We start from the raw sequence: 137,046 nt of genomic DNA on the forward strand, positions 1-137,046 counted from the left end.
TTTGAGAAGAAGCAATAAAACCAGTGACCAAGAGAGAGAATGGAAGGAGATGATGTCACAAAAGCATGACATAGTGAGATCGTGCAGGCAAGGCCTTCTTGTCTCACACTTTTCAAACTTAGTTGTGCATGTAAATCATCTGGAATCTTTTTAAAATGCAGACTCTGATTCAGGAAGTCTGGGCCAGGGCCTGAGATTCTGAATTCCTAACAAGCTTCCAAGGGATGCTAATGCTGTTATTCTGGGGACCACTCTGAAAAGGAAGCTTCTGAGTTATAAAAAGGAGGTTTAGTTTTATTGTAAATATGAATAAAAGCCATGAAAGGGCCTTGGGATGACATAATTGCTTTTCATTTTCAAAGGATCACACCGGTGTGAGGAAAAGCTTGTGGGGGAGAAAGTGTGGAAGCAGGAAGCCGTTAGGAAATTGCTTCCGTGAGGCAACAGAAGAGGGTGGTTCAGAGTAGCCCGGGCAACGAAGGAGCCCAGGACACACGGTCACGTTTGGGACATGTTTTGATTACATAGTCAAAATAATTGATGGACTAGATATCGGATATGAAAGTCAAAGTAATCAAGACTGACTACTCTGTAAATGAACCAGTGAGTGATTTGTGCTTCTTGTTATAAAGATGAGAAAATATGGAAGAGGGACAGCTAGGACAGGATAGAAGTCAAGGGTTTGGTTTCAGATATGCTATTATTGAGAATATCATATTAATGATCAAATAGAAATATTAAGTATAAGTTGTGTATATATGTTAAGAGCTTAGGGAAGAGCATTGAATGTAGATGGAAATTTGGGGGTCATTAGATTTTAAAGTTGTTCAATTAAATGAGCTCATCTAGCAGGGGAGAATTAGAGAAGAGATTTAAGTCTGAGAAGAAGAAGAAAGGTCAGCCAAGGAGACTGAAAAGAAGCTACTTGTGAGGCAGGAAAATAATTCAAGAACATGTGACACTCTAGAATTTAAGTGAAGAAATGCTTCAGCATAGTGGCTAATGGAGATTGGGTAATCAAATAAATACCTGTCAGGGTTCAAATAAAATGAAACTGAGAATTGACCATTGAATGTTGCAAGATGTGGGCATTGTTGCTAACTTGACAAAGGTGGTCTTGGTGAATAGGATGATAAATTATTGCCTGGAATGTAGGAAAGCAAGAATGGGAGATGATAAAGTAGAAGCAGAGACAATAGAAAATTCTTTCAAGAATTTTTGCAATAAAAAGGAGCAGAGAATGAGCCATAATTGGAGAAAGATGTTAAATCAAAGGAGTTTTATTTTAAGGTAAGAGATATTGAAACATGTTCACGTGCTGACATAAATGATAGGTGATGAGAAAATATGGGTTATGCAGGTGGAGGGGCTGGCTGTGGAGAGAAGAGAGAGATGAGAGGAAAAGAAGAGTATATATGGGTCAAGATGCATGTATGTTGAGAGAGAAGAAAGTGAGAAGACAAGCACTTTTCTTCCAGATGTTTCTGTTTTGCAATAAAATAAGAATCAACAAACAGTAGAAAATGAGGAAGGAGTATTGGGGATTTGAGCAGTGAAGAATTGGTGGGATATATTCATCTCAGATAGCACGGAGGCAAATTTAAGAGAATGTAGTGGGATTCAAGGGTAGTACTGAGGAGCCATTTAAGACATGGTAATACAATAAACATGAAGTAAGTGGGATTTCTTCTATTAACATTCACCTACTTAGGGAGAAAATGGCAAGGTTGCTGAGGATACATGCAAGAAAGAAATTATAGTAATGAACCATGGCATCTAAACCAAGTAAGAAGGAAGTGAGGGCTTAAAAAAGTGGTGAGTCAATGCATTATATAAATGAGACTGAAGAATAGTTATTAAAGTAAGTGAATTGAAAGGCAAGAGTTTCTTTGATTCTTTAGGTAAGTAAAACCCTATATAACATACCCCTGAACTCTCCAAAGGTGCAGAACAGTGCAGTTTTTAGCCACAAGCACACAGCTTGAGCTGTCATGAAAGTTTCTCAAAAGGTTTACTAGAGATTTCCTTTTAGTAAACATATGAGTTTATTTACTTACTTTTCTCAGAAATACATCTATTGAGAAAGGCAGGGTCGATCAGTACAGCAACTGTATCCCTTTTGATTTTAAGTATTTTGAAATGTTTTAATGCACCAAACTCAAAAGCAAAACATCATTCAAACCAACAGGCTATTAGAGCACCACCCTTAAGTGCTGCTTTGTCTCTCTGCTTATTACTCTCTCAAAAGCAATAAAACAGAAATCATATCACCAAATTTGAATGTTAATATATTTCCAAAATAATCTGGACAGCAAACAGAGTCTTGAAATGCCATCTCAAACATTCTTTAGAAAATTGTTAGGAGGGCAAAAAGTCCATAAAGTAAGGCACAAGGGTAGGCAACAAGAAGCTGCTGTCCTTCCATGTGCAAGGCTGCAATGAAGATCTTGGAAGCTGAGAGACTACACCAGCCAATGATGACCAGGGATGACATGGTTCCAAAGATGCCCCTGCAGCAAAGACAAAGAAATGATTGCCTGTGCCAGTAGAAAAGAGATCATTGAGTTAAAGTTGCCTCTGAAATATCCTTGGCACAATATTTATAACTACTTTCCCGAGTAGTAAAATGAAAATGATAAAATATATGAACAAAAGCCCTTGGCCAGTTAGGCATTTTTTAGTCAAATTCATTACAGAGGCTAAATATTTTATATTTCTGTTAAACCTGAATTAGAAAAAAACAGTAGAAGTCACCTGCAGTCACTCTGTTCTCATCTGTCAATATTCAAATCTTAACTCTTAAAATTCCCTTAAATACAGCATTGAGAGCCTTCACTTCCTTATAGCTACAGATTTCCTTTTCCCTACTTTCCTCAAAAATTGGCCAACAGCATAGGAGAAAGATAGACAGAGTTACATTCCAGTGGGGTGCCTAGTTCCCACTACTTCCAGATCTACTTCTCAGGTTTTTGTCGGACATCACAAAAAGCCTGACACAGCTCAAGTAAGGAACACATGGGACAGGAAAGCACATATGTGTGTGGCTTCCCACCTCATCCTTGCAGTTCCATTTTGTATATTTTTAGAATGCTGAAATAGATTTGTTCAACTGGTGTCTTCAAAAAGTAACTGCGGAGGCAAGTGAGCAAATAAGATAGTTAAGTCTAGTCACTTGGAGAGTAATAAGGCAGGAAGGGTGGTCGAGAGTGAATTTCCTTTCTTATGTGCTAAATAGAATGCATTATTTAGAAAAATAAGACATAAGAGCTGGGAGAAATCTCAGGAGCTGTCTACTGCCCAGTTTTAAAGCATAAAGTGATGATAAAAATTGCATGGTAAAGTGGACGATAGGTCAAGATCTCTCCTAGCATAGTACTCTTTTCACCACCAAACTAAACTGCCTTACTTGATCTTGGTTTGACACTGAAGTTGGGAATTATGTTTATTATTTGTGAAAATGACAGAAATATCTACTTCTAATAATTGAACCAAAGCAAAACAAGTGAAAAGCTCTACAGTATAGCTTCTAATGCCTCAGACCATTAATAAAACAAACATATTTTTAAAACACCAAATAAGTACTACATTTATTGATTTAAGTAAAACCTATTAGGGATAATTTCTAGAGTTGTTTAATGTACTGTATGCTTAGTAATGGTCTTGAGTTGCACATACTAATTGCCTAAATTAAGGAAGAAAAAAGAAAAAAAACATATTGACTGAGCATGTATGTTATAAAGTTCTCCAACATTAATATCCTCGTCAGGGTTCCTGGGAATTCTACGTGGCAAAGAGCCCAGCTGAGAAAGAATAGTTGTTTTCAGCCCAGAAGGCAGAGTGCCTGAAAGCTGAAGCAATTTATCAGTGTTCACCAGGCACTTACTCTTCCAAAATCAAACAAGTGAAGTTCCTGTAGTTCTTATTTTACACATGACGATAGTTCACATTGAAAAATCTGACAACTTAAAAAGTGCCAGTTTTTCTCTCTCTCACTCTTTTTTTTTTTTTTTTTTTTTTTTTTTTGAGATGGAGTTTCACTCTTGTTGCCCAGGCTGGAGTGCAGTGGTGCGATCTCGGCTCACTGCAACCTCCGCCTCTGGGTTCAAGTGATTCTCCTGCCTCAGCCTCCTGAGTAGATGGGATTACAGGCCTGCGCCACCATGCCTGGCTAATTTTGTATTTTTAGTAGAGATGGGGTTTCTCCATGCTGGTTAGGCTGGTCTCGAACTCCCAACCTCAGGTGATTCGCCCACCTCGGCCTCCCAAAGAGCTGGGATTACAAGCATGAGCCACTGCGCCCAGCCAAAAAGTGCCAGTTTTAAAGATAACTTGGATTAATTTATTTTTTAAGTAATTGAAGTAAGAACAGCACCTGGGCCAAAACTAACCTACTTTTCTGAATCTATGAGTAGCTTTTAATAGCCATGGTTTTCCCAGTTCCACTACCAAAACAATCAGGAAGGGCTCAACTTTTTCATGGCTGTGGCAAACCTTGGCTATGATTGTGCATGTGGGGTCATTGAGAGCACACAGACACTTACTGCAGTGAAAAGAACATGGCGCACCCAGACAGGATGACCATGGGGAGCAGGCAGTAACCCAGCACGCTGGCCACACAGCCATACGACACCCCTGAAGAGCTCATCAGGTTCAGCAAGGCATGAATCACAAGGCAGCCAATGGCACTCATGCCATACACATAACCAAACTGAACTTTTCCTGCCTGAAACGACGTGAAGAAAAAACAGTTTGAACACACAATGGACACCAAGAGGAAATCTGAATATCATGAAGCAGAGAGCATCTTAGAGTCAGTTCAGTGCTGTTCCATGTCTTTGTAGGACTGTCATCAGGAGACTGGAAGTTCTGGGAAAAACATGGCCAATGGTTTGAATTCAGATTCTGAAAACAAACACTTCTGACTAGAGTTAGGATGGGATAAGCGTGCTACAAAAAAGATTGAATATTTCTAGACTTATATTTTTTACTATAAGTTGTCCATTACGAGTACAAGGCATAAGTAAGACTATATTTTGTTCCCATATTTATTAAATAAATAAGTGATTGAACAGAGGAATAAAAAATCCAATTTTAGTCTTGGAGATTTACAAGGCATATTAGTAAAATTAGCAAACACCTACAGGGTTTACCATGTCAGATCCCATTCTAAGTGTGCTACATATATTTATCTAATCCACATAACAACCTTATGAAATCAGTATCATTATTACACCAACTTTACACATGAGGACACTGAGGTGCAGAGAGGATAAGTAACTTGCCCAAGGTAATATAACGCTAAGCAATGGAGGTTGGCTTTTAACCTAGGTATTTCAGCTCTAAAATTTAGGTCCTGAACATCAATGGGAACTCTTACAAGTCCTAAATAAGTCCCAAAATAATGGCACATATTTAACCCTATTTAATTCAGCATTTAGTTGACCACAGAATCCTTTTATGTTTCATGATACCTATTGCCAGGTTGATTAACCACACCTTATGAAAAGGTGATTTATATAAACTAACTGGTAATGAATTATAAAAGGTGTACTGTCAAAGGAGGTTAGTAGTGTTCGGAGTACACCACCAATCTTCTGAGGAAAACTCATAAAAACAGCCATTGCTCATAAAGCTAGTGTTTTGTGAATACAAGCCCCAATAAATTCATTCAGAGAACTATTACTTCAGAAGTAAGTACTATTACTTACAGCTTACTATTACTTCAGAAGAGGATATTTTAATGTTTGCTATCTGAGAATACCAAAGCTACAGTTTAAAAAATTCATTAATTTTTTATGTTTACATTATGCTCATCATAACTTCTAGATAAAAGTTGAATAGGCTGTCTCTGGTTTTCATGGGAATTAGACAAAAACAATGAAGGATCTGATAAATTGATTCAGGAGAGAGGGAGCTTTTTAGCTGCCACTTTTCCTTCTCCATGCTATTATCTATGAAGTATTTTAGAGATATTTATTTTACAATTAATCAGGATAATGGAGAATGTCATAGCTATTTTAATGTTCAAAATTGTTTACCTATTCTGAATTCTTCTTCCTCTGCAATTGGAGAGTTGATCACTACGAAGTCCTTTCATAAATATTCCTGACTTTTGCTGGCAGAATTGTCTCCAGCATTAGCCACTGATAAATTCTTATGATACCTTCTGTATGCTTGTGACTATTTAATGAAATAATGCTAACAGAATGATGGACATGCTAACAGAAACACATCAGCTATCCACTGCTTTATTGGGTGAGTTTGCTCCACTTGCAAAATAGTGACAATTTCACATCATTGTCATGCATTAGAGAAACCATCTACTTAATATTTTACTTGGATGGGATAAATCTGAGGTAGGGCTAGTCCTAATGGTATAGGACAACTCTCTTATGCCCAAAGGACATCTAACTGGACCTTCCTGTCCTGAAAAGGCAGTTCTACAAATGGAGTGGGGCAAATAGGGAGTAGATGAAGCTAATTTGGTAGTAAAGTTGTGTCTTTTCATGGCAGTTATGTGCTTCTCTCATCATGTCTTTCTCTTGTTAGTTTGTCCTGTTTAAGTTGTAATTCCATTTAGCCGAAATCATGGCCATTTTAAAAAAGTGTTTCAAATTCTAACAAGGGCTTATAATTGAAATAGAAAATAAATGTTCTATTTTTTTAACCTCAAAATTTTTAAGGATCCTCCCTATTCCATCCTCATTAGCACATCTTTTTTTTTTTTTTTTTTTTTTTTTTTTTTGTGATGGAGTCTCGCTCTTTCGCCCAGGCCGGAGGGCAGTGGTGCTATCTCGGCTCACTGCAAGCTCCGCCTCCTGGGTTCATTCCATTCTCCTGCTTCAGCCTCCTGAGTAGCTGGGACTACAGGTGCCCCCCACCACACCTGGCTAATTTTCTGTATTTTTTTTTTTTAGTACAGACGGGGTTTCACTGTATTAGCCAGGATGGTCTTGATCTCCTGACCTCGTGATCTGCCCGCCTCGGCCTCCCAAAGTGCTGGGATTACAGGCATGAGCCACCGCACCCAGCCCCACATCTTGATTTAAAATACTTAGTGTTCTTCTGATTGCACTTTTATATTGGCCATGCATATTGCTTTTTCAGACCACACTCTTGGCCCTACCAGAAAAGTTATACGGAGCAAAAGTTTTAAACCATTTGTCTTCTTGGTGTTGGAAATGAAAATAATTTTGGGGAAAAGAATAAGTAAAACTAAATTTGTGCTAAGTGCTTGAAGCTGTTTTCTTTGGTTTGTCTCCTTTCGCCTGAAGAAAGCCTACTGAAAGAATTGTGTCTTATGTCAACATAAATCTTAAAGAAGGAAGAGTATGTGACTATGACTCTTATGCCTCCAGAGATAATAAGCAGATTTGGATATTGATTCTGGATTTAGTTTTGCTTTCTCTAGTAAAATTCCTGTGTCAGCCAGTAAAATCACTCTTACATTTTAATTCTACATATCCAGGAAAGAATTAACCTATAATCAAATGAATTCTGAGTTAAATCATACTTCAAGTAATATTCAATTGGAGTTTTTGGGGAGTCCTTTTTGCTTTATATCAGAATCAATTTGGAAGTTATCACATCTAATGGTAAACTTTCAAGTGATAATGTTTGCATAAAGACATTCAGAAAATACGTATTTTCACATATTCTCCACAATTTTAGAATTAAATAGAACCTGAAGAGCCACTCAAATAAACTTTTGCCTTGAAGAAAATGAAATGAAAGCCTAGAAATATGAAGCCAAGGGTTAAAGATTACAGCAAGTGGCAAAGCTAGGGTAGATCCAATTTTCTCGCTTCCAGTTAAGAATTTTTTTGCCTCTATTGCTTTGTATTTAAAATATAAGAAGGGTTATGTAAATAACTCCAACTAACATTATGCATCCAAGAGAGATCATAATGGAATTGACGCTGTTCTTTAAGGGATGGTAGCAGTAATATTCTGCTACAGAACCAACAGCTGCTTTATTACAAATGACTTGTAAAGAAAGATGAGTTAATATATTAAATTGATTGTTTCTGACTATTTGATTAATTGACATGGCCTTACTTAGCAGTTAATCTAAGATTATCAAATTACTGTGACAAAGACAGAAGAAGGGAGGTTAGAGACTAAATTAAAACTCTAGTTGATATAGTGTTTGATTTACAGAGTATTTGCATTTGCTGTAGTACCAAGAAATAAGATGTTATCGCTAAATACTATTGTATTGGATGAATATGACATTATTGGCCATATTGCCTACAGAAACTAGATTGCTATCAGTATTTTGATTGATTATATACAATAATTGAAAAGCAGAATTTTATTTAGTTGCAAATGCATTTTACAACTACTTTTGAAAACTGTATATCCATTGGAAGAAATTATTATTATGGAACATGAAGAGCAGGAAAATGGGGAAGAGGGCTAAATAGTTATTGTAAGAGCTTTTCCTATAATGTTTAATTTCTCATATTATTTCCTCTGCCTGGTTTATCTCTTTGTGTCTTAATGAAACTATACTTTTCAGACTGGCTTAACCATCTTTATCATTTTCTGTTTTTAATATATTGCCACCTCCTCCTTGGTATAAAGTCAGAGACATTTTCTCATTTTTTTCTTCTGCCTTTTTTTCTTAATGAAACATTTTCCTAAACTATGAGCTAGAATGTCTTTTAAACTTTACTTAGGTGGAAGTACATTTTTCTTTATTTTCGAGTGACCCTTAATATCATTACTTCCAGATATAAAGAATGAAAGCATACATAAGACATATAGTGAAGTCAGGGAACAAATGTCTTCATAAAAGGTGGAAAACTAACATTTTAGAGGAAATATGTAGGTTGAGTAAACAAAACATAGGTTGTCATTGCAAATTAATTTTTATAGTAGCCTAACCCAAAACAAGGAGATCTGTCTCGTACCTCATAAGATGTTAGAAATAGTCTGGAGATATATCACAGCAAAGAAAATGGTAACCAAAGAGAAGTGACTTCTTCAGTGTCACAATAGAACTCTCACAAAATAACAAAAAATAAAATGTAGGCCTTATATCTCCCAAATCTATGTTTTCCTTCCATTATTCCAGATTTACAGGCTTTTCTTAATAACAAAAAAGACATAAGTGATCTCCTGCTTTGATCTGCTTCTTGATTTTTGAAATTCTATTTAAATTTATACTTTTTAGCTGTTGCAATGCATAATGGTAGCATATTTTTGTCACTATGGTTAAATTATTCTCTCTCACTTAAAAAATTCACTATGTAAGGTGACACAGTTTCTCTTATATTTATACAGATTGCTTCAAAGCCAGTACTGGAAAGGACAAGCATTAAAATCTGGTGCTTCCTGTGACACATTACCAGAAGCAAGGTGGCTCCCAGGGCTACGCAAAAAAGAATGGGTCCAGTGAGGTCCGTTTCATTCATAATGCTGCCATCTGCTGGCTTCATTGGGTTTAACACTGTTAAAGTTTTTTGCCATATGTAATCAAAATGGATTCCAAGTTCTGTAAAAAGGAAAAAAGATAGATAATATGATAACATAAATATAGAAAAATAAAAATAAGTTACACTCTTTAAAGGTTAACATATCTGATTAATTTACTTAGCATTTTAATCTGATTGTTCTATCATACCTTCTAAAGTTCTATGTTCTGTATTACACAGAAACTCAAGTTCTATGTAACATATAATAATCTTAAAAAACAAACTAAAAAATAATTTGGTTTCCAAAGAATGACTTAAAATAAATATATTAGAGAAATATTTCCATCAAGGAAAACATTCCCTGATTTATGCAGCAAATACAAACTTTAAATCTAATTGAAAATTGGGAAGTTGGCAATATACAGTAAAAAATAAAATTGTAGCTAACAGATCAAAACTTTCATCCTATTGTCCATCTAGATATTTCCTTTTCCTGCATTTTCTGTTTCTTTTTTATTTCTTTTTCGAGGCAGGGTTTCCCTCTGTCACCCAGGCTGGAGTGCAGTGGCACGATCTCAGCTCCTCCGCCTCCTGGGTTCAAGCAATCCTCCTGGCTCAGCCTCTTGAGTAGCTGAGACTATAGGCATGCACCACCACACCTGGTTAATCTTTTTTCTTCCATAGTGGCGAGGTCTCACTATGTTGCCCAGGCTGGTCTAGAGCTCCTGGGCTCCAGGGACCCTCCTGCCTCAGCCTCCCAAAGTGCTGGGATTACAGACCTTAGCCACCACACCTGGCCCTTTTCCTGTATTTTCAATTGCTGACACTTCTGAAATCCTGTCATATTGGCCATGGCATAATTTTTCAATTAGCAGTGCTATAATGAACTAATGAGACTTAGTCCAAGTCTGGGGTTTTACTTCCACTATGCCTAATGAGAAGAGCAATTTTATGCTAAATGCTTGAAACTACACAGAGGGGAAAAGGGCTCTTTCTGTAAGTAAAAGTGATCATGATGTGCATGCATATTTTTGTAAGGTCAGTGTACTGTGAAGTTGAGTCTATGCATTCAAAGATTAAATTCTTGAGACGAGTTAACCTTTCTCTTTTATACATGGTAGTATTCAAATAAAATATCCAAAATCAATGAGGTTCAGTGTTCATGAGTCCAAATCCATTTAGAAACTTCTGATTTTTTTTCTCCAATTCCCATTTTTAAAATACTTCTGACTGCTGCCTCATAGGTCCTTCTGCTAGAATCTGCTTCTCTTATTACTATAAAGCAAATACTTAGCCATTTGACATCCCCTGAACATAGAAATAAATATCGATACCAGATCAGTTTCTTTTCTCACCGCTTCTGTAGAGATGAACTAAGATGTATCTAGGGTAGAGAAAGCGAATATTCAAAGAGAAGAGTATGACTTGACTATTTAGGGACCAGCAATCAAATTGGTTATCCTCCTTCTATAATTTCAGAATATGAGTAAGGGTGAGGTGGAGGCTAGGAAGAATGAAAGCTAAAATTTACAGGGTGTTTGCTATGGACTCCACAAGATTTACATACATTGGTCTTATAAATACACAATCAATCAGTTACTATTATTTTATCCCTACTTTATGCATCAGATATATAAGGCTTTGACAGATTAATTTGTCTGAAGACACAAAGCAGTAATAGAAAACTTGGGTTTCAATGCTGCACAATCTGACTCAAGAAAGCACATGTTTAACCATAGATTTGTGGTCAGGTCAATGTTCATCTACTCTCATAATGGTTGTATTTTTTTTTTAAATGAGCCCAATTCCTCCATGTGAAGGACTGTCTTCCTAAATGTATTTATATGTGGCACTCAACCACCCTTCCAAGCTTTAGTAACCCTGTTTGGTCAGATACAGGGGTATAGCTCAACTTATTTTACAGAGGCACATATCATCTAAATACCTTGAAAAGTTAACTTTTCTGTACACAGACTACAACATGGACTTCTAATAATCCCTATGACACAGAGGACCCTTATTCTAACAACTCAGAAACTTTCAGAGGGTCAGCTAGACACTGGTCTAAACCAAAAAATAAAGTTTTACTCATTTCATGCCCAGAATGACATCTGTTATTTTAAGCTTGAAAAAAATTGAATGTAAATTAATAGCAAATAATTTACATTTCTGCTTCCTTGTTTCATCCTTTGTTTGCACAGTGCAATTATATATTTATTAATGAACATATGCTTTGAAGAATATGAGCAGTTCACCAAGCTTAAAAGGTTAGAATGTCTAACGTAATTTTTAAAAGAGAAGAAGACTTTAAAAATTGAGACATACTACATATTTTAAATTAATTAATTTTAAATTAATTTCACCAGAAATTTATGTGCTCAAACTTTATTTTTTAATTTTGGCATGTATGCTAAAAATACATTTTCAGTATTTACCACAATAAAGTGGTATTTAATTCCAAATACCTTTTCCTCAGAAAATATAATTATTTTGGAAGAAATTCAGATGAAAATGCTTTACACAACATCATACTGATGTCAACCATTTATTTAATGGCATAACTAACTCCTGCACATATTTTAACATCAAGCCATGAGACAGTAAATGAACATAAGCCCATACAAATATTTTCGTAATAATAAAGATTTTATGTGCTTTCTACTGAAATATATCTCTATAATATTGTGGTTTTTATTTATTATAAGGTATGTGAGTGATTATAACTATTTATTAATTGTAGATACTCTAATATAACATCTTATTGTACAAAATAAAAGAAGATAAAACTGCTGTGAAATTTTAATGCAAAATTTGTTTTGCTGTCATCTAGTGGTAGTAAAGTATATGATACATATGCTATAAAAGTATTAAGATCTCTATTTTCTACGCAAATTGTGGCATTGGCCTTTCATATAGAAGTGTCAAGCTACGCTATAAATACAAAATGCCAAATATCAGTAATTTTTCGTATCTGACAGACTTGAATTTATTATTATTCTTGAAAATGCATTTGTTAACATATTGATTTTACGTTAACAAAGAGCAAAATTTATCATTCTTACATAAAACCAAACAAATATTTTAGACAACAAAATATTTAAGAAATAAAGTAGGACACTTTTGAAACAACATATTTTTGTGCATAGTATTATAGCTTCATAATTTTATAGGCCATTCTGTTGGATTGTCAATAAAAACTAGTAAATGTTATTTAATGCGTTATCCTAGAAATTGTATTTTTTTTATATCTGAAAAAGACATACCCTGGCCTTTTTCATATCTTTAGACAAAAGAGGCTTGAGGCTTTCACAAGTCACTCAGCTTAAAGAACACATTGGATCCAAAATCCAGATATTTCATAGATTCAAAACACAAAATTATATTAGGTACTCTATCTTCTAATACAGGTGTCCCCAATCCCCGGGCCGTGGACCCATATCTACCTGCCTATGGCCTGTTAGGAACCGGGCCGCACAGCAGGAGGTGGAGGTGAGCAGTGGGCAGTGGGCGAACAAGTATTATCACCTTAGCTCCGCCTCCTGCCAGATGAGCTGCATTAGTTTCTCATAGGAGCGTGAACCCTATTATGAACTGTGCATGCAAAGGATCTAGGCTGCACGTTTGTTATGAGAATCTAACTAATGCCTGATGATCTGAAGTGGAAGAGTTTCGTCTCAAAATCATCTCTCCAACCTGGCTGTGGAAAAATTGTCTTCCACAAAACTGTTCCCTGGTGCCAAAAAAGTTGGGGACTGCTGTTCTAATACACTATGTATTTTGAGGAAATTAACTCTGAGCTGTATAAAATGGAAATAAAAATCTATTACATATTTTCTATTCAAATTGGAAGACATGTTAGAGGAGGATGCATAGAAAGTGGTAAATTAATGCAACAATAGAGACATTTCAGATAGTAGAGAAGATTACTTTCAACAAATGCTGCAGGAAAAAAATTAGTTAAGCAGCACAGAAAAAAAAAATAAATCCTTACTTCACATATTAAGCTTAAACAACTATTGAATAAAAAATTTCAATATAAAACAAAAAACATAAAAGGATAATTTTAAAATGTGAGCATCTATAAGGTGATAGAGGCAGTACCTAGAGCTGGAGAAATAGACTCTAAACAAAGAACAATTGGAAAGAAATGTTACTAGGAAAGATATGCTGGGTTTAAAAAATTAATATCACATTTTTAGTATGTCCCAAGACCCATAAACAAATTAGGTGGCAAACACAAGCTAGGAAAAAAAAAGTTTAAAATGCACATTCTAGACAATAATTAATATGGTTACTATATAAAATCCCTAAAAAATAAACGAGGAAAGAAAACTCTTTAGATTCTATAGAAATCTGAACAAAAAAACCCATGAAAAATAAAAAGTCAATACACATATGAGAAATGTCAAAATTTTTTTAGTAACCCAGAGGTACAAAGTATTCCTTTTTCCTTTTTTCCTACAAAATTGACAAAGGCATGTCATATTCTACTCTGGAAGTGGAGTAGAACACCATTTTTGAGATCAGTTGACAGTGTCAGTACCTTTAACCCAGCAATCCCACTGTTATGGGTACATCCTAAGGACAGACTCTATAAAGGTCAAAGATGGTTTCCTATGATGGTCAACAAAGCATTACTTGCTATAAGGAATAACCTTTAAGGTGTGTTTAAATTACGGTTATGTTATGTGATAGAACTCTATGAAACCATTATAAATTGTTTTCAAATAATATTTAATGACTTTAAAGAATGCTTGCATAGAAGTGCTCGTGACAGGCTGGGCACAGTGGCTCATGCCCGTAATCCCAGCATTTTGGGAGACCAAAGCGGGTGGATCACCCAAAGTCAGGAGTTCGAGACTAGCCTTGACAACATGGCAAAGCCCTGTCTCTACTAAAAACACAAAAATTAGCCATGCACGGTGGTGTGCACCTGTAGTCTCAACTACTCAGGAGGCTGAGGGAGGAGGGTCACTTGAACCTGGGAGGCAGAGGTTGCAGAGAGCTGAGATTGGGCCACTGCACTCCAGCCTCAGCAACAGAGTAAGACTCCATCTCAAAAAGAAAAAAAATACTCGTGACATAAAGTAAATAAAAAGAATATAATACTTAAGTACTCAGATGCATATATATTCATTGAAAAAATAGTATTTTACTTTAAAGTATGCATGTATATTCATACATAATACATATACACAGGCATTTATAGGAAAATAGAATAAACGCTAGAAGAAAATACATCAAATTGTTAATGATAGTCATGTCTTTGAGACAAGAATTGAAGTAATTTTTATATTTTTATTCTTATGTTTCTATGTTTTCCAAATTCTGAAGACAATTAGGCAGAGATATTGGCAAAGTCAAGGAAAATGTTTAACAAGAATAACTTGTAACTTCTAGGTGTTTATTACTTGTAGAGGCAAAAATGAATGAACTGGTTAAAGATAACTGATCCAGAAACTTGACTGGCTTCTAAAGAGCCAAAAGATCGATTATATAAATCTCTGTTCTGTTCTGAACAGTTTAAATCTTTCACGTTTTTATATTTTTAAGGAAAAGAAAGAAGAATGTGGCTGGTTGTGTTCATGTGAGGCAAACACCTTTACATCTTGTGATGTAAAATACTAGAAATTTTAATCTATTCCTTTTCACTTGACTACATGCAAAGGACGTGGAGTAGTTAACCAGTGACTGTTTCTGCTTGGTTCTCCAATTTAAATCCACTTGGGTTTTAGCGTCTTAACACCTATGTTTCCAGCATTGTATTAACATTGTTTAAGAGCAAAAACAGCACATACAGACTGGCTACATATGGAAAAAAAAAATCAATGGATGGAACAACTCCAAAATCCCCTAAGTACCTTCAGTTCCAAGAATCTCTGGATTTCCTTCCCACCAGCAGCGTTATTTACTGGATTTATGTTCTTCCTCACCTACCCATGCCAAGCTGATATGAAAGGGCTTGTATGAGTCAGGAAAGAAAAAAAAACTGGCTTGTCTCCATGTCAACAATGACAACAAAAATATTAATTTGAGAAAATATCCACTTTGCTCCCAGGAAAACATAGCAGAAAATAAAATACGCTGTTATGAAGTGCTTCATTAACAGGGTGGGAAGGGTGGTCACTTTGATGTAACTACTCTGCCAAAAGATGTCTTCATTTTTTTCTATTCTTGGCCAAGGAGTTTGAATTTAAGAAACAGTGAAGGAGCATTTAATAAGTGCAGCAATATCACAGAATATCCCATATCTGCACCCAATTTCCCCTATGCAAACATGCGACAAACTTCCAATGGTTTAAGGGTTTTGGTTCAGCAAACTCTTGTTATATGTGAAACAATCAAACATAAGACACTGTACACTGCAGGCTGACAGCACACATTAAGTGCTAATTATTGCTATTATTCTTCTAGCTGTACACACATTAATAACACTTCCTTAACTTATCTTCTAGCAAAGGAGGCTCTTCATCAAAACTGTCAATGTAAGGAGATTGTGAATAGTAATCTGAGTTGGATGCTGGCTGAAAAAATTGTCCTGCGTAACCTGATGACATGAGCATCTCTGATGGAACAAAGGAGGCAGGCTGAGGCTCCTCACCAGCTTGTTGTCTAGAAAAAGAAAAATACAAACATTTATATGTCTAAGAAAAAGGTATCATGACAAAGGAGGAAAATTACAATTTTACTTACATGAATTCATGTAGTTTTTATGAGTATTTACTCATGAAAGAAACAACTTACTTAAAATTTAACTTTAGTCCAAAAATGTAAAATAACTGGTCATCTAAAGCCTTCTAGAAAAATAATCCACACCAATAAACATTCATTGAGCATGGACAACATGCTGAATGCTTCCCCTAATCTTTTCTCAATTAAAACTCTATAAGGTAAAAGCTGTATTTCTAATCCCATTTTACAGAAAAAGACATAGAATTTCACAGAGACTAAACGACTTGTCCAGTAACACAAAATAACATTGCAGGTGCTGGACTCTGGTGTGAAGCTTTCTGAGCAGTGATCTGCTCGCCACACGCTGATGCTTTTTAACTTATCTTCAGGGACAGTCTCCAGCCATGAAGCCCCTCCAAATATGTGGAAGCAGCCAGGAAAAAATATAATTTTAATAGTATAGTCAACTGATAGGAAAAATAAATACATACACTAATTGCTGTGCATAAGGAAATACACTTCAGTTCTAGCCATTCCAAGACAGCCATTGCCAATAGAATTGTCTCTGAGTTCCTAGCTGAATGTATTATCTAGTTGGCTTTAGTGTCTCTTTATTTTATTTGTACAAATTTATGGGGTACATATAAAATTTTGTTACATGCATAGATTGTGTAGTGGTCAAATTAGAGCTTTTAGGGTATCCAAAACCCAAATAACATTCATTATATGCATTAACTAATTTATCATCACTCCTCTCCTACCCCCTCACCCTTCCAAGTATCAATTGCCAATGATTCTACTCTCTACTTCCATGTGTACATATTTTTAGCACGTTTATGAGTAAAAACGTGATATTTGATTTTCTGTGCCTGGTTTGTTTCACTTAAGATAGTGATTTCCATTTCCATCTATATTGTTGTAAATGACATGATTTTATTCTTTTCATGGCTGAATGGTATTTCATTGTATATATACCACATTTTCTTTATTCATTCATCCATTGGTGGATACTAGGTTAATTTCATATCTTTGCTATTGTGAGTAGTGCTTCAGTAAACATATGAGTGCAGGTATCTTTTTGATATATTGACTTCTTTTCCTTTGGATATATACCCAGTAGTGGGATTGCTTGATAAAATAGTCATTCTATTTTTAGTTCTTTGAGAAATCTTCATACTGTTTTCCATAGAGGCTAATAATTTACATTCCCACCAACAGTGTGTAAGAGTTCCCTTTTCTCTACATCCTCATCAACATCTGTTACTTTTTGTCATTTTAATAAGAGCCATTCTGACTGGGGGAAGATGATATCTCACTGTTGTTTTAATTTTCATTTCTCTGATGATTAGTGATTTTGAGCATTGTTTCATATACTTGTTGGCCATTCAAATGTCTTCTTTTGAAAAATGTCTATTCATATTCTTGCCCACTTTTTTCTTTTTAAAAAAATTTTTGTATTTCCATAGGTTTTGGGGGAACAGGTGGTATTTGGTTACATGAGTAAGTTCTTTACTGGTGATTTATGAGATTTTGGTGTACCCATCACCTGAGCAGTATACACTGAACGCAATTTGTAGTCTTCTATTCCTCACGCCCCTCCCACCCTTTCCCTCGAGTCCCCAAAGCCCATTGTATTATTCTTATGCCCTTGCATTCTCATAGCTTAGCTCCTACTTATAAGAGAGAACATACAATGTTTGGTTTTCCATTCTTGAGTTACTTCACTTAGAATAATAGTCTCCAGTTCCATCTAGGTTGCTGCAAATGCCATTATTTCATTCCTTTTTATGGCTGAATAGTATTCTAAAGTGACTAATATCCAGAATCCACAAGGAACTCAAACAAATTATCAAGAAAAAAATTCCCATCAAAAAGTGGGGTAAGGACATAAACAGACAATTCTCAAAAGAAGATATATAAATGGCCAACAAACGTGAAAAAATGCTCAACGTCACCAATAATCAGGGAAATGCAAATCAAAACCATGATGCGATACCACCTTACTCTTTGCCCACTTTTCAATGGGATTGTTTCAGGGTTTTTTGGCTGTTGAGTTTCAGGGTTTTTTTTGTTTTTTTTTTTTTGGCTGTTTGTTGGCTGTTTTCATTGCCGATTCAATCTTGAATCATTATTGGCTGGGGGCCAAAGCCAGATGGAGCTGGACTAGGCAAGCTTGCACTCAGGCCCGCCAGTCATGAGTGCATGTACCAGCCATGACAGGTGAGGGCAAAACAGTCCATCAAAAAGTAGGCTAAGGACATAAACACAATTCTCAAAAGAAGATATACAAATGACCAACAAACATATGAAAAAATGCTCAGCATCACTAATGATCAGGGAAATGCAAATCAAAACCATGATGCAATACCACCTTACTCCTTGTCCACTTTTTAATGGGATTGTTTCAGGGTTTTTGGCTGTTGAATTCAGTTCCTTGTATATCTGGTTTTTAGTCCCCTGTCAAATGAATATTCTCCAAATATTTTCTTCCATTCTACTGGCTGTCTCTTCACTCTGTTGATTATTTCTTTTGCTGTGCAGAAGTTTTTAATTAAATCCCATTTGTCTATTTTTGTTTTTGTTTCCTATGCTTTTGAGGTCTTAGTCATAAATCCTTTGCCTAGATCAGTGTCCAAAAGTTTTCCCTATGTTTTATTCAAGCATTTTTATAGTTTAAGGTTTTATGTTTAAGTCTTTAATCCATCATCTTGAGTTTATTTTTGTATATGGTGGGAGATAGAGGTCCAGTTTAATTCTTCTGCAAATGGCAATCCAATTGTCCCAGCACCATTTATTGAAAAGGGTGTCCTTTTTCCAACTTATGTTGTTGTCAGCTTTGTCAACGACTAGTTAGCTATAAATATGTGACCTTATTTACGTGTTTTCTATTATGTTCCATTGATCTATATGTCTATTTTTATAGCAGTACCATGCTGTTCTGGTTACTATAGCCTTGTAATATAATTTCAGCTCAGGTAATGAGATGCCTCCAGGTTTGTTCATTTTTCTCAGAATTGCTTTGGCTATTCAGGCTTTTTTTCTCCTTCTGTATGAATTTTAGGATAGTTTTTTTCTGATTCTGTTAAAATATGCTGCTGGTATTTTGATAGTGATTGCATTGAATCTATAGATTGCTTTGGGCATTATGGTCATTTAAACAATATTAATTCTTTCAATCCATGAGCATGAGATGTTCTTCCATTTGTTTGTGTCATGCACAATATTTTTTCATCAGTGTTTGTCATTTTCCTTGTAGATATCTTTCACCTCCTTGGCTAATAAATGTATTCCTAAATTTTGCTTGTAATTATTGTAAATGAGATTGCCCTCTTGATTTCTTTCTCAGCTAGACAGTTATTGCTGTATAGAAATGCTACTGATTTTGTATGTTGATTTTATATCCTACAGCTTTACTGAATTCATTTATTAACTCTAAGAGGTTTTGGTGAATTCTTTAGGTGTTTCTAGAAATAAGATCATATCATCCAATTACCAATTTGGATGGCTTTTATTTTTCTCTCTTGCCTGATTTCTCTAGATAGGATTTCCACTACTATGTTGAACAGGAATGGTGAGAGTGAGCATTCTTGTCTTGTTTCATTTTTGCTTAGAAAAAATGCTTTCAACTTTTCACATTCAGCTTGATGTTATCTGTGGATTTGTCCTAAATAGACTTTATTATTTTGAGGTACATTTCTTATATTCCTAGTTTGTTGAGGGTTTTTATTATGAAAGGATGTTGAATTTTATCAAATGCTTTTCTGCATCCATTGAGATAATCATATGTTTTTTGTCCTTGGCTCTGTTTATGTGATTTATCACATTTATTGCTTTACATGTATTAAATCATCCTTTCATCCCTTGTATAAAACCTACTAAATCATGGCATATTATTTTTTGATGTGCTGTTGCATTTGGTTTGCTAGTATTTTGTTGAGGATATTTGCATCTATGTTCATCAGAACTATTGGTCTAGTTTTTGTTGTTGTTGTTGTGTCCTTGTCTGGTTTTGGTATCGGGTGTTACTGGCCTTGTAGAATGACTTAGAGAAAATTCCCTCCATCTGAATTTTTGGGAACAGTTTCAAGAGGATTAGTATTATTTCTTTTTTGTACATTTGGTAGAATTCGACTGTGAATTCATGTGGTCCAGGCCTTTTCTTTGTTGAGAGACTCTTTATTGCTGATTCAATTTTGTCACTTATCATTGGTTGAGGGCCAAAGCCAGATGGAGCTGGACTGGGCAAGCTTACACTCAGGACCCCCAGTCATGAGTGCCTGCACCGGCCATGACAGGTTGGGGAGAAACAGTCCTCAGGCCTCTGGTGGAATTCTTGGGTAAAGTGTAGTCACCACTGCACTGAGGTCCTTCCCCGGGAAGGGTGGGACCAGTCCCAGTGGCCTTAGCCTTGGCCAGTGAGTAAGAGACTTGCTTCCTTCTTACAGCCCCCAGTCCAGACAGGGTTCACTCCCCTGTCTCAGGTGTCATAGCCAACCCAACTGTTGCCCCTCAGTTCATGCTCATGGCCCATAGGAGTCTCTACTTAGCTCAACACTAAGCCTTCATGGCAACTCTCATCCTGCTCAAGTAGGAGGAGCAGTACCTGCTTCCTGCACTGGTGGCTGCAGCCCATGCCACACTAGCTTCTTAGTCTTGGTTGTTAGGGCCAGCCCCTAGTTCACACCCCGGTTCTGCAAACACCAGCCTAAGTTTCCCTAATGCCTAGGACTGGAATTCTCAGGACTTCACACAGTCTGTTAAGGGCTAAGATCTAGAATGGTGTCTTACTTTAGCTGCCTGGGTTTCAGAAAGAGCATGGAACCCAAGGCATGCTCCCTCCCTAAAGCAGTTCCTTCTCACAGTTTCCTGGTTGCTTTCTAAGTTAGACCTAGGGTTTGAGAGAGTCAAGGTGCTCTCCCATAACCTGAATTATGCAATTGCCCAGCAGGAAAGTGGACCACGTATAGACTCTCACTCACCCTCTCCTGTACCGGAGAGTCATTCCTGGTTCTTGGCTGGTCTTGGCCATGTATGCTGCCTATTTTCCTTCCCCTTCCTAGCTTTTGGTGTTTTCTGTCACTTTCCTGTTGAATTCCAATGTTCTGCCTTGGATAATATATTAGAAGTGTGATTGTCTACACACCATTTTGCTTCTTCTAAGTGGATAAAACATGCTTGAAATGCTTCAAGTCAGCCATCTTGAATAAAAAAAAAAAGAGTCCCTTTTTGAAAATGGGCAATTCAATTTTGCCAAGCCATAATACCTCTTTGACATGTTTTTGCTTTTTATTTTTATTCATTTTAAGTTGTTTTTACCTTAAAGAATGGAAAGAAACATACAGCTGCCCAGTAACACGTTTTAAGTTTCTTTCACAAAAGCCCTTGGGGTAAACTGAATGTACAGTCCAAGGTTCTGAACTTGGTAACTCCTTGTGATTTCTTTATGATAAAATATTTACAAAATGGCCTTTAGTACTTTCCTTCAAACGTTAATCTTAGTATGAAATCTAAGAATAACATATTCGATCTCCTTTATGTGAGTAAGCCTGACCAAGAGAATAACTTATTTAGGAAAAGAAAGCCACAGATATAGAGGGGGCAGATATACACTTAATCATTTACTAACTCAAATGTATGCTCATTAAGAGCAAGAGCCTGGTGTAATAATATTTGAACCTGCCAGAATGTATGGTGATTTCCTGCTATTATTGTCCACTTAGCCATATGTAATATTCCTAATCTATTTTCCAGCAAAATAGGCACACCATCAAAAATACTGGTAGAAACAAATTAGAAATAGGAATCCGAATGGCTTTTTTATTGACAAAAATCCCCCAATACCTATTTTTTTAATGTAAGCCTTTCCAGAAAAATGAAAGGGACACACAAAGATGACTAAATGGACCAATGTCTAAGTAAGACTATGTCATTGCCATACTTGTCTGGCCTCACCATAACTCATGTCAGGTGCTACTAATCAGGCTTGAGTAAACATAACCTTCACTGTTATTAGCTGCAAAGCAACCTCTGTGAATGAGTGGACTATTTCAGATAGTAACTTTGACCATCTTCTTCAAAGAGAAACAAAATTTTACAGAAAAAAATTCTCAGGAGCTTGGATTCCATTGTCCTTATTGTAATGGGGTTATAATACTAAAATTCCTCTACCACTTATTTAAGAAAGTAAAATGTTAAAATTTGTCCCATAAAGGAAAACACATAATTATTCATAAAATTACCATGCTCACCTTTGATAACTATCTAAATTTAAATTATAGCTTTCTTTATCTTATATCTTTGTATACCATCACTGTAATATTAAATGTTGCATCTCAATTAAAAAAAGCATAACCAATACCAAAAGAATCACATTATTAGTCCAAAGTATGATCCAAAAAATCTGTAAATGATATAGTTTGGATCTGTGTCCCCACCCAAATCTCATGTTGAAATGTAATCCCCAATGCTGGAGGTGGGGCCCAGTGGGAGGTGATTGAATTATGGGGGCAATTTCTCATGAATGGTTTACCACCATCCCCCTAGGGCTGTTCTCATGATAGAGTTCTCATGAGATCTGATTGTTTAAAAGTGTGTAGCACTTCCCACCTCTCTCTCTTGATCTTGCTCCTGCCATGTGAGATGATGCTCCTGTGCCTTCCACCATGAGTAAAAGCTCCCTGTGACCTCCCCAGGAGCAGCTGTCGCCATGCTTCCTGTTCAGCCTGTGGAACCATGAGTCAATTAAACCTCTTTTCTTTATAAATTATCCAGTCTCAGGTATTCCTTTATAGTAGTGCAAGAATGGCCTAATACAAGAAATTGGTACTGAGGAGTGGGGGCATTGCTATAAAGATACTTGGAAATGTGGAAGTGGCTTTGGAACTGGGTAACAGGTAGATGTCAGAAGAGTGTGGAGGGCTCAGAAGAAGACAGGAAGATAAGGAAAAATTTGGAACTTCCTAAAGACTCATTAAATTATTATGACCAAAATGCTGACAGTGATATGGACAATGAAGTCTAGGCTGAGATCTCAGAGGGAGATGAGAAACTTAGTGGGAACTGGAGTAAAAGTCACTTTTGCTATGCTTTAGCAAAGAGACTGTGTGCCTTGTGCCCCCTTCTCTAGGGATGTGTGAAATTTTAAAAGTGAGAATGATGGTTTAGGGCATCTAGTGGAAGAAATTTCTAAGCAGTAAAGCCTTCAAGGTATGACCTGGCTGCTTCTAACAATCTATGTTTATATGTGTGAGCAAAGAAATGATCTGAAACTTGAAATTATATTTAAAAATGAACCAGAGCATAAAAGTTAGGAAGATTTGCAGAATGGCCAAATGATAGAAAAGAAAAGCCCATTTTCAAGGGAGGAATTCAAGCAGGCTACAAAAAATTGCATAAGTTAAAAAAAAGAGCCATGTGCTATTAGCCAAGAAAACAGGAAAAGGACTCAAAGGCCTTTGTGTCAGTCCTTCCTATCACAGGCTCAGAGGCCTAGGAGGGAAGAATGGTTTCATGGGCCAGGCCCAGGACCCCTCTTCCCTTCATAGCTCAGGACATTGCTCCCTGCATTCTGGCCACTCCAGCTCCAGCCTTGGGGCAAATGAGCCCAGTTACAGCTCACTGCTTCAGAGGATGCAAGCTATAAGTCTTGGTGGCTTCCGCATAGTGTAAAGCCTGCAGGTGCACAGAGTGCAAGAGTTGAGGCTTGGAAGCTCCACCTAGATTCCAGAGGATTTATGGAAAAGCCTGGATGTCCAAGCAGAAGCCTGCTGCAGGGGTGGAGCCCTCATGGAACACCTCTGCTAGGGAAGTGTGGAATGAAAAAGAGGGGTTGAAGCCCCCACACAGAGTCTCCACATAGAGTCCCTCACAGTGCAGCTGTGAGAAGAGGGCCATCATCATCCAGACCCCAGAATGGTAGATCCCCCAGAAACTTGCAACCTGCATCTAGAAAAGCCACAGACATTCATCACCAGAACTTGGTGCGCCCTGCAAAGCCACAGGGTTGATGCTGCCCAAGGCCTTGGGAGCCTACCTCTTGCATCAGTGTGACCTGGATGTAGGACATGAAGTCAAATGAAATTATTTTGAAGCTTTAACACAGGGGTGTCCAATCTTTTGGCTTCCCTGGGCCACACTGGAAATAGAAGAATTGTGTAGGGCCACACATAAAATATACTAACACTAATGATAGCGGATGAGCTAAAAAAATTGCAAAAGTATCTCATAATGTTTTAAGAAAGTTTATGAATTTGTGTTGGGCCACATTAAACCCACCATGGGCTGCACACAGCCTGTGGGCTGTGGGTTGGACAAATTTGCTTTAAGATTTAATGACTGCACTGCTGGGTTTTAAACTTGCATGGGACATTCCCTTTTTTGGCCAATTTATCCCTTTTAGAATGCCTACACCTCTATTGTATCTTGGAAGTTACTAATTTGTTTTTGATTTTACAGGATCATAGGCAGAAGGGACTAGCCTTGTGTCAGGTGAGACTTTGGACTTGGACTTTTGAGTTAATGCTGGAGTGAGTTAAGACTTTGGGGAACTGTTGGGAAGGCTTAATTTGAACTTTGAAATGTGAGGACATGAGATTTGGGAGGGTCCAGGGGTAGAAGGATATGGTCTGGATCTGTGTCCCCACCCAAATCTCACGTTGAAATGAAATCCCCAGCTGGAGGTGGGGCCTAGAGGGAGGTGATTGGATCATGGAGGTGGTTTCTCATAGATGGTTTAGCACCATCCCCCATTTCTGCTCTTTGATAAAGTTATCATGATATCTGGTTGTTTAAAGATGTGCAGAACCTCCCCACTCTCTCTTGGTTCTGCTCCTGCCATCTGAGACTCCTGCTCTTGCTTTGCCTTCTGCCATGAGTAAAAGCTCCCTGAGGCCTCCTCAGAAGCAGCTGCTGCCATGCTTCCTTTACAGCCTGTGGGACTATGAGCCAATTAAACCTCTTTGCTTTATAAATTACCCAGTCTCGAGAATTTCTTCATAGCAGTGTGGGAATGGCCTGATACAGTAAATAACCCAATTCTTATGTTTTAGGGTTTTTTTTCTAAAAATTTATATGAACAACCTTAATTTTAAACACATATTATGAATTTACATTTAGTCCCCTATGTCTTCTGGTATTTTCCTTTTTTTACTAAGTGGCACCAACTCTGAATGGCTATGCCAATGAGTTTTCATATATTCTTAGAGACATCTTTCAAGCCTACAATATCCTTTCATGAAAAAAGTCTCTGAGATAATGGATCTGGACACTTCACTATTTGCTCTATTAAGCCTATAGTCCTTGACGATTAACCTATTAGAGGTAATGTAATAAGTCAGATTAATATGCTCAATATTTAAGATGTTAAAGTTATATATTTGTACCTCACACACAATAAGACTTTTGCAGAATATGCCAAGAAAATGTAACTCTTCTCCTGTATTATGCAATATCTCCATTAGCTCTATTGGAAGATAAATACTGAAATTGTGATAATTTCAAATTCAGCACACTATTACAGATAAAATAAATGTTAACTGAATTAGATCAAAAGAAACATTGAACTCTGACTCGTTGAATTTAAACTTTAGCTTTGTTAGTAAACATCTGCTCTTCCTTTAAAAATCACTTGAAACTACCGAGAAGTGACTGTAGGGCTCCTTTAGAACAATCAGCAAATTTCATTTATAAGTACTCATAAATACATATACATTCATTGAAAAATAGTATTTTATTTTTAAATATATATAATATACACATTCATAGGAAAATAGAATAAAGGCAGCAAGGAGGTACACCAAATTGTTAATAAGTCATGTCTTGGAGATAAGATTTGAAGTGATTTTAATATTTTATTCATATGCTTCTATATTTTCCAAATTCTATACTGGATACAATTGGATATCTTATAGTTTTCTAAAAGCAGAGATGTTGGTGGAGTCAAGGAAAATGTTAAACAAGAACAGCTCAGAACTTTTTGGTGTTTATTAATTCCAGAGGCAACATAGAATTAACTAGTTAAACATAACTGATTCAAAACCATATCTGTGTAACTTATCTATGTAAATTTCCAATTAAGCTTGTAAACTCAGTCAATCTAAGTGCCCTTGGTAAGACCTTATCAAATAGGATGAGTTTGGTGGTAGCATGAGTCAGGGAGTGGTAGCTAGGAGAGTTGGCTTCTGCAACATTCCTATACTCCGGTTGGTATAGCTGGGTACACAGTGATGCCTTAACTGTGTTTGAAATACTAGAAGATCAGGTCTGAGGATTCAGAAAAGATGATGACTCAATATTTATCTGCTAAGGTCCTACCAAACCACTCAAAGGGATTTTTCCAGTTGTTCACACCTTTCTGCAACAGTATCTATTTCTTTTTTCCACATAATATGAATAGATTTCACATTTCAAAAGGTGGAAAAATATAGCCTCAGTAACTACCTATAGATGGTTGGAAATTATCCCTATCTGAATGGCTGAATAATTATGGTTTTAAAAAGATAATGATCCTACTGTTCATTCTAAAATAAGAAAACTTGTTTTTAAATAATATAAATATCTTCACCGTCTTAGTGAGCACAGTCACCCAGCTTTCAGATCAATACACCATTGAGCCAAACAGGCTTTTTAAAATGAGCTCTCATATACTGTGGACAGGCGTGAAGGAAGACAGAGAGTGAGAGAGGCAAAGACAGAGACAGAGAAACAGAAGCTGAATGACTGATTATAACTATTCTCTAGGTTCCCACATCTTTTGCCAGGATGATCATCATCTTGTTCTGATATGGGGTACATTTTAATTGAACTATTCATGGTATGAATAAAAGATCAAATCTCTGGGTTTCCTTTGATGTACATAGTAAATCACTGACCTGACTCCATGTTTTACGTACCTCATAAAACTACCACAGCTACTATGCCCTTTCCTAATTCCTGAGATGCACAGTGTGAATCAGAATTTAAATGTTGCTGCATCCAAATCAGGACTTAGATTTAAATGCTAAGCATCTGAAGCAGGGTAGGCCGTCAACCTGGTACTGTAAAATTATGAGCTTTCCTCATCTGGCTACAGTAATTTCCATCTCTTTGTCATTTTGATTTCTAGGAAATGTTCAGTCAAATGGAAAAAGAAAATTGGAGTGCATGGGGTGGGTGGATAAAGCCGCGGTCCATGAGTCCTTGCTTAGGGAGAAAGTTTTTTCTCTCTTATTGTACATTTTAGTTTAATTTAATCTGAAAATATCAATGCTACCCAAATACCAATCTTATCTGGAAAAGAGGGTTGAGAAAAGAAACAGAAGGTTTAAGGCAACTAGTTCCTTTCTACAAAACAGAACAGAGCTTAAAAATCTTAGTAGTTATCTTTCACTGTGGATTGCAAATTTAGAGTGACCACCTTTGTATGCCTTAGTGCTCAAAATACTCCCTGTGCCTCAAACATTTTCCTGTTTTTTTTCACCTTCCAAAGTGTAAATCATAAAAGGCAGCCTGACTACTGCTAGGCAGGATAGCATAGGAGTGTGAATTAGATACAATTCCAGATATTCAACTTTTCCAGCCTAAAAAAAATTATATCTCAATACCTTTCCCTATCATGAAAGCAGCATCTATTTGCTTACACCTGTAGGAGTGATCAGTCAGTAAAAAGAGAGTCCATTTTTTTCTGGGCAGAGTAGGAACAGAAGACTCCCCACTGCCTGTTATATGTATTCTGTCTTTTCCTCTTTCTATCTGGAGCTTTTAAGGTGTGTGTGTGGATGTGTGTGTGTATAACAAAGCTTCAAAAATTAAAACATTTGAAATATACCACATATCCTAATTTATGGAACAGTTTATTCCTATTATCCCAACATTATTATAATAGCACTAATTTTACACTTAAAAAGTCTTCATTTTATAATAAGTCATATGCTCACACTAGTTATAGCACTAATCAAACAACCTTGAGCTAAAATCCTAACCCCATTTCTTACTAGATGTGTAACCTTGAGAAAATCTCTTAATTTCTCTGTGTGTCTGTCTTCTCATGAAAAATGGGGATGATAGTGCAAGTTGAGTATCCTTTATCTGAAATGTTTGGGACCAAAGTGTTTTAGATTTCAGATTTTTATGGATTTTTGAATATTTACAGAACACATACTGGTTGAGCATCCTTAATCTGAAAACTAGAAATCTGAAATGCTCCACTGAGCATTTCCCTTGAGCACATGTCAGTGTTCAAAAAGTTTTGGATTTGGGGACATTTCAGATTTCTGATTTGGGATTTGGGATGCTCAACCTGTAGTGCCTAATTCATATGGTGCTCCAATGAGTTAATGTATATAATTGAGGATCCAATGAATTAATTTATATAATTTCAGAACAGTTCCTAACATATAATAAAAACTCAATATATTGTACAGTTATTATGAAAGTTGAAGAGTCTGACTCTTCTTGCCCTCTAATCTAGACCCAAGAAAAAAATTCCAAGAAAGCAACTATTTAACAAAATACAGCATACTTCAGTGACTTTAGGTAACAAAGTGTCAATTGCTTTTGTAAGTCACATTTATATGAATAAATACTGTTTATATAGTGGTTTTACTTTAACACACACTTTCCTACATATTATCATAATTTTTTTCATAACAATTCCATTAAGTAGGTATTATTAATATCCTTATTTTCCAGATTAAGACAGTCAGAGAAGTTAAGTCAAACCAACATCACAGACAAAAAATGCCAAAGCCAGAATTTGAACCAAATTCTTCTTACTCTAAATGCTATATTTTGCCGCTATCAAATTCTTAATCATTTTGTTTCATTTTCAACTCAAGTTGAATTTTTACCTCAAATAACTATCATATTTTAACATGTTTACCTTGATTCCATCATGGCATTTTTCATACTTTAAATTGCATATTTAATTGCCCAATTCTTCAACATAAAATTGCATGAGAGAAAAAACTATGAATTTCATCGATATATTTGGATTTGCAGTGCCCTTATTAATTTCTGAAACACAAGCAGAATCTCAATAAATGTTTATTAAATTAAATGAAATCTGGTTCTCAAGAAGTGCCCTGGAAAATATTAGGCAAAAGGAAAATGGTTTCTGTTTGCCCAGTGCCTGTATCCCAGCTCTCTGTTAAGTGATAGTTTGAAAAGAGGAGACAAGCCTTTCACTTGGCTCAGGCTGAGGTGATAAAGGGGATTCATGGAGAACTTGATGAATTTCTCTGCCATTTCCTGACATGTATTCTTGGGCAATTTACTGAGATATGTTGAGGCAAATGTTGGCTTTTCCCAAGGAAACCTCCCTCTCTAGAAATCCCTGCCATAATATTAAGACTTCTTAAAACAAGAACAATACAGCTCAGTGCGGTTGTTAATGCTTATAATCCAAACACTTTGGGAGGCCCAGCGGGGCGGATCACTTGAGCTCATGAGCTCCAGGCCAGTCTGGGCAACATGGCCAAATCTCGTCTCTACTAAACATTAAAAAAAAAAAAAATAGCCAGGCATGGTGGCACACGCCTATAATCCTAGCTACATGCGAGGCTGAGGCACAGAATCGCTTGAACCCAGGAGGCAGAGACAGCAGTGCGCCAAGATTGCACCACTGCACTCCACTGCACTCCAGCCTTACAAAAGCAATTGACACTTTGTTGCCTAAAGTCACTTAAGTATACTGTATTTTGTTAATTAGTTGCTTTCTTGGATTTTTTTTGTGGGTCTAGGTTAGAGGGCAAGAAAGAACAGACCCTTCAACTTTCATAATAACTACAATATATTGAATTTTTACAATATGTGGGTGACAGAGTGAGACTCTGTCAAAAAAAAAAAAGAAAAATATTAAGTACTTACTTTCTAGATCCATAAAGATTTCCATAGGCATTAGAGTCATTACCACTCTGCTCCTGGTTATCAATAGTAAAATTAGATTGGTAAAAATCAGAGTCAAATTGTGCCAAGTTTGACATCCTGAAAAATAAGAGTATGTTTTTAATAAGTTCATGAGTCAATAAAACTTAGTTTGAGATATTTACAAAGATCAAATGACAATGTGATTATGGCTGAATTCCTATCAGAAAAAAAGATGTCCTTTGAATGTGGTCAATAAAGTATTGGGGGAAGGGTATAGAAATATATGCTAGAAAGTTATTTACAGAATGTGTTATCTTCAACTACTTTTTCTGAAGTTTTCGCACCCTGGACTGTGGCTTTTAATAACTTGACTTTAATTCATCTGAAAGAACTAATCTTCTCCAAATATCTTATTCTTAGCAATTTAAGAGAAAAAGCTTAAAACTTAGGACACATCTAGAAGGATTTCCCTAAAACGATGTGTTTTTCATTTTAAGCAGGCGCACACACACTCGTACCAAGGATTATTATCTGCAAATGGCTGATAATAATAATACTCCTTCCCAAAGCAAAACCAAAACCCTACAAACCCATTTCCTTGTTCTACTTGGCAATTCTTAAAAAGTGTTTGGAATATTTTCGTTTTTCTTTTGCTCTGGATACTGCACCTGGGCTTCTGGCTGAGTCAGAGAGAAAAAGACTCAATCCTGCTAAGGGAAGTCTTTGTTCTATACATTCTCTCTATAGTTTCCACTCACTTCTAGGAGTAAAGAGGAACGATTGTTTTTGAATTAGACCTAATGGCCAGGAATACCAGAGGGAAAAATAAAGAACTGAGAGAAGGAAGAGGTATGGGAGAAGAGGACATTAGAGAGGTAATAGTGACTCTTTGGATAAAAAGTAGAGAATAGAGAAGCGACTCTTTTCAACTGGACAAATGTGGTTATTCAACTCAACATTTAATTCTTTATTTTTCTTTGAAAACCTTGTTATTTTAAAAGAGTGGATTTAAAAATCACCAGGAGTAATCCATATGCTTATAATAATCTATGGAATACTACTTATAAAAATATCAAACGAAATTGCATAAACAGCCTCAACTCTAAAGGCATCATTAATCAGAAATATTCAAGTAACAGTTGTCAAATATATCAAATTTGTTCAGTTCAATGAAAACACAAAAAGCTTCTCTAAAATTAGATGCAGCGATTCATACATCTGATGCAATAAATCAAGATTTTTCATTAGTAATGTGTATAAAAGTAGCTATGAATTATGTAAACTGAAATCAGGACTTAGTGATAAATCTTTTAACAATTTATAATTTAAAGAAATTACAATGTAATAGCATAACTTTCTCAACACATGAAAATATGCTATTATAAAGCATAGAGAGTAATTTATTGAGAATACACTAAATTTTCATAACATGCAAAGCTTTATATAACATGACTATTGGTACTACAGTCCTTACATAACCGAGCTTTGTATTTTGTTTAAATGCCAAGTCTTTTAGAAGGATCAGACACATACCTCTGTTTATTTTTTATAGAAAGATCCTCCAGTAAATGTAGCTTTGTGTGAGAAATTTTAAGCAAATCCGTTGGTGAAAAGATGACATGCTGGCTATATATATACCTTTCTAAATTTGTATTCTGACACCCTGAGCAGATGCTACAGTCAAAAATAAAAAAGCCTGCCAAAAGCCAAATACACTATCTTATAACACTTATTATGGTTTACAAACACAGTGAACAGTGTTACAGACTTACAATTTGATAATATGGAAATTGTGGAAAGATAAATACAATTCCCTTTTGTACATATCTATTAAACTCTGAGGTAAGATCATTTATTTGAGGCAAGCAGTTAAAAAGTAAGAGGCCTCAATGTCCCTTCCATTTCATGGATTTCCTAATAATATGCAGTAAAAATCAAAATATGGCACATGATCTTATCTAGAAGATCTCAGCACCAAAATGAAAATGAGTTGTGGTCAATTTTATCTAAATCAGAGCTATTCTATTTATATGGGCAATATTTAAGAAGACTAATTACAGTCTGCCTCTGACTTTTTTCCTGCTTCCTACTTTTCCAGCAGAGGCCAAGATGGATATGCTAATGGGATCTAGTGCTTCTTACCTGATGGACAGGTTCTATACCATTATCGAGCCAATCCTAACCACTGGAAGGTGTTAGGCCCATCCCCACCTCAGGAAGCTCCCTGAATTGGCCCTTCTCTGTATCACTGGGTCACTGCTGGGAGCCTACTTTCTGGTTCTGACCCAGGTAACCTAGCTAATACTATCAATTCTATCTAGATCTGGTGTTCTCATCCCTAATATTAATCTCACAGTTGGAAGTCAAGTCCCCTGTCGTTTGCTTCATGCTGATTCTCTTTTCTAGGACTTAAGACTTCCCATGTATCCAAATCTCAGTAACTGAAATTTTCTGTCCAAAGGCAGATAATTTGGCACTTAAGAATCTTCAACTGGAGCCAACAGCAGAATGCTGGAGTAATTTTTTTCCACATTGTTTAAAAGCATTTGAAATTTGAATGTCTTTAATCACAGCTGCCCTTCTTACATCACTAGTCAGGCAACAATTGGTCACACATTTTATCAAGGACATACTGTTGAGTTCCACACTCTGTTGTACATGCCAGGGTTTCAGAAACAAGCAAACTAAACATTTAAAGAGTTACATCTTAGTACTGATTTTGCTACACCTACAACTAATAATAATGAATAACTGGGCATTGTTCTACAAACTTTAAGTCATTTAATTTTTGTAACAACCTGATGAAGTATTATTATCCCATTTTACCAAAAAATAAATGGAGATTGAATAATTTTCCCAAGGTCATTAGCTAGTAGGTGAAAAAGCCAATGTTTGAAAGCTGACTGAGTTCAGAACTCACATTATCCAAGATAATTTCAGGAATTATACAATAGAATATACTGTTAAGATGGAGAGTGCAAAGGGGAGAGGATTTGAATACTCAGGGAAGGCTTCTTAAGAGGGTCATTTGGATAGAGATCTGAAGGATGATAATGAAGAAGTCGCTTTACAGACTACGTGAAGAACATTTCAAGCAAAGACTTTCAGATGGCAAGGAGTTTTGTGGTTTCTGGTTTAGAAATAAAAAGCCAATGTTGCTAGGGATTTTTGAATTAGAGAAAAGTTGAAGGAGATGAGGTCAGAGGTATGAACAGAGGCTGGATCAAAAAGGGGCCTGTAGGCCGTGGTAAAGAGTCTAAAGGTTACATAATTGAAATGAAATGTCATTCTAGGGTAGTATAAAATGTGATGATTCCGTATTAGTCACAAGTGGAAGAGGGAGACTGGTTAGGAAGAGAATGTTACAATAACACAGGCATGAGATGTGAGTGGCCTGAACTAGGGTAGCAGTGGAAGGAGAACTGGTACAAAAGTCATGGCAACTGAGGAAAAGATGAATTACAGGGGTCAATACTGAAGCAGTAGTATCAGTAAAAAGAAAATTCAGTCCAGGAAAATGATGATGAGTTATATGAACTGAGGAAGGTCCAACCAATAGGTAGAGTACTGAACAAATACAGAAGATATTTGGGAAAGATTTAATAGGATTCAGTTTCTATTGAATAGGAGGAAGAAGGAAAAGGCAATTACTGAGGATGATTTCTAGAATTCTGTCAGTTTTTCCATTCTAGTGCATAATGCCATAGGAAAAGGCCACATTGTTATATAGTGGCCAAATTTTGATTATTACCATCTTTTCTATTCCTTCTTTCAAAGTTCTTTACGTGAGAACATAGGTCCTTTTCTAAAACAGCAGAGATTTATGGTACATTCTTTTTTTTGATGTATAAATTCCACAAAAAGCCTACCAAAGATAATATTTTTTATCTTAGTCCATTTAGATACATTTTAAACTTATTTTGTGATGTTGTACTTTTCAACACAGTTTCCTTCGTAAAAACCTGGCTCCATTAAATGAATTACAGGAATATATGGACTGAAAATGGCATATAAAAAAATTAATCTCAGCCTCAAGTGAATTATAAACCATGAAACATTGAAGACAAAATGACTTCAGCCTCTTTAGAAGTGCATTAATGGACCATTAATGCATATGCAAGAATATTTTAAAGCTATTCTTATGGCTATAACACTGTGTATCTATAAAATATACATTTAAGTGGGTTTTTTCCATTAATGAATTATCTGATTTCTGTAGCACATGTTGAAGAACAGAGTGTAGATTGATATTACATATAGTCACACTGTCATCAATTATTTTAACTCATCTGTTTTAGTAATTGTTTCTGTGTCCTGAATGACCAAAAAGGCTGCATTAGGTGAATAAAGTTTCTCACCTGATGTAAAAAAGCCGTGTGTTCTACTCATAGCCACTTTCTTTTCCTTCCTTCTCATTTTCTTTTCTCTCCCCCCTCTCTCCTTACCTTCATCCTTTCCTTCTCTCCCTCAGTTCTCTCTCTGAACTCTCTCTTAAGTTGATCCTATCTATTCCCATGGCATTATATATCATCTATATATAGACAATTCCCAAAGTTACATATGCATCCTTGACCTTTCTTCTCAGGATCAGACTATTTGATAGACATTTCAAACTTAACATAATCCAAACTGGATTCTTAAAGTCTCTACTCTTCCCAACCCAACACTGCCTTCTCTATTTCAAGAAATGACATCACAAAGCACTCACTCAAATCAGAAATCATCTAATTTTTCAACAAATTCTATCAATTCTGTCTCTTAAATATATCTCTCACTAACCAATTTCCTCCATCTCCACTGCTATCAGCCTGGTTGAAGTCACCATTTTCTCCCACTTATAATTCTCTTTGTAATTATTTTAAAAAGTGAAATATCACTTTTACAGTAGCAGATTGGTAGGAGATAACAAAGCTCACTTAAAAAGACTGTAAAAATACACCTTTAACGACTTGACAAAATCAGGAAAGATTCTTCTGTGGTTGCTAACTGCAATTAGCAGTAGGAATCAATAGGAATTTCCATCCATAGTTTCTTAGCATCTCTCTGGTGATCTGTCACATGTTGTAGAGGCTGTGAGTTGCTCAATAGATATATTGGCAACAATTTGCCATATACCTGACAGTTATGCATACATATTTGTGTTAAGTTAAATAATGAATGGCTTGATGTATGGATGAATCATAACTATTATAAATACTGCATACTCAGAATCCAATATTTTAGTTGACGTCTATTAATCTAAGTATAATGCAAAATTGTGACATTCATCACTGCAGTCCTCTGATATAAAAATGGAGGCTCAGAGAAGCAAATTGATTTGTGCAGTCACACACTTAATATGTGAAAGAACCTAGTCTGAAGCATCAATTCTCTCACTCGCTCAGTTTTCTTTGATTACTCTGTTTCTTCAAAAATATTATGTATGGCTGCCCAGAACTCTGGTGTTATGAATGTACCTATTTAGGAACACTAAATGATGTTTATTTGTATCCCTCTACCCCAAATATTTTCAGCTGAATAGAGCTGCCAATAAACCAAAAGAAAAATATGTCATTATTTTCTACCTCTGCTGACAGAGAAACAGCTTGTTTGTTACCAGTGTTTATCATGTAATTACTTTATTCTGGCAATCTGTATTGCAATTTAATGCACATCTGCATTAATTCAGAGAAGAATAGAACACATTGTTTTCCGTTATTTTTAATGCATTTTTATCAGTATTCTTTAAATGCTCTTTTTGTTAGTACCACATAAGATTTGTTCCTGATCATCTGCCTTTTAAAGACCGTGCTGCTTCTATTTTATAAGCCTGAAACTACAGCCCTGAATATTACAGAGACACATGAAAATGGGCATAAAATTCTGTTGCACTGCATGAATGAATTTTAAAGAGCTCAATATGTTTTATGGCAAGCAAAGAAAAGAAAATTAAAGGATTTTGCTTCATTAATACTATCATAATTATCTTTGACTTTTAATTTGGCTATTTCTTCTGAATTTCCACTTTTTTTTTCCTGCAAAGACTTTATTTGTCTTTACAGAAAACATTGCATTCTAGCAGAGTTATTGCTGAATTCTTATTAAGTTTTTAGTTTGGCAATATGTTTTGTTAGCAAAAATATAATTTACACCTGAGATTATGAAAGTTGATATGAGCAGTAACTGAGTTGTACATTCTTAGTAACCATATTATTATAATAGTCATTTAAATATGTAACAAGAAGTCAAATTTACATCCATTTAGCAAATTGATGTAATTAATTTTCATAGGAAGTCTTTCCCAGGAATTATATACATTCTTCCACAAGTTATCTAATCACATAGATCCTTAGTTCCTTCATCAGTAAAAAGGAATAAAACTTATTCTTACCTCTTAGGTACTGTTTATTTCATCTTTATCTCATCCACTTAATTCTATTTTTCCATGTTTCACAACATATCAAGATTATTAATTAATGAATATATAACTTTTATGTGTGTATATAAACTTCAGTATAAAATATGAGGATTAGATAGAATTTTGCAAAAGGTACAATTGAGTACGGTAGCTGGCAAGTAGTAAATTGTCAATAAATGTGACCTGTTTGATTATGTTTCTAGGTGATGATGAAACTGGATCAACAGCAAGCATCCAAATTTACTCTTGTGTTCATTATTTACAATCATTCAACACATATTTTTTTCTACTTTGATATTACATAAATCTGAATAAAGTTATTTTATCAAAAGAAGATAGGAGGCTGGATATTTACAAATGCTCTCTCGTAGAGAGATTGCAATTAGAGATTCAACGTTTCCTTAGCAGTCATGTCTTATTTTACAATAAAAAAATAAAATTTCTAATAAGAAAAGTAAAAACTGACTTTATTGTCCAAGTATTACTTACTATTTTGACTAAAATCCTTTAGGTACTGCTCAGTAAGGACGTATGTTTATGTTGACCATATTTCCTTTAGCAAAGAAAGGTGAAATTCTTCACAATGTTCTGTCATAGTTATGTTTTTTTATGACAACATTGCTATTTCATGGCCTATGCAATTGCACCATTATTAAGATTTTTGTCAAAGTATTCCAAGTTTATTGTGAAAATTTTATTATGGTCAGCAGGTGAGAGTTGTTAAGATAGTTTGAGAAAAATGACCAGATATAGTATGTTTTTAATGTAATTGTCAATATACAAATTCTATTTCATAAAGAGTATCTCTACCTTCTTTCGACAGTAGAAGCTAATGACTTACAGCTTAGAATTTTAACTTAATTTGAACATTTACTCAAACATCGCGTTTATATGGGGAGCTCTTCAAAGGAAAACTCTCTGCCTTGCAGTATTTATGTTTCATACACAAATCTGAGCTAGGGAAAGTAACGTATAGCATGACAAAATAATGTTTTAAATACAATTGAATCTTCTTTTAAAAAAAATATAGTTGACTGTCTGGTTTAAAGTGTCACTAGGCCAGAAAGTTGTCTCACAATCCCAGCAAAATGACCTATGAAGGTTTATAAAAGGATAAACATGCCACAATGTGAAAAACTAATGCTTGGAGTCAACCTCCTGCCAGAGCCTGGGTAAAATTTCTGTGATAAGGTCGATGAGTATGTAGTGAAAAAAATGATTTTAGACCATCACAGTCTTTCTGTCCTGCACCAGGACAGCTCATTCATATGAAAGGAAGAAGATTCCTGAGACCCTCAGAGATTCAGGCTTTGTAATAAATAGAAACGCAGCCATCCCCCTACTGTAACGAGGCTGCTTTTCTAAGTGCCAGAGAAATAATCCTGCCACCTGGTCTTATGGTCTGATATATATTTGGGGAAAGTCACACCTGGGAGAAGGGAGGACCGCTCTCAGGATATATAGTGAAAGGGAGTTGTGGCTTAGTGGGATTGGGGTGGAAGTTCTCAGTAATTGCTATGGACTGGCAGGGGGTGGTGGCTCATACCTGTAATCCTAGCACTTTGGGAGGCTGAGGTGGGAGGATCACTTGAGCCCAGGAGTTTGAGACTAGCCTGGGCAATATAGTGAGACCCCACCTTTATAAAAAATAAATAAATACAATTTTTAAAAGGTGTTATAGACTGAACGTTTATGCCCTCCCCCTGTCCCCCTACCAAATCCATACATTGAAATCTAACCCAATGTGATGGTATCTGGAGGTGGAGTCTTTGGGAGGTTACTAAGTCATGAGGATGGAGCCCTCATGAATGAGATTAGTAATCTTATAAGAAGAGGCCAGAGAGCTAGCTCTGTTTCCTTCCAATATGTGAGGATACAATAAGAACTCAGCAGTCTGCAACCTGGAAGAGGGCCCGCATCAGAACTCCACTATGCTGGCACGCTGATCTCAGCTTGCAGCCTCCAGAACGAAGAAAAATAAATTTCCACTGTTGACAAGCCACCCTGTCTATGTCACTTTTTTATTGAAGCCTGAATAGACTAAGACACTAATAATGGTTCTATGCATCCTGGGAACTATAGTCTCCCCACTACCCTGTTGTTATAAGATCAGAGAAAAGCATCCAATGACAATATATACTGGGGGAATGAAGCTTTTCATGTATCACACTACTTTCACCCAAAATTCTGATGTGAAACTGCGCAAGACGATCCAATGGAGTAGAGAAAACAACGGTAGACTATTTGTATTAGTAGTTTTCATGCTGCTGATAAAGGCATACCCGAGACTGGGTAATTTACAAAGAAAAATCATGGTGGAAGGTGAGAGGCACATTTTACACAGCAGCAGATAGGAGAATAAGAATCAAACAAAAGGGGAACCCCTTATAAAACCACTGGATCTTTTGAGATTTATTCACTACCATGAGAACAGTGTGGGAGACACTGCCTCCATGATTCGATTATCTTCAATCATCACCCACTGGGTCCCTCCCACAAAATGTGGGAATTATGGGAGCTACAATTCAAGATGAGATTTGGGCGAGGACTCAGCCAAACCATATCACTATTATTTATATTTATTTCTATATAAAAATATGAAATATATTAATCATTACTAGTATTTAGTTTTCACAGTTACTGTACTCTCTCTGTTTGCCTGGGTTTATCTGCAGAGTTGGCTGGATCATGAGGAAGCCTGGGAACCTATCACATGAAGATGTTGAAAGCAACACCCATTTTCATCCCTTCCCTTTTACAGAGCCACAGCGTACTGGGGTTTGCGAGTGTGCATTAAATGTAGTAATAAATTATATTTTTTAACTTAAGCTTGTCCTTACAATATGCACACATGGCTTCAAAGTCAGAGTCAGGGAAAAGATGAAATGCAAAGACAATGTATTCGAACAAAACATAAGAGTAGGAAACAAAGACGTATTAGTTTAGGAAGCACTGTAAAAAATCTAGTAAAATAATGCAAATGATAGAGAGTATAAATGATAGTGCTGACAATTGGATCAGGGATATAGAGACTACACTTAATATATTATCTCCTAATTCAAAATAAAAGGGCAAAGGAATTAAATTGAAAAAGAAAAAGAAGAGCAAAGAAATGACCAATTCATAACAGAAAAATCTGTGGGAAGTATTTAAACTCACTATCAATAATTTTAAACTAAAATAAGACATAATGTTTGACCTATCAAGTTAGCAAAGATAAAATAAAAATATCTAGTTTTAGTAAGGCTGAAGACAACCAAAAATCTCATATAAAGTTTATTTTAGTATATATTGTTTTAAAAAATCTTTAGCTGGTAACTAAGCATTAAAAAGCACTATAAAACGTCTATATTCCCTTGATTTAGCAAATCTAGTTAAAATAATTTATCCTAAAGACTTAATCAGGGAATATACATTAAAACAAAATCTTGGCCAGGCGCAGTGGCTCACGCCTATAATCCCAGCACTTTGGGAGGCCAAGGCAGGCGGATCACAAGGTCAGGAGATCGAGACCGCCCTGGCTAACATGGTGAAACCCCGTCTCTACTAAAAATACAAAAAAATTAGCCAGGAGTGGTGGCGGCTGCCTGTAGTCCCAGCTACTCGGGAGGCTGAGACAGGAGAATGGCGTGAACCCAGGAGGCAGAGCTTGCAGTGAGCGGAGATTGCGCCACTGCACTCCAGCCTGGGTGACAGAGCAAGACTCTGTCTCAAAAAAAAAAAAAAAAAAAAAAAAACGAACCTTACAGTGACCTGCATGTCTAATATTAGAGGACTAGTTAATTAAATCATGATACACCTATGCAATTGAACACTTTGCAATTTGAGCCAGATTAAAGATAGCTACACATTCTTTGATACTCCTTTTTAAGAAGGGATGTAATTTCCTTCACTTTGAATATAGGCTGGCCTTAGTGACTTGCTTGACCAATAAAATGTGGAGGAAGCAACGTTCTCAGACTTTCAAGGTTGGATAAGAAGCTATTTAGCTTTTGCCTGGATCCCTTGGAACACTTGTTCTTTGAGTCCGACTGCCATGTAATAAGTACCTGAGATTGTGATGCTGAAGAGGCTGTATGGGGAGACCACATGGAGAGACTGTGACTACAAGATGAGAGAGAAAGAGATGCCCGATTTTCAAGTCCCCAGCTGGTCGAGTCATCCCAGTTGAGGCCACAGACATCACAGAAACAAGTCATTCCTGCCTGACTTTCCCAAACTGCAGATGAATACACAAAAGGAATGATTGTTGTGAGTCACTAAATTTTGGAGTGGTTTGTGATATAGCAGTAAATAACTAGGACACATTTGGTGAATGGAATTGGTTTTTGAAAATGTTACATTGCATCTGAGACCAAGTAGTAGGAAAAAGATGGAAACACCCCAAGGGGACTATTAGTGGAAGCTCAAAGGGTCCCAGGCTTAGGATTTGAAGGAGAGTGAAAAATATGTTTTTGTAGGATGGAAAAAATTGAGACTTATTTTATGTAGTACCAAAAAGTTTGGCAATACTGGTGCCCAGGTTAATGTGAAAAATAGACAAGGGAACTTTCCAGACAAAATACAGAAAATGCCAACCAGTTTCTTGCAGCAACTTATAAGAACATATAAGGAGACTAAAATACAAAAACTAAAGCAGGAACTGTTAAGATTCTAAGTGGAATTTAGAGGAAATTTAAAAAGGCCAGGACTTGCTTGATTTGAAAACAGAATAGTTTTCCAACCTTAGTCTCTCTTAGCAAAAATTCTCCAAAGTAGAAAATGGCTTCAGCACAAAGATAAAACTTAGGATGCCACCATTAAAGTATGGGCTCAGAGATAAACTGAAGGTTGTGACTATAAACCATTTGTTAAGACTTCAGACAGATGTAAGGGTATACTTAGCAGGGCTTCTAAATATCTCATGGGCACATCTTGTGAACCCTCTCAGTTAAACAACAAGGGTTTTAGAAATATTAACATCCTACAAGAACCACACAGGGGGTCTAACGTAGAAAAGGGCCTGTCTTGGGAAGAAACACTGGTTGTGAAGTGGATTATAAATTGATCCATAAGAAACTCAAATAGGGAGGCAGCGAATTGACTGAGCATCTCTGTTCTTTGGATAGAAGTTGGTAAGATTTGTAAATAGTAAAATTTCTTACACAAAGTTTGCAAGTACTACAGGTTCCATTTGTTGCAATATGCATTTGTCATCCCTTGTAAAGGGTACACATGTCTCTTTATGTCATCTTCTTAACAACAATAAAAAGCAGCATAATTTTTTAATCTTATATATTTCCCACCAGGGAGGAGACAGCATTCATTGGGAGGTGAGAATTATTGGGCTTAAACCTTCAAATTCCTAACATAAAAATGTACATTCAACCAAAAGTGTTGCAGATAAATCCATGTGGAAGAAAAAAGATTAACAGGAATATTACTTAGTGAGGTGGAATCAGAGAATGGGGACTTGGTCTTTAATTACCAAGTTAATTGGTTTTTATCTGTCACCATCTCTAGCCAGCAGATAGAGTTCTTGGTTCAAGGCACTCACAACTTTGAATCCTACAGAGGTACTGTCAGCCTTTTTCTCTTCAATGCTCTTTCTTCCTTGTTTGTTTCTGATTTATCTTCCTTCTGATGAACATGTGCTTTTCTTCAGTTATATTGAAACCATTTGTTACATTATACCAACTGTTGTGCTGTTCTGTACAGCAGTACCCCTCATCCTTATGGGATACATTACAAGACCCCTAGTGGGTGCCTAAGAAACCACAGATAGTATGGAACCCTATATATACTGTTTCTTCCTATACATACATACCTATGATAAAGTTTAACATATAAATTAGGTACAGTAAGAGACTAACAATAATAGAACAATTATAACAATATGCTGTAATAGCAGTTATGTAAATGTGGTCTCTCTCTCTTTCTCTCAAAATATCTTATTGTACTGTACTCACCCTTCTTTTTGTTGATTTGATAACCAAGAAGGCTACTTAAGTGACTAATGGGCAAAGAGCAAACATGGTGTGGATACTTTGGACAAAGGGATGATTCATGTCCTGGGCACAGTGGAGCAGAAGGACAGAGCAGGACAGGGCAAGACTTCATCATGCTACTCAGAATGACACTCAACTTACAACTTATGAATTGTTTATTTCTGGAATTTTCCATTTAATGCTTTTGGCACACCGTTGACCACAGGTAACTGAAACTGTATGCTTGCTATGGTCTGGATATTTGTCCCCTCAAACCTCATTTGAAATGTGATCCCAATGTTGGAGGTGGGGCCTACTGGGAAGTGTTTGGGTCCTGGGGTGGATCTCTCATGAACTGCTTGGTGCTGTCCTTACAGTAATGAGTGAGTTCTTCATCTATTAATTCCTGTGAGAACTGATTGTGAAAAACAGCCTGGCTCCTCCCTCCCCGATCTCTCTTGCTTCCTCTCTCACCATATGATCTGTACACACCAGTTCCCTTTTGCCTTCTGCCATGAACAAAAGCAGCCTGAAGCTCTCATCTGACATACATGCTGGTGCTATGCTACTTGCACAGCATGCAGAATGGTGAGCCAAATAAACCTATTTTCTTTATAAATTACCCAACCTCAGCTATTCCTTCATGGCGACACAAATGAACTATGACACTTGGAAAGAGAAACCACGTGTAAGAGGGAACTACTATATATTATTCTTTCTTCTTTAAGTGGGTTTGGATATTCTTGAACTCATCTCCTATAGATTTTAGGTTTTAAGTGATTAATGCAGTTGCTCTAATTGCCAAAACTCAGATGGTGACTAATAAAGGAAAGACCAGAACCACTATTGTGATCATCAAAGTGAGCACAGAGTTTATTGATTTGCCAGGCAAGAGAACACACACCAGAGAAGAATTGAAGGAGCAGTTTTCTGAGGGAAAAACTTTAGGCAGTATTATGCAATAGGGATGTAGTGAGAGTTTGTGATGGTTATGCTAATGAATACTTGATGTTTGCTTTCTGGATAGGACTACCAGTCCGTAAGTCCGTACAAGGTTAGTTAAAACAAGCCCCACTGTTCACCTGTTAAGAAAGAGTGAAGTTCACACTTCCATTGTAATTTTAGCATGTGAGGTTTTGACCCTTTTTTGTTGTTGTTAGCTGTGTACAGAATGTGTAATCTTTTTTCTTTGTGTGTGTGTGTGTGTGTGTGTGTTGTTTGTGTGTTTTTCTTTTTTCTCCTTGGCTAATTCTTGGCAGGGATCTTTCTGGAGGAAAAGCTGGGGCCAGCCATGGCAGGAGAGGTATGGAATCTGCCACGTGAGGCCTGCTGTTTGCCTGCCAGCCCAACTTCCTGTTGCTTGCCCCTACCCTCTGCGCCTTTGCCTGTCCTCAGGCCGCTGGAACAAAGGAAGGACAGCTCATTCCTCATGGGCGATCACTTCGCACCTAAAGGGTAGAGCCTGGGGGAGCTTGAGGGTGGGCTGGGGGCTCCTTGTCTTGGGTTCACAGCTGTCTCCACGCCCCGTCCCTCAGCACTACTGGTGCCACCTCCCACACTGGGCTGCTGCTTTCTGCGCAGCCACTGCGCCGCCTCCCCCAAATTGTCATGGAAAGAGTGGAGAATGGGGGAGAACCAGGCGTCCTTGGAGGCAGCCCGGGAGGGCGACTGTGTAATGTCACCCACAAGGGAGGCTAGGGCAACGGAGCAGTCCAACAGCAGCAGCAGCTGCTGCGTGAATGTGCAGCATGGAACCCGGGCCAGGCCAGGCTCCGGGGTTGTGGGATCTGCTCGGAGTTTTCTGCCCCACACCCCGAGCTTCTGGCAAGGAGCAAGGCTTGCGAACAAGTCAGAAGGATTTGAACTGAGCAGCCAATCTTTTCAGCGCCCAACCCCCACCCCCCACCCCGCAAGCACTAAACTCTGCCTGGAGATGGAGCGGCCTGTGTCATCCAGGGCCTCTGGTTTGTTGTATTATAGTATATTTCGCTGTGGAAAATATCACGTTTATTCACCTTGCAGCCCACTCACCTGGTCCTGTTGTTTTACCCCATCTCTTCTCCCGCGCGCCCTTTGATTTCTCGTTTCTGAGAAGAGTACACCGTTCACTATTGTAGAGTAATCCCTGTGACTCAGTATTACCATAGTGCGATGTCGTTTTGTGCTATTTTGAACAATTAAAAGACTTTTTGAAATAAAAAAAAGAGAAAGTCTTCAATTGTGTTCAGTAATGGTCCAATATCCTGGAGTCACTCAAAATTCACATTCATTTATCAGCCATAGTTGGTGAATGTTCAATGTTCATGATTGCTTAAAAGCTTCAGCTGGTTAGCACTAGTTAGGGTGAAACACAGCATATCATATAGTCCAATTATATCATAGGCAATCACTGCTTTAAGTTGAAAATCTTTCTTTTAGATATCTCATTGTTGCCATCACTTACCATCTACTATAATTATATAGAAGGCTTATATTCTATTCTGGTGATTCACTTGATAATTTAACTGCATTCTTATATTCTTCATAGCACCTAGCACAGTTCCTGAGATGCAATAAATGTTCAATAAAGGTTTGTTGAATTAATGAATACTCAAACAAGACAACTTTTTTTAACCTCACTTTTTTTACCTTGTCAAAATTAATGTGTATCTATTTAGAATGAAATCTCTGTGTAAGAGGCTTTCTTAATATTTTATCAGCGTAATATACTTGAAAATATCACATAACATAGGAAAACCCCTATCAATAGATTCTCTTTTCATAGTCATTTACTATTAGCATTTTATTAAAAATAAGATATACATATAAATTTATTTCTATTCTGATTAACTAATAAATTGATTAAATGATAAATGAAATATACAGTATTATGTTCACAGCAGACATTCAAAAATGAGACTAATAAGACATATACTCTCAAATTCATGTGGCAGAATTGATTTTCAGGACTATTTTAAATATATTTATCAAATGATGTAAAATGTATCAAATGATGTAATGATCTTTAGGACTTACATGAGCTTGTTTTAATTGTGTGTGTGTATACACACACATACATATACATATTGTGGAACGAAAAACAGTGATAAATCACAGCAATTAACAAAACTGACAAATTAATTGCTTACTATCTATTAAAGACAAATATTTATCTTAAAAAGATGTATTTCAAATTTTATTATTACATATGTTTGATTGTTTTTGACTGGGGAAATAAGAAGTTTTGGGTTATAAATAGTTTCTGGCATTGTTTTATTGCCTAAGTATGTTATGTAGCTTTAAATATAGCAAAACTAGCTTAAAATCTTTTTTTTCTTTCCATTGCATCAGTGTTTCTATATAAAAATCTATGGCTGAGCATGTTTTTAGGCTGTGAATTTTAGGCTGTGGATATCACACTGTGGTTTTCACAGAATAATATTAATAGTTTTACTGACAGTCTTTATTGGAAAGGTTGTTTTCTAACTGTGATAGGCAGGTTCTGATGTGGTCACCAATAATCCCAGCATCCTGGTATTCACGCTCTTGTGTGATCCCCTCCCCTTAAGCATAGTCTTGATTACTTGATTCTAACCAATAAAATATGGAAAAGATAATGGGATGTCATTTCTGTGATTAAGTGAAAAATATTATGACTTCTATATTGTTAGCAGACTCTATTGCCTTTGTGGCTTGCACACTTTGATGAAGCAAGCTAAAATATGGGAGAGACCCAGGTGGCATGGAAATAAGGGAGGCCTCACTTTCTACCCATCCCATTTCTCACGGATGGGTAGAAAATGAGGTCCTCAGTCCATCAGACCACAGGATCTGAATACAGCCCCAAATCACTGAATGAGCATGGAAAAGAATCCTTTCTCAGTTGTGTCTTCAGATGAGACTGTGGATCTTTGTCTGATATCTCAATTTCAGCCTTGTGATAGGTTGTATAGCAGAGAACCCAGTTCAGCCATGCCCAGTTTCCTGACCCAAAGAAACTATAAGATAAAAAATGTGTGCTGTTCTGTACTAGTAGGTAACTAATACAATAACTCGTCAGTAAAACTGACAAACTTAAATATGTCTTGACACCAAAATCTTTTAAAAAACTAATTAAATGTATAAGATCTTATCCTCACATATGTCATGTCAACATGGTGCAATTCTCATTTTCTAAGAAAACCAGATAATTTACCTGACAAGACAAACCTGTAGCCATTCTAATGTCTTCTCTTGATGTATTATGCTCATGCTATTTCTCTCTAAATCATCTATTATGACAAAGAAGGAAAATGGGAGACATTACATCCATATAACAAAACTTAACATGGTACCAGAGGGCCTCCAGCTCATCTTTTTCCAAGGGGAAAACATCATCAAATTTTTCCACTAACAGAGCCATCAAGTATTGTCACAGAGATTTCCCTAATAATAACTTCCTGTAAACTTGTAGGCTAGCATTGTATTTCTGTTATAATGTAAGCTCTCTTATTCCTGCTGTGTGACCTATGGCAATTTACTTAGTTTCTCTGCATGTCAGTTTTCTAAGCAATAAAATTATATTTTTGGATTATATGGTATATAAGGACACCCCCTATACCTACAGAAATATTTCAAGTACTGTAAGCGTACCTAAAAATATTTATATTTTTAACATGGCCATAGCAGAAGCTTCTGATGGGAGACATTATCTGTGTTGCAAAGCTGCTTGGTATACTGCCTAAATGTGCCAAAATTTTCTGCTAAGACATTTTATTGCAAACGCGAATCTACTAGATTCGGCAAGGATTCTTTTGAATAAATCCTTTTAGGCCTTAAAAAGAAAAGTTCTCTTTTTTTTCATGTTCCTAGTGCAACATTAAAAGTGTTTATTTCTCATATTCTTTATTCAACATGTTACAATTCCCTTCCTTGTGAGCATAAATAAATATTAAATTCCACAACTGCCATAGAGAAACAAGCACAAACGGAAATGATGTTTTTCTGATAATTCACTTTCAAATGAATGAATACTACTGTGAGGTGTTTAATAAATCTAAAACTAGTGACAAAAATAGGAGGAATTATTAGAGAAAAAATTGATCAGTACTATGCAAATAATGACTCACATAAGAATACAAAATGTCAGAGAAGCAAAAAATAACACAGGTAAGAAATAGATGCTAAAGTAATTTTTTAAAAATACAAAGTCACAGGAAAATTAATTTCCTTATTTTCCTTGGCATTGTGCACTTAGAAATGTACTCTTCGGGGTTGCTTAAGAATCCTTTAATCCTTGTAATGGACATTTATTGCTACTCAATATCCAATCCACCTTCTCATTTCCTGTCAGCACCCAGTTTTCCTTTTGGGGAACACCCTGCTGACATTGTGTAAGAGCCCCGGGGCTCACATCAGAATTTCTTCCCTAATGCTACTAGTAGATCCAGATCAACACCTCAAAAAAAGATTATTTCACTAATTGTGAAAACTGATGCTCTCTCCCTGTATCTCAATAAGAAAAAACAGTGTTTCAATTGCTTCTGACACGCATTTTTTAAGGATGTAAGACAAAAATAAACCAAATATGGAGGAAGGCAGAACCAATGGACTATCAGAGAAACAGACCTGTGATCCTGATAAATCCAAGGCTTAAGGAGACTTGGCAGTGATATAAGCCAATAGAACTTCTTGTTTAGACCAGGTTAAGCTGTATAATTGTAACTTAAAGTTTATAATACACCTTCCTGTAAAAACATAGCTAACAACCAAAGCATCTCCCCCCACCAAGAGATAGAGTGACTCACTCCATTACCTAGGCTAGAGTGCAGCGACACAATCAGAGCTCACTGAAGCTCTGAACTCCTGGTCTCAAGTGATCCTCTTGCCTCTGCCTTCCAAATCACTGGGATTACAGGCATGAGCCACTGCACCCCACAGCCTCCAAAGTGTCTTTAATTGATGCCTTTTATTTAGCTATTGTTGTATATGTTGGGTCAGGATATTTTTCAATTTAAACACTTCTAATCTTATCCTTCCTAGTATTTTATTGTGATAAAAATCACACATTAATACTATATTTTATTTTTAATAGCGAAATCTATCAAAACTCTTAATGATGTGCTCCTAAACGAAATATCGATGCTCCACGACATAGCTTTCTGAAGAAGACACACCTTTGAAAGATGTATGAGTGAATATGTCTGTTCCCAAATATACGACAGTACAAAGGCCACGGACATTGCCTGGGCATTGCCTTGGGGTTTATGAAAGTTACCTGACGGGTGGAAAAATAGCCAAGTCTTTCCTGTGTGATATACTTTGGTGCATGAGTAGCATATCATTTCTCCAGGTCAAAGACTTTAAGCTAAGGCATCAAACAAGTTTCTGTACATGCCAAAGAGCAAAAGGAAGGACGTCAGAGACAAGCCATTTTCAGTTATGACTAACTTCCTGAATCAGTAAGATTCACTGAAGAATTGGAGAACAATAAACTTTGCTTTGAGATTTTTGTTTTAGAATAATATAACAACAAGCTTAGAAAGTAGTTGAATTGGTCTTCATCTGACAAGAATGACACAAGTCTCCACAGTGCAAAACTAAACAAAATATTCCCTCTCCCCTGCCCTGCTTAATTTTTTTAACCAATAGATGATAATGGAGGCATAATGGAAACTAGGAATCAGCTGATACATTTCAAGTGTGAAATGCAAAAATTTTCTTTACTCTGGGTTTGTAATATGCAATTGCTTTTTTCATATTCTATATTAAGGCAGGATAAATTTACCATCCAGTCAAATTCATTTCTTCTGCAGACACAGTATCACTGTCCCCATGTAGGTTGCCATCATTTATCTCTTGAAACTAATTTATTCCCTGCCTCCAAGCAGCTGTGAAAATGATCTAAATGAGACACAAAATTGCCACGCTACTCCTCTGTGTAAAATCTTTCTAACCTTGCAGTGGCTACAATTACCAGGAACATGAAATCCAAGCTCCTCGTTCCCTGGTCTGGTTCCTAATTTCTTTTTCAACTTCACTTCTTGCCAAACTCTAAATTCCTGCAACCTAAAAGTGCTGGCTGTTTCCTGCATATATCATGTCTCTGCTCAGGTAGGATCTTCCATCTAGAACATCACACCTTACTTTCATCTCAGCCTGGTTGAATCTGACTTATCCTTTGGCCCCCAAGTTAGGGACATAACTCTGTGGTCAAGGGAATAGTTTTCAAATCTGCCAGAGTGGTGTTTAAATGCCCCTTCACTACATACGACCTGCATGAACTCAGTCAAGTTATTCAACCGGCCCAAGCTCAATTGCCCTATCTGTAAAACAGGGGCAATAATACCTATTTATAACGTTGTTTTGAGGATTAATTGAGATATTTACAAAGTGCTTAGAAGAGCACCTGGCACATAGCAAGTTATTAATGTGTATAACTAAGTATTATTGTCACCTGCCATGCAAAGACTTTCCTGATACCACCACTATCTGGCTGTAGAAGAGGCCTCTTCTCTGTTCCTTTATAATACTTTATTGAAAATTCTATCATAAAAATTATAACATTGTAATATGATTATCTTTTATAAAATGGCTTTTTAAATTTATCATAAATTCTCTCAGTACTACAACCATACCTATTTCATTTTTGCATTCCCATGGCTTAATACAGTGTCTGACATGTAGTAAACATCCAGCTAATATTTATTGAATGATTAATAAATGATATTCTGTCCCCAGCCAAATCTTATCTTGAGGTATAATCACCATAATCCCCATCTGTAAAGGGAGAGACCAGGTGGAGGTGATTGAATCATGGAGGCAGTTTCCCCCGTGCCATTCTCTTGAGAGTGAGTGAGTTCTCACGAGATCTTACGGTTTTATAAGGGGCTCTTCCCTTTTCACTCTTTCACTCAGTACTTCTCCTTCTTGACGCCTTGTGAAGAAGGTGCCTTGCTTTCCCTTTGCCTTCTTCCATAACTGTAAGTTGTCTGAGGTCTCCTCAGCCATGCTGAACTGTGAGTCAATTAAATTTCTTTCCTTTATAAATTACCCAATCTCAGCAGTTCTTTATAACAGCATGAAAATGGACTAATACACTAATCAATGAATGCAGATTTCTCAGAATAAAATAAATATATGTACATAAGTTGTTACAGATAGTCATTGCTACACACACACACACAAAAACACATCAAAATTTACTGAATTTAGACATTTATCTTTTTCAGAAATCTGCAATTTGGGCTGTGCTGATGGGGAGAGCTCTTCCCTGCTCTGCTTGGCAAAATCTGTGGTAGCTCAGAAACTAAATGCTGGAATCATATGAAGTCTTGCTGAGTCCATATGTCTGGTGGTTGTTGCTGGGTGTCACCTTAGCAAAAGGCACATAATTAAGACCACTTGTTAGTTGACTTTAAAATAGGGAGATGATCTGAGTGCCTTAATCTAACCACATGAATCTTTTTAAAACAGAAAATTTTCTCTGGCTGGTGGCTGGCGGCAGAAGAAGTGAGATATTTGAAGCTCAGTGGGGATTTGATGTACCATGGCTAGCTTTAAGATGGAGAGGGCCACATGCCAAAGAATGTGAGTAGCGCTAGGAGATGAGAGCTGCCCCCTGATGACAGCCAGCTAGGAAATGTGTATCTCAGTGCTACACGGAATTGAATTCTGCCAGCAGCCTGAATGAACTCAGAAGTAGATACTACCCTAGAGGTTCCACGTAAAAGTCTGGCCTGACTAGATCCCAGATTTCAGCCTTATGAAATAGTAAGCAGAGAATCCAAATGAACCATGGAACCATGCTGTACTTATGCCCTACATAACTGTGAACTAATAAATCTGTATTGTTTGAGGTGCTGCATTTGTGGCAATTAGTTACATAGCAATAGAAAACTAAAACAATGGAGTTTCTGGGGACAGCATTCAGACAAGAAATATTGGTATGACCATTTAAGAACTACCAATAAGTATCTATTCAGAGTATTTGGGTTGGTAATGTTTTTGCTTGAACATAAATAGTTTAAAGGTAATTATCATTAAAAGAGTCTTTGGATTTAAGGCTAATTTTAAGGTAATTTTTACAAATTACCATAAATTATGATACAAAGTCTCAGTCTGATTCATTTTTGAGGCTCTGAAAGAGGAGGTTCGTCCAGATTCTTAACCAGGATCAAGATTTAGACAGAAGGCTACTGACCTTGGGCCTGCCTGGAGGTCAACTCTTAGATGCTGTTGTGGTTAAACTCTGTCCCCACCAGAAAGGTATGTTGAAGTCTTAATGCCCAGTACCTCAGAATGTGACCTTATATGAAAATGGGGTCTTTACAGGGATAACCATGTTAAAATGAGGTCATTAGGTTGGGCCCTAATTTAATATTACTGGTATTTTATAAAAACGGAAATTTTGAACACAGAGACAAGCACAGACAGAAGACTATGTTAAGAGACACAGGGAGAACACCATATGGCAGGGACTGGATTGATGCAGCTACAAGCCAAGAAATGCCATAGACTGCCAGGAAACAAGCAGAAGCTAGTAGGGGGCAATGGAACAGATTCTCTATCCTGGTTCCCAGTAAAAACTAACCTTGCCAATTGAACTTCTAGCCTCCAGAACTATAAAATAATGATTTCCGTTGTTTAAGCCACTCAGTTTGCGGAAGCCCTAGAAAACTAATACAGATGGCAAAAGGAAGTGGGCTGCTTCAGCAAGAAATATCTTAAAAAGTATAAGTTGTTTTGAACTTAAGAAATGTGCAAAGACTGAGTTTTGAGGAAAACGGCAGAAAAAGCCTAAATTGCCTTGAAGAGATTGTTGGTAAAAAATATGGATGTTAAAGAAGAGTCTGTGGAGAGCTCATAAAGAGTAAACCTGGAGAGAAAGCTTCTATCATCTTAGATCATACATCATCATGAACAATGTTGCTAGAAATATAAATGTTAAAGGTGGTGGGGTATCAGACAAAAATGAGGATCTTATTGGAAACTGGAGAATAGGTGATCCATGTTAATGGAAACTGAAGAAAAGGTGACAGAGAATTTGGTTGAATTGTGTTCTATAGAGTGGAAAGAACTTATTCATGATAAACTTGGATATTTAACTGAGGAGAATTTTAAGCAAAGTATTGAAGGTGCAGCCTGGTTTCTCCTTGTTGTTTATAGTAAAACAAGAGAGGTAAAAGATAAACTGAAGAAGGAATCCTGCCTGAGTTTTCCTGTAGATTTTGAATTCCCTGCAGATTTTGGACTCAAGAGTGCAACATCAACACTTATCTGAATTTTTAGGCTGCCATCCTGGTCTACAAATTTCTTGCTTGCTAGCTTCCACAATAGTGTGAGTCAATTATTTAAAATCTCAAATGTGATCTCTTTCTCTCTGTCTCCATATGCATGTACATGCCATGCATGGCTATATATATGTGTGTGTGTGTAAATATTTATATATACACACATTATATATATATATACATTTTGTGTGTGTGTGTGTGTGAATAGCCAGTATATATACCTAGCATGTCAGACAGTGTGTGAAGCACCTTGAATAAGTAATGTGAGAAGCCATTGTAACCAGTATATCTAGCTTAGGTAGACTGGAGAATAACATTGCTGTTAGGATGTTTTTAATATTCAATATCTCATAGGTAGTTATAAATCGAGTTTAGGGAAAATAATTCAGGGCTAGAGTTCTGGAAACCATCTGTAAACAATTTTTTAAAAAACTGTGGTACTAGATAACTTTTTGACATCAGAGGGTAGGAAATAAAGTTGTTGAGAAAAGAAGAGAGAAGAACTCAACACACTTGAGGGTACCCTTTTGTGAAACATGCCTTGAGGAAACAGAATAGCCTATATGGATTTGTACTTACATTTTTCAAAAATTATCTCTAAGCATCTATATTAGTCAATGTTCTCCAGAAAAACAGATGATGACTCCAGCCTCCTTGAGTTTCAGTCTGGGAAAGCTCAAAGCTGCCAAAAGAATCTGTTTGTTCCAGCCAACACCTTATTTTGGTGCTAATATTTTACAATTCTTCTCTAATGCTGACTAATCTCCCTTTTTAATCAAAAGAAATCCAACTCTAAATGAATCACATTTTTTATTCATTATGCTGATACTGTTTTTTTAACAGGTTATTATGTTGTTTCGATTTATATTAATCATATAAAGTTTTCTATTTAAAAATTCATTTACATATAAAAGGTAAGTTAATTTAAAAAATATTAAGTATATAAGAGAAATAGGAAGATTGACAAAATACTTTTCCTGACTAACTATAGCCAGGTTCCTCTGAGCCCATTTACTGGCAAAGTCTCCACCTTGGCCTATAAAAACTTCAGACTCTCAGCACAACTGATTTCATCCACATCCTCCCCCCTCCCACCCATACACACATATCAAAAGACTTGAACAAACACTAATATAGTTTCTAACAGCTCAAGGTTGCATTCTTAAGATGAAATTTGGAGTTATCCTGGACTTCTCTCTCTCTCTACATCAAATTAATTTTGTTAATTTTGTCTCCAAAATGCCACTAATCATCTCTTCATTCTCTGCCACTGATTTACCCAGGACTCTACTGTGTCTTACCTAGATTATTATTATTATTATTACTTTTTGAGACGGAGTCTAGCTGTGTTGCCCAGGCTGGAGTGCAGTGGCGCAATCTCGGCTCACTGCAAGCTCCGCCTCCTGAGTTCACGTCATTCTCCTGCCTCAGCCTCCCGAGTAGCTGGGACTACAGCGCCCGCCACGATGCCTGGCTAATTTTTAGTGTTTCTAGTAGAGAGGAGGTTTAACCGTGTTAGCCACAATGGTCTCGATCTCCTGACCTCGTGATCCACCCGCCTCGGCCTCCCAAAGTGCTGGGATTACAGGCGTGAGCCACCACGCCCGGCCTGTCTTACCTAGATTATTAAAATAAAAAACTCTCTTTTCCTTTTCATTCTCATCACCTCATTTGATTTTTCATTTTACACATAGTTAGAGAAAACCCCCTAGAGCAAAAAATTCTGTTATTTCCTTCCTTACGATGGTTTCTGCATAGATTAATGGTGAAATGCTAACTAGTACGTCCCTGTTCAAAGCCCTTCACAAAGTGATACAAACTCTTCTTTCTATGATTCCTCCTCTACCCCATACACTTTCTATTTTGTGATATGAAAATATTTCTAAAGATCAAATTTTTATGCTCAAAATTTGAAAAAATATAAAAGTCTAAAAAACTTAGAATAATTTAAAAATGGGCCTCAAAAGTGAATTGAAAGATGTATTTTATACTGTAGACACACGGTGGCACCATTTTAGCAGCCAAGCAGCAATACTAGAGAACCTTTGTTAATATTCTGTGATTATGCTCTAAAATTGTGCAAGTGCTTTAAATGGCTTATTAATGGTATTTTTAGTGCTAGAAATGCTCCACAATATCAATAACTTTGAAACAGAATTTAGAGGTGATAGTTATTTATACATTGTTTTTATTACTCTTTTGTGATGGGCTGAATTGTGTCAACACTTCCATGTTTATATGTTGATGTTCAAACCCCCAATATCTCAGAATGTGACTGTATTTAGAGATAGGGTCTTTAATGAAATAATTAATTTAAAATTATTAGGATTGGCCCAAATCAAATATGACTAGAGTCTTGGTAAGAAAATTAGGACACAGACATGTATAGAGAGAAGACCCTGTAAGAACGCAGAAGGTACTGATCTGCAAGCCAAACAGAGAGGTCTCAGAAGAAACCAGCTGTGCTGATACATTGATCTCAAACTCTTAGCCTCCAGAATTGTGAGAAAATAAATATCTATTGTTTAAGCCACCAAGTCAGTCTGTGGTATTTTGTTATGAAAGCCCTAGCAAACTCATATTCCCTTCGGTATATTTACAAATATAGAAACCATACAATAGTTGTGGATTAATGTACTATATGAGTGCAATCTCCATATTATATATTTATTTTTACAGAAAAACTGAGTCTTGATTTATGAGTTTGTAAATTATTTAAGCTCTTCAGAAGTCCTCGCCTCAAATAAAATGCTACTGTCCTGAATGTTGGCCCTGTTCTCTACTGACTATTAACCCAATTTATTGTGTGTTTTTCCGCATTTGTATCCTTGCTCAGCTGAGCCGAGTTTACTGGAGTGGTTAAGGGTGCAGGCTCTACAGCTGGACTGTGTGGACTCACAGCCCTAGTTCATCACTAACTGTGACTCTAGACAGTTATTTAAAAAGCGTTGGCCACATTTTTCTTGGAAATCTATGAAACAGAGATAATAAGAGTGCCAGCAATAGAGGGCTCTGTGAAGATCGAATGAATTGATACAAAGTATGTAGAATAGTACTGGGAACTGAGAAAATGTGTTATGCTGTTGATTATTCCTCTGCTTAAGTTCCATTTATTTCCCTGGATAAAAACAAAAAACTGCCTATCCTTTGAAGCACATGAAAGATACCTCCTCTCTGAAGTTCAGTCACTATACCTCCTGCTTCTTCTCAAGTTGAATAATAAAGAAACTTGTGCAAAGATATTGCAAGAGATGAGCTTTAGTTTCCAAAAATTTGGATTCAAATTTTTTTTTGCATTTATCTATCATGTAATTTATCTATCATGTAATTTAAGACATTTTGCTTAATTTGTTTGAGTTTCCACAGCTAGTTTATAACCTGACACAGTGGAGCTCAGCATTTTTCTAACAAATATGTTTTTCCATTTGTAGGTTGGGAAATATAATGTCAGCCTTATAAGATACTGCAGTTTTCTAAAGTGTGGGACAAATTCCTGTGGAGGCACCAAGATAGATACAGACATGGTATCAAGGATACTGTGTTATTCAGATAAAGTTTTTCTTTCAACCCTATTTAAATGCTTCTTGCTAGGTCAAAGAGAAAAATCTCAGTTTGAGGCTAATGTTTTTAAATTATTTTCTAATATCTGCTAATCTCCCTTTTGTAATCCAGACAGACCAAACCTACAATTGAATCACATTTTTTATTCACTACAGTTATATTTACTGTTACTCTTATGACAGCTCATCATGCTTTCTCCATTAATGGTATCTACGTTTTCTTTTAAAAAGAATTCATTTACATATAAAGGTAAGTTAAAGAAAAATATAAAGTACATAATATCGGTATGAGGATTGACAAAGATTCTTGACCAAACTCTAGCCTGACTCCTCTAAGCCCTCTTATCAGCAAAGCCTCAAACTTGCCTATAAAAACTACAGACCCTCAGCACAAATGATTTCATCCACATCCTTCCCCTACCGGCTTGCCCACACATTAAAAGACTTGAACAAACTCATATAGTTTATAACAGCTCAAGGCTGCATCTCTAAGATGAAGCCCTCTTAAATTTCTGTCTGAGAAAGCTCAAGACTGACAAAATAATTTATTTGTTCCAGCCAACATGTGAAAGTAGCACTCATTTCCTAGTGTCTGCGGGAAGGGTAGGAGCCTTATTTCCATAAGCAACAGTTTACAACCCAGATGGATTTCAAATGGACCATTCTTCCGCCCTTGTTTTTTGTAAATTTCCGTTTCCCTGACTTTGATCAAGCCCAGTTGTTCTCTTTCCCTACTCCCGCATTCTCCTTTTAAAATACAGTCGCCTCTGGACAAATTGTAGTTTAGTTCATTCTGGATCTTACTCCCGATTGCATTAGTATATCACTATAATAAAAATCTGTCTTCACCACTTTAACTGGTGTCTGCCTTTATCTTTGACAGGATATGGTGAAAATTAATGAGGGTAATTGTGCAAATTATGGAAGTCTGGGCAACATTGAATATAAATTATTGTGTTTACTTCAAGATAGTTGTTAAATTCATTCTCTTACAAGTGTGACAGAATTAATCGTCTATCAAGTACTGTTTTAATTCATAAAAGTTCCAAGAAAGGGCCAGCCGCGGTGGCTCACGCCTGTAATCGCAACACTTTGGGAGGCCGAGGTGGGCGGATCACGAGGTCAGGAGTTCGAGATCAGCGTGACCAACATGGTGAAACCCCGTCTCTACTAAAAATACAAAAATTAGCCATGATTGCTGGCGCGCGCCTGTAATCCCAGCTACTCAGGAGACTGAGACAGGAGAATCGCTTGAGCCCAGGAGGCAGAGGTTGCAGTGAGCCGAGATAGCGCTACTGTACTCCAGCCTGGGCGACAAAGCGAGACACCATCTCAGGGGGAAAAAAAAAATCCAAGAAAGAACTGAGTCTGGTACAGAATTCTTGATCCTAAGAAATCCTCCAAATGAAGAAACTTTCAAAGGCTCTGGAAACAATACGAATGATTCTGTCTTCAGTCACAATGATGAACTGAACACAGCTGTCATCTCCCTCCTTCGCACCAAATTCTGGATATTCCAGAAAAGCGCAAGAGAAATAGTGGGAGACAAACACTGGATGCAATCCTCCTATCATCTCTGTTTTATCCCCCATTCTTACTTCGTCAGAGCTCATTCCATGAAGTGGTAACTTGATGACGATGGAAACATTGGGGGTCCAGCATGGAACTTTTTCCCACCTTTACTTCTTGCCAAAACCTTCCTGGATTCAGTATTGCAATCAATGTTATGGCCCGTTTCCTTTCAGATGCACTTCAAGATTAGCTCAGTCACTGACAACATGGGGAATATATTTCGACCTCCAGATTTTAAAAGTGCCATTATTATTTTGCCATTAGGTAGAAGGCTAAGTCTCAACGTTGTGCTAATAATAGCATCTTTAAGTCCCTGGACTAAGACCTCGGCTCCTGGTTCGGGAATCAGACTGCCTGGGCGGCACTCCAGGCTCCACAGCTCCCCACCTGTGAGCTCCTGGGCAAGTCACTCGGTCCGGATTTCCAGAGGTTGTTTGGGGGAACTGACAGTACACACACCACAGGGCAGTGAGAAAGAAAGAGACAATGCAAAGGAATTGGCACAGCACTCAGCAGACAATATAAGCTAATATGTACTCTGTCTACACCCTGCGTTTTAGGGAGTTAATCGAAAGCCTCCACTCACGTGACCACTCCACTACCCGGCGCCAAGACACGCTGATGTCACGACGGCGTGCGGCGCGCAGACGTCGGCAAGCTGCGCCGCGCCTTCGGGTTGCTTCCGGATCTGATACTTGGGCAGAGCTCCCCGGGGTTCATTGTCTTCGCTTCACAGGATCTGTTTTGAGTCCTGTCCACCGGATCCTACGGGGGGTACCTTCGAAAAAAAACGGGCTATGCTGCTGTTGCGTGTGGGTACCCTCTCCTGACGCCTCCGCCGCCCGGGTCATGTGGACCCTCGTGGGTCGGGGCTGGGGGTGCGCACGCGCTCTCGCGCCACGAGCCACTGGGGCCGCGCTTCTGGTGGCCCCGGGGCCCCGGCCCGCGCCGACCCTTGGGGCTGCTCCAGAGTCCTGGGCTACCAACAGGCTCTACAGCTCCGCAGAATTCAAGGTGACTGCCCCCTGGAATCTGATTTAGCCAAGTTTTCAAACGTTGGAGTGCCCCATGCGATCTTGGAAATTGTATAGGGCTTTCTGGGACTAGCTCTGAACCCTGCTTGCGACTTGGTACAGGGAGGCAGAGCAGAGAGTGTGAGCACTGCTTAGGTTCCCGACCCTCCACTCCTCACTAGTGTGACCTTGGGCAAGTCACTAACTTTGTAGGTTTTCTCATTTGCAATGTCAAATGTTGATTTGTTTACGCGAGCCACTGGTCGAAGTGCTTTGCGTTTATTCATCTATTTAATTCTCCTAAAAAGCCTACTAAGCAAGTTGCTAGTAAATATTAATATAACGTCCATTTTCCAGCAAATTAAGTAGCTATGTGGCCTGGGCAAGTTACTACTTTGTCACTCTCCTACTTCATTTGTTGAATGCAGAACTAATCAAACATCCAATGGCTAATTTGTGAGATTTGTGTGATGTGAGAAGTGGACTTTTTTAGACTAATACCTAGAATGCAGGAAGTGCTTGGTGTGTCTTTGTAGTTTTATTTCATTCTACCTCAGCCAGAGCAAACCTGTGTAATTTTGACTCTGGTGGGAGAGGGTGGGAGGTTCAACAACTCTGATAATTGTGAATGGATACAGTTTAGGCAGAAAAGTGAAGTGACTGAAGGCAAGCTATAAGTATGCAGAAAGACAAAACCTTATAATTAATCAACTTTGGCCCTAATATGCCTGTGGTTTTAAAAATGGATTTATATTGCAATTCGAAGTTTAAAGATGGTGTAATTCTCTATACCTTTTGAACTGAAGGGAAAGAAAATCTACAGGGCAAACATCAGAATTAGTTTTTTTTGTTAATTTTTTTTTGGCAGACTTTCAGCTATAATTGTGCTTTTATTATCTGTCTTTATGGGGCTATTAAAAAACATAAAGCTCACGTGAATTTTATATTTCATTGTAATTTCATGATTTTGCTGATTGTGAAATATGCAGTTGATTGGAAAAAAATGTTTAGAGTACAAAAAACTGGTATATTTTGCTTGATAACAATTTCTAGCAATTTGTGATGTGTTTCAGTAAAACGTTAAAGAAGATGTGTACACGAAAAACCAGGAGTTCCATTTTAAAATATTTTTAAGTTTTAAATGATAAGTCTTTTGTTGGATGTCATCTTTTTTTCTTTCTCACCAGAGAAGCTGCAAAGTAGCAAAATTGTATCTAAAATAAAATTTTGAGGCTCAGTTAGAGACACAGATTTTTAAATAAATCTGATTCCTGATTAAATGTGTGATAGGAGCAGAAAATTTATCTTCTTTCAGCTTTTCTGTAGCTCCATTGCCTCAAAAGTTTTACTAGACAAGGTATTCTCAGGCCTTTAGAAGTTCTAGGTGTCTCATGTTCTCCACTCACGATAATAAATTCAGTTCCTGATTGGCCCTAAAAATTGTGTAGAAATGTTAAGGGATTATTATTTAGCTGTATAGTTACCTTTGGCTATTAAACTGATGTTCCTTGTAATATGAACTTAGCCGTACATGTCTTTTTCTTAGAATAATAATATAAACAATATAAATGCTAGAAATGGTATTGTTCAACGATTAAAAGAATATTCTTTGAATTGGTATACTTGTTTGATAGTATGCAAAATTTATACTCCTAAATGTGGTATTTCCCCTTTCTAGGAAAAACTTGACATGTCTAGGTTTCCTGTTGAAAATATTAGAAATTTCAGTATTGTTGCACACGTGGATCATGGCAAAAGTACTTTAGCTGACAGGCTCCTAGAACTTACAGGTATTTCATTTATGTTACATACTTAACTGATGGCTGCGAGTTATTGGGAATTACTTTTACTCTTAAATTTTAATTTTATAAGTAATATTCTCTTTTTTTTTAAAGCCCAGAGAAATATCAGTAAGTGTTTCTGTTTATAGGGACAATTGATAAAACAAAGAATAATAAGCAGGTTCTTGATAAGTTGCAAGTGGAACGAGAAAGAGGAATCACTGTTAAAGCACAGACAGCATCTCTCTTTTACAATTGTGAAGGAAAGCAGTACCTTTTAAATCTCATTGATACACCGGTAAGTTTAATATTAATTTTGCATGTATTGTTAAAGTCAACATTGTGTCAGTAGTGCAAACAGATCCTTGTTTAATTTTTGAACTGAGTATTAAACATCTGCCTTTGCTTTTTGTTTTCTCACTGTTCTTATGTTAGTGTCAGTTGTTTCAAAAGTGCAGGCTACAAAAAAGAAATGAGTATTTAACAACGTTTATCAAGTAAAGTCAATAAATTTGCCATAATGCTCTTTCCTAAAAAATTAACTCACATTTACAGGTATCAATATTTTTGTTTCTCAGGGCCATGTTGATTTTAGTTATGAAGTATCCAGGTCACTTTCTGCTTGCCAGGGTGTTTTACTTGTGGTTGATGCAAATGAGGTAGGTATTTTTCATTTTGTATGATGTGACATGTGATATGACATGACTATTTGGTTGTTTCAAGAGTTTTTCTTTAAAATGTGTTTTGGAAATAGAGTTTTTGTGTTTGAAAAGTAGATTTAATCTGTTACTTACTGAAAATCATATGGTTTCATCCTGTTAATCTGAAATATTATTACAATAAAGCATTCTCTGGAATTGACTAGTTTTTAAATTGGAATTGTTCAAAAGATTGTTGTATTTTTTTGAAGTGTGACATCATATTGTCAATGCATCTTACCAAAAAAACCCCACCAACTTTAGCAGTTCTTAATCTGAGGTTTCTATATCCATTTTTAGCAGATCTTGAGAATAAATCATTAGTTTTCAGATCATTTTAGGTGATTTTAAGGCAATAATTTGGAAGTATTAGGTTTTTAAAAAATCAATAACATTACTAAGCTCTTTTGTTGTGTAAGCCGTAAAGACACTCAGCAGATGACCATATAAGAGCTGTGAATATAAACTTTTGTTACATGTTTCTCACAAACTCTTCATTCAAAACCCAACTTTTTTTTAGTGGTGGTGGTGACAGTGTTGTGTTAAGCCGTTAAGCCTTTCCTGATCCCATCAAGGAAAGTCAATCTCTACCTTATGTAGGCAGTACTGGCCTTTATAAACCACCTTGATGACTGTGTTCTCTAATAAGCTTTGAGGTCCTTGAGAGTCCATGTTACATCTTTTGTTTCTCCAATGCCTGATGTAGTTTCTGGCACAGAAAAGGCCCTCCAATAAATGCTTTCTGAACTGAAAGGAATTATTACAGAGGATGATTCAGATGCATGGAAAAATAGGTATCATAGTTGAGCTGCCGTGTACCTTTCCTTAAAGGCTTCCTATCTCAAGCTTAGTAGACTGTCTGTTGGCTCACTCTACTTAATGTGATTATTGCTTTACCATCAGCGATTTTCATTTTGACCCCAAAGACATAAGTTGGAGAGAAAAGCATGAAGGGTAGCTACATGGCATTTTGTTTAATTTTATTATTAGCATAACGCAAAATCTCTTGATGAAGATGTATGGAATGGTCTTAAATTACAAGTTTTGTGATAGATAATAGAATGGTCATCTCAGTATCTTGTATCTTGATATTTTCAGGGAATTCAAGCCCAAACTGTAGCAAACTTCTTTCTTGCCTTCGAAGCACAGCTATCGGTAATTCCAGTTATAAATAAGGTAATTACAATGAGACAACAGTGTTGTTATTTCACTTTCTAAAAGTACAATTAATGTTTAAATGTCAGTTGTACTATTTATTATATGAGGGATCACCAGCTATTTATTAAATATATTGGTGGGATTTATCTCTTTGAATTGTATATAACAGAAGTGCAACTGAAACTCACCCTTGCACAGAGTTGAGAAGATAGTTCTCCTGAATTATCTTGTGGTAACTGAGGGCCATTTCTGTAGGGAAGGGAAGCAGGGCAGATGAAACATGTTTGTCAGATTAAACCATACATAGGAAAAGAAGAGAAGTTTATAATCTAGGAAGAAACAATACAACACATGAAGCATGACAATTTAGTGCTAAACTGAGCTCTGTCTATAAACTTCCATTTCATATTTTAAAATTAATTTAGAATCTTAATTTTAAAATCTGCATTGCTTTAATTAGATTTCTTGATAATGGAGTTAAGTTTAAAAGAAGGCCATAGGTAAGACAGCTTGTTGTCAGACTTAATGTTGTATTTAACTTAACCTTTAAAATCAGTTCACATGCTGCTTAATTGATAAATTACTACTGATCTCTTCTGCTGCCCTGGGTAGCTAACTGCTTAAGTTTTTTTTGCAAGCTCTGCTACTTAACTTCTCTTTTTCAATCATGGTTATTAAATTATACTGCTAATATATAGATTATTTTACTGCTTTTGAAAAAATATTGTAGAGGGGTCAGTTAGGTTAAAGTGGGTAAGCTTTTAATTACCTCCGAATACTGTTAATACATAATACATCTTATCTTTATTATACTAACACATAATGGATTTTTTTTTTTTAAGATAGATCTGAAGAATGCTGATCCTGAAAGGGTTGAAAACCAAATTGAGAAAGTGTTTGATATTCCAAGTGATGAATGTATTAAGGTAAAATACGTTCCTAAAAAGATTATACTTTGAAAAAAGTCTCAAGTAATTGGGCTAAGTGAAATTTCATGGTATTTGATAACCTGGCATTATATGCTGTTTTTTATAGTTTTACAAACTTCTTTTACTATTATTTCCTTTGATCCTTATCAAAAGCCCTTTTTATATTGTTAGGACATACAGAAATTATTGCGATGCTGTAGTTAAAGGAACTGAGGCTCAAAGGTTTTATCACTTTCCTAAGATCACAGGTTTAGTTAGCCAATGTGCCAGGACTAAAACACAGGCCTTCTGAAACTCCCTGCAGTATTTCTTGTGTGTCATTTTGCCCAGTGGAAATACTGTCTTTGAAGAGCAGGTTCAAACTAATTTCAGGGCTTTTGTATGTATCATTCTTGGAACTGACAAAAACCTGTTTTGTAAAAAGCTAGTTGTAGTGCTAGGAAACAATAGATTTTATTTATATCAAAGTTGCTACCATTTTAAATTTGAATTTTTATTTACCTTTGAAATGATGATCTGCTTGTTAAACAGCCACAGCCAAACTGCTATACTACATGGTAGTGTAAAGTATGTCAGCACAGCAATGTAATGTTTTTCTTTCAAGCTCATTTAATTTTCGAAAGAGCAAGTTATATATGGTTTTATATTTTGGATTATGTTATATTAAAATACAATTAACTATTCTGATTTTAATCTTAATAAAATTCATTCAGATTCTTATTTGGTATATGCCAGCTAAGAGTATGGCAGTGAATAAGACAGACAAGACCCCTTCCTTTCTGCAGACAGTCAATAAATAAGTAAACAAAGAAGTAAGCATAGGAATTATTGACTAGGATAGAGATTGTCAAGGAAATTCATTCGACAAATTGTTATTATTCTAGGTGAAATACCATCATTAACAGTGAAAAGTCTTTTTTCTTAGAGAGACGTTATGACATGGAATAACTTAGCAAAAGCGTCTCTGATAAACTGAAACGTGGAGGAATGAATAATTTTTGGAAAAACATTCCAGGAAGAGAAAAGAGCATGTGTAAAGGACTTAAATTAGGAAAAGATTTGGCATGTTTACTGATCAGAAAGGTTGATTGGATGAGAAGGCTTTGTAGGGGTATGCAGGAATCAAGTCATGCTGGGACTCGTGCTGTGCTGAAGAGCTTGAAAATTATTCTAAGACAATGGAAGGATTTTAAAGCAAGAGAAACAAATTAACCAGTCATTCAGGTAGCCTTACAGAGAATGGATCAAAGAGGTATAAGAAGAGATACAGGGAATCCAGCTATTAATGGTAGCCCAGATGTGAAATTATTATGGCTCAGTATTAACTATCCATATGAAAAGGAGATTATGATCCAGGAGGAAACAATATACATAAAACATAACAGTTCATTGCTAAACTGAGCACTGTCTACAAACCTCCATTTCATACTTTAAAATTAATAAAGAACCTTAATTTTAAAATCTGCATTGCATTAAATGATGTTTCTTGATTTGGAGATAAGTATATAAGAAGCACAGCTGCCCATAGGCAAGATAGCTCGTTGTCAGATACAAGAAACGAACCAGACCATTTATTTGATTTCTTTTTTCCAGTAATGTTAAGCTGCTCTGTATATGGGTATAGAAAAAACACATAATTGGATGCAGTCAAGGTTGAGGTTTTGTCAGCTGCCTCTAATAAGAAGAGAACAGAAAGTGGTTGAACCAGAGTGATTGTAAATGATGGATCTTGGAGTCCCATCTGGGAAAGGATAGAAACAGAGTGGAGGGTGAAGCTGATGGACAGCATCAAGTAGTATATTCAATAGTTACAAGTTAAGGACTATTGTAAAGAAAGTACTACAGTCTAGAGCAGTAGTTGTCAGTGGTGGGTGGTTTTGCCCCTGGGCAAATATTTGGAGATATTTTTGGTTTTCACATCTTGGGAGGGATGCTACCAGCATCTTGTGGGTAAATGAGGTGCCCTGGTTGCTGCTGAACATCCTGTAATGCACAGGACAGCCTCCCAAAACAAAGAATTATCTGGCCCAAAATGTCAGTAGGGCTGAAACTGAGAAATCCTGGTCTAGAGTGAATGTGAAGAGTAAGAAGTTTGAAGTCAGGATTTCAGAGATAGTCCATTTATTACCAGTGATAAAGGTCAGTCATACCATGTGGCTTGAGTGTTGGCTTGCTTTTCTGGTGTGAGAACACTAAAGTAGTAGTAAGATGCCTTATGGTTTTATGCCATCCACATACATTGTTTATCCACACAACAACCTTGAGATTTAGGCAGAATATGAATAATCACTTCATTTTTTAGATGATGAAATTTATGCTCAAAGAGATAGATACTGGTGAAATACATGCATTCAATGCAAAGACATGATTGTTACCCAGATTTCGAACTATTCCTCTTTCAATACCATAATTAGGACTCTCTTATAATTCCATTCTAGAACTGTAGAACTACCTAACTATAATAGAAAAAGAGGTATTTGTCAATATACTGTTTGCTTTGTTCTTTTCCTTTTGGTGTATTTCTCAAATTGATAACTATTGGAATTTTTTTTTCCTTCTGATCATAAGTCACAGGTCATCAAGATAGAAAAGTATAGTCTTAACTTTAAATGCTTATATTTTTCACATGTATCTTTTTAGATTTCTGCTAAACTTGGAACAAATGTTGAGAGTGTTCTTCAGGCAATTATTGAAAGAATCCCCCCGTGAGTATTTGGTGATTTTTGTACTAGTTGTCTCTATTTAATAGTTCAAAAACTGTCCATGTTTAATAGTTCAAAGACTGTCAGCTTGAACTGTTATGTTAGCTTAATGGATGTGGCAAATATTCTTGCAGGCAGCGAGAATAAATTTATTTGCTTTTAGTAATACATAGAAGGCAAGTACAGTAAAGTAAAAGTAAAGATGATTGATAGAGGTCTTTTCATGACAATCATTATAAAATATACCTCAGTACATTGGCAGTTATTTTCCTTTGCTTTAAGCTATACAAATATATTCATAAATAATTTGTTAAAACTAGAGGTTATTAAATCTAATATATTTTATAAAAAGGTCTTTTTATTTAGGCTGTTGTGTATCAAACTTTCTCAAGAACTCAAGTACAATATCTAAGTTGAAAATAGGAATTTTATTAAGATTTTAATTTAGTGTATATATATTTACTTTTTACTTATATTTACTAGTCCTAAAGTGCATCGCAAAAATCCCCTGAGAGCTTTGGTATTTGACTCCACCTTTGACCAGTATAGAGGTGTGATAGCCAATGTAGCATTATTTGACGGAGTGGTTTCCAAAGGAGATAAAATTGTATCTGCACATACTCAAAAGACATATGAAGTTAATGAAGTAGGAGTTTTGAATCCTAATGAGCAGCCAACTCATAAATTGTAAGTAATCTGCATTAGTAAAATTAAAATGCATTTGTATGTGGTTCTATTTCTGCATTTTTCTCAACTTGGTATGCTTAGAATGATCCTCATTTGGTAACTTAAAAAAAACTATTTAATGCAACTATACAGTAAATGCTCTGTCAAGGAATCTCGTGGGAAGGACAATAGAAACGTCAGTTGATACTTTTTTTATTCTAAATGACTAGTTATAACTAGATTTATGATCAAGGGTAGATTGGATCCTATATCGATGTATTTGATGAGACAATGAAAGAGTTAGTTCCCTCCACCCATATCCATATTAGGTATCATTTTTGACATTTCTTCATAACTAGATTTTCCAATGTAAAGGTGGTATAATAGAAACCTTAATAAATCTTTAGTGTGGAATTCATGGTAAAACCTTGATTAAAATTCTTGGGGAGTAGGATTAGCAAGGGTAGTGTGCATTAGAAAAACATCTGAATTGACTTGTAAAAGAACTATTTATTGAGTGCCTACTCCGTATCAGGTACTGATGAGGCATGACCTTGGTACATAATTTGAGCTTTGTAAGGTCCTGTTCCTTGTCTGTAGAAATTATTGAACCAGATGACTGTCAGATCACATTTGAGTGTTTAGTGTTATATGTCTAAAAACAGCACTATATTGAGTCAGAAAGTCTATTTTTATTTTACTGAAATATTTTAACATCTATTTATATTCTGCCATATATACCAAACATCACATCTTCATTTAAGGTTCTTAAAGCTCATTCTAAGTGTAAATCATTTTAGTTTTGTAGGGATTTTTTTTTTTTAACTAAGCTTAAACTGAACTCATAGGATTTGCTCTTTTGCTACAGGAGGAATATCAAGTGTCCAGTTTGTTGAGAGTTCACATTTTTCTTGGATAAAAATTTACCTTTTTTTCCTTTGTTAAAGAACATTTTCAACACAATTCATTAATAAAAGACATCACAAGTGTATGCTTTTGTACTTACTAGTTTCACTGTATTTACATATATTTTAGAAACTGCTGTTTAAATTGCAAAGGTTGGCAGAATCATGAAAAAGGCATTAGGTTTATAAGTAGAGAGGTCTAATGGATTGTAAGACCTGGTGTGTTCATTTGCTGACAAGCTTCAGAGTTTGATAATTGATATGTAGCACTTATTTTCAAAGTGTATGGAAAGTTTGGAAAGTGTATGATAGTTTCCTGGGAAGGTAGAACTAATTGTGAGTTATGTGCTTGAAACATTAAAGCAGTAAATATTTGCATATAATAATTTTATTTAGATATGCAGGACAGGTGGGCTATCTGATTGCTGGGATGAAAGATGTCACTGAAGCGCAAATAGGAGATACATTATGTTTACATAAGCAACCAGTGGAGCCCTTGCCTGGGTTTAAATCAGCGAAACCAATGGTATTTGCAGGTGAGGAGTTCACAAATTCAAAGGTTGAGGGCCATGATATTTTTAAACTAAAAGTCTGTCTCAGTGGTTAAGGAAAAAATACACATTCTGGTTATTTTAAATAACCACTAATTCCAGCATATTGTTTCACTTTGTGCTGTTTATCAGTTTATAATTTCATATGTGTGATGAAATTATATGTGGGAGATCATTTAGGATGTGTTAAGAAATAAGTTCTTAAGGAGGAAGCTGTGATATATAGGATACAGTAATATAAATTTCTTTCTTATTTTTCTAGGGAGTTCATTATTATATTTGAAACATTTTTCTAATTAGGATGTTCTTATTAGTAATTATCAGTAGACACTGACTGAGTGCCTTCATATTCGACAGACTTTCTTTAATATTGTACTGTACTAATGTAGATATGACAGAGAATGGTGTTGCCTCAAGTACGTATAATTTCAGAATCTTTTACTTCATTTACTTTGGAAAAAGGAAGACCTGATTGAAGGTCATCAGGTTACTCTGTGCTGAGTATCTAGCCCTTAATTTTTGCCCTACAGTCTCTCTCACTGGGAATTAGGAACTTTGTTTACCCCTACCTTTAGGCAAAGTCAGTCATGTGGATTTTAGAGGACTTCAGAGGTGTCAGATGAAAGAGAATCAGTAGTGATTCCCATAGTTTTTGTCAGTAAATACCAAAAAGCAAAATTTAACTATGGTTTTAAGTAGATAATCTGCCTTAGAGAATTGAGAGTGCAGTATAGTTTTCATGTCGACTCCTATTTTTATCCAATAATAAAGTTTCATTTGGGTTGTGGAATGTCTTGTGCTTTTGTTTTTGAAATTACACTGTGTTTTCTTAATAGGCCTAATTCCCATGTTTTTTTTTCTTTTCCCTGTATTTTTTCAAAAACATTAAAAACATTATTTGGAGTGCAAATCTAGTTGTATATTCTTTCAGACTAATGACTTGTAAGATACTTTGAAACCAAATAATCATTCATTTTTAGCAAACCAATATTTTGGTCAATAAAATACAAGAAAGTAATTTAAAAGGTAAATGACTAATTTGGAAGTTGGCAGCACTACACATGTGGTTTGATAGGTCTGCAGGCAGCTTATCACGTGATAATTAGAAATCATTGTATCCCCAGGAATGTATCCTCTAGACCAATCTGAATATAACAATCTGAAGAGTGCTATAGAAAAACTGACTTTAAATGATTCCAGTGTGACCGTTCATCGGGATAGTAGCCTTGCTCTGGGTGCTGGCTGGAGGTAAGATTCATTCACATGTGTTTTATAGGAAAGGGAGGTGTAAATGGTGTATTTTTAAAATATTTTTATAGGAAAGGGAGGTTTTTAAAAAATATCTTTATAAGTAAGGGAGGTATAAAATGGTGCATTGTTCTGGAACATTTACTGAAAATAAGTTTATATTAGTGTAAAGTGAACGAAAACAATTTTTATCTGCCTGTTTCACGTTGTGGATTGACATTTTATGGGTAAGTTTTATAGTGATTTAAAATAGATTCCCAATGGAAGATTTTAATCTTATTTAACAAAATTATGCTAGCATTTAATTATATTGTGAATTGTTTGAATGACTTAATTCCATCCCTCCCTTAAAGTAACAATATGTTCATTAAAAAAAAAAAAAAATGAAGCCCATGGGACATAAACATTTTGGAGTTTGTCTTTTCCTCCCCCAGGCTAGGATTTCTTGGACTTTTGCACATGGAAGTTTTCAACCAGCGACTGGAGCAAGAATATAATGCTTCTGTTATTTTAACAACCCCTACTGTTCCATATAAAGCTGTACTGTCATCATCAAAATTGATAAAGGTACTTGGTATTTAGTACTGGTATTTAGTACTGTTTTGCATTAGTCTCTTGGAAAAAATAAATGTGTGTATATACAATGCAGGAGAAGCTTTTTACTATACCAATAGCTGATTAAGTATTAAACAAAATATTTATTGATTAGTAGTAATAAACATTGAATTACCCTATGGCTAATGTTGAAGAACTTTTTTGAAAACTAATTTATGCAATATTTTTCTTAACCTGATATAATCTCCAGATTATCAAAACTAGTCTATTGCTGATCGTAAAAGGTAAAATTAGTAGTGAAAATAATGTTCTGATTCTAGCACAAAGATGAAAAATGTAATTTTGGTCATAAGTAATTTATCCTGTAAAAAGTGAAGCATTCATTCTGGTGACTGGGAAATTTTAAATTTCAAATCAGTGATGAAGACAGTATTGTATTCCACGTAAGTGGCAATCTGTTCATTTTAAACAAATACTAATTTTGGCAATCTAAATATTTTCCAACAAAATTAACTTATTAGACTATAATGTTTTATAAGTGTCAGGTTAAAGTGTATTCTTTTGTCATACTTCTTCTAAATGGTCCATGAAATATGTTTAGTAAATATCAATAATTGGAATATATTGTTTACTAATACTTGTTATTAATATTAAATGATTACAGCTGGAGGGATTTTAAAATATAAGGCAAACAAGAAAAATGATAATCATTATATTAAGATTTTAAGTATTGCTGATTTTTCTAATTTTTAGGAACATAGAGAAAAAGAAATTACAATTATCAATCCTGCACAATTCCCCGATAAATCAAAAGTAACAGAATATTTGGAGCCAGTTGTTTTGGGCACTATTATCACACCAGATGAATACACTGGAAAAATAATGATGCTTTGCGAGGTATAACTATAATACAATTTAATACAAAATTAGGTTTTAGTCCTCTGAAATAGTGATTTCCAACTCAGGTTTTAAAAGATTTCTTTCTGCTGAGCATACTGAATTTAATGAGATTTTCATATATATATCTGTCTATATCTATACACATAGATATGTATACTTTTTAAATTATTTTGATTTTAAATAAAAATATTTCTGATAATTTGTGTAATTTACTGATTTGATATGTTAGCCCAAAGGAAAGAAATTTGATAATTAGCTAAATGTATAATTTCGCCTTTTTGAGTAGTTTGAAAGATAATTATAGTACTTCAGGGACCATAAATTTGAAGGTACTCCCATTTTGCTTTAGTTCTCACCACATTGTAATAAATGATTTAATCCACAAATGGTATGTAATTATATTCCTTAAAAATATCTATGTGAAATACTCTGATACATATTGGAAAGTGTGTCAAATGGTGACTTGAGCTTTGATTAGGTTAAAAACTAGATTGTAATCTTGGTCTTAACTTTTAATTTCTCTGGACCTAATTATTTGTAAAACAAGAAATTAGGACTTTTGACTTTATATGTAGTTACATTTGATTTACTGTTAAATGAAATAGTGTTCATTTTAAAAGATAAAATTGTTAGATAAAGATTAAAAGCTTTGGTAGCAAGCCTAATGCAATTAAAATATAAAATGTTTCTCTCTGGATTATAAATACTGCCTATAAGTTTTTACTAGACCTTTAGAGAAATACATTATTCCTCAGTATTTGAGTAGGTTATCATTAAACCCATTTTCTTCCTTCCCTTTTTAGGCTCGAAGAGCAGTTCAGAAGAATATGATATTTATTGATCAAAATAGAGTTATGCTTAAATATCTCTTTCCTTTGAATGAAATTGTGGTAGATTTTTATGACTCTCTGAAATCCCTATCTTCTGGATACGCTAGGTAAAAAAAAAAATGAGAACCTAAGATGTCTGACCAACTTTTTTGAAATATTGATGAGCAAGGGTATACTAATTCTTCATTTATTTAGTAATTTCAGCTTTCTTGAAGGTAGTTGAGAATCATACTCTAAGGTTAGAATGACCTGGAACAACTTTATAGGTGTTACAGACTACTTGTGATTTGCTTATAGGAGAAAAGTTTCCTTTGATTTATTATCTAACTTTTATTTCTCTTTTAACAAAAAAAGTTAGTCCCCTTTTCATGAAGAGCTGTATTCCTTGTCTGTTAAGAATTAGACCTAATTTCAAAAATTTACCATAACCTCAGTGGCACTTTTAAAATGTATATTTATGTTATGCAATCTCAAGAGCATCTATTTACATTTGAAAAATAAAAGTGCATATTCAGTTTGTAAAAAATGTTAAATGTGCCGCTCCATTAGTGAACACTTTAATAACTTAGTCTTTCGAGGAACAGGTTGTCCTCATCACGAAAACCTTTGTGTATCTCATAGGAGTACATGGAGAAAAGCCAGATAAAAGTGAAAGGAGAGTTACTATTAAATAACAAATAAGAAACTCAGGGCATAGCATTCTGAGAGGCTGTTTGTTGTTGTTGTTGTTGTTGGGGCATATAACTCTAGATACCCTCACTATGCCATAAAATCTTATGTTACAGGATAGTATACATAGAAAACAGATGTGAAACATGGGGAAGCAGAAGGGGAAAAATGAACATTGACATCTATAAAACTCCCACACAGTGCATGAATGTTAATGTTAACATGCAGAGACAAATTCCAGTGTTTAACAAACATGCTACAGTGACTTGGAAGTTTAACTGTATTTAATCATCTTGTCAGTGAAGAGAGTTAGCATATATAATTCTTCTTACCAAGGAATCTTCATGTTCCTTTGTATTGAGAATTTTCTTCTACTTTGTCACCCAGTTTTTTCTTCTTCTATGTCTTCTTTCAGACAAGACCTTGAGCAAGTAAGTGGCAATGGAATTTAAAGTAAAATGAATTGAGGGGCATATTAAAATTACTAGAGTTGAAAGGAAGATTACTAGGTTTAATGTTTATAAATATTTTTAACAGAAGTCTGTCAATTTTAGTTTGCATTTGGGTACTACTTTCTGAATTATAAGTGGTCTTAAAAAGCCTTGTCGTTTGGAAACTTAAATACATTTTGAATTTAATGAGAGAACATGATTTATTTTTGAACTACATAAAAATAAAATATTCCAGCTTCCAGCATTAAGGTAATTATGTTCAAGATGGATGTTTTACATAGGCAGTCAATTCCACACTTAACAGAAAGTCATCATAGGCTATGAATTAAGATCAGGAAAAAATTTATTTCATACCAGGAGGCAAGAATCAACGGCAACTAGTAGCTTTTTGGAATTACAAATGTGTTTCCTGCATTCTAAGGAAACACTAGAATACCTATGTTTTCAATAGAGGTTAGGTATCAATTGGACTGCTTGGAAACAAAAACACAATTTTTATAATGATTTCTTTTGAAAAAATGGGTTAAGAAATTTTTAAGATTTTTAATATTTTGGACCACAACATAGCTGGAGCTGTAACAACTTCAAAGTTAAGGACCATGTCTGTTTTATTCTCTATTTGCTTTGTATTCTGTATGATACTTAACATGGTATCTTTCATACAGTAAATGTATAAGTGATGCTTCGTGAAGAAAGAAAGGATTTTAACAGTACTTCTGAAAATAATCTGTTAATAGAGTGTATTATTGTCACTTTATGACCTTCCTGCTGAAAATCTTTAGAAACCAAACATAATTTTGCAAGTCCAGGCACCAGTTGTTTTAAAATTAAGACAATAGGAGTATACGTATTCTTGTCTGTGATTGGGACAACTTGTAAGCCTAATTGAAATTTTCTTTAGACTTCAGTTTTATAAGTGAAACATTTAAATGTCTGTTTTGACTAACATTGCAAGCTTTGACCACATTGTTAAAAGTAATAGCTGAAACTAAGTGCTTGTGTGTGCTAAGCTAGGCTCTGTTTAAACACTTATTATGTACTAGGCATTGCTCTAATTGGTTTACATGTATTAACTCATTTAATCCTCACAAAAGCCCTGTGAAGGGAGGTGCAAGCTGAAGAGCCAAATAGGAAATTCAAAGGTCTCATTTATTAATGGCATTTTATGAGTGTCATAGCATTTATTTAAACATAGAGTTGTCATTGGTAATAGAAAGTTAAACAGAAACCCAACTCATGAATCTGAAAATGATCCATTAATAATATATAGTATTGTCCGAAGCCTCCCAGCTGCTGGGAACATTGGGAAGGCATGATATTTGTCTTCAATAAACCATTTTCTTTGTCAGGTTCACCAGCTTATTTTCCTTTCCCCTATAAACATATTCCCCTTGCTTTTGCCCTTGATTTAATAAACATAAAAAGATAACATTTAGATCCATTCACAAGAAACTGTATATGTAATATTTTGATGGAAACATATCTCTTTGGGGAGTGTAATGCGGTAGAAAGTAGACATTTAGTAAAGAGTAAAGAGTAATAAAGGTAATCTCTCGGGAAGTGTAATATTTATCACTTGGACTTTTTTCCTTTTAGTTTTGATTACGAAGATGCAGGCTACCAGACTGCAGAACTTGTAAAAATGGATATTCTACTGAATGGAAATACTGTAGAGGAGCTAGTAACTGTTGTACACAAGTAAGTTGAATAGAAACTAATCATGGAATGTGAAAATACTTTTGATATGTTTTTCATTTATTTTTGTTTGAGCAGCTGCATTTAAAAAACTTCTAAGGTAATTAAAATAGAGTTCACCCTACTAACTTTGCTTTCTCTTTTTTTTCCACACTTCTCTCTAGACTGCTAAAAATAGAACAGAGCTATAATAGTCAAAAAGAACCGTGTCATAGAAATGTTTCCCTTCACCATATTAAAAAAAGTTTTAAACATTTTATAATGATGGATTTAGAATTGGGAACAAGTTTTTTTGTTTTGTTTTATTTGTTTTTTTTTTTTTTAGATGGGAGTCTCATTCTGTTGCCAGGCTGGAGTGCAGTGGCGCGATTTCTGCTCACTGCAACCTCCGCCTCCTGGGTTCAAGCAATTCTCCTGCCTCAGCCTCCTGAGTAGCTGGGACTACAAGCGCATGCTACCATGCCTGGCTAATTTTTGTATTTTTAGTAGAGATGGGGTTTCATCATATTGGCCAGGATGGTCTCGATCTCTTGACCTCTGATCTGCCCGCCTCGGCCTCCCAAAGTGCTGGATTTACAGGCGTAAGCCACCGCGCCCTTTTATATTTGTAAAAAAATTATAAAAAGGAAAACCTCCACGTGTTCAAGAAACAGCAGATTGGTTAAAATGAATTACAAAGCACCCATATTGTTATTTTCAGCCATTAAAACTTGTGGAGTAATATTTAGTGACATAAAAATGTCTGTTAAATAAGAGGGTAGAATATATCGTAAACACTGATCATACAAAAAAATGCAAAAAAATGACTAGAAAGATAACTGTTTAAAATAATCATTCCAAAATGTTTAACCATTTTCAGCGGGTAAGGAAAGAGAATCAAGAACGGTTTCTATTGTCTAATGTTGTATTTCTAAATATTCTGTAATCATACATTACTTTTTTAAATCAGAGAAGTTGTTCATGATTCAGAGAGTAAGAGAGATTTATAAGTAAGTTCCATTTGAACCTCCTTAAGAGATCACCTTTACACTGATTATGCAACTGGCCTAGAAAAATACTTGAAATATTCTTATTTAGGATATATAAACAGTTGTATTTTTCTGTCTCAGAGACAAAGCTCATTCAATTGGCAAAGCCATATGTGAACGGCTGAAGGATTCTCTTCCTAGGCAACTGTTTGAGATAGCAATTCAAGCTGCTATTGGAAGTAAAATCATTGCAAGAGAAACGTGAGTTGAAATTCATTTTTGGTCTTGAGCCAGTTTCAGAAATGATATACCTAAAAAGTGAAAGAATATTGAACATTTTTATTTAACATTGGCCTAAGCTTTATTCTTACTTGTAGAAACAGTATGATGGTGCTCTCCAGTTTTCTGATTTAAGTAATGACTGTTACTTTGAATTACTTATATAACAGCACTGGGTGATGTGATTTGCAGTTAGTATAACGTATACGGGTTTGAGGAACTGTTTTAATTTCCACTCATATCAATGTCTATACTGAATTTCCTGGGTAAGGAATTTCTTTTATGGTTTTATCCCTTTAGGTAGATTATAGATTAATAGAAACTGAAACTAAAAGGTTTTGTCTTCCAAATGACAAAATTACAATTTTTTTTTAACCCAAAGCATTTAATATTGCTTCCCCACTTCCGCAGAGCTAGGGAGGTTATAAATCAAGGAATGCCAATACCATGTTAGGATTTGCATTCTAGATTAGGGACCTCACATGAATTATAGTAGATATGGAAGACAGGCTAATTTGTGTAGGACACTAGTCTTTCATGAAATGTAATACATAAATCAGAACACTGGCTGGGTGTGGTGGCTCACATTCTGTGATCCCAACTACTTGGGAGGCTGGGGCAGGAGTATTGCTGTGAGACTAGTCTGGGAAAACATAGTAAGACCCAGTTTTTTAACAAAAACCCAAAAATAACAATGAAGAACACTGAATAAGCTGCTCTGCTTGTGACAGCAGGTGCAGGATGTGTCTTGTAGCACTTCCCATTTCCTTTCCTTAATGATCCTAAGACTTCTAGGAAGTAGGAAGTATCTCCTCAGTTATGAAAAGCTGGAAATTGCTATTAAATTCTACCTTAACCCAAACCTAATGAGGAAATACAACCATCATGTTAATACAGACTTGAGGTTAATTTTAGGCCCACTGTTTGAAATACATTTCATTTCCTAACACTGTTTTGCTTCGGTTAGTTATTCTGTGTTTCGTAAATACTGAGATCAGGCAGAGTAGAAATGATAACTAGGGAACATCCTGGAAAGTGCAATTTAAGACAGTTAGCAATTGCTCATTCTAAAATAAGTGTGTTGAGATAATACCTTTAAAAAATTGGTTTTTCTGTCTTAAGGAATACATAAAGATGGAGCTATTTTCAAAATTAGAGTGATCTAGAAATTTCTCAAACATTGTAGAAATAGATTAGTTTATAACTGCTGGGGTGGATATATCAAGCTTCCTAGCCACTCCATCCACATTCAGTAGAGGCAGTAATAAGATAATAAACATATTTTGTTTTTCTGAAGTAGTAGTGTTAATTTTTAGATTGGTAATTTTTAGATTGAGTAAAAAATAACCTAATGTATTTCTTGTAATCAAGGTCACATCATGCTTGAATTTGGCCTAATCAAGCCTACCACAAGCCTTGACCTTTTTTTCTTAATGTGTGTTGATAAACATGTTGAATTTATTTGTTCTTTTATGCCAAGTACATGAAAATAAATACAAGAGCATTTGAAGTATCTAATTAATATGCTTATGGCAATTTTACATAGGTAATGATACTATCATTAAAATTTTCTAGTAAAGGGGAGATTGTTTTTGGTAAGGAAGTGCTTTTAAACAGTATAATGGAATTATGTACTTAAACGAATTTTTCTCTTTTACAGTGTGAAAGCCTATAGGAAAAACGTTTTGGCAAAATGTGTATGTATCTAGTTGTATTTATTCTACTTTATAACTTTTATGGGTTTTAAATCAAAGGGGGCATAAACTTATTGATTTCCATTGTTGGTTTTTATACATTCTTTGTTTCCAAGTTCTCTTTTTGAATAGGTAAATTTCAGCTTGACCATGGCAACCTGTTCATTTTGCCCATATCTTTAAGTATTTTTTCATCTTATTTATAAAATAAAAATTTACAAAAATATTTATGAAAATTGTTCTTATATGTAAAATATTTATGAAAATTGTTCTTATATGTAATACTAAGGAAGATTTTTACAACAGTTATTTCTATGATCTGGGTAACATGTTTTCTTGATCTAACATATAATGAAAGATTTTGAAAACAATGGCTTTATCTTACAGTTGAAGTCTACCTCTCCTGACATTGTTTTGCCAGTTTGCTGTTATTCAGCTGTTAAAAAATTATTCTTGCGCCGGCTCGGTGGCTCACAACTGTAATCCCAGCACCTTGGGAGGCCAAGATGGGCAGATCACTTGAGGCTAGGAGTTCCGAGTCCAGCCTGGCCAACATGGTGAAACCGCATCTTTACTGAAAATATAAAAATTAGCCAGGCATGGTGGTGCATGCCTGTGATCTCAGTTACTCGGGAGGGTGCAGCATGAGAATTGCTTGAGCTCAGGAGGCGGAGGTTACAGTGAGCAAAGATCCTGCCATTGTACTCCAGCCTGGGTGAGAGGGAAACTCTATCTCAAAAAAAGAAAAATTATTCTTAAATATCGTGAGAGTTGAATGATCAATTCTTTCTCCAAAGGCACATTTATTCCTATGTGATTAAGAGTTACCTATATTAGACTGTGGCTTTCTAGTCAAAATTCCAAGCCTAGAATCAGTAAGGAGATTGATAATTCTTCCTTGACATGCATATTATTATACTAGGTTTCCTTGGGAATCTTCACCTCCATCCAGATTAAATCCTGTATCATTCTTTGAGAAGACAGTAAAATTAGATCTGCTAGGAAGATTACAGAGATGTCTGCCTTATGGATAATAATTTGGTATGGTTGTTAAGGTTGTACTGATGCCGCTGTAATCATATGATTGTTTCTCTTTAGAGTGACTTAGACTTCCAATGTTTTAAAATATTTTTCAGTATGGTGGTGATATTACCCGAAAAATGAAGCTTTTGAAGAGACAAGCAGAAGGGAAAAAAAAGCTGAGGAAAATTGGCAACGTTGAAGTTCCAAAAGATGCTTTTATAAAAGTTCTGAAAACACAATCTTCTAAATAATTGGTGGGAAAACAAAGAATTTTCATTGCAATTTGTAATATGCTGACAACAGAAAGAAAATTATAAAATTTGCTTGTTACTTTCAGGGTATTCAGGTTCAAATAACCTAGTAGTCTTTCGTTGAAAGGGAGTAGTTAGTGGGTAGGCAAGAGCTTTTTATTTTGAAGCCATGTTGCCTGTTCTCAAATATCTGTTCCAACCACTCACTAGTAAGGTGACCGTGGCCAAATTAACCTTTGTTTCCTCTTCAGTAAAATCGAGATTATATTACTACCTACATAAGTTGTTGTTGTGAAGATTAAATGAGGTAATACGTTAAATATTCAGAGGTGCAAGACACATAGCACTCAATTGTAACTACAGTTAAGTCCTTAAATGCCATCGAAAGGTTCTTAGAAACTGACTTTAAGCAAAATGACACGTAGCACAATGTTCTTGAATGATGTCATTTCCTTAAGTGGTTTGTAACATCAATGAGGAAAAAAAATTGGTTTATGCGTCATTTCATTTTTATTTTTTGAGACAGAGTCTTGCCCTGTCGCCCAGGCTGGAGTGCAATGGCGCAATCTCGACTCACTGCAACCTCTGCCTCCTGGGTTCAAGAGATTCTCCTGCCTCAGCCTCCATTACAGGCGTGCACCACCATGCTCGGCTAATTTTTTGTATCTTTAGTAGAGTCGGGGTTTCACCATGTTGGCCAGGCTGGTCTTGAACTCCTGACCTCGTGATCCACCCGCCGTGGCCTCCCAAAGTGCTGATTACAGGTGTGAGCCACCATGCCCAGCCATGTCATTTCATTTAAAGTAACAATTTCCATGAATCTCAACAAGTGAGGACCTGCTATATTTTGTTGCATGCAGTTTTTCTTTACTGACACTAAAAGGCCCCATACTTAAGATTCCATCTACTTTAAGTTTAAAGGATTTTCAGAATCACCTTAAGTGTCAAATTTGTTAGCAGGATTAATTGATATGAATTCACTTATTAAACAGTAAACTCAAATAACATAGACATCAAATAACAGACATCTGCTCTAGTTCATGATAAAATGTTTATAGATTTTATCAGGTGGTTAGTTTGAAACTAAATGGTTTACATCTAAATTAAGGGCAGGAGCTGTCTTTCAGACATTCAAAACGCATTTGTGTAAAATGACAGGTGTTTGGTATTACCAGGAACTCATAATGACATTCTAATAATTATTGTCTAAATTTCATAATCGAAGCGATTTTAGAGTAGTTAACTTGAGATTTCACAGCCAGTAAATGGCTGTATTTCTCCAGAGCTCTCAGCTCCCATGTTTATTCAGCCAACGAACAAACCAGACAGCAGACTGTATTAGAGCAAGACAACATCATTTAGCCATTGATTTTTATCTTCTACCTTGAATGAATTGAATGAAGAAAATGTCTTTTAGGGATAAACACTATCAAGGATGAATTTTATACTAAGGTTATATGAAAGAAAAAGAAATCTCAAAACCACTAAGCCAAAGGGAAGTCAAGCTGGGAACTGATTGAGGCAAACCTGCCTCCCATTGTATTCCTAAATAAGACAGCCACAAAGATAAAATTTGCCCACAAGGGAATTCCTTATGGACAAAGAACTCATAGTCTTCCTTCTGCTCACATGAAACAAATGCATAAATGATTGCTTTCTCTGTTTCATGTTTCACTAAGCCAGATTAAGGTATAACTGACTATTCCTCTACCCTCCTCTCACATGTAAATTGTATATTCAGTGAAAGGCTAATCAGAAACTCAAAAAAATGCAACCCTTTCTCTCTTACCTGCCTATGCTTGAAGCCCCCGCCCCTCTTCAAGTTGTCCTGCCTTTCAAGACCAATGTACACCTTACACATACTGATTGATGTCTCATGTCTCTCTAAAATGTGTAAAACCAAGCTGTGCCCCAACCACCTTGGGCACATGTGGTGAGGACCTCCTGAGGCTGTGTCATGCGCACACCTTAACCCTGGGAAAATAAACTTTCTAAACTGACTTGAGAGCTGTCTCAGATATTTTGAGCTCACAGTTATTGTGAAATCATTTTAATTATAAATTAAGTGGAGATTTACTTAAAATCATGTGTAGAAGTAGCCTGTGATATAGTCCTAGATACATACATTATCATCTTATGTATCTTCCCTCCCCCTTCCAGGTTCTGATAAAACAGATGAAATATGAAAGACCATGACAGTAGTACTTTGAAAATGACAGTATTTGAAATTAAAAAATTGTAAAACAAAGTGTTCTGTTCTATCACTGCCAAAGGATAAGTTACAAATTGGTTCTTGGAACGTAATATGTACTATGTGCTTGCTATTTAATAATTTACCAGTCTTAGTCTTTTTTATTCAGACTAATTTTACCTTTTTTTAACCTATGACTCTTTAGTTATAGTAGTACAAAAAAGTAGTTTTAGTTATAGTTTTAGTTGTAGTACAAAAAAGCATTTTCCGTAAGCTTAATTTCTTTCCCCTTCCCACTTTCCCAGTCAGATGACTTTAGTGATTTGGAGTTGTGTGCTTTATAAGTGCATTCCTCAGAGGACTTAATATTACTAAGATTTTAGCAAACATTGAAATATGTTTAAACACTGTTATCAATATTAAAATAGCACCGTTTATTGACTTTAATATGTGACAACCACTGTGCTGAGCTATGTATGCTTCCCTCATTCAATCTATGTAAAAATTTTGAGGAAGTAGCTGAGACTTTTTTATTTCCCAAAGTCACCATTGTTGACAGAGCTGGGATTCAGTGGTTGGTTTCTTCAAAAAGCTAGGTTCTTTGCCTAACAGCAGCTTAGCTCCTCAATTTAGGGAATGAAAGCAGGAATGAAAATGGCCAGAGTTTTCGCTCCTCAGCTTGTGGAGGAGCTTGAGTACATGAACCTCAACTAAGCCCCTAACATCAAGGGAAGGAAAATGGAAAGGAGAATTTTTAGACCTTTAAAGCAGAGAAATTACTGGTGAATCATGTAGCACAACAGGTACCTTTAGCTTTTTCACTGTGATGCTGTTATGACTTTCTAAGGTAGTCAGCATAGTTTGTAGTAAATGATTCTTATTACTGGAAGTGTAAGTGGAATGTTACTAGTTATTTAAAAAACATTTATAAGGCTATTAAAACATCATCTGGAATTAAAGCAGCATAATTTACCCCATCCCCCACTTTTAACCATAAAACCCTATTACCAATTTTATTTCATTATTTGCTATTTTAATATTTTAAGAAACTACATTTTAATCACATAGACAAGCAGATAAGTAAGGCTTCTTCTACCAGGTGGGCTTATGAAATGCAAAATAAGCAAAAGGAGCATTTTTTTGCTCCCCACAGAGGCAAAGACATCTTTTAACCTAACTCTCCTAATGCATGATGGTAACAAACCGAAAATGAATGCAGGTTCACATGTACTATAATTGTTGGGAGTCGAATGCATGTATTCTTCAGGTTCACTTCTGGAAATTTAGATAACTTATTTATTACACGCTTTATTTGAGTTAAAGATAGAAAACAATATACTTTTATGTAAATTGCTATGGCAATGTAGTTTACAGTAATTCCTTTTATATATACTTCGTATTATTCTTTTAGACATTTTATAAGGAATAATGCTAATTGTATATTAAGTTTAACAATAATCAGAAAATATTCTCCAAAAGAATTTCCTGAAGTGGCTTGCTAGGTATAAAGCTCATAATTGTCAAGATACTTATATTAGGGACATGAACCCAAGTCGTTAAATAAAAATAAGATATTTGTAAAAAAGTGCTATAGAAGAAGGTGCACAAAAAACATGCACTTACACATACTTTCCAAAAGGATGTAAACTGTACTTTTAGGCACTGTCATCTCTTCAAATTTCCTTTACCAATGATATATAGCACAATTTTTGATGTCTAGATGGTGCTGTAGGAAGATGACTAAGGCAACCACGTGCAGAAAAGCATGTGTGTGATGCACAGAAAATATAAAGATTGCATTCCAAAAGTGAAGGTCTGCAATGATAGTTTGTTATCTGAAAGGTTTGGAGTGTCTTGTCATTAAAAAATGAAATATATGCCACTGGAGTCATATCACAAATGGTGCCTGATGTGTACACTCTACCTTTAAAATGACTTTTTAAACAGGCAGACATTTCTATGCTGTTTTATAGGTGGCTATGTGACTTCAGTACTTTATAATAAATAGCCAGTCAATCTTGAGAGCCAGCTACTTCTCTTAAACCCAAGTACAAGATATAAATATTCAAAATATGGAATGTTTAACATAGAGACTCGAATGAAAAAATGACAATCTTCAAAATTCCCCATGTTTTGTCATATTGCATAGCTGAAAATTCATCTACTACTTAGTAAAAAGTGCTCTGTTCATTCAAGCAGAATTTTGCTCCAGTCTCCTTCAATTTCCATCTTTCATACTGAATAGTGGATCCACAAGTTTATTGTGCACATGCATTAGACCTTAAAGAAAAAAAGCACAGTTCTAGTTGTTTTTGTTAATTTTGAACTATCTCATTTACTTTAGACAACAAAGTATTTTTTATAAGACGCAGTAAGCCTGTTTAGTTTCCATCTTGATATAGTCAAGTTTATTGAAAAAGTACAAATAGAAATGTTTCAGAATGTCTTAAGTTTTATCTACCTAGCAAATACCAATTTATAATTATGTAACAGTGCAGATCTAGAATGTGTACAGGTACTTTGGGAGTAACCAGAAGAGCATTTCTTGTCTTCAAAGAGATTAAGCATGACAAATTTGAATACTGACTTAGATAATAGGTTTTAATTATATCTAAAAGTCTATGTTGATATTGATCCTCTGGCAGTTCCTCTACTAGACTCCAGCCAGGGGCTCAGAACTGCTGTCTCACTCTTAAATACATTACCCTGTCCATTCATCTGGCAAATTACTTTCCAATAGTTTGGCATATGTATTTATGACAAAGGTTGATTACAAATTCTACACTGAGGGAGGGTTACTAAAACAAGACAGAAAACAACCTGTATTAAATCATTTAATTCAGAATAGAAATTACGATTTTAAATCAGGTAGATTATAACTTTCATTTTGTAATTGGTACATATACTTGCAGACTGCTCTTAGCTATGGAAGCTGCTTGGGAAATAGCTGATCTTCCAGTTACTCCTGTTTTAATGCCTCAGTACTATATTTCTTTGGGGAGAAAAAAGTTCTAAAAAGACTGTCTTTGACCCAGTTAATGAACCAGAGATTTTATATTTTGGAGGGTAAAGAAATGAGTTAAGTTTTCCAGGTATTAAGAACATGGGAGGGTGGGGAAAGGCACTTAATGCGGTTTTGCAGGAAATGGGATTACTGGATTGGAGAGATAGGTTGCTTGTTAGTAAACAGATGTTCCTTGTCAGAAAGGCTGCAAAAAGGACTCTAAAATCCCAGCTTTGAGAAAGACCCACTTTTAAGGGACAAGCAAAGAGTACTGGGAAGTGTTTGTGTAGTAGGAGAAATTCTAACCATAAGAATGGGACTCTAAAGGAGGGAAGGGGGAAGCATTCCATTCACTAGTCCTGCAACTGAATGAAAGTGAGAGAATGCTTCTCAACAGCCTACTTGAAGGTCACCTGAAACTTCATGTCCAGTAGGAGAGGGGACAACAAAGATAAGGGTAATATCAGCTGTATGATTTAGAAGATGCAACATTTTCCAGAGTATCCCTTTGTAGAGGATCATTTTTCTACTTAAATAGTATTCATCTGTCATTTGCTAACAACTTTGATTACGGAAAGAATACACAGAGCTTTAAAATACATGCAAATTAAAATATCAGTAAATATTAAAAATTCAACTCCTTTATAAAATTTTTTTCTTTACTATACATTGGATATATCTTTTATACATCAAATAGGACTGCTTCCAAACTAGAAATAATTATTTTGAAAATTCTATTAATTGCTTTTTAGATATTAAGTCAAATATTTACTGTGACTTTAGGTAAAAACTGACAACTTTCTACATACGAATTTTATATAAATAAATAATTGCTACTTAAGTCAAACAGAAATAATTCTTCTGATAAAAATGCACCAGACTTCCTGAAACGTTACCAGAAGAAAGGTTAAATGTCACAGATTCTAACCAATGTCTATACAAAGTAACTTTTATGGTTTTGACTCAAAATGAACTCATTCTACCTTTGTCAAACTACTGAGGTGGAGCCTAAATACAAAGTAAGAGAAAAAAATTCATGATGATGATGTCATATACTAAAAATCAAAGCTGTTCTATTTAAAAAGCAAAAATGAAAAGCGAGAATGAATAAAACAAATCCCCACGTGTACTAAACTTGTTGTCTTGTGATTAACTTGTATCTTTCAAAAGGTATATACCGTTATATAGGTATATATTGAAATAAACTTGCATTTATTGACAATTTTTATTGTTTTGGATCTAGTTAACCTAGATCTTATCTAGGCACTAAATAAAACCCTTTAAGATTCTGGTCAGCACTTTTTAGTGATGACAGAAGAAAGGGTAGTGATGTGAATGGAATTTGAAGAGTTATGGATGACAATTATAGGAATTTACATCCTCCAGTATTTTGATATACTAGTAACTCAATGGAGGTATGAAAAGTATACAAACTACATTTGAAATGTGTTTATTTAAGAATATTCAATTTCTCTGCCCTTTACTAAAATGCTGTAAAATGAGGCCCATATGTAGCCCAGAATGTCTAAATTCTGTCTTCATATTGAAGGAGGTATCCTAACAGGCTGATACCCTGAAACCTCTTCAGAAATACAGACAGCTCCAAAGTGGAAAATACTGTGTCCTCTTGATGCAGTGCAGCTATCCTCTCATGAATGGTCTGTTTCAAAATTTTTCAGAAGAGCTTACAATTAGATAGATGAACTAAAAGAACTAAATACACATAAACATCTACCACCCTTCTATTTTAAATTATCTAACATATGTCGATATACCTTTTTTGGAAGCAGTGATTATCATATGGGAAAAAAGCAGATGGAAATATGGTTTTGATGTAGATGGTATCATACCTAGAGTTTATTCTGGGAGGCAGTATAATAGAATAGACAAAAGCCTGCATACTCCAGAGATCAGCCTGATTTTGATTTCTATTACCCAGCTCTGCCCAAATATGTGCTGTATAACTTTGGGTAAGTAGCTTAACGTCTCTGTCTGTTAAGCCTATTAATTTAAAAATGGGACTATGAATACCCATTTCATAACATTTTTGTGATAAGTAAATCAATAAGTAAAATGCATTTAGAATAGTGCCTGGTCATAGAGATACTGGCTATTATTAAATATCTTATTAAATATTCACCAAGATATAAAAATCTGATAAAAACCTAATTGTGACAAAATTAGATTAGTACAGGGATTTATCTGGAACTTAATGAGGACTAGAAAATGGCCATGTTAAATGAATCTCCTTAAAACTGGAATTAAAATTTGGGGATAGTGAGGATTCCTTGTAGTCAAGGAATCTATTATTTGGGATGAAATCTGAAGGGTTACATGGGAAAATAGAGTTAAAACTCCATCAAATGCTCTTTTATTCACAAATCAGAAATTTTTCAGTTTTTCAATGTTTCAGTTTGATATATTTGTGGCTTGGTAAATTAGTAATTTAAATGGTAAAAATATAAATGGCTAGAAATAATCTTTAAGTGTTAATAAGGAAATGTTTAAATAAATTATGATTTATGTACTTAACTATCCATTAAAATGCTTCCAAATATTTAGTAAAACAGGAAAATGCTCAGGAAACATAAGTACAAATACAAAACTATATACAAAGCATGATCAGCATTTTGTTTAAAAATAGACTATTTTCAGTGCTTGCCAAATGTCAGTTATTTGTATAACACCTTCAAGATATTTGCCATATTCACACATATACATGAAATATGAGTTGGTTTTCTTTGCATTGAATTAAAAATTTAAGATTATATACTTTATTTCTGAGTATGAGATGCTATAGATTGTGTAAGACACACCATTTTATGTACCACTGAGAAAAAAATGCTACCCAGTAAGCTATGATCTGACACCAGTTTTAAGACACAGTCCAACATCAGCAAGATCAACGTGTATTAGAGCCAATCAAATATGGTAGCTTTTTTGGACCTTGTCTTAAGCAATAGTATCCAAAAAATATAGCTTTGATTTATTCAGTGTATTTTCCAATAGGCATTAAAATAAATACCTAGTTACTAGAGTAAAAAAGATTAAAAGGTATAATCATGTAGCAAAAGTAGCATACATACTACATAGTGAATCACTGACCTATCTATATGATCAACTATGTAACTTTTAATATCAGCTATGTAAATACAGGTGCTTTATGAAAATTACCTGTTTGTACAGTTTGCTTACATATGTGTAATATGTGGAGCTGACCCTTAAATCAGAGAATAGGTTCTACATTGGGTATAGGCAAAATGTCCCTTGAAAATCTCCTAAAACCATTATATCAAGCATATGTGTTTTGTAATACACAGCCTGGTAGAGTAAGGTTTCTGAATTACTGAACTAGACTACAGGAAAAAGGAAAATCAACATGAAGTCTGGGCAATCAAACTCCTGCTTACTTGCAGAGTTTATTCCATACTATTTTAACATTTAGACATTATAACTTTAATATATGGGAATAAATTGGCTTAAAATTGTAAAGATTAAATTAGATAGTGGGAGATCTCTTATCCACTGATTAGGTTCTAAATTAAGGTTAGAGGGGAGTGAGGAAGAGGGATTGAGGTGGGACTAGTAAACATGAAAAGAAATCCAGAATGGACAAAGAAACATTTTCTTTTGGGTTATTTGGTCTTGTATATTCAATATGAAAGTAAATTATTAAACCTTGGATTTCAAGAAAAATTGTTTACTGAAAATAGAGACTGAAGAGATTCTCTTCATGAAAAAAAAATTAGGTACTACTTTGAAGATACTATTATCTGAGGTGAGAACTTTCCATTCCTTGAAAGAACTAGCTATGTGTTGCCACTTTTCAATAGGTCACAGTGTGAGATTTAACTCCACAGTCACAGTAAGTTTTAATTGTCACTCACAACAGATTATCTCAGTCGGCTTTTGAAATTCAGTGCTCACCTTTAAAGTATTTCACAGTTTTAACTCTTAATTCTAAAGTAGCATCTTCATCGCATACAAAAATAGTCCGGGGATGCTGCTGGAAAGCGGAAACAGTCCACATGTGATTGACTCCTTCTTCTATTGCTTTGTACAGGGCAAATGCCTTGTGTGCCCCTGTTATAAGGATCATTACCTGAAAAATTATGAACATCAGTTGTTAAAACTTGTTCCAAATGAGTAAGAAGCTCTTTTTTTTTTAAACGAGAACTTAAGCACCAATATTTTTTTCTGAGAGAAAGAAAAATACATAGCTCCACATAATAGTTCAAGGTATTCATTTCCACTTTTTAAGATTAACAAGCACAAAATGTTGCTTCTAGTTTAACAAAGCAAAACAATATCTTGTTATGGGTTATTAATGCAAACACTATAATACCTGTAATTTTTAACATAGTAAATGATGATGTGTAAAAGAAACCTGGGACAATGAAGAAAAAGAAACAAAAGGACTGTGTTGCAAAAGCAGAGTTACAAATCTATAATTTATACAATCTAGAATGATACACCAAGTTGCTGTAGTCTAGATAAGCAAAAGATACTATGTCAGAAAAGCAAAGACTCTAAAACAACAGGTAATTTGAAGAGTTATCAAGAAAAGCCTGAAGAGCATTTCACTGAACATGTGCTATTCAAAGTTGACTCAGAATAAAAACTGGATTTAAAAAAGGATTAGGGATCTACTTAAACATAGGAACTGTCTTATAAGCACATAGGAACTGTCTTATAATCACATATGACTGATATTACCCTTATAAGCTACAGAAAATCCAAGCTCTTGGTCCCCAGGCCCTAAATGCCAATGAAATAATGCAATGACATGTTGCAAATGTGAATGTGTATGTGTCAGAATCTTTTCTTTATCATGTTTAAGCTGGAAATTGATCCCATTTAACACCTCATCTACACACATATTTTTGTAATATAATACATCTTTAAACTTTTTTCCTCATTACAATTGTTTTAAAAAACAATGTTAAAATTGCTGTAGTTCTAAAATATTTATAACAAATTTTGTATTACATATTTTATAACTAGACCTAAAATGGGAGGAAATACTCGGCACTCTCCTTGAATTACATCAACTCCTCAAAACACCACCATGAGAGAAATACTATTCTTACTCATATTTTAAAGATAAGGAAACTGAGGCATATTCTGTAACTGGCCCAAGGTTTTGGTAAGATACAAACAAGTAGTTTTTTTCTACAGTGCATATTCTTAGCGATTAACAATTACATTACATTGCCTCTTGTAAAAGTTCTAACAATTAGACAATATGAGCTAAGAGTCTTTTCATTATGGATGCACACTCTAAAAAGGTAATGGGACAGGTGGCAAGAAATCTCAACATGAAGTATATATACTGAGAAAAAAAAGACAACCAAACTTTTATTGGTGAGAAAAGGTAAGTACATACCTGGCATTACCATTATGAAGGGAGTGGAAGGAAAGGAGGCTGCTGGAAGCTTAGTATAGGATGAAGAATTCATTATTGGTGTTTATCTATGGCTAAGGCATAGATAAAACAAATTGGTCTTTAAATAGACTTGATCTGATATGTGATTAGTTAATATCATACCTGTTCTACTCTCAAGGAGATTATTTCTCATATCATGGGAAAGGACAAACTATATGGAATAATTTGTTATGTTTGTTCAAACTGCAGAATCCCTAAATTTAAAGAAGCAAGCTAGGTGTGGATACCAGGTGATTCTTATGTACACTAATGTTTGAGAACCAGTGCTCAGGCAGATGTTGCATTGATACAGCTTTTTGCTACTTAAGTGTAGCAATAACACTATTTTAAAAGGTTATGAAATAAGCTAATTTTAAAGAATAATCAACATTTAATCATCCCATAAACTGATATAAGTGATTTACAAAAATCTATAAGCTCATATTAAATCCTCCACATCCCTTCTTGGTTGGAATTTTTAAGTCAAATGTAATTTTTAATAAATGAGGAAATTAGCCTGGGCAACACAGTGAGACCTTGTCACTTCCAAAAAAAAAAATGAAAAATTGAAAAATCAGCCAGGCATGGTGGTGTGCACCTGAATTCCCAGCTACTTAGGAGGCTGGGGTGGGAAGATCTCTTGAGCCCTGCAGGTTGAGGCTGCAGTAAGCTGTAATCACACACTGCACTCCTGTCTGGGCAAAAACTGACCCAAAGAAAAAAACTCAATATTTGAGTAATTGTTTGTTCTAAAAATCAGCATAAAAACTGTATTAAAACTTACATCTTGTTAAATGTAATAAATCTATTACATAACTCAGTTTCACATTTTAGAAATAAGATTGCTCTAAAATCCTTTTTTCAACTTATTGACTATGAAGTTTCAGTCCTTGAAAGGTCTTTTATTCATATACCTATGATTTCTAGGTTTCTCATATATTTTGATTGACAGTTCTATTAGTATGTTCAAGTTTAAATATAATTATATCAAGATAAGTTACTTTTTCATCATACCTTGTCTATAGTTTTTTCCTCTGAACCTGTCCAATCTGGCTACCAGAAAGGAACAGAGTTCTGGGTTTCCATATAATTTAACTACATATAACCACAAACTGACTACAATTTGTTCTGTATTCTCAAGGAAGAAAATGACAGCCCAATTTAAAAAAACTTAAAAATTACACAGGGTCTTCTGTTCAGAGCTCTTTCATGCTTAAATATGCCAAATGTAGAACAGTTGCAGCCGTAGCTGAGTTCCTTTTCTGCTGGAAACCAACAGGGCTCTATCATCCTACATAACATACAGTCAAAAAGCATTTAAATCATCCTGTGAGCTCCAAAAAAGATGTAGTGTAACTAGCATTGCATCATTGTCCCAACAGTCCTGTCATGAGACACTTTCAATAAAAAACAAATGATGTGATCAGTAAGATTTTAGGACCTCAAACTGGAGCAGGAATAGGCAAGTGAAATAGTACCTCAAAAGTGGTGGTGCTTAATTCTTAGTTTACAGCTCCAAAAGACTTAATTGATCCCTAAACATGTCAATGAGACTGACAAAAGTTGGTTACTGAAAACTAGAAAACAATTTATACTGCAAATAGAATGCAATCAAAATATCACTTATTCAGCATCATAACCCCTCCAAAATATTAATATATTAACATGAAAAGAAAAACAGCAAAGCACATTTAATGCTTACTTCTCTAGCATCCATCACTGTCCCCACACCAACAGTTAGAGCCATAGTTGGCACTTTTGATAAATCTCCATCAAAATATTTGGCATTTGCCAAGATGGTATCCATTGCTAGAGTCTTTAATCTTGTCCTTGACACTAAACTGGATCCAGGCTCATTGAAAGCGATATGACCATCTGGACCAATTCCTTTCAAAAGAAATATACATACATATACACATGAAGTAAATAGGTTTCACAAAGTTCAATGTGCGTTAAAGAACAAAAAAAAAATCACTTACCTTGTTTTATTTTATACTTGAATTCCTATTACTGCATTAAAATATTTGTTTCTGTATTGATTCAACAAATGTTTCCATGTTTTCTACATGTTTAGCAATGAGCTGGCATGATTCTAATAGTAAAATTAAGTATCACCTTATATTAATATAACATTTGATAATTTATAAAGCCCTTTCACATGCATCATCACAACAGATTATCAAATATTATTTAATAATCTTATGAGATGGTCAGATTAGCCAAATCTATTTCCCTCATTTCCTCCACCTTTTTTAACACACAAAAGGAAATTTTGATGCTCAAGAAAAATAAGTGACTTGTTCAATGTCACAACTGGGTAAATACTGAGACAGGACTTGGATCTGTCTTCTGACTCCTAACTTGGACATCTTTATAGTCACACTTTAATTTACTTGGTTGTAGTCCAGATAGGGCAATTAACTAGTAGACCTTTCTGTAGGAGAGTTTCCTCACTTATAAAAATGTGTGGATCGGACAAGATAATGTCTAGGGCAACAGTTTTTCTTTTTTCAAACTTCTGACTGTAACCCTTGTAAGAAATAACATTTGATATTGCAATCTAGTATATATATATATACACACATATACAACACAAACATATAAAATATAATTAAGACAAGAATTCCATGAAATCATACTTACCCTTACTAGGAACCATACAAGCTGTTTTCTATGACATTGCATTTCATTAACAAAAGGAAAATGTTGCACGTGACTGGCTATATTGATTTTATGATATAATAATGGGTGACAACCAGTTTTAAAACACTGCTTTAAAGAGACCTAGTGCTAACTCTAATATTCTAGGATTACCTCTAAAATATAGACAGGAATATGACATTCTTATTTGAAGGAAATGGAAGGTAATTCTTTTCACAAACTTAAGAATCTTTCCATGACATAAATAAATCGAGTTTTATTTATAAGTACCCTAGTAGCTAGTCACATTTCTGGTAACCTCAGCCAAAAAATAAATCCGCCAATTCCTTGAGTCATTAAAATATCTTTTACATTTATATTCTGCATATTTACTTTAATGATATCTGTATTTTACTGACACTTAGCACACAAGTTTAACAAAATTTTCCCAGGCCACAAGAAGATAAAATATGACAAAGAGTAACCCAGTTTTGAAAAATGAAGAAATGAATACTCTATTGAAGCAAGTACAGAATGCCAAAGTACAACAATTTATGAATTTTTAATATGGAGACATAAGGCCAGACCTACATATGGTTAATATGCATTGACTGTTTCTACTATTAAGTATGTATCTGCTTATAAATATATATTAAGTATAGACATTAAATTCTCTAGATTTGTAAAAGTGTTCTGTTTCTCCTCTTAGGTATACATATCCCTAACATTTATATTTCTCTATATATGTGTAGAGGGAAGGATGGGATCAGGAAAATACAAGCTTCAGGAAGAAAATATGAAGTCTACTAAGATCTACTACTACTGACCTCACTGATGATTTGGGCCTTATAGAAGTGTACAGCTAAGCTGAAATTATGAGCAAAGGTTAATAACAGAGGTGGGTCAAGATATTTGCTTGTTGGCTATGAATAACTGAGGTTCCTGATATAAAATTATTTTTTTAAATGTGGCTAATTCTTATTCAGCCTTTAAGTCTAAATTAAGATATCAGCACCTCTATGAAACATCTCTAAAACTCACTGTCTGGAGTAAATGTCATTCCTGTGTTCCTACAGTTCTAAGGGTAGAATGTACATGCACTCTTCATGAAAGTAAGGGCTTTATCTTCATTACTATATTACCATTTAGAACAACAAGTGACACATAGGACGCACTTATTAAATAATGGCTGGATAAATGAATGTATGGTTGCTATTCTTTGGTCAGCTCGGTATAGTTTATTCCACCTCCCACCTTGTTCTCTTCTGCCTTGCTCCCCTCACCAGAGGGGCTGGAACAATTTTAATTTCCTATATCCCTCTTAGGTAAAGTGACTGTGGTCTAGAGATAAGCACTTGTCTCAGGCTGAGCCAGTCAAAATCTCTGTCTGGATCTGAATCTTGACCAGGGATACAGTTAACGAAGACAGCATGGCAAACTGAAGCACTGGATGACAGCACTGCAGGGAGAAGATTGATGAGTTTCTACTTCTGAGATCTGAGGTTCTCTGTTTTTCCAAAGACTTGGTTTTTTTAACTTTTCCTTCAGTTTGTGAGTTACCCTAGAATCATTCCAGTTAATTTACTTTTGATCCCATTAGTTATTTCCTTTTTCTACCAAAGCAAAGAATCCAAGCATGCAACCAAATCAGAAGGTTAACATTTTCTCCACTGTCTTCTTTTATTTTTACTTTTTAAAAACACTATTAGGCCGGGTGCAGTGGCTCACACCTGTAATCCTAGCACTTTGGGAGGCCAAGGCAGGTGGATCACCAGAGGTCAGGAGTTCGAGACCAGCCTGGCCAATGTGGCAAAACCCCATCTCCACTAAAGATACAAAAATTAGCCGGGCATGGCGGCAAGTGCCTGTAGTCACAGCTACTCAGGAGGCTGAGGCAGGAGGATCGCTTGAACCTGGGAGGTGGAGGTTGCAGTAAGCCAAGATCAAGCCACTGTACTCCAGCCTGGGCAACAGAGCGAGACTCTGTCTCAACAACAACAAAAAACCCAAGACACGACTGCCTTAAGATATTTTAAAAGTTTATATACTTAGATTTTATTGTAAAACTAGATTTTTAAAATTATTTATTTATTCATTTTGAGACGGAATTTCACTCTTGTTGCCCAGGCTGGAGTGCAATGGCACGGTATCAGCTCACCACAACCTCGGCCTCCCAGGTTCAAGTGATTTCTCCTGCCTCAGCCTCCCGAGTAGCTGGGATTACAGGCATGCACCACCACGCCCAGCTAATTTTGTATTTTTTTTTAGTAGAGACGGGGTTTCTCCATGTTGGTCAGGCTGGTGTTGAACTCCCAACCTCAGGTGATCTGCGCACCTCAGCCTCCCAAAGTGCTGGGATTATAGGTGTGAGCCACCGGATCCCAGCCCTAGATTTTATTTTTAAAAATCCATGTTTGTATATCTTATCGCTGGGGTTAAGTCAGGAATTGCATGATACACCTTTTACCCTTTCTCTCAACACGTTTGCCATCAGAGGAGGAATTATAACATTTGAGTATGTATTTCCTCCTTTTTCTTTCCCTCTTCCCTCAGAGGAAAGGGACCTCTGCTCTAATTCCCTGGAATGAGCAATAGCAGATTAACATTTTTGAGCTCTTCTCATTCTACTGTTTCCAATTCAAAGGGCAGGAGTGAAAAACCCCATTCTGGCTTCAAGCCCAAACTGCAATCTCTATTTCAACTTTACCTTTAATAAAGCTGATATTTTGATCCCATTTGGCACAGTTCTTAGAGTTTTTATTAACCAAACCCTGGAACAAAAGAAGGGTAGTTGTAAGACCCAGATGCCAATCCTCATCTAAAAATCCAATGATGATAAACCTAGATCAACAAATGAGATTCTTTCATGAATACATATCCAATAATAGGGCATCCCAAATAAGGAAAAGTTCAAAGAAAATGCAATAATCCTTCTCTCTCTCTGCACAATTATGTCCTTTAGATGGTACATATAAAATGTCAGGCATTGGATCATCCATGACTACAGTGAAGATGTTAATGTAAGAGGCACAGGAACTCTCTTAAAATATATTTGGGAGCGGGGAGGAGCAGGGAAACAACTACAAGAAGCTTAAGACAAATTGGTTTAAAAACCAAGTCAAATTCTTTTTAGTGGTGTCAGTGATAAACATAAATAATTATAACTTATGCAATATCTATTTCAAAAGGAGAACTGAGGTGGTTTATACTGAAGAAACATAACCCCCTCCCAAAAAAAATTAGCTGAAAAGAAGTACGAAATGATTTAAAGTTATAAGGAAAGAGGAAAGTTCTACCAGACATCTTGGATAAAAATTACAGGCTTAAACATTATTTTATGCTATGAATGCTTTCTGGAAGGCAGGCAAAGGAATAAAATCAAGTGTTCTTATCAGTGTTATTCCCCATAGTAAAATCTATTTCCTACCTTTGAGTCTACAAGAGATTTGTCACATGCATACTTATGTAAGGTCAATAAATTAACAAGGGGGAAAGAAAGTCTACAAATGAAGATATTTTCAAGCAGCCACTTTTAATAATGAACCTCAAACAACTAAGAGCCTTTTTTTGCGTTATAGTAAATGAGTGAAAACATTTTTTGATATAAGCAGTTGAAGTATGTTGTACTCCAGTAATTCTACCAGATTTTGGTGTGGAGCTTACAAAATCTAAAGATTAGATGGTCTATGCACCCCTTAGACACTCTCAAATATCTACTGTCTAGCCTGAATATTGGAAGGTACAAATGGTTAATTATCTCAAAATTGAGTCATACGTACAAAGCAGGAGTATGCAAATGTTCTCTAGGATTACTGAAGTAATATTAGTAAATTTTATTTAAAACAGATAACCTTCTAATTTGAAAAGCAATAGTCTAACTTGGTTTCTTGCTCCAATAAACAACCATTCTATCAAGAAAGTAAATGTTATTGACTCTGCTAGGTAGAAGTAAAAACTATCTTAAAGAGAAGATTTCAGTCTTGCTGGATGTCCCTAGAGGGAATTCGGTAAAAATCCCAAGGAATTCAGTAATTCTAAGGGACAATTATTTTCGCATTTACAGTTGAGAGAGAAAGAGAAGACTGAAGTAGCACTTATGGAGTACCAACTATATACCAAGCACTGTGTAAGGCATTTTATACATGTTACAACATGATTAATTCTCACAAATTTTGGAATGTTTAATATTAATCCTCTTTTACAAATGATGTACCTATACTGAACTTCAATAAACTTTCCCAGGTCATACAGATACTAAGTGGCTAAAACAGGATACAATTTTATGTCTGACTTTAAAACTAAACTTCCCCCAACGATAATCAACTATCTCAACCATACTTGGCCACTTCAAGTATAAATTAACCTCAGGACAGCTCTATTGAAGATCAAATTCATGTAATTTTGATCAGTGTTCTATTAAGTTAATAATAAGTTATATACAGATAATTTACAGCATTAGTATTTTTAGTTGAATATTAAAGAATCTGGCAAAAAATTTTGATTTTAGTTTAGTTGATGTTGAACTATTCTTATAGCAATTAGCTAGCTGTCTGCGATAGTTTACACTGGTAATAGAAAACCACGTTGTCATTACAAAGGAAAAAACTTATTTTTAACTGTAGATTATGTATACACACACACATATATAAATTACAAGTGGAATTTCGTAAATTAAACATTAATTTTGGAATTTATTATGACAATTATACAGCTTAACTCATATTAACTTAAGGCTGGTAAGTAAAAAGTTTTACATCATTCTTAACTGATTACTCAGTAAGATGAAACAATTAAAGTAATCTACTAAAATCCACCTGTTCCTCATGCAAACGTTTAAACTCTAATTTGATAAGTAGGCTGGCTAGAGTTTTAAAGAAATAGTAAAAAAGAAGCTATCATTTAGGTAAAGAAACATATTACTCATTTTGAAAGATGTGGTAAACTGTCAACTTTAAAGAGGTAATTAACAGAGTTTAACGGGGATTGGGATCTACCTCTCAAGGCATAAGGTAAACAATTCCAGCTGTCAATTTGAAGATTAAGACGGGAATTTTAAGATTATTTTCTGAAGAAAATGAAAACAGGAATCAGTAGCAGAATAAATGCGTATTACGGACAGCCACAGGTGCTCGTTACATTACACAATGGGAAGATTTATCTTTTAAATTTAAAAATCCCTAATTCAAACACTAACAAACAGTTAATGACAAAAGGTTTTTACATACCTCCAACAAAAAGATCTATTCCTCCAGCTTCTTTTATTTTGTTTTCAAAAGCATCACATTCTGCTTGTAAATCTGCAGCATTCCCATCAAGGATATGTGCATTATTAGGATCTATATCGATATGCTTAAAAAAATTATTCCACATATAAGAATGGTAGCTTTCAGGATGATTTCTTGGAAGTCCTAAAGATGAAGTTAATAAAAATATAAGTATTCCTGAAATAAATCTAAAGTTTATTTTTCTTTTTAAGTCATAAGTGCTATTTAATAAATCTAACTTCTCTATACCATATTCAATTTAAAAGCATTTTTATGCGGAATATATGATTATATGCCCAGTATTAATCACCCTAAATGTATGCATTAATTGATAAAACATCTATGGAACACTATTATCTCATTTTGTAGGTGAACAATTGAAACACAAGAATCTTTCCCAAAGGTCCCATAGTTCACAAAGGAGTTAGGATTCAAACACAGAAAGTCTAGCTCATGTGCACTTAGTAACTATACTCTTCTCAAACACAAAATTTTAACCAATGAAATTGACTTACATGTTAAGCTCAAAATAAATTAATTAGCCATTCAAGTGAAATGATAGCCATGTTCCTCCTCTATTCATCCTGTATGTGTGCAGATTATGTGGGATCACAACACTTCTTTGGCTATCATTTATGCTACCATTAAATACACATTTCTATATTTAAATTTTAACACAGAGTTTCTATGCATCATAGATTTCAGGTAGGCAAGTTAACAATAAATTATAAAAGCTCCAGGGCTACCAATATAGCTTTTGATTTGAAAAAATACTTAACTAATTACTTTTACATATACATTAGTTTATCCTGACAACACTGGTTTTAACTCTGCCTTAAGAAAAAAAGAGAATAAGAAATGTGAGTAGACTGGCTTAAAGTTACATCACTGTTGAGTGGCAGAGCCCAGGATGAATGCAGAGCTTCTGATTTCTAGTCCTTCATTCCTTCCACTATTCTGTGCTACTATCACAAAAATACAGGTTTTTAAATAAACTCCCAATCTCATCTCAAAGCAGTACATTTTAGAAATATATTCATACATTAATATTATATTCAAAACATAAATTCAAATATACTAGTATTCTAAAACTACAGTCATTTTATTCCAAATATAACATACCCAAATAATGGTCAATATATTTAAGTATAGCTTACCTACATATTCATCCATATTAAAGGTCTTCACATATTTAAAAGAAAGGTGTCCATTCTTATGATATTCTATTAGTTTTTTATAGCATCCTAAAGGTGTACTCCCTAAAAGACATAAAAATTCCATTTTCTAAAATGACTTAATCTATTAAATAAACTTTTTATTAACTTTACCTGTGTTTTTCTTACTTAATAATATTCTGTAGTTCTGATTTATTAGGCAATTATTAACTTAAATACATAATCAACTAACAAGTACTTTGAAATTTTGGTAAACTAGAATTTGCTGAATAAAGCTGGAAATCTGTCAATAAAAATTAAAGTTTGGAAAATTATCCTTGAGTTGTTGGGTACTGGGATATACTATAACAAATTCTAAGATTAGAAGCTTCTAGAATATATAACTGAATTTTTAAAAATCTCCCTTTCTGAAAAAAAAATCTTGAGTTCTTGCACAAATGATATATAAATAGGTCAAGTGTTGACCATTTACTGAAATTAAAAGGGAAAACAGGGCTAAATTTAAATATTGCCCCTACTTTCAAAATAGAATCTCAAACTGGCAAACATTGAGTAGGGACTTTAGCCTTACAGCTTTCTAAATGGAGCCCCTGTTTCTCATCTTTTGATAACTTCAGCATGCATCTGCTAAAATGTGTAAGGTGAGAAAAAAGTTATTTTTGCTTAAGATAGAACTTATAGGAAAGAGGATATTTCATCTGAGTTCTTGATTCTATTGTTTTATAAAATCATAGTTTGATATGTGAAAAGATGGTGCTTCATGATATGACAAAATAAAAATAAATATATTTAGCCACTCGAGGATGGCCTTCATCTTTGTTTTCTAAATTTGTTACTTTTTTTTTCATTTTAACTTCAAACTGAAAGGCTAGATTGACTGCATTCTTCTAACAAGTTATCTGGCTGTCCCAATCCTAGTTGGAGTACTGATTCCTAGCTAACCCACCATCACAAAACAGAACAGTGTAAAACAAAAGGCTGCACAAAAAATTCCAACCCAAGTATTATACAGAAATCTGATAAAACTAAACAGTCTCTGACAAAAACAAATATAAAGGAAATTCAAGAATAGTAAAAAGACTGCCTCTTGTTTGAGATGTCAGAATAGACAAGGCTATAAATAAATACCACACAGCAGAAGAAAAAAAGATTTTCTAAAAGCTAAGCACATATGTTGTTTTCAATTACAATTATTAATTTAAAAATTATGTAGTAAAATTTTATGTTTCTCAACAACTATAGCCCACTAACATGAAACCTGTCTAAAAGATGGATAAATATGCTTTCCCTCTTCCTTTCTCGAAGGATAAGTGAATCTCTTCTCTCTTTTAGTGTCAAGAGACGAGTTATAGGAGTCTCTCAATTTAAGGATATATGAATAAAAAGGTGAGCTGTCACAACGGAGGTGACAAATTCATTTTCTATTTTGTAATCAATGTGGCCAAAAAAAAAGACTGAAGAAAAAAAAAGAACTGGTTAAAGAAACTTAATTTTTATATTTGCTTTGTAATAGTCATTACTAACACAATTTAGCAAGTACCTACTATGATTTATATAAAACAAAGATTAAGACATTTTCTTTAAGAACTCACAATATAGGGATAAGCAAGTACAAAATAACCATAACACAGGAAAAACATTATAAATAATCTAAAAGAAGTCTGAGTATTGCAGAACATCAAATAAAAAAGACTACAATCTTGCGAGTTGGAAGAACAATAAAAGAAAACGGCATTTCAATTCAGTCTTGATTAAGGGATACACTTTCAACAAAGAGGAAACTAACTCAGAGTAGAGAAAAGATGGAGCGGGAGGTTCAACGATGACATCTGTCTACCATGTGGCTAGATGCTGCGCTAATGTTTTTATATATTACCTCACATAAAGCTCACAATCTTGAGAAACTGGCATTATCTTTCCCATTTTGAAGACAAAATAACTGGGTCAAAAAGATTAAGGAATTTGCCAAATGTCATATGGCTGTGAAACCAGGGATTCCAATCTAGATAGGTCTGGTGCCAGAGTTCATATAGATTCCATTAAATAACATGCTAGGAACATGAGTGAAAGCAAAGCAAAGCAGCCAGCAACTTCAAGCCTATTCTTGAACTGCAAGCAGTCAAATATGCCTAGCCCAGTTCTGTGTAAGGAGATGGTGGGAATAAGTTTTGGGAAGCAGATCAGGTTCACAGCATGCAGGCCTTTAAATGTCAAGCTCATTAAGGCCACGTGAGTAAATATAAAATTGAACAGATATTGCCCAGAAATTGCGCTTGATAGGGAGATAATTACAATGCAGCCTGGTACAAGCAATTACCGACATGTATGTTCAAGTCTCAGAAGCAGTGGGGGAAGAGGACATAATTAACTTGTCAATGGTCAATGAAGGAGAGTAATGGAAAATTTCAACAAGGTTTTCCAGAGATCCTCACTTGGCAGGTATATTACTAGCAGTTATACTACCCAAAATAAAGCAAAAGTTGTAGATCTAAATACACAAAAAGATGTTTAGCACTGCTGACATTTAAGACTAAGTCTTTCTGTCCCCACTCAAATTACTGTTTTTTCTGCATCATAATTAACACAATGTTATTAACAGAGGTAGGCTGAGTGTAATGAAGGGTAACAGTATAGAAACTATACAGAAACCACGTTCAACCCCAAGGGGTCACATATCAGAACTGAGGGTGCTGGGGGTGTAGTACTGGTGTGTCCAGTGAAAAAAAAAAACCCTTTTGCCATTCTCACCAAGATCTACTGCCCTGGACCAAAAGAGAAAAAGCAAAACAAAACAATCAACTTGAAGAGTACCATTCATGGAAATTACTCAAGTGGGAAAAAATTACAATTGTAGTTTTTATGTAATTAGCATGTATGAGGGGAGGAGCCGGAGAAAACAGTCTGTTTAAATAAAACACACGGGAACTATAAATTTATAGACTACAGTATACAAGGGACTTACACATACACTATCTTAGCTGAATCTCAAAACAGCATCTTAAGTTATTATCCTTATCTTTCTTATAGGTAAGGAAACCAAGGCTCAGGGGTATAGAACAAATGCCTTGTAGTCAATAAGGAGCAACTTTAGTTCCAGGTCTAATACTCTGTGAAAATCATGGGTCAAATAAAGTGCCATAAGATCAAATGACACCACCTAGTCGTTTTTTAAGAGAATGCTTAATGGAAAACTGAATTCAATAAAATATGTAATTACTGTGATGAAGATATATTTTTCACTTGTAATACATCTATAATAGAAGAAGCAAATAGTAAAAGGCTAATAAACATTATATAATATATAATTTATAACTTCTATATTAATAAGGATTTATAAGGCAGGTGAAGTTAAATTAAGAGGCAACAGTACATACCTTAGGTAGCTCTTAATGATTAATAACAAAGCCAATCAACTAAAAACTGGTAGGAATGGTAAAAGCAATGTTCCCCAAAACAAAGGACTACTAGAAAAATGTACAAAAAATATGAACAACACTTAAGTTACAATATTTCCTACTGCATTTTGGAGTGACAGGTGAGACTAAATTTTGGCACAAGAACTAGTAACACATTGTAGATAGTAGATTTTATATATATGCATTTTTCTGGCCTTTTATACTATGATGTTCAATTAGTGACATGCCAATAAATGAATGGGGAAAGTATCTTAAAAGAAACCCTTCAATTCCATCAGAATTAAATTTAGATAATATCAGAATATAAAATGGAAAAAGTAGTTAATTACCTGTTGGTAAACCCAGTGTAAAATATCTGTCCTGTCCAGGTTTGAACTGAATGATGCGATTACAGATGTATTTGGCTGCCCATTCACTAGCCAAGTCATAGTTATCAAGAATTACAAGCCTCATTACGGTGACGCACAGCTTCCAGAACAAGTTCAAACCTGAGAAAAGTCCATTGTAGAACACTTTACATAATAAACAGATAATTTAAATTCAGTAATTTTTTAAAAGATGTAAATAATAAATAGAGCACTGAAACAGAATATACTGATGATTTTTAAAAGTACATTACTGAAGAAGGACATGCACATATACAATCTGAATTTAAAAAATAGTAATAGCTGTTCTCTTTTGAGCAGACGCTGAGTTTAAGGCAGTGGGCTAGGTCATTTAAGTATAGTTAGCCTTCTGTGGATTCCATATTCGAGGATTCAACCAACCAAGAACTGAGAATATTTAGAGGAAAAAGATGTTTGCATCTGTATTAAACAAGTACAGAATTTTTTGTCATTATTCCCTAAATACAGTATAACAACTATTTACACAGTATTTACATTGTATTAGGTATTATAAGTAATCTAGAGATAAAGTATATGGGAGTATGGGTGCAGGTGATATGCAAGTACTATGTCATACAATATGAGGGACTTAAGCATCTGTGGATTTTGGTATCTGAAGGGGGATCCTAGAATCAATCCCCAACAGATACCAGGGACAAGTGTACATATTTTAATCCTTACAACCATCTTGTGAAGTAAATAAAATGCCCAGTTATAGATGAGGAAATGGACTCACATAATTTGACTAAGGTCACACAGGTAGTAAGCAACAAGGTCAGAATTCAAATTATAACAATAGGCTCACACTAGACATGTTATTTTTAATAAGAGAATTCAACAGAAGAAAAAGAAAACAAAGTGAACTAAATAAACTGCTCATCTCTGGAGGAGAAATTTCTTGACAAAAAGCAATTTTAGTTCCTCAAAAATTATTCTAAAATTAAGAAAAATTATTATACGTATATTAAGAGATCGGAGTCACTTAAAAGCTACATAATTCCATTTTACACAATGTAGGTTGACTTATACCATGAAAGATGTGGAAATCAGCATTCTTACAGTAACTCACAGCTTCTGTTATCTGTAAGACATATTGTTTTCCTTTTTTAAAAAAAATGGTATAAATTTAAGGGGTACAAATGCAATTTTGTTACATGGATATATTATTTAGTGACTAGGTCTGGGGTTTTGGTGTATCTATCACCTGAATAATGTACAATGATCCTAGCAATTTCTCATCATCTACCCACTCCTACTCCCCAACCCTTCTAAGCCTCTAATATCAGTCTACTTTCCATCACCACGTGTACACATTATTTAACTCCCACTTATAAGTGAGAACATGTGGTATTTTTCTTTCTATTTGGGAGTTGTTTCACTTAAGATGATGGCCTCCAGTTACTGCAAAGGACATGATTTCATTTTCAATGGCTGAATTTCGCGGTGTATATATATACCACATTTTCTTTATCCAATCATTCACTTATGGACACTCAGGTTGATTTCTTATCTTTGCTACTGTTGTTATTGGAAGGAAGGTCATGAGTGTGAGGTGTCCAGTTCCTTGGCATTTTGAACAAAGAACTGCACAAAAGGAACGAAACACAGGAATGAAGCAGCGAAAGCAGGGATACTGAAGCAAGAAAGCACCCCATGGGGTGGGAGTGGGCCCAAGCAAGCGGCTCAAGGGTCTGGTTACAAAGTTTTCTGGGTTTTAAGTACTCCTTTTGAGGTCCCTTATCGGTTACCCCTTATCTGCATGAAGGATTTGGTCCGTGGCTAATTAAAGGCTGAGGTGAATTGGCTCCCTATGCAGATGAAGGGATGGCCCATGCTTAGTCCACGGACAATCCAAGGCACTTTCCCCTTCCATCTGAGAGGTGGTGGAAGGCAGTCGATTGTAGGGAGAGTAGCCTTTGGTCCTTTGCTACTTGGGCATGGGGAGATGGGTTTTTTCCTTTTGGTTTAGCTTTAGGAAGTTTGCGTTAATTGGTTAACTGGCTTTAGGTTACCTGCCCCCAGACGCAGGTGTTTTCTCTTTTAGGAAGTCAGCACAAATTGGCCTTAGATTTCCTGCCCCCAGACCTTGGTGTTTTCCTTTGATTTAGCTTTAGGAAGTCAGCACGAATTGGCCTTAAGTCCCCTGCCTCCAGACCCTATTCTACTGCCTCACTGTGAATAGTGCTGAGATAAAAATGAATGCGGGTATCTTTTTGATATAATGAATTATTTTCCTTCGGGTAGATACCCAGTAGTGAGATTGCCTGATCAAATGGTAGTTCTATTTTCAGTTCTTTGAGAAATCTTCATACTTTTTTCTACAGAAGTTGAACTGACATTACCATCAATAGTTTATAAACGTCCCCTTATAACATTTACTGAACATTCTGTAACAATTCCCATAATTCTTAGATTTTTAATTCTTATTTTTATATTTAAATGGATCAGTCACCAATACCAAGCTTTTTATAACATGGTTTCAGCATTCCTGAGTTTTGTACCCACACACTTTACATAGAGTAATAAGTCAAATTTTCTAAATTAATGAGATTAAAAGGTCTTATTAAAATAAATGTATGGAATCTAAATGTCTTTAAGAAGGTAACAGTTTCGAATGCTGACACAACAACAAAAAATCATGGTCACCATGATCTAGAATTCTGGCCCGATAACAATTATTTATTTAGAGAAAATAAATTACATAGTAAGTCATAAATTCAGTCCAACAACTGGACTCAGCCTCCACTTAAATATAATCCATAATCTAATGTCAAAAACAATTTTAGAGTTAAACCAAAGAATCAGAAAGAATTATTGGCTGTAATGACCATCAAAAGATATATTTACTTCTAACAAGAATATATGGCCAGCTGATTGTTAATAAAACGGAAAAAAAATAAGGTAAGGAGGACGAGAAGCATTAGAGCTTTCCAATGTCTTCTGCATCCTGGGCATGTTATTTTTCTCAGTTCAACACACGTTTGAAGACCTATTATATTCTAAGCACTATGCTAGGTTCTGTAGACACAAAAATGATTAACTCTATTGTCAAAGGGCTTAGAATCACTTGTCTCTGAGGTTGAAAGCATTATTCTCACTCTTCATATACAGAAAACTGCAACTACGAGAAGTTTATTGCTGGCGTTAAAAAGTGGCCCGGGGAGCTGGCTTTAAAACTAAGTGTTTCTGACTCAAAGAGACATTAGCCAAAGATGTCTTACCGGTTGAGAATCACTTAGGATGCTAGTTAAAAATACAGATTCTCGGGTCCCTATCCCTAGACACAGTGTTTCAAAAGATCTGAAATGAAGTCCAAGGAATCTCTGCTTTTGCAAATTATCACAGGGGATATTCATAATCAGGTGAAATTTGTTAAGAACACCACACACCTCACTGAAACGAAGTTTAAGCAAGTCTCTCAGACCAAGGTACAGGCAACTTTTTGTTTTCTTAAACTCTCTGGAGGGCGCAGAGTCACCTCCAAAAATCCCAAATGAATCCCTTCACCCAGAGCAAAGAAGAATTTCTTCACCACATTTAAGTTTTTAAGATTTGACTTTTCCAGTTTTTGCCAATCCTCAGAGATCCAAACTATTGTGGCCTTATGCAATTCTCTGGCATCACGACAAGACAGCATCAAAAAACAACAGAGCACCACCCTTTCCCTCGTCTTCCTTCAGGTGCTGATTCATTTTGCATGTGCATCGCTAGGAAAAAGGGCTGCTGAATATAAATCGCAAAATTTCAATGCTGGATGACAACTTCTACACCCATGAAGTTACACAGCTAGTTAATGGCGGGGCCAAGACCAGAATCTACACTTGCAGAACCTCTGCTCTGAGCTTTTCCCTACTCAACCTGACCTGTCCTGAAAGCGTAAGGGTGGCCTGGCCGCGCGTGTGGGACCGACCCGAGGAGGGACGAGAGACAGCAAAGAAGGCTGTGGTTCCTGCCCGGGAAGCGGGGGCTGCAGATTCCCGTCAGCTGCGCGTTTGCCTGGCCCTCACTTGGCAAAGGACAGCGAATGCAAATGAGGATGACTGTTAGGAATTTTTAACGAGTGTAGAGAGAGGTGTCAAGAGGAAGCCGCGAGAGAGGAGAGGACAGGGACGCCTTCTCTCGTAGGCACAAATCCGGAGAGGACAACCAGGTCCGCGAGTGGCAATACGGGAGACCCCACGCGCCCCCAGCCTCGAGGTTCCTGAGCACCCATTCCGCCCCGGCCCGGCGTCCCAGTCTCAGCACAAAGACCGCACAGGGCGAAGTTGCCGTCGGGTCCCCCGGCCCGAGTCCCCTTCTTGGCGCCCCCGCCGCACCCCCCGCTAAACTTACCGGCAGACCCAATGGTTCTTCGACGCTGGAACAGCGGGAACAAGCAACACCCAACCACCCGAGAGCGACCCCAGCTGACCAGTGGAGCGCGAATCCCACGGACCCGGATGCAGATAAAGGCGCAGGAAGGAACCGCGGCGTGGCTGGCGGGCGCTGCGCATGCGCACCGCCTTTAGGACGCCTGAGGTGAGACGCGAGGAGGTCGGTCCGAGTGCGGTGCGGCTGGGCGCTCTTCCTGCCTGGAAGATCGCAGTTTCTGGGTCATCACTTTACGCTACTTTCCCCTCCCCCCCATCTTTCAAAGAGGGATTTGCAGTAGATTCTTTAGGCTTATGAGATTTAGTATGTAAGACCGTAGTGCTCACACGTACTTTGTTGCTTATGTTGCTGTTTGGCAACATGAATATATTTGCCATTTATGAATACATTTCTCTCTCTACTCCAAGCTATTGAATGCATATTTGCAAACGCAATGACAGATAAGCGTCTTGTGTCAAAAAACTCATCAAAGTCAAGTTTGCAAAAGGGCAAACAGTACCATGGGAAATCGGGAGCGTCTCAGTAAGAGAAAACACTATATAATAGGGTACTGGCTTTTGCTGAATGAGTCTAAGAAAGGGATAGGGGAAGCTGGAATCAGCTTTGAGCTGGGTATCACAGATGTTTATACAGGAGTGGGAAGGAATTGGGCTGTGGAAATTATTGTAAAGAAAGCAGCTATCATTCAAAAGGAGAAAAGTGTGTTGTGTCTTCACCATGTTCCATCAGGAACACTGTTCCATTAATAACACTGTTTAGGGTTCTGTTAGGAACAATACAATCTTGACTCCTAGCCAACTTAAGGTTCTGTTTCCGTGGAAACTACAAGTTAAAAAAATGTAAAACGCTGTGTCCTCAAACTCGTTATATGAAGTTTTTCACCTGGGTTGTAAATCCAGCCTGCTTCTTTGAATGTAATGACTCCTCTTGCATCCTTTAGTGAAGAGTAGGATGTTACATTCTCGTTGATTTAGCTTCAAACAGCAACATTGCTCACATACTGATAATAGACAGGTTTGTTAGTACTATAGCCTTCAGTAAGTTTGCAAAAGCGATTTTTGGCCAGGTTCAGTGACTCACACCTGTAATCCCAGCACTTTCAGAGGCCATGGTGCATGGATAGCTTGAACCCAGGAGTTGGAGACCAGCCTGGGCAACATAGCAAGACCCTGTCTCTCCAAAAAAGATTGAGGTAAAATGATGAAGTAGTTTGTAGGCTATGCATAGAATTTAGGCTTTGTATTGTAGGCAATAGGGAGTCACTTAAGCTTTATGAATTGAAGATAAGAGACTAGAACATACGTGTTTTAGAAAGAATGCTGTAGGAAGGTGGAGACTGAATTACAGTCTTGAATTACAGATATGTACCACATAAGGAAGTTTAGGTAAAGAATGGACTGGATATTTGGCAATGGTCCCATAAGATTATAACAGAACTGAAAAATTCCTATCACCTAGCGACATTGTAGTAAACGTAAAGTTGTAGAGCAACACCACTCGTGTTTGTGGCTGCATAGGTGTAAACCTACTGTGCTTCTAGTCTCATAAAAGTCTAGCACATACAATTATGTACAGGATATAATACTTGATAATAAATGACTATGTTACTGGTATATGTATTTGCTATATTATACTCTTTATCATTAGAGTGTATTCATTCTATTTCTATTTTTATTTTTATTTGTTTATTTTTTTGAGACAGAGTCTCACACTGTCACCCAGGCTGGAGTGCAATGGCACATTCTTGGCTCACTGCAACCTCTGCCTCCTGAGTTCAAGCAATTCTCCTGCCTCAGCCTCCTGAGTAGCTGGGATTACAGGCAGCTGCCACCACGCCCGTCTAATTATTTTTTATTTTTAGTAGAGACAGGGTTTCACTTATTAGCCATGCTGGTCTCGAACTCCTGACCTCGTGATCTGCCTGCCTCGGCCTCCCAAAGTGCTGGGATTATAGGCGTGAGCCACTGTGCTTGGCCCTATTTATATTTTTAAAAGTTAACTGTAAAACAGCCTCAGGGAGGTCTTTCAGGAGGTATTCCAGAAGAAGGCATTGTTATTATAGATGAGAGCTCCATGTGCATTATTGCCCTGATGAACTTCCAGTGGGATAAGATGTGAAAGTGAAAGATAGGGAGATTGATAATCCTGACCTTGTGTAGGCCTAGGCTAACGTGTGTGTTTGTGTCTTCATTTTAACAAAACAATTTGAACAGGAAAAAAAATTAAAAATAGATTTTAAAATAAAAAAACTTATAGAATAAGGATATAAAGAAACAAAATATTTTTGGACAGCTCTCCAATGTGTGTTTGAACCTTAACGTTGTTACTAGAGTCAAAAAGTCTTTTTTTTCTGAGACAGAGTCTCACTCTGTTGTCCAGGCTGGAGTGCAGTGTCGCAATCTTGGCTGACTGCAAACTCTACCTCCCAGATTCAAGCAATTCTCCTGCCTCGGCCTCCCGAGTAGCTAGGACTACAGGCGCATGCCACCACACTCGGCTAATTTTTTGTGTTTTTAGTAGAGATGGGGTTTCACTGTGTTAGCCAGGATGGTCTCAATCTCCTGACCCCATGGTCCCCCCTCCTCAGCCTCCTATAGTGCTGGGATTACAGGCGTGAGCCACCACTCCCGGCCAAAAAGTTTTTTAAAAATTTAAATATAAAGTAAGAAAGCTACAGGAAATTAAATTTACTATTGAAGAAAAAAAGCATCGTTTTATAAATTTAGTGTAGCCTAACTCTACATTGTTTATAAAATCTACAGTAGTATACAGTAATGTCCTAGGTCTTCACATTCACTCACCACTCATTCACTGACTTACCCAGAGCACCCTCCAGTCCTGCAAGCTCCTTTCATGGTAAATGTCCTATACAGGTGTACTGTTAATATTTTTTAATTTGTATACTTTTTTTTACTATACCTTTTCTTTGTTTAGATATGCAACTGTATACCATTGTGTTACATTGCTTACCGTATTCAGTAATATGCTGTACAGGTTTGTAGTCTAGTAGCAATAAGCTATACCATATATGTGTAGTTTGTGTATATATACTAGGTTTGTGTGCATATACTGTATAACATTCACACTATAATGAAATCGTCTGAAGATGCATTTCTCAGAATGTATCCCCATAATTAAGTGATGCATGACTGTATGTTATGAAGACTCCAACACAGAACGACTCTGAGTGTACCTTGTATTTTTCCTACCCAGCCTTGGTATCAGGCATTTCACTAATAGCTGATAGTTGTTTTATTAATCAACAATGGATGTTGAATTTTGTCAAACACTTTCTATGTATCTATTGAAATGGTTGTATGGTTTTCCACTCTAATATGTTGGTGAATTCAATGTTGAGTGCACTTTTATTGCTGGGGAAAATTAGATTTGGTCATTGTTTTTCTTGGTCAGGATCTTTCTTATACATTTATTGTTGGGTTCAATGTTCTAAAATTTTGTTTAAAAATTTTACACCTATGTGTATGAGGGATATCAGTCCATAGTTTTTTTGTTTATTAGTTTTTTGTGTGTGTGTGAAGTCTTTGTCTAGTTTTAGTATCATAGTAATAACAAACTTATAAATTGAGTGGGAAAATTTCCCTCTTCAATGTTTTGGAATAATTTGTGTTGAATTATAGTAACATAATTTATTCTTTAAATACTTGATAGAATTCACTAGAGAAGCCGTATGTACATAGAGTTTTCTTTTTTGAAAAAATTTAACTATAAATCCAATTTCCTGAATAAATGCAGGATTATTCAGGTTATCTATTACATAATTTTCATCGAGATGTAATTCACATACTATAAACTCAGGCTTTTAAAGTATACAGTTCAGTGACTTTCAGTATACTCACAATGATATGTAACCATCACCACTATCTAATTCTGTTTTTCTATTTCTATCCCCCACCCCACATCAAAAGAGACCTCATCACCTGTTAGCAGTCACTTCCAATTCTCCCTCCCCTACCTCATTTCCTGGCAACCACTAGTATACTTCCTCTGTCTGTGGATTTGCCTATTCTAGATATTTCATATAAATGGAATCCATATGTGGCCTTTTTTGTCTTGTTTCTTTCACTTTGCACCATATTTTCTAGCTCCATCCATGTTGTACTTCATTACATTTTATTGCAGAGTAATATTCCATTGTGTTGATATACCACATTTTGTTTATCTACTTGCTAGTTAATAGACATTTGGATTGTTTCCTGCTGCTATGAGCATTTAAACAAAAGTTTTTGTGTGAACATTTATTTTCAATTCTCTTGGATATATACCTGGAAGTGGAATTCCTCAGCCATATGGTAACTACATGATTAACTTTTTGAAGAGCTGCCAAACTGTTTTCACAGCAACTGTACCATTTCATATTCCACCAAAAATGCATGAGGATTAAAAATTTCTCACACCCTTGCCAACACTCGTTATTTTCTATCTTTTTTATTATAGTGATTCTAGTGGGTATGAAATGATTCGAATATGCGTTTCTCTAAAGACTTATGATGTTGAGCGTCTTTTCATGTGATAATTGCACTTTTGATATCTTATTTGGAGAACTGTCTATTCAAATCATTTCTTGATTTTTAAATTGGGCTATTTGTTTTTTATTGTTGAATTATAAGAGGTTTTCATATGTTCTCAATAGTAGAGCCATATCAGATATATGATTTAGAAATATTTCCCCATTTTATGATTTATCTTTTCAGTTTCTCGATACTGTCCTTGGAAGGAAAAACATTTTTTTAATTTGATGAAGTCCAGTTTATCTACTTTTTCTTCAGATGTCATGATTTTGATGTGCTAGCTATGTAACTAGAAAAATTTGGGCTTGTATTTTGTGTCTTTTTTCCTTTTATTTTTCCAGTTATTCATTTTTATCATATTTTACAAAAGCACTGGTTTGTGACAAATTGAAAATTTTTAAAAAATATATCCTTCACCACAGATAGCTTGATAAGCGCTGTTTTTGAGAACTATCCTGTTTACACTGGCTAACATTTAGGGTATGTTTGTGGCCCTACACAGTGGCCAAAACAGGGTGCCAAGGGAACGGGGGTGGAAGGGATCAGTCAGGGCACAGGTCATGAGCAGCTGCTGTGGGAGCTGTTCCCTTAACCAGGGAGGAAAGGGAAGCGGTGACTTCAAATCTTAAAATTCTCAAGGTCAAGAAGATTCACACCTATGATCTGTTATAAAAGTTTTATAGTTTTATCTTTTACATTTAAGTCTTTGAGTTAATTTTTATATATCGTATGTGGTAGAGGTTCAACTTCATTCATTTACAGGTAGACATTCAATTGTTAAAACATCATAGATAAAAAAGACTGTTCTTTCTCCCCTTGAAAGACTGTTCTTTCCCCCCTTGGCAAACTTACTGAAAATCAGTTGACCACAGAAACATGGGCTCTCAGTTCTATTCCATTGAGCTACATGTCTATCTTTATGCCAGAACCACACTATTTTGATTAAGATCAATTTGTAATAAAGCTCAAAATCAGAAAATGTGAGTCATCCATGTCTTTCTTTTAGGCTGTTTTGGCTATCCTGGATACCTTGCATTTCCATGTGAATTTTAGGATCAGCTTGACCATTTCTGGAAAAAAAAAGGCCATTGGAATTTTATAGGAATTATGCTGAATATATCGATCAATTGGTGAGTATTACCATCTGAACTATATTAAGTCGATCAGTCCATGAACACAGGATGTCTTTCCACTTATTTAGCTCTTAATTTCTTTCAGCAATGTTTTGCAGTTTTCAGCACATAAGTCTTGAACCTTTTTGGTTAAATTTATTCCTAAGTATCTTTTTGATGCTATTGTAAAGGGAATTGTTTTCTTAATTTCATATTTGCATTGTTCTTTGCTAATGTACAAGAACACAACAGGTTTTGCAAAACCACAATGAGGTACCATCTCACACCAGTCAGAATGGCTATTATTAAAAGTTTAAAAAATAACAGATGCTGGTAAGGCTATGGAGAAAAGGGAACATTGATACACTGTTGGTGGGAATTTAAATTAGTTCAGCCCGTATGGAAAGCAGTTTGAAGATTTCTCAAAGAACTTAAAACAGAACTACTGTTCAACCCAGCATTCCCATTACTTGCATATATACTGAAAGGAAATTAAATTTTTCTACCAAAAAAGACACATGCACTTGTATTTTCACCACAGCACTATTCACAATGGCAAAGACATGGAATCAACCTAGGTGCTCATCGATGGTGTCTTGGATAAATGAAATGTGATACATACACACCATGGAATACTAGGCATCCACAATAAAGAATGAAATCACATTCTTTGCGGCAACATGGATGCAGCTGGAGGCCATTATCCTAAGCAACTTAATGCAGGAACAGAAAACCAAATACCATATGTTCTCATTTATCAGTGGGAGCTAAACATTTGAGTGCACATGGACAGAAAGATGGGAAAAATAGACACTAGGTTCTATTAGTCAGGAGAGGGAGGGGTGAAAAGCTACCTATTGGGTTCTATGCTTAGTGGGTGATGGGATCACTCATACCCCAAACTTCAATGTCACTCAATATACCCAAATAACAAACCTGCACATGTACCCCTTAATCTAATAAAAAAGTTGAAGTTATTTTAAAAACAACAAAATGCAAAACGAAAAGCAAAGCAAAACAAAATGAAAATATTCATATGTCAAAGATCATGGTGCCCAAAACAATCCATAAAGCCAGTACTTCTAGACTTGCAAATAATTCATTGCTCAATTAAACTGTGTTTAAAAAATAAAAATAAAGCCAGGACTGGGTTAATAAGCAAAACAAACAAAGACAAAAAACAACTGAGTTTTAAATGTCAGTCTTGTATTCTGCAACTTTGCTGAACTAGCTTATTAGCTATAAGAGTTGTGTGTGTGTGTCTGTGTGTGTGTGTGTGTGTAAGGATTTTCTATATGTAAGATTATATATAGTTAGTTTTACTTCCTTTCCAATTTGAGTGACATTTATTCTTTTTTCATGTTATTTGCTCTGGCTAGAACCTCCACAGCAATATTTAATACAAGACATCCTTGTCTTGTTCCTAATTTTGGAGAAGAGCTTTCAGTCTTTCACCATTAAGCATGAGGTTTGTGTGTTTTTCATGGATGCCATTTATCAGATTAAGGGAGTCCCCTTCTATTTTTAGTTTGCTGAGTGCTTTTTTAAATAAAAGTGTATTGGATTCTGTTACTTTTCTGTGTTTGTTGAGATAACTATTGGGTTTTTTGCTTTAGTCTATTAAATGGTGTTTACACTGATTTTCCTATATTGAACTAACTTTACATACGTGGGCTAAATCTCATTTGGTAATGTACAATTCTTTTTAGATGTTGCTGGATTTCGTTAGTTAGTGTTTTGTTGAGGATTTTAACATCTATCTTTGTAATGCCACTAATCTGTAGTTTTCTTTTCTTTTGACGTCTTTGTCTGGCTTTGGTATCAGAGTAATATGGGCCTCATAGAATTAGTTAGAAAGTTTACTCTCCTCTTTTTGTTGAGAAAAACTGATGTTAATTCCTAGAATTTACCAGTGAAATGGTCTGTTCCAGGGCTTTTTATCTGTTAGAATTTGTTCGATGGCTAATTCAGTCTCTTTACTTACTATTTATCTATTTGGATTTCCTTTCTTGAGTCAGTTTTGGTAGTTTGTGCATTTCTAGGAATTTGTTTCATCTAGATTCCTAGTTTGTTGGCATATAACCTAGATTACCTAGTTTGTTGGCATATAATCATTCAGTGTACTTCTTTCTAATCCTTTTAGTTTTTGTGAGGTTGGTAGAAATATCCTCTCTTTCATTCTTGATTTTAGTTATTGGAATCATTTTCTTTTTTTTTTTCCTAAAAGTCCATCAGTTTTGTTGATCTTTTCAAAAAACCAACTTTTGGTTTTGTTGATTCTTCTGCATTATTTTTCTATTTCCTATTTCTTTTATTTCCACTCTCCTCTTTGTTATTCCCTTCCTTCTGCTTGCTTTGGCTTAAGATTTCTCTTCTTTTACTAGTTTCCAGAGTTTTTTGTTGCTGTTTGTAGTAATTGTTTGTTTGTTTGTTTGTTTAGTGACTTTTCTGCACAAAAGTCACAAGTAAATTCTTTCATGTGTGTGGCCACTGAAATCTCTGTTCTGTTAGCCTAATGATCAGATAATGATTACGCAGAGATTCCCTTAAATGTCTGAATAATTCCACAGTCCTTGCTGAGTGATTGTGTGTGTGTGTGCGTGTGTGTGTGTTGGAACACACCTGCAACACAGGCAGTTTACAACTCTGCTTTAGCCTTTACTTCCTCCTTGCACAGAGCCTATAGGTTAGCCATGGGTGAGAGCTTGGGGTCTCTCGGGTCTTTCTTGAGCATGTACATCAACCTATGCATGTGTTTGACATTCTAGATTCCAAAGAACATGTTGGAGTTTTCAAATCTCCAATGATATCTTATTCCCCAGCATTTCCATGTTTTTTGGTTGATCTATTGTTTACCCCAAGTATTAACCATCAACTCAGCCAGCAGCAACTAAACAGTTTGCCTGTTAAGAATTTTTGACAAATGCCTCCTTCCTATTGGTAGTGACTTTATCACTAGATGAGTTCTGAGTTAGGCAAAATAAAGATAAGTCTTTCAGTGGATTCTTCCACAGTTCTTCTGTCTTAAACAAACAGGCTAAGTATGGCTGTTCTTTCGAAATGAGGCTTTGAAAGTGCTGCAGCCTTGTTTCTGCCACTGATATGGGGAGTGAAGATGTGCCTAGGGTATGCTAAAACACCACAAAACTCACTATTCTTACTAATATTTAGCCACTTTCATTGAGTAAGTCATCCCCAGGTTTCTGCAAGTCTTTTGTTAATATATAGAGTTTTGAAACAATTGATTCTGATAGAGTTTGCTAGGTTTTCCTTTTGAAAATTTTCTCTTTAACTTCTTGAAAATATGGAATAGAGTTATGATAAATGTTTTTATATTCTTATCTACTAATTCTATTATTTGTGTTATTTCTGATTATCTTTAAATTGATCAACTTTTATTCCTGTTATTGTACATACTTTTCTACTTCTTTGTGTGCCTGTTAATTTTCCATTTGATAGTCACATTGTGAATTTTACCTTTTTGAGTGCTGGATATTATTGTTTTCCTAAAAATATCCTTGAGATTTGTTTTGGGACATGGCTAAGTTACTTAGAACTGTTAGGAAATAGTTTGGTCCATTTCAGTCTTGTTTTTATTCATCTTTAGGTAGGATTAGAGCAGGGCTTTTTTCTAAGGTCAACTTTCCCTATTACGGAAGTAAGAACTTTCTTAGTATTCTAAACTTTACTTCATGAATTATGGTGTTTTCTCTTCTAGTTGTGGGTACAGACAATACGTCTTTCCCTACATGTGCCTCAGACACTGTTCTCTAACCTTTCAGGTCTCTCTCTCCCTAGGCTCACATAATTTCCTCAGATACTTGTGCTGATCAATACTCAGCTGAATCCTCCAGGGGAACACTTCCAGAGTTCTCTTACTGTGCAGAGATCTCCAGAGTTCTCTTTCTGTGTAGCTCTCTCCTCTTGGTTCTTTGCCTTGCAAACTTAGCCACCTTGGCTTTCCTGGACTCCCAGTTCTGTCCTCTCAACAGTGAGACAGTGGGTCTCTGTCTGAGTTCCTTCGCCCTATACTACAACATGGAAACTTTCTGTAGACATTAATCTAAGACAACCGTAGGGCTCGTTTTTTTGTTCCTCATCACTTAGGAATCTCTGTCCTTCACTGCTGAATGTCCAGTGTTTTCAAAGATGTTGTTTCATACATTTTGTCCCATTCCTTAGTTAAGTCAAGAGGGTAAATCAAATCCCTATGAATGATCTCAGCTGGATTTAAAGAATGGTTGGCCCCTTCCAATACAATTCAGTAAAATCTCATTACCCAAATTCTGTCTAATGCTGAAAAATGTGTTGCTGTGGTTGGTGAAAATGCAATACATTTTCTTCTGCCAGTTGTTACAACTTGTTTGCTCTCTATAAACGGTGAGTATTAAATTTTCAGAGAGATCTTTATTAAAAAGTCATTATCAGCAATTATTTATAACTGTGTTAAGCATAAAACCTGATTGAAAAATACTGTGTTCATGGAATCAAGTTCAGAATTCTCAAGAAATAAAAATAAAAAGATGTTATTTGGAAGTTTCATATAAATTGAAGGTTAATGTCTTTCTTAATATTTTGTATTTCATTTTTCTTGTCTGAATTATGTAAAAGGAAATTGAAAACATTTGTAAGCCCGTAGATGAGAAGTCAGTCAAAATCTTGGAGGATCTTGGTGCTAGAAGTAGAAACTGAAGAAATGTAGATCAGCATGAGCGAGCGCGTGTATATTACTAAAGGGTACCCAGAAAGTTTGTATATGCATGTGTTTGTGTATAAATTTTTTTGCTCAGATTATGTAATAAAAGCAAAAATAAGGTCAGATTTGATTCAGAAAGAAGATAATTTTATAGAAATAATTACTTGCCATCTTGTGGCATAATGACTGCAAAAATAACCTTAATTCTCTACTTCCTTATTCTACTTCCTTTCTAATCTGATTGAGCTTTGTGTTCACTTATTGCACATCATGGTAGCTATTGCTAATGGATACACATCTGCCGTAATGCATCGGAGAAAGGATGTGGCCTTGTTTTGTTCCTTGTACCCTCAGGAATGATGACAAGGCTCTCAGAGATGTTGGATATATCTTCCAAGATGGGTTTCATGCTCCTGAGCAAAGGTGTTGCCACACATTTTGCCTCAGGCAGGAGAAAATGTGTGTCAGATCAGGTTTCTTAGCTCATGAATTGGGCCTCCATTGACAAGGCAAGCAATACAGGATGTCTAAGGGTTTAATAAGCTTTCATTCATAATTTTAGCCAGATAGTTGAAAATAGAATCAGATAGAATAAAAGCCTTCCTACAGGAAAGTGGAATATGCTCACATCACCCACTTCTTACAGAAAATGTACAGTCTAAGAGGGTGAAAGGGGCATTTAGATTGTTAATGTGATTTGGGATTTTAGTCAGCCATCTGATTATAAGGAGAGATGGAGAAACTGACTTGAAGATACATTTGCATAGCAGGCTAATTATTTTTAATTAGATTTTACGTTTATTTCAGTCATTTTAGGCTTGATGAAGTTGGGGGAAATGCTAAAGTCACCACTTGCAAGACTAACTTTAACCAGATTGTCCCCCTCCACACAAACACTGAAGTAGAATAAAGGCTTATCACAGAAAGAGTAAGAGGACAATTGATTAAATGAGCAAGGTGCAGTGTTCACAAGTAGAAATGAAGGAACAAGCTCCTGTTGCAGAGATAAGATGATTTAACTGCTAATGGTGAAGCAATAGTCTTTGTGTAATCAAAAGCTAGCATGAATGATTATTGATTTAAATATTTTATTAAAATCTAATTTTACCAAACCTGTCCACCATGGTTTACATCTTATCATATTTGCGTTTATTATAGGAAGGTTCATTCTGAGCAACATAAAACATCATTTATATGCTGCCATTTCAATTTAGTCACTATTCTTTTAAATTAAAACAAGAGTTTTTGATTTTGAAAGACAAAAAAGCCAGACAGTAAAGTCTGAAAAATTTATATCAGAACTGAGATGTTCTTAAGATTTCTTTAGACAAGAATCATAAAAATGCAGATGGTAAGAATATATAATGAGATTTAGGGAATTTCAATTTTAATAACAGAGTAAAGCGCTGTCTCTTGACTGTAATTTAATAAAGGAAGTTTTCCTGGGATCATAAACTGTGAAATTATAGCCTCAGAGGCTTTCCAATGACAACTAACACTAAGATTAAATAAGGGCTTTAGAATTAAATATCACAAGGTATTGTATTGAAGAATATATTGTTGTAAAAAAATAGCTGTAAAACTTAGTCAGTGTATTCTAAAATTTACCAATGGAAGCTAAAGAGAAAAGTTTAGAGGCATACTGAATAAATAATTTAAGATTATATGCCAAAGAAATTATTGACAATACTTCTCTTTTATTGATAAACCTATTTGTACCATACAGTGAAATGCTTCATATTCATAGAGGTTTTGGAATAGAATTTAAACTTCCAGAGTTATTAAAATGAGTCCTGAATAACTTTCATGAATATGAGGGCTTTGTAGATCTGTCCTCAGCTATATTCTTGGCATTTAGCATAAAGCCTGAACATGGTAGGTGCTCGGTATTCAATGTTATTTCTATTTAAAATGAAAGCTGCTGCTGTGCTACACTTTTACACAAGAGGGCGTGATTGAAACTGATATAAGACAGGCTATGCTGATAGTACTACTGCATTTTCATATAAACTGTGGGTTTTGCTTTTTCTAGTCCATCTTTATGGATAGCAGGTCACTCTGGATGCCCTTCTATAGACTAGCAGCAACAGGCAGCAAAAACTACTTAAAAATCCATTAAACTGAAGTTTTCTACAATATAAAACATAGTGTCCATTTTCATTTGTTAGATTTAACAGATTTACCAGATAACTCAAAAAGAAAACACAAAATAGAGTGATCAAAAATTTTAGGAGATTTTCTTGAATAGCAACTTTTCCATATGAACTGGGGCTCTGTCTCAGATTATTACCATGGGAATTGTGCTTGTCTTTGGATAGTATGTCCCTTAAATTTCATTTTTTTCCATTTTTGTGAGTAGTGAACAAACTAGTATCAACAAAGTTAACCTTGAAAAAGAAAATGTATTCTTTAGAGAATAAAATGGCAATGAAAGGCAAAAGGTGAAATTGGAGAAGTGGCTGCTAATATTTTATATGTTGGGAAGAAGGAGATAGACTTAATAGGTGACCGTGCTGGTTCTACAAAGATCCAAGGCACAGACACTTCCTGACAATTGTATATTACAATTGTATAGCTATTATAGTTTGCCCTTGCTCCCTTGTCTTCCAGCTCTCTCCTCATGGGCTCACAATTGTCTTATTCAAAAATAAACAGCATAACAACCCAATACCAACAATAAAAAATCCTCTACAATTAACTTCCTAGATATTTGTCTTGCTTGGCAACAGTCACCATGACATATCCACTGTTAAAATTGATGGGCACTCTTGATCTTCCTATTTGGTCTCTGGGAAGCATTTAGTTCCATTGACCTCTCTTCCATTTAAAAATATTGTTCTCTTCCTGCTTTCCTTCTTACCTTTGTGGACTTTCCTTTTTAATCTCTCAAATGGGCTTTTCTTTCCCAGATTTCTTCTTTGGCTCTCTTCTCACTTTATACATTATCTCTGAACAAACACTTCCATCCTATGACTTCAGTTATATTGTCTGAAATTTTAAACTCTAGCCTTCCTCTCAAGCTTGAGCTCTAAGTTCCTATGAAACTGAGCTCTAGGCTTTACAGCTGGAAATTCAGATGTGTTCAAAGAGATCTCAGCACTCTTTACCCCATATCCATTCCTATTTCATTGTTTATTTCAGTGAATGGCAATACCATCTGGCCAATGGCCCAAGCCAGGTGTCTTGGCAATAATTTGGACTTCACTTTCTTTCTCAGCTTCCACATCTAATCAACAACTCTCGGAGACATTATTGCTTATCTCTGCACCAGCCAGTTTCAACCCTCTCTTCTTATTGCTGGAAACTGCCACCTATTTTAGAGGCTGAAAGGCCAGATTTTGCTTTCTCAATTTTCCTTGCATTTAAGGAATGGACATTTTACCTAATCCTCATTAATGGGACATTGAGGAAGATGAGCTTCAAGTCTTCTGGGAAAGACCTTTCTCTCTGATTAAGAAACAGAGATGCCTGTGCAGAGGGCTCATCCTTTTACTTCCTGTTATGAACATTGCTGTTTGAAGATATGATGCTGAAGGCTACTGCTTGAAAAAGAGAGAGAGCTGCATAGACATGTCAACACAGAGTTCTGACAAGAGTTTAGGAACTGTGTTGTGAAGGTCATTTTATGTATCAACTTGACTAGACTTAAGGATGCCCAGATAGCTGGTAAAATATTATTTCTCGGTTTGATTGTGAGGATATTTCTGTAAGAGTTTTGAATTTGGATTAGTGAGATGGCCCTCACTGATGAGTGGACATCATCTGAGACCACTGAGGGCCTGAATAGAACAAAAATCCAGAGGAAGGGCAAATTTGTTCTCTCTTCAGGAGCTGAGCCATCCGTCTTCTTCCACCATTGGATATCGGTACTCCTGATTTCAGGCCTTCAGACTTGGATTGGGTTTAGATCACTGGCTTCCCTAGTTCTCAGGACTTCGGGTTTGGGCTGGAACTATGCCACAGCATTCCCAGGCCTCTAATTTGCAGAGGGAAGATTTGGGGACTTCTCAGCCTTCATAATCAAATGAACCAATTCCTCATGATAAATCTTTCTTTACATATCTATATATGTCCTTTTGGTTCTATTTCTTTGGAGGACCCTGACTAATACATGTGCCCATCTCTTTTCTTATTACACAAGAAAATGACCCCAAATTATTCTCTTACGTACAGTTGGAATTAGTCTATTGAAATTTAAGGTTAATTGATTTTCACTGCTAAATGTATTTTGAATTTGACTCCTTCTTTTAACCCCCTTTGCTAATATCTTTGTACTGAACTGTATTATTTCTGGTATGGATTACTGCGACAACAGCCTCACTGGCTTATCTGCTTCTATCACAATTCTTCTTCTCCAGTTCAACTTTCTCTCTAGTATCTGAGTGATTTTGTATGTAAACTTCAAACCAGAGAATGTCTTTGCCCTTGTTACAAAATTTTCAATGATTCTCATTAAACCTCAAGACAAAGTTTAACTTCCTTCAAAGCAGAGCATGAAAGGCCCCTCCTGAATCTATACTCGCTCTCCATACCCACCTCCTTCAGTTTTGTACTCCCACTATATGCTATTTGTACTGAGCTATTGTGCTTAGTTTTATTGAGATACAATTTTTGTTACTTTTAAGTCTGAGATTTATAAGCTTCTTTCCTGACCCAATTTACCTGCAATGCACTTGTACCTCAATGGGGATTATTTATTCTCAGACAGTTTAACTTACACAATAATGATATGGAAAGACAAGTTTTGTTTTAGCCTCAGAAAGATAGAAGTTTATGGTATAATGTGCAGGTCAAAAGATCTCTGGATGAAGTCTTTAGTAGGCTTAATTTTGGTTTCCCTTAATAGTTACACTCTTCTTCACCTCAAGACCTTTATTATGCTGTTCCTTCTGTCTGGAATGTTTGTTTTTCCATTCTGTCTCTGTCCTGTCCCACCTCATTTCTAGTCCCTCAATATTAAGTTCCATTTTTCCCAGATAGCCAAAAATATTAGTAGGTTTTGTTAAGTGGTCAAGTAGTCCCTAAGCAGCCACTACTATTTAAGCTGCTAGATTGACTCACTTCCCACACTTCTGTAAATTTGGTTGGTAAGGAAATAATGAACCTGAATAGATTTAGTCAGTTTCTTACTCATGGGGCATTAGGCAGTATGGGTTTCAGGATTGCATTGTTTCCTTTGCCCTTTCTTCAGCTTATGGGGGTGATGCAGAGTGGGCCCTGGTGGGCGCTGCACACACAGTGGGTTTGTGTTGCAGCCGAGAAATGCTGAGCTTGGGAAGTCAATCTTTTAAGGAGCTGCATGTTTTAAGTCAACATATCCGATTTTTGTTCCTGAGAGAGACAATGTCTTTATTATCTTGATCAGGAAACAAATCTGTTCTCTGACCTAGAGGGAGAAAGTCTTTCTTATTTCCAAGAATATTTGCTATACAAAAATTGAAGAAATGCAATGGAAAACTGCTCTCAACAGTTAAGAGCTAGGAATCAAACAGATCTGGGATTTAAATTTATATGTTGATGAGCTCCAAATTTATTTCTCCTGCCCAGACTCTTGCCTCAAACTCCAATCTGAAATATCCAGTTTCCTACCTGACAAATATACTTGAATGTCTAATAAGAATATCAACCTTACTATGTCCAAGTCTAAGCTCCTGATATTTCCAATCTAATCCTTTCTTCCCAAAAGTTAATGGCAACTGATCTTTCTGGTTGTTCAGGCTGCAAATGTTGCTGTCATTTTTGACTCCTTTCTTTCTCTTACACTCCACATTAAATTATCTGCAAATCCTGTAGGTTCAACTTTCAAATATATTGAGAATCTTACGGTTTGTCACTCTTCTACTGTTATCATACTTGTACAAGTTGGTACCTTCTGTTTTCTGGATTATTGAAGATGTGTTCTAACCAGTCTTTGTTTCCTCTCTTGATTGTTTTCAGTGTAATAAGCCAAAGTGATCCATTAAAACATGGCCTCCTAGAAAAAAAATCTCATTTTCGTATCATGAACAAGCTTAAAGACCTGACTATGATCTACAAGGTCGTGTATGATCTTCCCCTCTCCACCCTTTGTCATTCTGATTTCATCTTCTGGTGCTTTTCCGTTTTCTCACTTAGCCTCAGCCATACCAGCCTTTCATCCGAGGGCCTTTCTACTTGTTGTTTATTCTCCCTTAAGTGCTTTCCACTCAGAGGTCTGCATGCCAAACTCCCTGGCTACCTTTAGGCAATTACCCAAATGTTGCCTTCTCTCATATATTCACCTGCTTGACAATTACAATTGCCTGCTTGACAATTACACTTAGGTGTCTAACAACATGTCAGATTTAACATCTTTGTCATAAGACTTCACTGATCATCTTTGGGACACTGTCTCACACAACATAGATGCTTAGTAATTATTTGTTAAATGAATAAGTAAGTAAATAGACTTGGATTTAAAACTTATTGTTGCCAGACCTTGGAAAAGTTAGTAAATTTTCTAAGCCTTTCTCATTAATAAAAAGAAAAAAACAATAGCATGATTGGAGGGTTAAATGATATAACATGCATAAAACACTTAGAATGCCTAGTGCCTGGCACATAGTAGGCACTCTGATACCCTAAGTACAGAGATACCTCATCATTTCCCTCCCAATTTGTGTTATTCGTGGGTCATCATAGAATTCTCTTATATATATAATATATATAATAGTATATGTTAATTATTAATATATTGCCTAATTATGTGTTAATGTGTTAACAATTGTGTGCCCTTTTTGGTGTTTGGCTAATAGTAGGATCTGGGAAAATGAGTGATTTGGAGCCAGACATAGTGGGGTGCACCTGTAGTCCCAGCTCCTCAGGAAGCTGAGGCAAGAGGATCCCTTGAGCCCAGGAGTTTGAGGCTGCAGTGAGCTATTATTGTATTACTGCACTCCAGCCTGTGTGATAGAGTGAGACTCCCTATCTCTTAAAAAAAAAAAAAAGTTATTTAGCAGGTTACAAGTTGCCTTAAATATATCATCTCATTTTATCCTCAGAACCAATCTAGGTAAAATCAGCTCAGTTTTAAATATGAAAAAACTGAGATTCAGAGAGATTCACTGTCGAAAGTCAGTATATTGGCAAATCTTGACTGGTGATTTTTTTTTTCTTATTACACTTTAAGTTCTAGGATACATGTGCACAACATGCAGGTTTGTTACATATGTGTACATGTGCCATGTTGGTGTGCTGCACCCATTAACTCATCATTTACATTAGGTATATGTCCTAATGCCATCCCTCCCCCCTCTCCCCACCCCACGAGAGGCCCTGGTGTGTGGTGTTCCCCACTCTGTGTCCAAGTGTTCTCATTGTTCAATTCCCAACTATGAGTGAGAACATGCAGTGTTTGGTTTTCTGTCCTTGGGATAGTTTGCTGAGTATGATGGTTTCCAGCTTCATCCATGTCCCTACAAAGGACATGAACTCATCCTTTTTTTATGGCTGCATAGTATTCCATGGTGTTTATGTGCCACATTTTCTTAATCCAGTCTATCGTTGATGGACATTTGGGTTGGTTCCAAGTCATTGCTATTGTGAATAGTGCCACAGTAAACATACATACGCAAGTGTCTTTATAGCAGTATGATTTATAATCATTTGGGTATATACTCAGTAATGGGATGGCTGGGCCAAATGGTATTTCTAGTTCTAGATCCTTGAGGAATTGCCACACTGTCTTCTGCAATGCTTGAACTAGTTTACAGTCCCACCAACAGTGTAAAAGTGTTCCTATTTCTCCACATCCTCTCCAGCACCTGTTGTTTTCTGACTTTTTAATGATCGCCATTCTAACTGGTGTGAGATGGTATCTCATTGTGGTTTTGATTTGCATTTCTCTGATGGACAGTGATGATGAGCATTTTTTCATGTTTCTGTTGGCTGCATAAATGTCTTCTTTTGAGAAGCATCTGTTCATACCCTTCACCCACTTTTTGATGAGGTTGTATGTTTTTTTCTTGTAAATTTGTTTAAATTCTTTGTAGATTCTGGATATTAGCCCTTTGTCAGATGGGTAGATTGCAAAAATTTTCTCCCATTCTGTAGGTTGCCTGTTCACTCTGATGGTAGTTTCTTTTGCTGTGCAGAAGCTCTTTAGTTTAATTAGATCCCATTCCTCAATTTTGGCTTTGTTGCCATTGCTTTTGGTGTTTTAGACGTGAAGTCCTTGCCCATGCCTATGTCCTGAATGGTATTGCCTAGGTTTTCTTCTAGGGTTTTTATGGTTTTAGGTCTGACATTTAAGTCTTTAATCCATCTTGAATTAATGTTTCTATAAGGTGTGAGGAAGGGATCCAGTTTCAGCTTTCTACATATGGCTAGCCAGTTTTCTCAGCACCATTTATTAAATAGGGAATCCTTTCCCCATTTCTTGTTTTGGTCAGGTTTGTCAAAGATCAGATGGTTGTAGATGTATGGTATTATTTCTGAGGGCTCTGTTCTGTTCCATTGGTCTATATCTCTGTTTTGGTACCAGTACCATGCTGTTTTGGTTACGGTAGCCTTGTAGTATAGTTTGAAGTCAGGTAGCATGATGCCTCCAGCTTTGTTCTTTTGGCTTAGGATTGTATTGGCAATACAGGCTCTTTTTTGGTTCCATATGAACTTTAAAGTAGTTTTTTCCAATTCTGTGAAGAAAGTCATTGGTAGCTTGATGTGGATGGCATTGAATCTATAAATTACCTTGGGCAGTATGGCCATTTTCACGATATTGATTCTTCCTATCCATGAGCATGGAATGTTCTTCCATTTGTTTGTGTCCTTTTTAATTTCATTGAGCAGTGGTTTGTAGTTCTCCTTGAAGAGGTCGTTCGCATCCCTTATAGGTTGGATTCCTAGGTATTTTATTCTCTTTGAAGCAATTGTGAATGGGAGTTCATTCATGATTTGGCTCTCTGTTCATCTGTTATTCGTATATAGAAATGCTTGTGATTTTTGCACATTGATTTTGTATCCTGAGACTTTGCTGAAGTTGCTTATCAGTTTAAGGAGATTTGGGGCTGAGGCAATGGGGTTTTCTAAATATACAATCATGTCATCTGCAAACAGGGACGATTTGACTTCCTCTTTTCCTAATTGAATACCCTTTATTTCCTTCTCCTGCCTGATTGCCCTGGCCAGAATTTCCAACACTATGTTGAATAGGAGTGGTGAGAGAGGGCATCCCTGTCTTGTGCCAGTTTTCAAAGGGAATGCTTCCAGTTCTTGCCCATTCAGTATGATATTGGCTGTGGGTTTGTCATAGATAGCTCTTATTATTTTCAGATATGTCCCATCAATACCTAATTTATTGAGAGTTTTTAGCATGAAGGGCTGTTGAATTTTGTCAAAGGTCTTTTCTGCATCTATTGAGATAATCATGTGGTTTTTGTTTTTGGTTCTGTTTATATGCTGGATTACATTTATTGATTTGCGTATGTTGAACCAGCCTTGCATCCCAGAGATGAAGCCCACTTGATCATGGTGGATAAGCTTTTTGATGTGCTGCTGGATTCAGTTTGCCAGTATTTTATTGAGGATTTTTGCATCGATGTTCGTCAAGGATATTGGTCTAAAATTCTCTTTTTTTGTTGTGCCTCTGCCAGGCTTTGGAATCAGGATGATGCTGGCCTCATAAAATGAGTTAGGGAGGATTCCTTCTTTTTCTATTGATTGAAATAGTTTCAGAAGGAATGGTACCAGCTCATCTCTGTATCTCTGGTAGAATTCAGCTGTGAATCTGTCTGGTCCTGGACTTTTTCTGGTTGGTAGGCTGTTAATTATTGCCTGAATTTCAGAGCCTGTTATTGGTCTATTCAGAGATTCAGTTTCTTCCTGGTTTAGTCTTGGGAGGGTGTATGTGTCCAGGAATTTATCCATTTCTTCTAGATTTTCTAGTTTATTTGTGTAAAGGTGTTTATAGTATTCTCTGATGGTAGTTTGTATCTCTGTGGGATCGGTGGTGATATCCCTTTTATCATTTTTTATTGCATCTATTTGATTCTTCTCTCTTTTATTCTTTGTTAGTCTTGCTAGCGGTCTATCAATGTTGTTGTCTTTTCAAAAAACCAGCTCCTGGATTCATTGATTTTTTTGAAGGGTCTTTTGTGTCTCTGTCTCCTTCAGATCTGCCCTGATCTTAGTTATTTCTTGCCTTCTGCTAGCTTTTGAATGTGTTTGCTCTTGCTTCTCTAGTTCTTTTAATTGTGATGTTGCGGTGTCAATTTTAGATCTTTCCTGCTTTCTCTTGTGGGCATTTAGTGCTATAAATTTCCCTCTACACACTGCTTAAATGTGTCTCAGAGATTCTGGTATGTTGTGTCTTTGTTCTCGTTGGTTTCAAAGAACATCTTTATTTCTGCCTTCATTTCGTTATGTACCCAGTAGTCATTCAGGAGCAGGTTGTTCAGTTTCCATGTAGTTGAGCGATTTTGAGTGAGTTTCTTTAGCCTGAGTTCTAGTTTGATTGCACTGTGGTCCGAGAGATAGTTTGTTATAATTTCTGTTCTTTTACATTTGCTGAGGAGTGCATTACTTCCAACTATGTGGTCAATTTTGGAATAAGTGTGATGTGGTGCTGAGAAGAATGTATATTCTGTTGATTTGGGGTGGAGAGTTCTGTAGATGTCTATTAGGTCCACTTGGTGCAGAGCTGAGTTCAATTCCTGTACATTGTTGTTAACTTTCTGTCTCATTGATCTGTCTAATGTTGACAGTGGGGCGTTAAAGTCTCCCATTATTATTGTTTGGGAGTCTAAGTCTCTTGTAGGTCTCTAAGGACTTGCTTTATGAATCTGGGTGCTCCTGTATTGGGTGCATATATATTTAGGATAGTTAGCTCTTCTTGTTGAATTGATCCCTTTCCCATTATGTGATGGCCCTCTTTATCTCTTTTGATCTTTGTTGGTTTAAAGTCTGTTTTATCAGAGACTTGGATTGCAACCCCTGCTTTTTTTTGTTTTCCACTTGCTTAGTAGATCTTCCTCCAACCCGTTATTTTGAGCCAATGTGTGTCTCTGCATGTGAGATGGGTCTCCTGAATATAGCACACTGATGGGTCTTGACTCTTTATCCAACTTGCCAGTCTGTGTCTTTTAATTGGAGCATGTAGCCCATTTACATTTAAGGTTAATATTTATGTGTGAAGTTGATCCTGTCATTATGATGTTAGCTGGTTATTTTGCTTGTTAGTTGGTGCAGTTTCTTCCTAGCATTGATGATCTTTACAATTTGGCATGTTTTTGCAGTGGCTGTTACTGGTTGTTCCTTTCCATGTTTAGTGCTTCCTTCAGGAGCTCTTGTAAGGCAGGCCTGGTGGTGACAAAATCTCTCGGCATTTGCTTGTCTGTAAAGGATTTTATTTCTGCTTCACTTATGAAGCTTAGTTTGGCTGGATATGAAATTCTGGGTTGAAAATTCTTTTCTTTAAGAATGTTGAATATTGGCCCCCACTCTCTTCTGGCTTGTAGAGTTTCTGCCGAGAGATCTGCTGTTAGTCTGATGGGCTTCCCTTTGTGGGTAACCTGACCTTTCTCTCTGTCTGCCCTTAACATTTTTCCTTCATTTCAACTTTGGTGAATCTGACAATTATGTGTATTGGAGTTGCTCTTCTCGAGGAGTATCTTTGTGGCATTCTCTGTATTTCCTGAATTTGAATGTTGGCCTGCCTTGCTAGATTGGGGAAATTCTCCTGGATAATATCCTGAAGAGTGTTTTCCAACTTGGTTCCATTTTCCCCATCACTTTCAGGTACACCAATCAGACATAGATTTGGTGTTTTCACATAGTCCCATATTTCTTGGAGGCTTTGCTCATTTCTTTTTACTCTTTTGTCTCTAAACTTCTCTTCTTGCTTGATTTCATTCATTTGATCTTCATTCACTGATACTCTTTCTTCCAGTTGATTGAATTGGCTACTGAAGCTTTTTCATGCATCTTGTAGTTCTTGTGCCATGGTTTTCAGCTCCATCAGGTCATTTAAGGTCTTCTCTAAGTTATTTATTCTAGTTAGCCATTCGTCCAATCTTTTTACAAGGTTTTTATCTTTGCAGTGGGTTCGAATATCCCCCTTTAGCTCAGAGAAGTTTGTTATTGCTCATCTTCTGAAGCCTTCTTCTCTCAACTCATCAAAGTCATTCTCTGTCCAGCTTTGTTCCATTGCTGGCGAGGAGCTGCGTTCCTTTGGAGAAGAGGTGCTGTGATTTTTAGAATTTTCAGCTTTTCTGCTCTGGTTTCTCCCCATCTTTGTGGTTTTATCTACCTGTGGTCTTTGATGATGGTGACGTACAGATGGGTTTTTGGTGTGGATGTCCTTTCTGTTTGTTAGTTTTCCTTCTAACAGTCAGGACCTTCAGCTGCAGGTCTGTTGGAGTTTGCTGCAGGTCCACTCCAGACCCTGTTTCCCTCGGTATCACCAGCAGAGGCTGCAGAATAGCAAAGATTGCAGAACGGCAAATGTTGCTGCCTGATCCTTCCTCTGGAAGCTTCGTCTCAGAGGGGCACCCTGCCGTATGAAGTGTCAGTCGGCCCCTACTGGGAGTTGCCTCCCAGTTATGCTACTCGGGGGTCAGGGACCCACTTGAGGAGGCAGTCTGTCTGTTCTCAGATCTCAAACTCCATGCTGGGAGAACCACTACCCTCTTCAAAGCTGTCAGACAGGGATGTTTAGGTCTGTGGAAGTTTCTGCTGCCTTTAGCTCAGTTATCCCTTGCCCCCAGATGTGGAGTCTACAGAGGCAGGCAGGCCTCCTTTAGCTGTGGTGGGCTCCACCCAGTTCGAGCTTCCTGGCTGCTTTGTTTACTGACTCAAGCCTCAGCAATGGCCAGTGCCCCTCCCCCAGCCTTGCTGCCGCCTTGCAATTTGATCTCAGACTGCTGTGCCAGCAGTGATCAAGGCTCTGTGGGCATGGGACCCTCTGAGCCAGGTGCGGGATATAATCTCCTGGTGTGCCATTTGCTAAGACCAATGGAAAAGCTCAGTATTAGGTTGGGAATGACCTGATTTTCCAGGTGCCATCTGTCACAGCTTCCCCTGGCTAGGAAAGGGAATTCCCCAACCCCTTGCGCTTTCCGGGTGAAGCGATGCTTCACTTGCTTCAGCTCATGGTCCGTGGGCTGCACCCACTCTCCTGCATCCACTGTCCGACAAGCCTCAGTGAGATGAACCCAGTACCTCAGTTGGAAATACAGAAATCACCTGTCTTCTGTGTCGCTCATGCTGGGAGCTGTAGACTGGAGCTGTTCCTATTCGGCCATCTTGGAACCTCTCTAGTGATTTTTTTTTATTTTTACATTAAAAGAGTCACATTTTCTAAAAGGTACTCCATAAATGTATTTTTTAAACAGAAGAAATCTATGCATCCATAAACACTAATATGATTTCTTCTTCAATTCTTAATTTTATCTGACCTTGACAATCTTTTAAATACGTTTGAAATATCTTGATGAAATTGTGTTAAAAATGAGATCACTATAATTATTCTCATTCACTTATGCTCCACCTACATACCTATTATAGGAAGATGAAACAATGCCTAATTTTCTTCTTTTTCCTCTTCATCCATATATATATGTGTATATGTGTGTGTGTGTGTGTCTTTATTTATTTATTTGATACATGTGCAGGATGTGCAGGTTTGTTACATAGGTTAATATGTGCCATGGTGGTTTGCTGCACCTGTGAACCCATCACCTAGGTATTAAGCCCCATGTGTATTAGCTATTTATCCTGATACTCTCCCTCTCCCAGCCCCTTCCGACAGGCCCCAGTGTGTGTTGTTCTCCTCCTCCTAGTGTCCATATGTTCTCATTGTTCAGCTCTCACTTATCAGTGAGAACATGGGGTGTTTGGAGGATAATGGCTTCCAGCTCCATCCATGTCCCGGAAAGGACATGATGTCTTTCTTCTTATGACTGCATAGTATTCTATGGTGTATATGTACCACATTTTCTTTGTCTGGTCTATCATTGATGGGCATTTGGGTTAATTCCATGTCTTTGCTATTGTGAATAAGAATAGCAATGAATATATGTGTACATGTAGCTTTATAATAGAGTGATTTATATTCCTTTGGGTATATAGCCAGTAATCTGATTGCTGGGTTAAATGGTATTTCTGGCTCTAGATCCTTGAGGAATTACCATACTGTCTTCCACAATGGTTGAACTAATTTACATTCCCGTCAACAGTGTAAAAGCATTCTTATTTCTCCACAGCCTTGCCAGCATCTATTGTTTTCTGACTTTTTAATAATCGCCATTCTGACTGGCATGAGATTGTATCTCATTGTGGTTTTGATTTGCATTTCTCTGATGATCAGTGATGTTGAGCCTTTTTCATATGTTTTTTGGCCACGTAAATATATTCTTTTGAGAAGTGTCTGTTCACATCGTTTTCCCAGTTTTTGATGGGGTTGTCTTTTTCTTGTAAATATGTTTAAGTTCCTTGTAATTTCTGGATATTAGACATTTGTCAGATGGATAAATTGCAGAAATTTTCTCCCATTCTGTAGGTTGCCTGTTTACTCTGATGACAGTTTCTTTTGCTGTGCAGAAGCTCCTTAGTTTAATTAGATCCCATTTGTCCATTTTGGCTTTTCTTGCAATTGATTTTGCCATTTTTGTCATGAAGTCTTCACCCATGCCTATATTCTGAATGGTGTTGCCTAGGTTTTCTTCTAGGGTTTTTATGGTTCTGGGTTTTACATTTAAGTCTTTAGTCCATCTTGAATTAATTTTTGTATAAAGTGTAAGGAAGGGGTCCAGTTTCAGTTTTCTGTATACAGCTAGTGGTTTTCCCAGCACGATTTACTGAATAGGAGATCCTTTCTCCATTGCACGTATTTGTCAGGTTTGTTGAATATCAGATGGTTATAAATATGTGGTCTTATTTCTAAGACCTCTATTCTGTTCTATTGGTCTGGTGTCTGTTTTTGTACCTGTATCATGTTGTTTTGGTTACTGTAGCCTTGTAGTATAGTTCAAAGTCAGCATGATGCCTCTACTTTTGTTCTTCGTTTGCTTAGGATTGTCTTGGCTATACGGGCTCTTTTTTGCTTCCACATGAATTTTAAAGTAGCTTTTTTTTAAATTCTGTGAAGAATATCAATGGTAGTTTAATGGGAATAGCATAGAATCCGTAAATTACTTTGTGCAGTATGGCCATTTTCACAATATTTGTTCTTTCTATCAATGAGCATGGAATGTTTTTCCATTTATTTTTGTCCTCTCTGATTTTCTTGAGCAATGGTTTGTAGTTCTCCAGAAAGAGGGCTTTCACTTCCCTTGTTAGCTACATTCCTAGGCATTTTATTCTCTTTGTAACAACAATGCCCAATTTTCTAAAAATAGGTTTTTTAGGAGAGATCAACTCATAACACAAACAGCAAGTTTATCTCCTTAAAATTAAAAATAACAATAAAGTTAGTGTGTACTATTTGAGGAGTCAAGAATACATTTTGCTTCTAGATTGGTGTCTGAAATGACATTAATTAAAATAGCTGAATAATCATGGCTTAAATATTCATTAGGCCTGGTAATAACTCTCCCGGTAATTCTTCTGACAAAGAAATTCATAGAAAATATCACTATCTTATCAAATTATAATGATCATCTTACAAATAAATATAGTTTGGGAGTAATGACAGGTGACTGAAATAGGAAAGATATTTAGTAAGGAGGGAGCAGTTTCTGGGCATCTGGGGGATGGTTTAAATAACTTGGGAAGTGTATTAGCTCCCTATTGCTGCTGTGTAAAATTACCACAAACTTAATGGCTTCAAACAAGACCAATTTATCTTATGGTTCTAGGGGTCAAAATATGAAATGGGTCTTATTGGACTAAAATAAAGGTGTTGACAGGGCTGTATTCCCTCATGGAGGCTCCAAGAAAGAATCCATGTTCTTGCCTTTTACAACTCCTGGAAGATTCCTGGATTTCTTGATTCAAGTTTCTTTTGAAATCTTCGAAGCCAGCAAAACCATTCTTATAATGCCATCTCTCTGGTTCAGACTGTCCTGTTTCTTTCTTCTACATTTAAGAAAACCTTGTGTCCTCGCCAACATGGTGAAACCTCGTCTCTACTAAAAATACAAAAATAATCCGGGCATGGTGGCTCATGCCTGTAGTCCCAGCTACTCTGGAGGCTGAGGCAGGAGAATTGTTTGAACCCGGGAGGCAGACGTTGCAGTTAGCCAAGATCACACCACTATGCTCCAGCCTGGTGAAAGAGCGAGACTTCATCTCAAAAAAAAAAAAGAAAACCTTGTGGTTACATTTGAATCCACCTGGATAATCCAGGATAATTTCCTTACCATAACTTCAGCTGCTAAGCAACCTTAATTCTGTCTGCAACCTTAACTCTCCCTTGCTATCTAATGTAACATATTCACAGGTCTGTGGGATTAGGATGTGATCATATGTTGATGGGCATTATTTTGCCCACCAGACTGGATAAAGCAAAGATGGAGGCTTAAGATGGTATGAAATATTATAGTTATGATTGAATACTTATGTCAGGAGTGCAGGAGTGAATACACACTACAATTTAATACTTGCTCATAGCTTAGTTCACTACTTATTTTAAGAAGTTCTGATGATTTAGGAAGTTGTGATTTTGCTTCTTTTCATGGCTATTTGATCCCAATTGAACCCATCACTGACAATTACCTTATGTAATAGTGCTTAAAAGTGCTTATTTTTCTGCTGGATTGCCACTTTTATTTTTTAGCAAATGATTTGCAATTATCAGTAATATATGCCAACTGACTTAATATGTGATTTCTCATATTTGATATTCCTTTATTGTTCCTTCTGGCAGTAAGAGAACAATTTTATATATCATAATAATTTTAGCTTACATATACTGCTGCCCACTACCATGGGAAAAAGATTATGTCTAGAACACCAGAGGATGCAAACATAAGTAAACAGTAGTTTTAAAACTTTTAAACCCCTACAGAACTCTTTTTTTTTCTAATGACATATTACGTGGAATTCTATAGACCAGTATATGAAGCAGATAACAATGGAACCATTTTGTTGGTGGAGTTGGGGGGCTTCAGATCTCACTTCTCACATCCCACTCCTGGCAACTTCACCCTGCAAGTGGATTCATGTCTCATCAGGAAATATACAAGAATGTAGGGGATAAACAAAAATGCAGTAGAAGCCAGACTGAAATAAATGACAAGGATGATTCACAAAGTAGAGTGGAAGTTCAAGAAACAGAAATTCTAATAAGCTCCTGGAATTGGTTGGAGTCCTAAGTTGAAAGACAAATACAATTTTTGAAGAGTTGAAATCATGAGGAAGCATCAGGTAGAGAATAAAGAGGTAAGTAAGGGCAAACAAACAAAGGACAAGGTGTGTTTGTGGGACAGCACACTTGGACAATTGCTTTGGCTAAATGTAAGAGAGGATTGAGAAATATGGGCAAGAGATAAATTGGGGAATTCTAGGGAAAGCCTTGAATACCAAGATAGAAAACTAAAGTTTTTACTTCATTTGGTCATGGGAAACTTGCACTGAGCATGGGAGTCAATAATTAGAAGCAAGTTAAATTCAAAAAGTCGAACCCCATTCATAAAACCAGCTGATAGTCTGAAAATACGCTTTGAGCTAAGCAAAGAATACATGTTGACAAATCGTAACTACTTTAACTTCCTTTTTCTTGTACAATGGTGCATCCTGGCTTGTGACAATGCATACCTTCAGTCGTGTCCCCTCACCTCAAAGACTCCTTCTCTGTTACAAACCCACTCTGCTCTTTTCTGTAATAGTACATATGGGATTTTCCTACTCCTAGGAGGACCTTGAACTTGATTTAAACATAGCAAAGCACATTAAATATAAAGCCTGTGTATATAACATCCTTGAAAATTGTTGCATTTTGTGAATTCCCACAAGAAGCTTGATGTGACACATGTGAGATTGGACTTTATATGGCTTCACATGTCAAAGGAAATCATGACTTATTCTACACATTCTGGCAGTGTTTGCTATGAGAGTTTAGTAGATTCTACTCTTACCCCCAATGCCGTATTGTTTTCAGTAATAACTGTTTTCTTAAATTGGGTCTTACATTGATTATTCTACCACAGTTCTTACAGTTATTATTGCTGTGCCATTTGTATAGATTTACTTTTTAGAATACTGGAAACATGCGTGGAACATTTATTCATTTTCTGGGGGAAAACCAGTATAGGGCCTTACTGGCCCCATCTCTGTAAGTGGCACCATCCTTTGCCCAGTTTCTTAGGCAAGAAACCAGGGATTCATTATTGATGCTCCCCCCACCATTCACTTCAGTTAGATTGAAAAATAAGGTGACAATTATCTATTCCTCCCCATCTCCACACCCTTAGGAATGTGATTTTGCAGTTCTTTTCATCAACAGGCAGATCTGTGTCCCCTCCCCTTCAATTTGGGTGGGCCTTGTGACATTTTATATATATATAATAAATATATAAATTAAAAAATATACATTTGTTCTAAATATTTACACATGAAATTTACAGGGTTTATTCTAGTATCAGTATAGTAGCTCTATTTGTAAATCTATGATTTCAAGGTTTTCCCAGCTATTATCTTTATCCCAACAAATCCTTTATAAACATAACTTTATTAAGATATAATTCATATGCCATAAAAGTTAACCATTTAAGGTATGCAATTAAATGGTTTTTAGTATATTCACAGAGCTGTGCAACCATCATCACAATGATTTTAGAACATTTGTTTTTATCTGCCTCAAAAGAAACCCTTTACTCACTAGTAATCACTCCCAATAGCCCTCCACCCCTTTGACCCTAGGTAACCCCTGATCTATTTCCTGCTTCTATAGATTTGACTATTATGGACATTTCATATAAATGGAGTCATGTGATATTTGGCCTTTTATGACTGGTGTCTTATCCTTAGCATAATGTTTTATAGGTTCATCCATGCGGTAACATGTATCAGTATTTCATTATTTTTATTGCCAAGTAATATTCCATTGTATGCATATACCACATTTTACCTTTTCATTTATCAGCCAATGGACATTAGGTTATTTCCATTTTTGGTTATTATGATGAATGTTTCTATGAACATTCATGTTCAAACTTTTGTGTAGACATATGCATTCAATCCCTTTGGTATGTACCTGGGAATGGAATTTCTGGGTCATATAGTAACTCTATGTCTAGGATTTTGAAAAACTGCCAAATTGTTTTCCAAGGCAGCCTCACCATTTTCTTTTTCTACCAGCAGAGCATAAGGGTTCTGATTTCTCCACATCCTCAATGATGCTTATTGTGGTTTACCAACATGTGTATTTCATATTTCCATGAAACTGATGTCTATTTGTCTTCAATTTCTCATCAATTCAGTTCATTTCCCACAAAGCTTTCATAGTAATATTTCTAAAACATTTCAGCAGGCAACTCTCTTGGAAATATATAATTTATTCTTATTTCCTATGGTGTCAAACACTAATTCTAAACTTACATTTCAAAGTCTTCAATAATTTAGCACCATCTTTCCTTTTCTTCCTTTATTTTTGTTCTAGTCCGGCCCAGATTTCCACCTCCTTACTTCTCCTGACCTGGAAATGTCCCACTATTTTTATTAACTTTGTTCATTCCAGTTTCTTCACACTTTTGAAACAGTCCTTGTGCTGCCAATCAAAATTAAAATTGAGATGCTTTTGTTCTGGGAATTTTTCTCTAATTCACTTCAGCATGTATTGAACTATTCTTTCGATGAATGTCTTTCACATTTGTATTTAACATCAAATGTATTAGTTTCCTCTCCCTAACTAGATTGGAAACTTCTGTAAAGTTAGAATTGTGTTTTACATATTTTTGTGACACACCGTCCCACCCGTGATTCATAGGGTGCTTAATGGATATTTTGAAACACTTGTGAATGGAACAAGATGGAGCTGCTACTATTAGCTAATTTGCAACATGTCTGAGACTTGCCCCCATCTTTCCAAAACTGGAATAATTTCCACAGGACTGTTTTAAAAAAAATCAAACATATTTTTTATAATTTAAACTATCCAACATACTATTTACTGCAAACTGCTTTTCTGAGGAAGAATGCATTGATTTATTTTCACAGTTTTCATCTCTTTTATATTCATTAAAACTAAAGGTGATTGGTATTATGGAAAGAAAATCTCTTTCAGTTTAATCGTGAATTCT

At 35.9% G+C, this 137,046-nt stretch overlaps 3 protein-coding genes across 12 annotated transcripts; 1 reads left to right on the forward strand and 2 right to left on the reverse strand.

Annotated features, from left to right (window-relative positions):
• Nucleotides 1–2,267: 2,267 nt before the first annotated feature.
• Nucleotides 2,268–58,399, reverse strand: YIPF7 (Yip1 domain family member 7). Of its 2 annotated transcripts, XM_055111311.2 has the most exons (6): nt 58,265–58,399; nt 29,934–30,050; nt 15,967–16,031; nt 9,354–9,499; nt 4,542–4,723; nt 2,268–2,510 (listed from the first exon to the last, which is right to left on the reverse strand). In XM_055111311.2, the coding sequence occupies exons 2-6, from the start codon at nt 30,047–30,049 to the stop codon at nt 2,348–2,350; spliced, it is 672 nt and encodes a 223-aa protein (XP_054967286.1). In that variant the 5' UTR covers nt 30,050; nt 58,265–58,399; the 3' UTR covers nt 2,268–2,347. The 2 variants fall into 2 exon arrangements, with proteins under 2 accessions (XP_054967286.1, XP_057158034.1); XM_057302051.2 differs by lacking the exons at nt 2,268–2,510; nt 4,542–4,723; nt 9,354–9,499; nt 58,265–58,399 and adding an exon at nt 31,467–31,632 and having other exon boundaries at nt 9,525–16,031.
• GUF1 (GTP binding elongation factor GUF1) lies at nt 58,270–94,606 on the forward strand. Of its 4 annotated transcripts, XR_004671032.3 has the most exons (19): nt 58,270–58,692; nt 60,370–60,481; nt 60,622–60,770; nt 61,051–61,131; nt 62,269–62,346; nt 63,171–63,254; nt 65,898–65,962; nt 66,443–66,646; nt 67,927–68,066; nt 69,206–69,329; nt 69,764–69,896; nt 70,638–70,781; nt 71,588–71,721; nt 74,332–74,433; nt 75,540–75,659; nt 77,338–77,374; nt 78,508–78,648; nt 92,658–92,803; nt 93,231–94,606. XR_004671032.3 is itself a non-coding variant. In XM_055111309.2 (18 exons), the coding sequence occupies exons 1-17, from the start codon at nt 58,300–58,302 to the stop codon at nt 78,643–78,645; spliced, it is 2,238 nt and encodes a 745-aa protein (XP_054967284.1). In that variant the 5' UTR covers nt 58,270–58,299; the 3' UTR covers nt 78,646–78,648; nt 92,658–94,606. The 4 variants fall into 4 exon arrangements, 3 of the variants coding, with proteins under 3 accessions (XP_054967284.1, XP_003832283.3, XP_008955867.3); XM_055111309.2 differs by having other exon boundaries at nt 92,658–94,606; XM_003832235.7 differs by lacking the exons at nt 92,658–92,803; nt 93,231–94,606 and having other exon boundaries at nt 78,508–80,645.
• On the reverse strand, nt 62,136–106,610 carry GNPDA2 (glucosamine-6-phosphate deaminase 2). Of its 6 annotated transcripts, XR_004671033.2 has the most exons (9): nt 106,479–106,610; nt 102,090–102,248; nt 98,327–98,428; nt 97,131–97,313; nt 90,968–91,152; nt 87,768–87,942; nt 72,616–72,705; nt 62,517–62,577; nt 62,136–62,319 (listed from the first exon to the last, which is right to left on the reverse strand). XR_004671033.2 is itself a non-coding variant. In XM_055111310.1 (8 exons), the coding sequence occupies exons 2-8, from the start codon at nt 102,211–102,213 to the stop codon at nt 62,274–62,276; spliced, it is 876 nt and encodes a 291-aa protein (XP_054967285.1). In that variant the 5' UTR covers nt 102,214–102,248; nt 106,479–106,610; the 3' UTR covers nt 62,136–62,273. The 6 variants fall into 6 exon arrangements, 5 of the variants coding, with proteins under 5 accessions (XP_054967285.1, XP_063459830.1, XP_003832284.1 ...); XM_055111310.1 differs by lacking the exon at nt 72,616–72,705; XM_063603760.1 differs by lacking the exons at nt 72,616–72,705; nt 102,090–102,248 and having other exon boundaries at nt 106,479–106,578.
• Between the last annotated feature and the right edge of the window lie 30,436 nt (nt 106,611–137,046).

Source organism: Pan paniscus, chromosome 3, assembly GCF_029289425.2.
Source record: "Pan paniscus chromosome 3, NHGRI_mPanPan1-v2.0_pri, whole genome shotgun sequence".
In the NCBI taxonomy this organism is placed as follows: domain Eukaryota; kingdom Metazoa; phylum Chordata; class Mammalia; order Primates; family Hominidae; genus Pan; species Pan paniscus.

What these genes read in the sequence shown, in the direction of transcription:
- YIPF7 (XM_055111311.2), bottom strand. Translation starts at nt 30,049, where the DNA reads ATGTCAAACTTGGCACAATTTGACTCTGATTTTTACCAATCTAATTTT. An exon ending in AGAGATGCTCATGTCATCAG is followed by an intron (nt 9,500 to 15,966) that starts GTTACGCAGGAC and finishes TCCTTTTTACAG; the next exon opens with AACTTGGAATCCATTTTGAT. An exon ending in GCCATGTTCTTTTCACTGCA is followed by an intron (nt 2,511 to 4,541) that starts GTAAGTGTCTGT and finishes TCTTTGCTGCAG; the next exon opens with GGGCATCTTTGGAACCATGT.
- GUF1 (XM_055111309.2), top strand. Translation starts at nt 58,300, where the DNA reads ATGTCACGACGGCGTGCGGCGCGCAGACGTCGGCAAGCTGCGCCGCGC. An exon ending in GAGCAGCCAACTCATAAATT is followed by an intron (nt 66,647 to 67,926) that starts GTAAGTAATCTG and finishes AATTTTATTTAG; the next exon opens with ATATGCAGGACAGGTGGGCT. An exon ending in AAAACGTTTTGGCAAAATGT is followed by an intron (nt 77,375 to 78,507) that starts GTATGTATCTAG and finishes AATATTTTTCAG; the next exon opens with TATGGTGGTGATATTACCCG.
- GNPDA2 (XM_055111310.1), bottom strand. Translation starts at nt 102,213, where the DNA reads ATGAGGCTTGTAATTCTTGATAACTATGACTTGGCTAGTGAATGGGCA. An exon ending in TAATATGGATGAATATGTAG is followed by an intron (nt 97,314 to 98,326) that starts GTAAGCTATACT and finishes CTTCATCTTTAG; the next exon opens with GACTTCCAAGAAATCATCCT. An exon ending in AATAGATCTTTTTGTTGGAG is followed by an intron (nt 91,153 to 97,130) that starts GTATGTAAAAAC and finishes TTCTTTTGAAAG; the next exon opens with GAATTGGTCCAGATGGTCAT.